We start from the raw sequence: 131,169 nt of genomic DNA on the forward strand, positions 1-131,169 counted from the left end.
TTTTCTGATAAAATTAAATCCTAATCCATTACTGAACAAAATGAGTTCATTCAAGTATTTGCTTAACTACAAGAAATATATTTCCACACAAAATTTAAATTTTCAAAACGTCATTATTATGAAAATATTTTCACACACCACTTCAAGTAGCAACTTTAGTTTTAGACATTATTTATTCAGCGCTTAATCACAACAGTAGTCACCTTAAGGCACGTTACATAATAAGTTAAACCCTACAATAATAAATACAGAGAAACACCCAACAATCATATGACCCCCTATGAGCAAGCACTTTGGCGACAGTGGGAAGGAAAAACTCCCTTTTAACAGGAAGAAACCTCCGGCAGAACCAGGCTCAGGGAGGGGCGGGGCCATCTGCTGTGATTGGTTGGGGTGAGAAATTATATTTCTCAGATTACTGATTTCTCATATTACTACTACACAGTTTTGATATATTGTTATTCATTATCTGTCATCACACAAATCAACCCAAAAAACTCAAAAGGGAAATACTGAAAGTACGTGCACAAAGCAAGAATGTTATACACATTGTGTTTTACACATGTGTTCCTCAAAACACCAATAATAACTATAAGCAGATTATTCTAGTAGCTTTCACTGCATGTGGAATTAGGTTACACAAAGCACACACTTCCACTCTGTCTTCTGAGCGCTGCTGAGCTGTTCATTTGTCATGTCCAGGCATTCAGAATGGAACCAGCAGTTGCAGTTATCACACTGGATCTGTAAACAAAAAACATATGAACTTTCATAAACACATGAAGTAAATAATTCTATATTTTAATAAATTACAATCCTTAAAGACACAGAGTCAAATACTTTGTTGTAGATAACATAAAACTATTTTTAAAAACACTATACCCAGTCAGTGATGGAGGGTCCTGGATTGGGTGGTTTCTCCGTTGCACACATGGCACAGTTGGTGTCACTGTCAAATACTAAAACATAAATATATACATATGTTAGTGTTCATCAGTTTGACACAAACAAATATGTCCATGTGAAGAAGATCTTACACACCGGAGGCCTCAAGTATTGTCTGTGCAAATGTCCTTCGTGCCTGGGCCATCTCTTTTTTTGTCCTCAAAAATGTCATTTCTGGTTTATTTGGGAATGCTTCCATTACTGCTTTGGCCATCTGAAATGAAAACAAAAAATAACATTTCATTGAAAACATCTGCAAATGTTACACTTCCTGTTTACACAATTTAACCTTTTAAGATTATTTTAACTCCCCCACCCCCACCCCATCTTCTTATCTAATTTTACAGAACAATATTATTATGTTAATGCGGTACCATACCATGATGACCATTACCCAGCTAGAACCATCCCGTTGAAATGGATGTGTCAGTACTCCTCCTCGAAGTCTCACATTCACCCAGTCTGTTTTGTTGTAGCATGTCCTCTTCATTTTGAAGGATTCACTGTGTGAACATAATGTACATGACATTTATATACAAATGAAAGATAAACGTCACACAGAAAAAGAACATTCTGTACTTTTTTATAAATCACATAGACACATATAATACATATCACTGTGTTTTTAATGGTGTGTCAGAAAGCCCTGTGCTCTAGATTATGTTACATGAAGTATCAAAATTAATAACATGTTCTTTTAAATCTACAAATGGTAACTGTGTCAAATGTCTCACTGCTTAAACACTGTCAGGGTATTTTTATTATTTAAAATTACATATGTGTGTGATTTTGAAGTAATATTTTAAATTCTTTAAAGAACTGATAACCACGGATTTTATTACACTTTCATCTACAACCATATGTCCACCTATAGAAAAAGACCTCCTAAGTCCTCCTGTCACTTTTCTAATGGCATTACAGAGTACCAAATATTTTATGTTGTTATTATATACATGTAATAACGCATAATTACTGGAATCTTTTGGCTGCACGGTCAGACTCTTCCTGCTCCAAAGAGTTTCTTGAAGGATCGACCAAATACAGACAGCTGTCATCTGCATTTATGTACTGCGATAGATATATAAATTTTAAAAGTACATAAATTATGAAGAATGTGTTATTGAAACAAACTTTTTTTCACAGAAATGCTGCTTGTACTAACCAGAAACTTCCAGTGTACATTTCCAATGTTCACAAAGGATAAAATGGCTCGGTAGTTGTCAAAGTTCACCTGTGACATATTAGAAATTAATTACAAATTTGCAACAATACTTTTTCCATTTATCTCGAGACATTAATAAAATTTTAAAAAAATTAATTCTAGAATATATTAAAATTTTTTTACCTTGGACAAGCTTTGTCTCCTGATTAGTTCTCTCTCTCCATAGAGGATCACACCGCTCGTGTAGTGGTTCATAATGTAGATATTATTCCCCAGATTCAGCCGAATGGCCCAGTGGTGCAGGAGACTTTCAATGACCTGAGGAGTATAATAAATAACCTTTTATTACTTTGTAAACATGATAAATTTTTGGAATACAAAGGTTAATAAAGAGTTTTTTACTTACGTATACTCAGTATTCAGTCATGAGGATATGCCTGGAATGTAGATCTAAAGCAGTACTTACTGAATGTGTAGGGAACAACTAATGTTCTGCCCCAGCTTTAACGTTAACCTTATGCAGTACTTTTGGGGGAGGGGGGGGGGTTAATACCTGGATACATACCTCTCCAACAAGCCAGCTGTGTGGTCTAAGGGTCAGGAACTCACTGTGACGTATGACAAAGTTGTTACCTCTAATCTGAGATGGGACCACAGAAACAACAACTTCCGTTTCCTGTTGTTTCCACAAATATGCGACCTGTGTTTCAACAAGACAATAGTAACTAAATAAAGTTCTAAAAATTCTTCTTATGAGAACATTTATGTAATCGATTACAACGGTTTTAAATCTAATTTTTAAAAGTATTTTATGTACCTGACGCAACAACACAAAAACATCTCCAAATTTGACATAGATTTTAATGCACTTTATTTGAGATGTTAAACTACATTAAGAAATTAAAAATTGAGTCAGTTACTGTTGTTTTTGTAATATTAAGGCCAGTAACATGTAAAAGTTACATTTATTGTTGGACTGACATTTGTCACTTTTCTGTGGTCTGTACTTTTCATTCATCAACACATACATATAATAAAATCTAATATATAATTACAAAAATATGTACTAACAAACTTGGTTTTTCAAACACATGACATAGTTATTGAATTGTTTGTGAGTGAGTTTGTTCGTGAAACATCACCTGTGATGCAGTGTCCTTTGTTAGACCGGTTGTGTTTCTCTCAAGGTGCTCTGTCCTTTCCAGTGTAGATGGAGAATCCTCTGGCCCCTCGATTGGTGGGTTGAATTTAAACAAAAATATTTGTTACTACATTTTAAGTAATGTTTTATTAATTAAAACATTGCATTACCTTTTGCATCAATTACACGTTATTAATGCTGATATATTTCACATAATACTCACTAAGTGCAGTGATTACAAAATCATAACAAATGAAGAAGAACAACATAGCCTGAATGTATTTAATGACAATTGCATCCACTTTGAAGGCACATAAATCTCCTTTCCATACTGTGACAGACACTTTATTAGCCATGTATGTTGCAGTTTTTTGGCAAACAGCTATTTGTTCCTGGCTGTCATCCTACAAAGATAGACACATGTCAATTTTCAGAGTCATTTATGACAATAACACACAAAACATAAATGTAGACATTAAAAACATTTCTAAAAATGTTTGACGAGCATCATGTTGTTTGTGCTGTTCCTGTTTAAAGGTTTGAACAGTGGTCTTCCCTTTTATCTGTTAACAGATAACATTTTTGAATGACTTTATATAATAGAATATAATAGACAATAGAATATGGTCATGAATGACACAAACTTGTTCTGATTTGAGATGTATGTAACGAGTGAGCATCTGTCCTGCTGTTGGTGTACCATACAGGTACTGATATGACTGTGTATGAGTGCCTAGTCCCCTTAAAGGACTCTGTCCAACATTACATCCCAAGTAAACAGAGGAACTATGAGAGAAAAACATGGGCAGTATGTGATGCTCGGTCCAGCTGTACAGAGAACATGCTAGTGTACTATTGCAAACTTGATTGCCTGCAGTCAGGCCACGCGAGCTGTGCTTAATACAGTAGGTCTCCAAAAGACAATGATCACCCTTGAAAGCTTGTTTAATTCATATGCCCTTGGCCTACAACTGCTGAAAACAAAGCTGTACATGGTGTGACCAGCAAAAAGCAAAAAACCTGAGCTTCCTCCTGCACTTGTGTCACCTATGGACATGCATTTTTTGTCATTAAAGTGGGGGTTCACTAAGGCCCATGCCTAGGTGTAATACATTGTCAAAACACATAAAGATTTCAGGTAATCAGTTGGAATACAGTTTGATAAAACATTGAAACACGGAGACGGATGATAATTTATAATTTATAATTGATGCTTCATAAATAGTCAAAGCAGACGCTTTACCCCAGAGGACAAAAGGAGTATGGCCATCGGGAGGACATCACAAGGTTTAATTATTGAAAATAATGGGAACATGATGACTTATCTCGGTTTTCTTTTTCTTCAGTGGCAGTTCTGTCACTAACGGTGACACATACACACCTTTTCGTTTAATGCGTTTGTCTTTCCATTTCTCCATTTCCACGCCAAAAGACTGTTGATTACACATACATACTTTTAATGCTTACTTATTTTATCATCTCTTAATTCTACAGTCATAGCCAAATGTTTTCACTTTTTCTTAGTTTCTTGTTCTAGTTGTATAAAACATCATTTTCATTATTAGGAAGTTATTCATACCTTTTGTCTTGATTTTTTCATGTCTGCATATTCAAGCAGGAGGGCATCGTGCATTTTCTGATAAATTTCCACAAAGTCATCAAGCCTTGTCAGTCTCCTTCTCTGGATACAGATTTTTTTCAAATCCCACTGGCTTTTCTCCATGATTCCTTGGGTTCTGTTGACTTGTGTAAAATTCTTAAATGCAATAGTACATTGTTTAATTCAGTATCTATGTATTGTAAATTTATATATAATTTATGTTTCTTTTTCACTTATTCTTCTCGCTATGATACCTGCTTCTTGGATTGCTGAATGTCACCATAGAGTTTACTGAGCTGCTGGTAAGCAGGACCAGTACCATGACGTCCAAGGTCCCCTAAGGAGAATACAAGTAATTCAAAAACATAATTAAAATAGGTAATTCAACATTTAGCACATTTACATTTATGAATAAATGACAATTTAAGATAGTAATACAACAAATAAAAAAATGTACCGAGCATCATTGATGACCACAAAGTTGCATGTGGTAGAAGGTGATTTACCAGACCAGCAACAAATTTGGGTGCATGAAAGATGTTTCTTTCACCCTCACAGTCCAGTGTTGCATTGTCAACAATTTCCTGGAAATGGGTCTTCAATGGGGCATTCTGAACATCAGTCTGTAAAACAGATATATATCTGTATTCAGTAAGTTATCAAAGCAAAGAAAAATGTATTATATAAAATGTTATTGTGGTTTAAAATATATATTTTTAAAATAATGTGAATTCATTAATTCATTTGGGACAGACACAAGTAAAAAAGTTATTAATATGATCACTTAAATAATAAATCTTAGCTAACCTTGTAGTCCTCAGCAATCACAGTCTTTTCATCCAAATCCAGGGTCCCCCTTTTTTGCATAAGGATTTTCAAGTTGTTGTAGTTTTGTTACGTTCCTTCCACTACAAGGACTGCAAAACACTATTGCTGCACTATGGACAACATCATCCATGTCTTTTAAGTTATCACAGCATGCAAGGAGCCCAAACACATGCATCCCAAGCCTGTAGTTCTCTGGAATGCTGGGAAAAGGAACGAATGAAATCACTGTTAGTAGGGCCTTTACATTACAAATCTTGTATTCTTTTTTAATTATTGATATAAATGTACTCACTGTTTTTTACAAAGGTCCTTGGCATTTTTCATGACATGGCTCAAACATGGATGAAGAATGGGAATGTTGAATTGCTGTGCTGAATGCTGGCCACTGAGTAAGACATAGTACTTCTGCAGCAGATCCTCTAGACTTATTCTGCAGAATGTCATGGAAATGGATCGGAGGAGTACCAGGGATCCATCACACATGAACATGACAGGCCTGTTGTAGGCCCGATTACCAAATGCTCTTACCAGATCAGTCTGAAAGGCCTGCAAGAAGTATGTCACAGAGGCTGTAGTGTGGTCACACGTGACATATGTAGCAACTGGAAGAGGAGAAGCACCTTTGGATGGGTTTCTGACAACCAACTCATACACATAGTATGGTGGCCTTCCAGCACTTTCTTTTCTTATTATACTTCCAGTGGCATCAAAGTACTGTTAAAATCCGGGTTCAGATATTGAGGGAGGGCACAAAAACAACAACTGGTCCAGGAGAGTCAGTCAAACAATGATTTTAATGAACACACGCGTGGGAGATGTACACTGCAACATCAGCTGTAGATCTCACCCCAAAACAGCACAACAAATTGTTTTATAACATCGGGATGTTATTTATGACGCCCCCTCATATGTCAAGAAGATACGATACATCCATGAGTTTCAAAAACACATATCCTGTTGACAACTTTTGACACATTTAACAGGACATCTTCTTCTTCCCGAGGTCAGGTCCTTCCCGGTAATCTTCTAACTCTGCTTATCCCCTGGAACAAACTGTCTCCTCTGCAAACATAATCTTACAGCCACAAGGTTTTGCAAACTATTATTTGACTATTTGAACTTTTACCTAAACATGAGTCTAACTACTGTTTGTGTGTGTGTGTGCGTCTTGACCTCAGAAAATGCACTGGCCTCCCCCCGCCCGTTGGCGCTTCTGGCCTTTTACCAGACAGAAGCTCTCTGTGATATGTGTACTAATCTTAACTAATGAACATATGTAATCTATTGAATAAATGCTTTACCAGAAGGCCACTACTCAAAGCTTAATAAAAAGGATATAAATGAATAAAGAAATACTAATGGCTAACCTGACCTATGTGTTTTGTAAGCGTGTTCTTTCCATAGCTCAAACTCCTTAACACAATAAATTGCCTGGACATTCACGCCAGACAAAGCTTCCGACCCTCCACTGGTTGACCGAGCTTCCCTCTTTAGCAAGCACAAAAATACAATGCATATATATAAAAAGGATTATCACTGCACCTGTAATAGAAAATGATAATATGAGATTATGACAATACCTGTGATACAAGTTGTAATATAAGACCGACAGCTTAAAGAAATGCTTTAATGAAATGATAATTAATGCAATGGTAATGATGATGATTAAATGAAATAATGATTAATGATGATGATTATAAACAGTAGCAGTAAAATATTTATCTAAACTCTACATCTGTTAGAGACAGAGGAGGAGGAGGAGGAGGAGATGGGTGTTTCTCTGTTATTGTGCCACACAGAGGAACCATGTTCAGGGCAGCAAAGACTCCAGGACTGATCATTTCCACCAAACACACACTCATCACTCCTTCCTTTCCTTTTGATTCCTCTGTAACTCACTGGTATCCAAGCCCTCCTCGTCCACTCGACCTCCCAGTAACAGCGACCAGTCAGACCATCTCTACACAGCAGCTGTTCACAAACATCAAATCTGTCTGGATGATCAGGATATGACTGAACCTCCTCCACACGTGTCACCTTCCTGTTGTTGTCAGACCGTTGGAGCTTTGTGTTCACTGTGTTTGTGTCGATTGTGAGTTGACAGGAATCTGATGGAGAGAACAAACACAATCCAGCTGCAGTTATTGATCCATCATCTGTTCATTGATTGACACTTTGATGATGACTCCTGACATGATGAAGATGGTTGAATGTGTGCTGCTTTGTTTTCATGAATCCCATTAAAAACACACTTACACTTCCTCAGACCTGGTCTCAACCATCGGACTCCAGCAGGCTCCACCCTGAAAGGAGGAGGGGTCAGAGCAGCACAGTCAGCATGCACACATGGACATTACATGGCTCTCACACACACACTGTTACACACTGATAAAGGAACAGTCCAACATTTTGACACATAAATGTTTAAACTTCAAAAGAGCAAAACTCATAATCACATCACATTTAATCTCCTTTATTAAGCACGATGTCCAGGGAGCATTGACATGTGCCACAGTCAAGGTTCAACACACTGTGACATTCATGCTGTCAGGGAGTGGCTGCATATTACATGTAAAGACTGGGACTGGGTACAAAAACTGATTCAGTACAGGTAGAGTGCAGCAGCCAGTGCATCACATATGTTGAGCTAATGCAGCGGTCATCACACCACATACTGCTTTCTATGTAAAGGAGCCTTCATTCTCAGATTAGGGCTGTTTGTGACCATAAAGTCTGTCTCACGAGGGCAGCCACTGGTCCAGGCCAGGATGCCTCCACAGTGGGATGTCTGAGGGTGCAGACATGGGTGAAGTTAGGACCAGGTGCCAGTGGACCTGTGGACCTCTGGAGATAGGAGTTATTGTTTCACTCCACCAAAAGCAGCAGAGAAAGATGTTTATTAATAATCCTTCTTATTAATAAATGCTCTGTAGAGCAAATTTGTTGAAGGTAAACTAACATAAATGATGGAAACAGCATCAACCAATCACAATGCTGCACTCTTGCAGGAGGAGGTTGTGATTTGATGCATGTGATGAATATATTTATTTCTTATTCTCCTAACAGGAAAATTATCTTTTATTTTTGTATATTTATACTAACATAAGTGCATTTAAAGGCTCGTCATCTTGATTTATTTATTCAGAAATGATATCAAACAATAATACAGGGAAACCCTGAATTAAATGACACAATTCTTGGTCATTGATGGTATTAAATCCCAGTTCTTTGCATTCTTTACGGCCAAAAAGGACACAGCTCAGAAGTGGTCCTTTTACTTTAAAAATGATCTTTATTCTACATGTCCGGATATGGAGACCTGAACGCACACACAAAACCCCAGGTCTGAAGCACAAACAGGAAGCCTAGTTATATTTATATACTCCATCTAGACGTCACACATACTTTAAGTTTCGATCAGACACTCTGCTTAGTTTCACTTTCCGCCTGCAAAAGCATGTAATTTCCTGTCAATCCTGTCGGCACAAACTGTACTAAGAGTTGGGCCTTTCTTATAAAGCAATATAATCAGCATATAAACATTTAAGATTATAAATTTAAACTCAACAGTTTCCCCTTTTCGTCTTTTTCTAAAAGACGTCATAAACCCTAATTTATCCCATTAAATTTACTTGCATATGAAAATAATAACTAGAATGTAACGAAACAAATCACACCCATAAATCAAGCTCTAAACCCACTTCTAATTTCTATTTTTGACCACACCCCCTCTTCGGGTAACATAAATCCAGTCTTAGCACTATTCCTTGGACAATTTACCTAAATCCTGAAAACTATTACTAAAGCTGCTCTCATTACTCTTCATTACTTTTATGCTCACATTTAACCTTAACAAGCTTCTAATTTCCTAAACAACAAATCTTATTCGACTGTGGTGCTCTGTGCTTCTTATGGGTGCCCCTCTCTGGTGGGTCCGTTCGATCCGGTGCTCCCTGGAGTCTGGCCACCCCTGTGGTTGCTGTGGTCCCAAAACCTCCTGCAAAGGAAACAAAACACCTTTCCCTACTACGCCTCCTTACCTTATTATGTTCATCAGTTGGTCTCTTAATTATTCCAGCTTGGCCCAACCTATCATGTTTAGGACTCTCTAATCAAAAGCATGAACCTAATTATGTTTTTGACTTTTATTTATATATATATTTATATATGTTCTTCAATGTAACAACATTTTAACACCTTTAACACACTTAAAGCGCCGCTTTCACGTCCCTCCAGGTGCTTCCTGTTGCTCGCTCTCTTCTCTCTTATCTGATTATCAACATCCTGAACACAAAACTGTCCCTTCTGCAAGTGCTTTAACTCTGATCTACAAGTCACAATACATGTTATCTTTCTCTGCAAGCATATTCATTGACCTCTTACACCCTGTCACCTTTCACAACAGATTACAAGGAAATCATTAGAACCGCTTATTCTACTAAAAGATCAAATAGAAAACAAACACTTTAATCAATTAAGTTTAAGCATAAAATCAATTACTTATGCGTAAGTTTGATCATAGCTAAAAGCTGCCTAGAAACAACACCTGTGTGTTAACACTAACTTCATTTTAAAACTAACATTTCCTGTGTTATAACATGTTCTTGATACAGCATATATTGATTTCATTTTGCTCCTCTTAATGTAACGGTACATTCTAATTATACTTTACCAGACTTAACCAAAATAGATATGCTTTCCTTACTTTGCTCCTGCTTTAAAGGACAAAACCTTGTTTGTTATTCTATAACTGCATTTTATATGAAAAGTCTAGCAATCCCCTATGTGACTCATAAATCTTACTTTGGTTGTAATTATTTTCCTATATAAAATGTAATTCACTTGTACAGCGGCCTATTTTGTTAGTGGTAACATGAATTATATCAAAAAGTTTCTCCCCTTTAGCATTTGGCATTTTCCCAACAATATATTCTAGTTCCCTAATCTAAACCCCGTCAATAACACAGACTTTTTAAAGCAAACACCAGCAACCCAAAATCAGCATCCCCAAAATGATGTCTTCCACTCCTCCTGCTCCTGGCAAAAGCAAAGCAAAGCCAAGCAAAGCAAAGCATCCCCTTTCTCTCCCCAACTTAGTCAATTGTTTGTTCCCCTTTATTCATGGTAACGTTGGTCCAGTTAGGGCTGTGCGATATGACCAATATCTCATATCCCGATATTAAGACATCTATCGTCCGATAACGATATAAATCACAAAAATGTAACATTTTCTGCAAATTCTGTGAATGTCGGGCAGCTCGACTTGCGTGAAGTGTTTCCAGCTGGGCGTCGCGTACCTGGAGTCGAGTGTTTTAACAGATGCATGAAACGATACATTTTTAGACATAAGTTGTAACGGCCGCCGTTTTCTTTGTGAGTATTTATCACACAGCGTGCTGCGGGGAAAAGTCTGTTCTAACGTTTGAGTCTAAGGTTTATTTATTAGCACCTGACGGCTCTTTTTTGCTTCTCATCCGTAAATACTCTGCATCTTTCACGTGATTCAGTTTATTTTGAAAAGTCTCAACAGGATCTTGAGCTTTATTGTGAAAGGTTTATGTGGAAAATAAACAAGCGGACACGAGGTGGTTTTACCGTCGTTGTTGCTAACGACAACGCATAAAAACAAGCGCTTGTCCGTCTGTAGTGTGGTTATATTAAAAATAAGAGAAAGAGAGAACTTTAGGAAATTAATATAGCCACTACAGTGACCATCAAAATGATGAAAAAATATTGCCGTAAACAGTTTATTTTGCGACACCACGAAACAAACGATAGCGTAAAATGAAACGATAGACGTTTTTATATCGTCATCCGATATATATCGTTATATCGAACAGCCCTAGGTCCAGTTGTCAGTCCAGTCACAGTCCAGTCACCCACTCACTCACACGCAGTCACTCAAAAGAAAAAACACTTGTCTATCATTTTTGGTCTGGATTGACACGCAGCAATCCTTTTAGGATTAGGATTTAGGATTTTAAAAAATTTCAGCGCTGTTAATTAATTGTTGCAGGCCTGCTTACAAAAAAAAAATCAGGAAAAAAGAGAGCTGATGATTAGCTCATCAAAACACAAAACATAATCACCTGACAGGTTTTCTCTAAGTGCACTGTTACAATTTTAAAGGGCCCAATTCTAGACATGTCCATGTTTAATAAAAGTCCCTCTATTAAAATCAAAAACAAGCCAAACCTAACTGACAGAATCCACCCATCACTCAAACAACAACCCCAAAAATCTTAAACACAGAAAAATTTCGCTTGTTAATCTATCGATATGTTATTGGGATTAGAACTTCAGGGCCACCAAAGTTTCGCCCTACTCTTGGTTTAATTAATACTTACATAGTCTGAAATCAGACTTCAGCTCGCTCCCTCTGTCCATTTTCCCCACATCATATCTAGTGGTTGGCCTCAGATTCCACAGCGTCCTGAGAGTCTGAGGTCAAATGACATAACTTCACCTGCTAAATACACAAAAAATCTTGTTAAAAGCCACAGTTTGCACACAATAATGTTCCCCTTTAAGCACTTTAACATACTTAGATTTAGCATAAGATATAAACCCGTTATAACAATGTATCATCACTAAATTATACATTTCTTGTCCAACTCTGCACTTCTGAACAGACCTGACCACCTTATTTAATTATCCTGTTACTTTACCATTATATATTTCACCAAGTGATTCTCTGCTTCCTCCATTTGACGCCTCAGTCACACAGCAAACAGGAAGCTTCTTTGTCACCACTCATTTCAGCTCATTTGCATCCTGAGTCATATCTCAAGAAGCTGCCGTGGCAAGAGAAAGGCATATTTAAATCTCACCACATTATTAAATTCTTTTCTTTTCTTCCTAGAGTAATCACTTGTTTTGCTCAGTCGACACAGGAGCACTTCCAATTCACTATTTTAAAACTACTTTAAACTTTTATTCACTTTTCATTTTCACCAACGTCACTCCCTCATCACGGAACTTCCTGAGTCATTCCTCGACTTCAGGGTTTAAGTGTGTTAAACTCACACTATTTTAACACTTATAAACACACTCACATGCTCAACATGCTGTCTGATCCTCATGAGCTCTCTTGTATTTGTAAGGTTAATGCATTTTCTGTTTGTGTGTGTGATGTTGTATATGTTTCTTTTTGCAGTGTTTCAGACTCCTTCACAATTTTCCCACTTAAGCAGTCAGTTTTCTCTTTCCCAGGTTTGCTAACCCAAATTTAGATTTCCCACCTTAAATAACAGCATTCCTTGTCTTCAGCCAGGAGTTAGAGCTCTCATGTCCGAATTAGTGACGCCAGTGATGTTAACCTATAACTTTCTTCCGACCGCTGCATGTGGAAAATTGATCCAGGTCTTTGCACCTAAAAATAACAAAACTGAGACATTTTCATTATTATCATGAGTGCTTAAACGACCCACTTCTCTTTTTCCGGCCAGAAATACCAATTTATTTCATGTATTCACCTTGATAGTGTAGGCGTGTTCTTCATTGCGTTTATGTGGTCATGTTAATCGAGTGTAAGCTGTTTCTTCATTGCATATGTATTTTATCATCAGGTTTAACTCATGCCTCTTTGCACTGAGCTGTGGATTCAAACTATCTCGTTTCTGATTCTCTCCAAAAATAATTTCACATGTAACAATTTGTATATGTGTGTTTTCTATTCATTAATGTAATTGTTATTTAATTTCTCTCTTTATTTTTACCTTTTGTTTACCTCTTTGTTGTGATGTGGTGACCATTTCTAAACCTTCATGAGTTCAGCCTTCGATCCAGTTTTCCCATATGCATTCACTATATGACGTCCAGGTTCACCTCTCACTGTTCTCACAGTTTCCTGTGGGGCCTCGCAGATCCACACAGGCCCAAATCAGCTGTTTCTTCTCTCCACTGCTTCTCTCTTGATCTTTTCAGTCTTTTCTTTCAGGATTACTCCAAGCATGGCAAATATGAAACTCAGTGTCCAGTGCTTCCACACAATTATTTATCCCACTGTTCAACTGCCCAGCCTGTAAATCACCGTGCATGTTCCATCACGTGTTTTCTTACATGCTGCTTCTGGAGTCTTCAGTGTTATAGTTCAGCTGCACTGTCTTTTTGCCTGCTGTTAATTCTTCCAGTACACGGTGTTCTGTCTGTCTTCATCTTCATCAGGAGATCGACTGTCCTTTAAGCTTCTTCTCAGGATAAGGAGACAATGAGAGGTGAAGCTGTCAAATTTGAAGCCAAAGCCTGTTTTCCTCCCAATTCTGTTAATCTATCATTTTGCCGCTGTACTCAAGTTTCCAGGTTGAGAGAAGTCCACCTGTATTAACACACTAAAGAATTTAATTAATTTCATTTTATCACTTTTTCTTAAGACATTCCTTCCAAGTCTCCTCTATCTGATCTCACACTACACACATCAACCAGTTTCCTTTTATGGGCATGCAAAGTTCCTGTCACACACACAGCAGCGCAGACCCATATTTTTCTGTTTCTCTCTTTCCTGTTTCTACAGACAAATCAATCTCTTGTTTTTTATATTTACAGTCTACAAACCCTCTGTAATTCTGCTAAGTCTTGATCTAAAAACAATGCACCCTTATTTCACACACACACACTTTTAAATATACTAAGCTCTTTGGTTTTGCAAGCATTCACATCACAATCTTCAGCGTGCTCAGCAGAGCTCTTTCAGACATCAGGACAATTAACAATTTTCCACACATATCATTCTTTCAGCTCAGTTTTGTCGCATCATTCACGCAATACTTTCATCATCGTTTTACACACTTCCCTGAACTTCGTCGTCTCACACACACTTTTCTCTCAAAACAATGTGCACCTTTAATCCTTCATCCAAATGACAATTTTACACTTCACTTATACATTCACACATTTATATATAACAAAAGACTGCCAGTAACTGCCAAGAGAAATTATTTCCATTACCATATTCACATCTTCACTTCATCTTCCTCTAGTACTAGTCATCCTACCGTTTCGACTAATTTAAAAGCCTCTGAGGCCCAGGTTCGCCCCCCTTCCTGGTCAATCAACCCGCTTCGGGAACGCCCTCTCCGATAGCGGTCAAATTTCTAGGCCCTAATTAATTTATAACCGCTTCCCGCGGCTGGACAGGAAGCTCCACCTCCAGCGTCTAAGTATCCACTTGCACCTTACAGCTTTACTTAAAGCTTACCTGTCAGTCACGTTGTATGGTTACGGCCGGGACCCCGCCCTGTCGATCAAACGGTGCAAGAAAAGTGGTGCTTGACCACTGATTATTAACGACTGTCCCTCTCTGTCGCGGGTATCACCCGGATGACCCTGTCGCCTGTCGTTACAGCTAACAGTGTCTCTGGGACCACTTTTGACAGCATTTGACTGAAGTGCTGGTTGCTGCAGGGCCACCATGAAGGCTCTTTCTGGAGCTCTCAGTGCTGCAACACATATCCTGCAGTGCAGGCTGCAGGGTAACAGGACCAGTGGTTGTTAATGCTACATCCACTTTACAGTCAAAAACACCCACTAGTCTGGGCCTAACACCCAACCAGTGACCCGGTTTCCTCCACCAGCTCCATCCCTTTGTTTCTTAATCTTTGCTTTCTGTTGGAATTATTATTTCTTATTATAATTATAATTTCAAGGTTGATCGACCAAAGTTAATTCACTTTGACTGCATTCTATTTTTCTGTTGTTTTCTACTAACTATTATCACAAAGTCCAGAAGATCAATTTGATATTTTAGCACAAACAAGTTTCAGTAGTAAACGCTCAGAAGCAGCAAACTAGCAGTGCAAAATAGCCCATTTTAGTAGATGGCCAGTTAAGTTGAGTGACCTAGTAATCCATTTACTTTTACTAATATGTTTTTCTAAGCTGGGGAAACAACTTCCCCCTAATTCTAGTTGGGCCAGGTTAAACATGTCCTGGACATGGTCTCTGCACACAGATAAAACTTAAAATAAATAAAGAGTGAAAATGTCAGTTCCTTTCCAGAGATCAGTTAAACAGGCTGCACTGTTGTTGCTGACAGAGATTTTGTCCTATGAGACCACATACAGACATCTACTGTTTATATTAGACCTGAATGGGAAAATGTTCCTATATGTGTGATTGTTCAAATAACACTGGTTTCCAGCATTAAGTAATCAGACAGAGCCAGTTTCCTCATCTATCAGACACTGTTTGTGGCTGTAACGGCCATCTACATACCTCAGAGTGTCCAGTCTTAGCTGCTCAAGCATCTTCACTCCTGCCTCTTCTGGGTTATTGTAGCTCAGGTCCAGCTCTTTCAGATGGGAAGAACTGGAGCTAAAAGCTGAGACCAGAGACTTGCAACCTTCCTCTGTGATCAGGCAGCCTGACAGCCTGCAGACATGACAAATACTCTTAGAGAAAAGCAAAATAGCTAAATGCAAACAGGAAATTGCAGCCAAAAATGAAACAGGAGTTAAAAATAGCCATTAGTCAATCTAAACCTTAGATTGTAAACCTCTAAACCTCATCTACTGAACATTTCAAGAACGCTGACCTGAGTGTTTCCAGTTCACAATATGGATTTTTCAGTCCAGAAGACAAAACTTTCACTCCAGAGTCCTTCAGGTCATTGTTACTCAGGTCAAGCTGTCTCAAACTAGAGGGCTGGGAGCTGAGTAGTGAAGACAGAGTTTCACAGCTTCACTCTGAGAGATTACAGACACTCAATCTGAGAGACAATAAAGAGAAAAATAATAATGTTAAACTTTCTGGTCTGAACCTTTGAAAAATACATGATCTAGATAAAATATCATCTCTATAGAGGTTAAATCATGTGGAGGGTTAATTAATCATCAATAATTAATCAATGAGAAATCATTAAATAATTAATTAAATGTCATTAATGGATTAAGTTCAAAATACTTAATAAATTAAATACATACATCATTGATTTAATGCCAAGTAATTTCCAATAAATTAATTTCAAATTTATTGATTTTTAAATATATTTAATTAATCACTTATTGACACATTTAATTAATTATTTAAGAATCTATTTATTTAATTCATTTGGGCCCTTCTAGCCCTGCAGCTGTGCATGTGCTTACATATCCACTGGTATGTATCCTGCAGGTATTCTCACAGCAGTGCTGCTGAACATTAAATGACCAGCAGATGTCAGTTCTTCATAATAAGCAGTTAAAGGAGGCTTTGTGTGATCAGAAAAATTGGACACATTCACAGAGCTTTACCACACCATCACTAGACAACAATGGAATTATTTTAACTAAAAACAAATAATCAGAAAGTCTTCTGCCTGGTCTCGTACCTCTGTGTTTCTGTAACAGAAAGAATGAGCTGAAACTTTCCTCACGACACCACCGATCAGCTCGAAGGGCCCTCGAGTTTACCTGCATGCATCCTGTTCACCTGTCAGCTGTTTAACACCTGCTGCTTATTCAGGAAACACGCCCACATTACCTGGTGACAGTCACAGTTTAATGTTTGTCAATATAAAATAATTTAGTTCCAATATTGTGCACATAATTTGCAAATGCACCATATTTTTCGGACCATAAGGCTCACTGGATTATAAGGCGCATTAAGTGAAACAAAAATGTCGCATAAGTCAAACTTTACTCAGCTCATTCTTCTTGCTTCCTCCACTTCCGTACCTTTGATTCATTAATGTTTAATTCTCTCACAGCTGCTTTATTCCCATGTTGGGAAGGGCGATGGACACTAAGATAACTACAGAATACTTTATAAGTGAACCTGTTGCTTTAATAAGGATTTGGGCTATTTGCATTTAAATTAAATAGATTTATTGACAGACATCAATTAAATAAGTAAACTTGTACCTCAGTAATATAGTTCTGCCACTTATCTGCTCTAATGACTGGAAATCTGATATCCAGTCACCAGCACAGCTCACTCACTTACACTCACTTACTTCACTGTTTTTGCTCCTGAGCAAATCAGTTTGTTTTAGATTAAAGTTGTTTCATAACTGCATAATTTTACTGAAGTTTAATGTCTCAGCGGAGCACATGTGGAACTGAACCATTCGCTTGTCTTAATTATCTGATGTTTATATGTGTTACACTTTTTTAATCTTTAATTTTAAATTGAAACTAACATTTAAAAACATTTGGTACAATGTGGAAAGAGGAAGAGTATTTCCACCAGGAGCAGAAACGTCTGACTCAGCATGACGATGCTGTTGGTGGATACTGAAGAGCTCAGCCTGTCAAGACAGGATTAGGTTATCGTTTTTAAACATGTTTATTCAATTATATTCTGAGGCCAGTTATCTGGTATAAGTTTTGGAAGTCTATTAAAATTAAAATAAAATCAGATGTGTGGTCTTTGGTTGTTTTTGTTCAATAAGCAGATGTTGGTGTTTCAGCAATGCAGTAACTTAAGTTTAAAAGGCTTGTTAGAAACTATGAAACACATCATACAGACTTCTGGACAATAGAAGACAACTAATAATCATCATGAATAAGACTAAAGGCAGGAAGGTGTCCTTTATAACTAATAATATTAATAGTGGTTGGCACCTCTGTTAAGAGATTTTGGGGTTTTTACTATGTTATGCTTAAAGGTACGTTTCATTATCTAAATGTATTTGCTCTTTTCAGTATTCAGCTTAAACTCTGCAACTCTGTGCAGACTCCTAAATGGGGAAGTTACACAGGAAGCCTGCAGTTCTATTATCTCTCTTCCTGTATGTGCTTTTAATAAAAGACTGCTTCTTTTTGCTACGGTGCGAGTCTCTCTGAGTCTCCCCGTGTACACGTTAACCTGTCTGAGCGTTTTATTCCGACCTGGGTTGCAATACAGGAAAAACTCCTGACAACCTCCAAATTTATATCAGAGTCTGTCTGCAGCTGAGACAATACAAACTCAAACTGTGGGGAGAAGATTATATCACTTCAGTTTAAATTGACCTGGAAGCGCCACATTTTCACAAACTTCTTTATTTATAGCATTTTTTACATGCTGTATAGTTTATACAGTTAGGTCCATAAATATCTGGACAGAGAGAACTTAATTTCTAATTTTGGTTCTGTACATACACTAAAATCAATTCTAAATGAAACAACTCAGATGTGTTTGAAGTGCAGACTTTCAGCTTTAATTCAGGGGGTTGAACAAAGAGATTGCAGAAAAATGTGAGGACAAATGAGAGAGGTAGGAAGTCCTCTTCCTCTTTTTGGGTGGAACAGCCAGGCCCCTCCAGTTCTCAACTGCATCTTCATCAGCCGGAGGAATTTTTGTGGCAGCATCAGATCCCACAAACGGGTGAGCATCCATTTTTATTTTGTCTTCTGCACTGTGAGTCATCATGGATCCAGAATTGGCATCTGTGACTTTCAGTGATCCCACTGTTGCCTCATCTTTGATCTTTTCTTTTGCAGAACAAATCCGCATATTTCCCTCGATGAAGGAAAGATGACGAGCAATGAAGCGATCGACTCGAACAGGCAAGTTTTCATGTTTGAAAAGGCCGTGTTTTATGTTTTTGAACTCAGCTTCAACAGTGGCTGAACTTGCTGTGATGCTGGTGCTTTGGAAGAGAGGGACCATTATTCCTGTCCAGAGTGGCAAGTAACTTGTGAGTCTTATTATATGAGGAATAATCTCAGGGAGAAAGTGAATATTAGTCCCACTGGCATATCAGTTTGATGCTTTCAGTTGATGCTTCATAAAAGCTTTAAACTGCTGGTGGTGCAAATGAATACTCAGGGGATCTAAACATTATATTCTTATGTTCTGGGGAAAAGCTGTAGCATATTTTAATGCATCAAACAATCATGTCAAACAAACAGAAACAATCATGTTTCTCTGACAGCATTTGCACCACTGGGACACTGGGCCAATTGTTTTCTGTCAGAGTACCTTGATAAAGGAAGATATGACCAGATTTGCCAGATTTGGACTCAGCAGTTTTTTCCCAACTGAACCGGTTGCATCAAAACACACAGTTGGGGGAGATTTCTTTGACAATGTCTTGTAAACATGCATCTGAGTTTGACTCCAGCAGTGACAGAAAAACCTGTCCAGGCCAATATCTCGATGCTACCACTGTGAGGAACACTATATTTTAACAATTGCAGGGATGCAATGGAGTCCTTATCTCCTAATTCCAAGTCTTTTCTCTCTTGTTTGGCTTTTCGCAGAGTGGCCAAATTTGGAAGGTGGCTTGGCTCAGGATCTCCAACATCCATCAGATCTGCTGCCTTCGCTGAGCTCCATACAGCCGGTTCCATTCTGCCCTCACACAGCTCTTTAGCCATCTGTTCACGCAGGTTTCCAGACATGAACCGCTTGGAGTGGCCAGTGTGCAGGGAGAGATCTGTATTTCTCATGAAACCCTGGAGCACCATTGGACTATTGATTGCTGGCTGTCTGTCACATGACACTCCTTACAGTCGCCTCTGATGTCCAGATAATTATTGGTGACAGTTGGATGGACCTTTGCTCTTCAGAACACAAGTGCACATGTATTTTTGATCTTCTTCCAGATAAGATTGTTGATGATATGAGTCCAAGTGCCAGGCTTCAAAATTGTGTATTCCCTTTTTTAAGAAGGAGAAAACTTGTCATTGTATTCAACCTTTTCAGGAATAAATTTAACCCAGTCCTCAAAGGTTTTCTTGTCCAGGAGAAATGCAACCTGACTCTAACTCTCCTTCACTATTACTTTCCTGATCACTGATTTCCAAAGCTGACCAGATGTTGTGTCTTTTTAGCTTCACAAAAGTGTACAGGGCCTTTGCTGAGATCTTGTCTTCTAGCTGCTGACTCAGCTCTTTCCAGACTGGTGCAGCTGGAGTGGCTATTTTGCCATTTTGGACTATGGCCTCTTTTGAATTGCAAAGAATTGCAAAAATGGAAACCTTGTCTACAGATGGCTTTCGAGGCATCTAAATAAAAAACCACACTATGATTATAATGGAGCAAAACATGATTTCTGCCCTATATATTCAGCCAGGAGCAACCCCTCCACCAAGTTCTCCACCAATCTACACTTTCATATTTTGTGGAATTATTGTTTTTAAGATGGAGCTATTGAATTTGTGAGTTTATTAAATTGAGTGTGAGTGTTTAACCCACCAACATGTACTGTACAGCACTTTAGTCCAGTGTACTAAATGTTTTAAAGTGCTTTAGAAACTTTTTCTTGGATTTGCAAATTTGCAATTGTTGTATTTTTGAAAATGTTTAACATTGAAACAAAATCCCTTTGATCCAGACAGTTCGCTATAGCATGTATGAACTCAGTAACTAAAAGCTCAGTATTTTAAATGTAAGCTGACCTTGTTCAGAAACCAGATGTAACAGCTGTTCTAAGAATCCTTCAGACACTTTATGACAAATAATACTTTTTTCTGCCAGAAAATGTGTATTTGATGCAAAAGACTGCTAGCTTGTTCGTTTCTCAAAAGTGTTAAAGGGAGTGTAAAATGTTCAAATGTAGTTTTCAATAAAGTTTTTAATCCACTCCAAAAAAATAAATACTCAAGCATTTGCATCGTAGTTTTATGAACGAAAAGTGATTGAAGTAAAGAAATTGAAGTTAAAAAAATACACTCGTTACAAATTTAGCTGATTAAATACAATAAGAGTTTTTTTAACAGAACTTTATTGAACAAGTGTATATAAACAAGTTTATAAAATAAAGTTTTATATCTCAAAAACCGTAGCAGCACAAACGCTACTTTTACCTGCACAAATCTGCACAAACGTAGCACTAACCGCTCCGCCTGTTTCCTTTACGTTCCAAGTGGGTGGGGGTCAGCGTCACTCTGCTGCGAGCTGTCGGCTTTCAGCTCGTGTCCGCGCCGTCGGGTGAGAAAGTCACATCTCAGTGATTCTGATGCGTCGGCGGCTCCGCGCTTTGTGTTCACGTCTTTGTGCAGAATCCGTGTTCCTGCTCTCATTTTAGCTGTTTGGTGGTTGTTGAAACTTTGGGAGGTTTAACCTGAGATTCTGGCGTTTCGGGCAAAATAAATTTATATTAAAAAATCGATTCAGGATTTAAATGAATCGATATCACGTTATCCAAGTGAGAATTGATTTTAATCGATAAATTGATAATCAAAACCCACCCCTAATGCATATACACGGGTCACACTGCTTATTGAAACCCCCCAAACATCAGATCTGAATCAGACAGGTTTTTGTTTTTTGTTTTCAAAGTTTAGACTTTGCTTCTATTGGACTTTTTATCAGTAACACGTGCTCACTTTTTGCAGGAACAGTTGAAACTAACATAAATAACTCGAGAGGTGATAGTCAGCAGGGGGTTTACAAGTTGTGTGCCGCGTTGTCGGCAGTATAAGCTCGACCACTTGCAAGGTGAGCTGGCAGACATCACTGAATTCATCAGAGATGATCAGGTTCATTTTGACAAAGTGAGCAGATATTTAAAGATGGTGCCACTACATTCTTGTCTAGAATATATTAAAGTGTATTTGTTGACACACAAAAAAATAGTTTAAGTATAGTTTGGGTCCAAACATGTCCAAACCCTGGTGTGTGGGCCTACTTAGTTTTGAGAAATTGTCATGGGACCGGGGTCTGGGTGACCCAGGGCCTGTAAGAAGTTATGGACATGTGTGTTTTTGGTGCTGCTGTCTCCTGTTTCCATGTTTGTGTATCTAGGTGTGTGTGTGTGTGTGTGTGTGTGTGTGTGTGTGTGTGTGTGTGTGTGTGTTTGTCAGCCAGGAGCCTGGCCACACCTGTGGAGGAGAATTACTCACACCTGCAGCTGATCAAGCCTCGTCAGAGGAGCTACTTAGGAGTGTGGTGGAGCTCTCTCTGATGCAGGATCATTGCGTGACTTCACGTTAGTCTCTTGGCGAGTTAGTTAAGGTTAGTCTGCCGCATTGTGGTGTTGCTGACGGCTGCCTCTTTGTTCTTCCCCAGGAGGAGTGTGGAGACGAGAGGGCAGCGAGCACGGGGTGCTCAGACACTGAGGAGCGGAGACAAAGAACACTAACACTGGCAAGAGGACATGTCAGAGTCGGGAACGCACTGGGGATTTATTGTTGTTTGGATTATTTTGCATCACTGTAAATAAATGCACTGAGCTCATCACAGAGTCCAGCATTTGGGTCCTCCTTCCCCTCATCATAGTCTGCCACGCAGACCGTGACAGAAAAGCCCACTAAAAGAACGCCCACCAGACCAAAGCAATGGTTTTGACTTGATCAGCATTAACCCCGCCCCCTGACTGTGATGGGTGAAGCTGACAAATAAAATGTATTCATGAACAGCGATGCAGGGCCAGGAGTAGCAACGTGAATGAAATAAATACATCATTAAATAATTCATTAAATGTGTCAGTAAAATAATTAAAATAGAAAACAAACTAATAATTGATTAAATATGGAATTAACTAATTAGAATTGTATATAAACAAATAATGAAACATTTTAAATGAAATAAATAGATAATTCATTATCAATATATTTTTTAATTGATTATGAACATTTTTAAATTAATTACTGAAATAATTAATTCATTAGTGATGTCTTTATTTAATACAACCATAAAATACCATAAAATAGCTAATTTATTCAAAATAAATTTAAGACATCAATATTAAAGGTTAAATTATGATAATGAACACATGCAACTATAACTGATGACATAAAAATGAGGATTTCTTAAGCTAAAGCCAAAGTGCTGACTCATTTGGCATGTTACTCTCAAATGTTTTCCCTAATAACAATAACATAATTACACTTTAGCCACAAGAGGGCAGCAGCATTAATACAAGTCACATGTATATAAAGGTACAGTGATTATATTACAGTGATTTTGACAAAAACAAAACAGAAGTTGATGGCAGTGTGTTTTTCCATGACAGAATAATTACGCACACCCCACTTTGCAGTTATTTATTTGTAAAAAATGTTTGGAATCATGTATGATTTTCGTTCCACTTCTCACGTGTTCACCACTTTGTGTTGGTCTTTCACCTGGAATTCCAATAAAATTGATTCATGTTTGTGGCTGTAATGTGACAAAATGTGGGAAAGTTCAAGGGGCCGAATACTTTTGCAGCCACTGTAAAGTTCACTATCAGTAACATCACAGCACCACCCAGCTGTATAGAAACTCCGTCATGCTAGCTAGTACGCAGTACGAGTTATTGTAACTGACTGTAAAAAGTCAGCACAAGGAAAATAAACTCCACCTAAACTTGGTTTATATCTGACCCGGATAGACTGCAGGTCATAACTTCTTACCTGAAGTTCAGTTCACCTGACACTCGGACCGGCGGCCGCCTCGGGTCTCTGCTCCTCCAGGGTTGCCGACCCCTGCTCTAAAGCATCTGATTTGGATTCCTGAGATCAAATATATTTTCCTTTGGCTTTGTTTTCTTCCCATTTGTGGCTTTAATGTAGTGTTACATCCTGTTTGTTTGCTTCCATCTGTACACATGTCCAGATTCACTGTTATGTTTCTATTCTTACATTGCTGTGTGATCACTGTTCCCTCTGCTGACTGATGTGACCTTTTGTATCTCACACTGATACTTGTCATATTTGTATCTGCGCCTAAAAGATAAAAAGTTTTCCATGCTAAAACACAGCTCCACCTCCTGCAGTTCTCCCTCTGAACCACTAGATGTCTCTGTTATCTAAATGAAGACGTGCAGCACAGCAACCACAGCAGCGCTCAGATCACACGTGTCCTGTTCTTATGTATAAAAGCATGAAACAGGTGAGACAGGTGGGATCAATATTAATGTTGTGGAAATATATGAAAAGCAACAGAAGAGTGAAAACATTTGGTGTTTCTAGAAAGATCTTTCAGCTCATAGCTGCTCACAGACTGTATTTACAAGTGACAAACTGCAACTCTACAGTACATCTACAGTATATATCAAATCTATTCTGTATTCAAATCTATTGAGTGATGTTTGAAAGTCTTTCCAGGTGAGTTTGATCCAGGAGGGTCTGAAGCCAGAGTCAGACAGAGACTGTGCAGAGACTGTAGAAGGACAGAGCAGCAGCAGAGCAGTCCAGATACACTGATGATCCTCTGTCAGATCCAGAGGGACACACAGGGATGATGCTGGACTCTACATTGTGTCTGACAGTGGAGCTGTTCTCAGAGCAGTTCACTCTGCAGCACTGACAGTCATCTGCACTTCATTCCTCTGTCAGTCACTGCTGGATGAAGCTCTCCTCTCCACCTCCCAGTAACATGGCCCAGTCAGAGCGTCTCTACACACAAGCTGCTGCTGCTTCAACCTCTCTGGATCATCAGGACACAGCTCCTCCTCTCTCAGCACACACACCGTCCTGTTCACCATCATCACCACCTGCAGAGAGAAGAAGGAAGAGCAGAGGAGATAAACGAGTGTTTCCAGAGACTCTTCATCAGCTGTCAGTCAGTGATGCAGCACATCCAGTATAAAGAGCAGCAGGGACTTCAGTGCTGGGACTGTACTAGGACTCATTGTTGCTTCACTTTTTCTAATCTTTGGATTTTTATTGAAGTTGATGAAAATGTTTTTCCCTCCTAGTTTGAGTTTGGACTTTCATTCATTAGAAGAACCTTGGTGTGTCCACTCTGAGCTCTGTAGGAACCCCAACAACAAGCCCAACAATCCAGATGGGCGCTTCCAGCTGTTAACTGGAGGAATTCCATCCAAACATCTGCTCTCACTAAATTCTTCCTCACCTACAGACTGTGTTCTTCACTGCTTTAAACTTGGAAATGAATGCAGTCATTGGTCTGCGTGCTGCTTTGTTCAGAGAGCTGATTGGCTGTTGACAGTGTTTGATCAGAGCGTGTCAGCAGTTACTATGGTGACCATAAAGGTGAGAAACAGGAAGTGTTTGTGTCCAATCCTGAAGCCTGTCACCATTCTCCTCTCACAGCTTCACTGAGAAGCTGCAGCTTTACAGGAAACACTGGATCTTTGTTTCATACTGACTGTGTTTAGTACAATACTGCTGACAGCACCACCCACTCACTCCATCACTCTACTTACAGCAGATACTCCAGTCTGTAGTCTGGACTCTGCTGAAGATCAGACAGCGGCTTCACATCTAGATCCTTTAGGTTGTTTCCCCAATGGACCAGCTCTCTCAGATGGGAGGGGTTGGACTTCAGTGCTGCTGCCAGATAATCACAGCTGATCTTCGACAAATCACAGCTCCTCAATCTGTATAAAGAATGAAAGATGTAAGTTTATTAGACAAAGTGTGAGCTTGAAATCATTCAGTGTTTCATCATCTGTTCAGAGCTGAAGAAGGTTCAGAATGTAGAAGTTTAGAAAATGGAAACTCCAAACAGCTGAAGCCAACAGGAAGCAGCTTCAAACAAACACAACAAGAGAAAAAACTCTGAATGTTTCACATTAAAGTCGTACATTTCTCATAAAAACAGGACAAAGACTTGAAAAAGTCGTGTTTTTCCTTCCAGGAACCACAAGGCTTCACTTTTAAAGGTGAAGTGTGAAAGAAACGGACATATTTGAAGTCCAACACCTTTTTCCAGTCACATGATTAAAGCAGACAAACTACAAGCTCATTTTCATTCCAACAAGTCATCTTCTGACCTGGACTAACAACACTGGTCTCTATGTGCAGCTGGCTGTGAGACCAGTGCTCAGGGAGCGCGTCTACAAAGTGCAACACTGAAAGAACATCACACACTCATTTGCTTCCAGCACTTTCACACAAACATCTACTGTCATTATTGTCACCAAACTCTGTGGATCCTTTATTGCAAATTCAAATGGGATCAAATGGTCAGACAAAAGAGGGTTATGAGGAAATACGATGAAATGTTGTGTATTAGCAGCAAGTTATTGAATCATTTTCCTCAGAAACCAAACAAAATGATTGACAAACATGTTTTTACAAACTCAGTGTTGGACTTGGATCAGCAGGATAAGCTGATGTTTAAAGGCATTTGAGTCTCGCTGTATGAGAGTCCAGTTATTCCTCAATATTTATGGATGATGTTCTTTCAGTGTTGCACTTTGTAGACGCTCCTGAGCCTCACAGCCAGCTGCACATGGACCAGCTGACATTACCCAGCATTAGAGGCGGCTGTAAAAAATGGATTTTCCTATTTAAATGGTTTTAATTTGAATAAAGCGATGTTGATTCATTCAATCCTGAAAGGATTTTAATATAAATGTATTTTGCCAGAATCTCAGGTTAAAGCTCCCAAAAGTATTTCAACAACAAGCAAACAGATAAAACAGTAAATGAGAGCAGCTAAACACACAAAGATGGAAACACAGAGCGTGGATCGCTCACTTTCGACGGCACGCACACACGGACACGCCGTCGGGGCTGAAAGTGGACAGCTCACAGATCCTGAAGATGCAGGTTTCATCTGTCTCCAACCAAAACTGAGTGAACCAGCAGCAAAAGAAGATCCAAACTACGCTTTACGTTTGATGAACATCGTCATGAATTCTCTCTGACTTTGACCTTTACTTCCTGCACAGCTCTCTCTCTCTCTCAGTGTACTTCAAGAACAGTTTACCTTCAAAAATCTGTTTTCTGCATTATTCACTGCTTATTACGCACCAGTCTGCTGTTGTGTTCACTGCTGTCGGCCTCCGAAAACAAAGCCTCATTTCTGCTGTTCAATACTGAAGAAATTGAAACCTTTTAAAATGATGACAGATTACAAACTCTCAGCTGTGTCTGTAATCAAACCTCTGTAACTTTGCTTCACTTCAGCAGCATCAGCTCATGTTCACATGTTGATTCATGGTTTGCTTCAGTTTTTGATCGACTGCAGAAGATTTTGAAGGTTATCTGCTATAAAAAGCCAGAAGAGGAAAATCTGCTTCATGTGTTTCTGTTTGATCCTCAGTGACTTTGACACAAAGGCCTCTGCTGTGATGATCACACCTCTGATCAAGTCTCACAGTGTCAGCTTTGTTTTTATACATATGGATATGTGCTGAGAAATGATCAGAATTAGAATATTTCCCACTGTCTGCTGTGTGCCGTGACCTTTGACCTGCTAAAGACAGTCAGCTGTGGATTATTCATTGTTGTGTCTGATACTTAGAACTGTGAGGAAGAACACTACACAGTTAATCAGGGTCCCCTCTCTCTGAATCAGGAAAGGTGGGCAGGCCGCGTGTGGGCCGCGGGCCATACGTTGAGTCTCACTGTTTGAAATGTGAACATTGTTCTGCTGCAGTCAATGGACTAAACCAGAGAAGAAGAAAACAGACTTTACCATGAAGATCCTCAGTGTGGATCAGTATAATATCAGCCTGATGTCTGCAGTTTAGTGTCAGCACAACTTTCACATCATATTCATCTCAGCACAACTAAAACATGCTGACTGACCTCAGAGTTTCAAGTCCACATCCTGGACTCTCCAGGAAACCACACAGATGCTTCACTCCTGAATCCTGCAGCTTGTTCTCACTCAGGTCCAGCTCTCTCAGATGGGAGGGGTTGGACTTCAGGGCTGCTGCCAGATAATCACAGCTGAACTTTGACAAACCACAGTCGTTCAATCTGTATAAAGAATGAAAGATGTAAGTTTATTAGACAAAGTGTGAGCTTGAACTCATTCAGTGTTTCATCATCTGTTCAGAGCTGAAGAAGGTTCAGAATGTAGTAGTGATGGGTCGGTCGCGAACAAAATGGCTCTTAGAGGCGGATCTTTGACGTGAACGACGCGAGCCCGCTCCTTATCGTGAGGCGTGGATTTTTTTTTTCTTTCTCTCACCCTCTCTCTCGCACTTTTTTTCCGCTTCACTCTGCACACCAGTCTTGTGCTTTGCTGGGCAGAGGGGGTAGGGGCAGTAGTTACAGTCGCAGTAGCACAGGAACAGAGCAGGAGGAAGAGAGAGAGAAAGAGAGCCAGGGACAACAACGTCACATTAGAAAAGTATAGTCAGTTGCGGATGATAAAGGATTCAGAAACTTTATTCATGCAGGCCCATATGACAGAGAATATGCATCTTCTTTTTCATATTTTAATTTATATTTAATTGTGTTGTGGTTTGCAGTGTTTTGTGTTGTGTCATTTTAAATTTGTTTTAAAGGAAAAAGCTGAAAATTTAAATAGTTAAATGTTGAACTGTGGCTAGTTGGTATGTGGAGTGAATAAATAAAAGTATATTTATGGTGGCCCCTAGAGACAAAGCAGCACGTACATACTCCAAAACACATAAAAACTCAGGCTACGTCCACACGTACCCGGGTATTGTTGAAAATGGAGCTTTTTCTATGTGTTTGTACCTTTAGTCCACACGTAAACGGCGTTTTCGGTCACTGAAAACGGAGATTTCTAAAAACGCCTGCCAGGGTGGAGATTTTCGAAAACTCCATTTTTGCATTTACGCGTGGACGAGGAAAACGGAGAAAACGCAGCGTCAAAGATGTGCGCCTTTTTTGACGTCACAGTGTGCGCCACGTTTTGTTTCGGTGAAATGAATTTCTACAATACTGTTACTGTTAATTGTACTCTCTGCAGTGTTTAAATGCTTACATATACACACACAGTTACTGTCCCTCCACACATACGACTCAGTTCTGCTTCTATGCCCCATCTTTGTTTACTATTTCCCACCGAGGCTTCTAGACTTCTGATTGGCCAACATTTCTACACGTTTAGGAATATATCGGCACCTGTTGCTTTGGCATGCTCCTAGCAGCGTTTTCCTTCATTTCTGCATTTACATGTGGACGGGATTATTTTTTAAAACGAAAACAGAAAATCTCTGTTTTCAAAAATACACGTGTACGTGGGGACGTAGCCTCAGAAGCACGTAAAAACTCCAAAACATGTACAAAAGACAACAAAAGTGCTCCAGAATGCTATAAATACACAAACAATACACACATGCTTTCAATTGTGCAATTTAAGTGATCTAGGTAGTGATCATTTTGTCTCTAGGGGCCACTGTATATATTTATATATAAACATATATAAATAAAACCACTTTTTTACATTAGTGATTCCTTTTGTGCATAATTTTATATTATTGTAATAATAAATTAATTACAGCAACAAAACAACCCAAAGAGCTGGTTCGGAGCCGAAAGAGCCGGTTCTCTAAAAAGAGCCGGAAATCCCATCACTAGAATGTAGAAGTTTAGAAAATGGAAACTCCAAACAGCTGAAGCCAACAGGAAGCAGCTTCAAACAAACACAACAAGAGAAAAAACTCTGAATGTTTCACATTAAAGTCGTACATTTCTCATAAAAACAGGACAAAGACTTGAAAAAGTCGTGTTTTTCCTTCCAGGAACCACAAGGCTTCACTTTTAAAGGTGAAGTGCGAAAGAAATGGACATATTTGAAGTCCAACACCTTTTTCCAGTCACATGATTAAAGCAGACAAACTACAAGCTCATTTTCATTCCAACAAGTCATCTTCTGACCTGGACTAACAACACTGGTCTCTATGTGCAGCTGGCTGCTAATCTGGAGGCTGTAGCAGCAGCTCACAGTCACAGTGGATTTCCAGTCATGAAAAAGCTCTGGCTGCTTGATTTCTCATCTCATATCAGAGACTTTAGTGAAGCTGTACTGTGATGCTTCCATATTCCAGTGAGGCCTCCATAATGATTTCAGCTGTTCTGTACACACACTGTGTGCCCTGTATGGCTCAAAGTCTCTGCAGCCTGTTTTTATCTGCTATCATCAGATCTTCATCATCCTCATTCACATCCCTCACACACTCTACAGCCTCATCAGCACTGACTTCATCTTCACTGATTGATGGAGCACAACATGAACCTGTGGAGGCTGAAACACTGTCCTGTCAAACATCTCCCCGTCACCACTCCACTTCTGTCAGCCTTTAAATGAACCCTGCTCAAGTCTGTCACTTCTGTTTGGAGCCAAAAGGAAAAACTGTTGTTCAGTCGTTTGGAAAGACAACATTTCTGAAAGCACTCAAACTTCTTCACATTTGTCTTCAGAAATATGTCTGTGAAGGTTCTCAGTCATCCAGGTCATCGTAGTCAAAGGAGTTTGCAAAGAAAAGCATCTGGACTTCTTCAAGTTGCTTGAAGACGTTTCACCTCTCATCCGAGAAGCTTCTTCAGTTCACCGCCTGTATCCAGGGGATGCCATACCCTGCATTTATGGACTTCCTAAAATCCACAAGGAAGGGGTCCCACTCAGACCCATAGTCAGTAGCATAAACTCAGCCACTTATAACATTGCGAAACACCTTGCTACCATCCTTGCACCTCTCGTGGGAACACACCCACACCACATCAAGAACTCCACCGACTTCACCGACAAGATCCAGAAACTTACCCTGGATCCAGATGAAACCATGGTGTCCTTTGATGTAGTCTCTCTCTTCACTTGCATACCCACCACGGAAGCAGTGGAGACTGTCAGAAAACCACTACAAGAAGACAGCTCCTTGGAATACAGGACCAACTTCACACCCGATCAGATTTGCACACTGTTAGACCTCTGCCTCACCACAACATACTTCAAATACAACGAAGGCTTCTACAGACAAAAACATGGCTGTGCCATGGGCTCCCCCGTGTCACCTATCGTAGCCAACCTTTACATGGAAGAATTGGAAAGGAAGGCTCTTGGCTCTTTCAAAGGAAGAGTACCCAGCCACCGGTACAGATACGTAGATGACACCTGGGTCAAAATCAAGACACAAGAAGTGGAATCCTTCACTGCGCACATTAACACTGTGGATAAAAACATCAAGTTCACCAGGGAAGACCCAAAGGATAACTGTTTGCCTTTCCTGGACTGCGCCGTGCACATTGAAGAGAATGGCAACCTCAACATTGAAGTTTACCGGAAGCCCACACACACGGACCAGTACCTCCTCTTTGACTCCCATCACCCTCTGGAACACAAACTTGGAGTAATTAGGACCCTACACCACCGGGCAGAACATGTTCCCTCTAAGCCTGAAGGGAAAAAGAAGGAACACACACATGTAAAGGAAGCACTCAAAACATGTGGTTATCCTAACTGGGCGTTCATAAAGTCAGCAAAGAGGCACAGAAAAGAAGATCAGACACCAGCGAGGGAGGATAAGAAAGACAGACGCAACAACGTTGTCATCCCCTATGTAGCCAGTGTATCAGAGAAACTCAGGAGAATTTTCTCCAAGCATGACATCCCAGTGTACTTCAGACCCAGCAACACACTCAGACAGAAACTGGTTCACCCGAAAGACAAAACTCCAAAACACAGACTGAACAACGTGGTGTATGCTGTACAGTGCAGCGAGGAATGCCCAGACCTCTACATTGAGATGATGAGATAGCCTTTATTTGTCAGTTGCAGGTCTTTTGCCCACAACCGAGATGACAGACCTTGCCGACCGTACATACAATACACAAACATCACATTGGGGAGACAGGTCAGGCTAGGTAGCGAGGAAAAAAACATCGAAATGTGTAACACAAAAGGATAATACAGGAATGGACAGATATCAACACACCATAGCACAATAAACACAGACAAGCAACATGGGAAAGAGTTCCAGTGTGTACATCTGATCTGGGACCGCTGCAATCTGTCGACTGCGCCTCCAACTGACCCGATGTCCACATCAGAGGGGAGGTAAGCGTTGGAGGTGGTGTTGGATCCGGGGTAGGGAGGGTGATGCGTCGGTGAGTGCTTATCAGTATCAGTATATGTATGGGATATGTATGTATATGTGTGCGTGTCCAGAGTTCAGCTGAGACAGTGTCCTTCGCCCTGCCAGGCTAAGTAAACAGTCTTCCAGCCAACCCAGGTGGCCTTGCATGGAATGGGAAGGAACAGTCTAAACACAGTCGTTATCAGGGTGTTTTGTTCAGCTCCGGCCTTGCAGCTGGCGCCAAAGGGGTATCTGCATAAGTGATGTTATTTTTTTACTTTAGTGCGAACAGCTCATATGAATTCCAAAGCAGTTCAACAGACCAACACTGGTCTCTCAAACTCCCGTTGGAGAGCTGCGAGCTTCGCCATACTTGCGTTCTGTGATGTTGTCACTTCTTGTGCTCTAGGAGCCAATCTTTTAGAACTCACGGCAGTGTGCCTCCCCGAGATGTCATCCAATTTTGCGCCCAGAGATGTTATTCCGGGCTAGCCCTTCCGAGATGTATCCAGTCTGCAGTCAGAGATCTTATTCTGAGTATTCACAGCAGCCGTAGCCTCTCCAAGATCTTATCCTGACTCAATGAGCCCATTTTGAGAAACTCACACCTCTCCCATCGTTCCAATCCCAGCGGGCAGCCTTGTGGGGGTTTGAACAGCCGGTTCCGCTTTCTTAATTCTTTGATAAGTCAGGGCCAAGCCAGCTCCGATCAGCCAGAACCCTGTTACCATGGTTCCGAATAGGTAGATATCTTCACCACTCAGGCTCACCCGAGCCCAGACTTCTTGTTGAGAAAGGGGTGTCAATTGCATTCAGAGACCAGTTGATCCAATCCATAATTCCTCTTTTAGGTTTTAGAGAACAGACTGTGAGAGAATGTTCCAGGGAAAATACAAAAAAAACCACGAGACTAGACAAGGACATAAGCAGGGAAGATAAGGGAGAGGAGAAAAAAGTGCGTCCGCCTCCTCCGAGAGCCAAAGAAAGACAGAACAGCCACTTCACAAGCGCATGGCACAACATAGAAGAGCTACCTCCAAAGGACAAGACTCAGCAGTCCATCTGCATCTTAAGGATAAAGGTCACTCTTTCGAGGATGCCAATGTTCACATTTTGGACAGAGAGGACAGATGGTTTGAAAGAGGAGTGAAAGAAGCATCTATGTCCACTGTGAGCGACCATCTTTGAACAGAGGCGGTGGTTTGCGACACCAACTGTCTGCCATCTCAGTTTTGAGTTCCCTCCCCAGACGCCTTAATGCCCACTCACATCCTGGGCCATCTGACCTCAGGAATTCACATGACAAGGTGGGGCCAGGTTTCACAATGAGCTCACCCGAAACCCTGGCTGATTAGGTCCCACACCTGCTTTCACACCTTGACTCATGTGATTAGAGGATCACCAGGGGGTCCTTTGTCCCTCTTTGGGGGGAAACTCCCACTGGGTTTAAATCTGGGACTCTCGGCCATTTGACCTTAGAACTGAAGAAGCTTCTCGGATGAGAGGTGAAACGTCTTCAAGCAACTTAAAGAAGTCCAGACGCTTTTCTTTGCAAACTCCTTTGATTTGTCTTCAGACACATCCTGAACATTTAGGAACTAAAGAAAGTTTCAAACATCAATCAAAGACCTGAAATATAGAAAAACAACAACAGCCGCAGTCAGTGAACTCACCTCAGAGTCTCCAGTCGACAGTTTGGACTCTCCAGTCCAGCACACAGAAGCTTCACTGCGGAATCCTGGAGGTTGTAGTTTCTACTCATGTGCAGCTCTGTTAGATGGGAGGGGTTGGACTTCAGAGCTGAGGCCACAACTTCACAGTGAGACTTTGAGAGTCCACAGTCAGTCAGTCTGTGATGATAGAAAATATAAAATGTGTTATTATAAAAGCAGAAAATCTGCATTATAAACACAGACTGAATGTATATGAAGACAAAACAGAGTGAGGTCATAATCTGATGAATCTGCTCTTCACATCTGTGCTTCAGCTTCTCTTACTGTGTTTGACATGACACAACGATTGAGTCTCTCTCAGACCTGCAGACTTTTAATGAGAATCTTTGTTTGACTTTAATCTGCAGATGAAGGTGTCACGACCTGGAGGTTCAGCTGGTCGCTGATCAGCTGTTTCTCCCTCTTTCTCTCTAGTTCTCTCTCTCTCTCTCTCGCCAGGGCTGAACTCATTATGGGTTCACGCCCTCGGAGGAAGAAACACCTGTGCCTCATCAGTGTGGATGGTATTTAAGACAGGAAGCAACGGCTGTTCTTCGCTGGATCGTTGTGAGAATCGCGTCAGTGAAAGTCGAGCATCTAGCAAGTATTTTCCCGTGCAGTGTGTGTTTAGAGTCTAACTAGCCTTTCTTTGTGTACAGACCCCCTGGACTGTTTCCCTGGTGTGCGAGTGGATTCGTGTTTGGATTGTGTGGAGAGAGATGAGCGTGTACCCCTGGATTTTCCCCGGAGCCCTGCCCCCCTCACCTTTTGTACATAGCACTGCCCCGCACCCTTGTATATAGCACTGCCCCGCATCTATGTATATAAACTCATTGGACATTGTTCTTTAATACATTCTCTTGTGTGCATCATCCCCGGAGTCCAGCGCGTGAGTCCACCTTGTACTTCGTGACAATAACGATCCAGCCACCTCATGGACTCAGCGAACTCAGCCCCCACCCAGCAGCCGGTCATCTCCACGGAAGCTATCTTGGACCGCCACGAACAAATGTTACTGCACATTAATCACCAGCTGACAGCACTAACTCAAGCCATTGCTCAACGGATACCGCTGGTAAGCCCGCCCACTACATCTCCACCTGTTGCTCCACAGTTGCCGGCTCATGAGCTCTCTGCGCCCGGGTCCTCCGCTCCTCCACCGCCGGCCCATGTGGAGCCTCCGGAGCGGTCGCTGCCCATACCGGAGCCATTCTCGGGTGAGTTCCGCAAGCCTGCGGGTTTTTTAACACAAGTGACATTGCAGTTCAAACAGCTATGGAGGACTTATGAGACCGATGAAGCTAAGATTGCTTTTTTCGTTCAGTTGCTACTGGGTCAGGCATTAAATTGGGCACAGGCTGTACTAAGAACGGACCCTGAAATAACCTATGCTGATTTTCTCGCTAAATTTAAGAATGTCTTTGAGAGAGGCACCGGGACCGAAGTGGCGGCTCACCGACTGCTTAAATTGAAGCAGGGAAGACGGAGCATGGCCAACTACTCGATTGAGTTTTGGACTTTGGCAGAGGAGACCGGGAGGGGGCAGTCGGCACTAATAAGTACTCTGTTGAATAACCTGTGTGACGAACTAAAGAGGGAGCTAGTTATGAGGGAATTACCTGTTACTCTATCTGATGTTATGACCCTAAGTGTGAAGGTGGATGAAAACATGCGAGCGCGGCGCTAGAGACTACAGCTCCCAGAAGCCTCTAGGACGAGAGGAGATGGGCTCCGGCGGAGGTACGGCAAGTGGAATGGGAGGACGAGACAGGAACTATGAAGACGAGGGTGAGCAACCCATGCAGATAGGGCGCTCCAGACTAACGCCGGAGGAGCGACAACGGCGTTGGAGAGCTTGTGAGTGCTTCTACTGCGGCCGTAAGGGCCATATGGCCGTTTCCTGCCCTTACCAGCCAAAAGACCGCGCCCGCCAGTAGAGGGGAGAGTACGGGTAGGCGAGGTTTCCTGTTCACAATCTCCTCCTCGCTTGATGCTTGCGGCTAAGCTAATGGTTCGTTCGGTTTCTCATCCACTCCATGCACTAATCGATTCAGGCGCCGAGCAGAATTTCATTGACGAGTGCCTTGCTCGAGAATTAAAACTAAACACTAAACCGCTGCCACACTCACTCCAAGTTACCGCCCTCAGTGGGCAACGTCTCCCGGATATCACCCATATTACGGAGCCAATATCATTAACCCTCTCTGGTAATCATTCTGAGACGTTGCAGTTGTTTGTGTTTAAGGCTCCTCTTACACCACTAGTCTTAGGGTTCCCCTGGTTACGTCTACACAACCCAGTCCTGGATTGGAGGAAGGAAAGCATTCTGGGGTGGGGAGAGGAATGTCATATGTCTTGTCTAAGAGCCGCAACTCCACCCGCGAACCCTCTAAGTAACCACCCGCCATCTGAACCACCCGATCTCTCGTCAGTACCCTCAGTCTATCACGATCTTAAGCAGGTTTTTTGTAAGGATAGAGCACGTTCTCTTCCCCATCACCGGCCGTACGACTGCGGAATTGATCTCCTCCCAGGCGCCCTACTTCCTACTAGAGATGGCACGATACCACTTTTTTATGTCTGATACCGATACCGATATCATAAATTTGGATATCTGCCGATACCGATATGAATCCGATAAGTGTGTTTTTTAATCAATAAAACTATTTTTTTAATATCTTGCTGCATTTTGTATAAGTTCATACTCAAGTTTAAATAAACAACAACACCAAAGCTATTCTGTTATACCTGTATGTAAAAAACACACTGCACCCAAAATATTTCATAGTTCAGCAACACTGATCAATCTAATAAACTTAAACCTACTCCATCCTCCCTATTCTGGTATTTTAAAGAGTACTTAGCAGAAATATTAAGCAACCTAACTAATAGGGTTGCAAACTCCCAGCAAAAGAAAATAGGGAACCACCCCCCACCCTCCACCTCATGATGCTTAATCGACGTAATCAACTTTAATTTGATGCAGGGTGAAAAAAAATGCACAGAAATAAATTATTTTTCAAGAATAATTAAATAGATTCAACATCTTTCTTCAACAGAATTGCAGACTGCACAGATGGTACCTTCCCAAAGGAAAAAGTAGTATAGCTTACTAGGGTATATTAGACTTAACAGTTACTATATACAGTAATGGACTTCTATACATTTTACATCAGATTAAAACTTTGGGTGTAAGATTCAGATAATTATTTATTAAAAGCTAGACATTTTAAATGAGAATAAGAAAGAAAAGTATATCTTTGTGCCCCCTTTTCCCTGTTCATGCCCTATCGGCCCCCCTGGCTAAACTTTGCTAGATCCTGCACAGTTACCAGCCGTCAGCTACGTAGAAAAGGATCCTGGTGTAGAAAGTAATATTAAATACATTCTAACAACAGCTTATCAAGCTTAAACGTGCTGCTGTTGTTCAGCCGCTGGTTTCCTCTTTCTGGTGCAAAGTGGGCCAAAAACAAAGAAGAGAGACGGACTCGCGACAGAAAAGCCAATCAGCTGATCATTAAGCAGTTTCACGATTGAAGTAGCCGCAGGAAGGTGAGGGAGAGAGGCAGTCGCTCCATATATCGGTTGTTAAGCTTAATGTGGGAATGCTTTACAAACATTCAGAGATGAACTTACACACTTGCTTTACTTCTCTCTGGGATAACTTCCTCGGAGATGAAATGCTGGTTTGGTAGCGAGGCTACAAATACACACAGCCCTCTATCACGTGAAGCACACTGCTCCGACGTGCTACGGTTATGAGCCGAGTTATGCCATGTCGCAAGTTTTGTGAGGTGCTTTTTTGATATTTAATGGATCGGATTAAATTTTTTATTTCTCGCCGATATCCGATCCAGTAATTTAGGTCAGTATCGGACCGATACCGATACGTAATATCAGATCGGTCCATCTCTACTTCCTACCAGCCGCTTATACAGTCTCTCTCAGCCTGAACGGGACAGCATGGAGAAGTACATTAACGAGTCACTCACCGCAGGTCTGATTCGCCCGTCATCATCCCCTGTTGCGGCTGGGTTCTTTTCTGTCGCTAAGAAGGACAAGAGCTTACGGCCGTGTGTTGATTATCGAGGTCTCAATAATATCACCATCAAAAATAAATACCCACTACCACTACTAACTTCAGCCTATGAACTGCTCCAAGGGGCCACAGTTTTTACTAAACTGGATCTACGTAACGCGTACCACCTGGTTAGGATACGGGAGGGGGACGAATGGAAAACGGCCTTTAACACACACTTAGGCCATTTCGAATACCTCGTTATGCCGTTTGGTCTAACCAGTGCCCCAGCTGTGTTCCAGGCCTTTGTCAACGACGTGCTCTGAGACTTCCTTGACCACTTTGTGTTCGTCTACCTCGACGACATCCTCATCTTTTCACGCTCCGTCTCTGAACATGAACGCCACGTCCGGCTGGTTTTGCAACATCTTCTCGAGAACCGTCTTTTCGTGAAGGGCGAGAAGTGTGAATTTCATGTGACCACTGTTTCATTTTTGGGCTACATCATTGAACAGGGTAACCTCAGGCCCGACCCAGCTAAGGTCCAAGCGGTTGTTGATTGGACCGTCCCGACAAACCGTAAGCAACTCCAAAGTTTCCTGGGCTTTGCTAATTTCTACAGACGTTTCATCCGTGACTACAGTAAGCTTGCTCTCCCACTAACTCGTCTCACATCTCCTAAGGTTCCCTTCTGCTGGGAGGAGTCAGCACAAAAGGCTTTCAGTCTCCTGAAGGATCGATTCTCCTCCGCACCCATCCTGGTTCAACCTGACCTCAGCCTGCAGTTTGTCGTGGAGGTGGATGCTTCGGACACGGGGGTGGGGGCCATTCTATCCCAGGAACAGAAGGGCAAGCTCCATCCCTGTGCCTTCTACTCTCGCCGTCTCTCATCTGCTGAACAAAATTATGACGTTGGGGACAGGGAACTGTTAGCTATTAAGCTCGCCCTGAAAGAATGGCGTCACTGGCTGGAGGGCGCTGCCCAGCCGTTTCTAGTTTGGACAGACCATAAGAATTTAGAATATATCCGGTCAGCAAAGCGGCTTAATGCCCACCAGGCTAGGTGGGCCCTGTTTTTCACACCTACAGGCCAGGTTCCCGCAACACTAAACCCGACACTCTCTCTCGTCAGTTCACTGCCTCCGGGGAGACTACTCGAGACTCTCCCATAATTCCCCCCTCGTGTGTCATTGGGGCCCTGACGTGGGAGATTGAATCAGCCATTAGGGAGGCCCAACGAACAGAACCTGACCCAGGAACGGGCCCCCCTGGACTACTCTTTGTGCCCTCCTCTGTCCGGTCACAGGTGATACATTGGGCACACACAGCAAAATTCACCTGCCACCCGGGGATCCACCGCACTGTTTCATTCCTTCAGCGCTTCGCTTGGTGGCCCTCCCTCATCAAGGATGTCTGAGAGTACATAGCAGCCTGTTCAGTCTGCGCTCAGAATAAAGGTGTCAATCAGCCATCCTCTGGTCTCCTTCAGCCCCTGCCTATGCCTAGCCGCCCCTGGTCCCACATAGCTGTCGATTTCGTCACGGGCTTGCCACGTTTGTCAGGTAACTCTGTCATTCTGACTATCATCGATCGTTTTTCTAAAGCAGCATTCCGTCTCCATGGAATTCCGGCGGACGTAGTCTCGGACAGGGGTCCGCAATTCACATCTCGCGTGTGGAAGGAGTTCTGTTCTTCCCTGGGAGCTCAAGTCAGTCTATCTTCTGGCTTTCACCGGCAGACAAACGGCCAAACGGAGCGAGCCAATCAGGAGCTTGAGGCAGCCCTCCGATGCGTGGCACCTACCCATCAGACCACCTGGAGCGAGCAGCTCCCTTGGATTGAGTACGCCCACAATAGCCTCACCTCCTCGGCCACCGGAGTGTCCCCTTTTGAGGCGTCTCTGGGTTTCCAACCTCCTCTGTTTCCGGCTGTTGAGGGTGAGCATTTCGTACCTTCTGTCCAGCAGCACATCCGGAGGTGTTGGCGCGCTTGGAGGGCCACACGGGCTGCCCTTCTCCGCATGGCTGAGCGGAACAAGCGCCTGGCGGATCGCCATAGGACCCCGGCACCAGTTTATGCGCCCGGACAAAAGGTTTGGCTGTCGACCCAATTCATTCTGCTAAGGGCAGAGTCTAAGAAACTGTCTCCTACCTTTATTGGTCCCTTTGTGATTGACTCTCTGGTGAACCCGGTGTCGGTCCGCCTTAAGCTGCCCCGGAACATGCGTTATCCACAACGTCTTTCACGTCTCTCAGGTGAAGCCCTGTCTTTCTAGCCCTCTGTGCCCTCCTTCCAGGCCCCCTCCGCCCGCCCGGGTCATCGATGGCCATCCGGCCTTCACCATCTCGCGCATCATGGATGTCTGGCGCCGGGGGCGTCGTTTGCAGTACCTGGTGGATTGGGAGGGCTACGGCATGGAAGAGCGGTCTTGGATCCCGCGTGCGGCCCTCCTGGACAGGAACATGGTGCGGGCGTTCCATGTCGCTCATCCTGAGAAGCCTGGGGGTCGCCGGGAGGCTCCCGTTGGGGGGGGGTTACTGTCACGGCCTGGAGGTTCAGCTGGTCGCTGATCAGCTGTTTCTCCCTCTTTCTCTCTAGTTCTCTCTCTCTCTCTCTCTCTCTCTCGCCAGGGCTGAACTCATTATGGGTTCACGCCCTTGGCCCACACCCTCGGAGGAAGAAACACCTGTGCCTCATCAGTGTGGATGGTATTTAAGACAGGAAGCAACGGCTGTTCTTCGCTGGATCGTTGTGAGAATCGCGTCAGTGAAAGTCGAGCGTCTAGCAAGTATTTTCCCGTGCAGTGTGTGTTTAGAGTCTAACTAGCCTTTCTTTGTGTACAGACCCCCTGGACTGTTTCCCTGGTGTGCGAATGGATTCGTGTTTGGATTGTGTGGAGAGAGACGAGCGTGTACCCCTGGATTTTCCCCGGAGCCCTGCCCCCCTCACCTTTTGTACATAGCACTGCCCCGCACCCTTGTAAATAGCACTGCCCCGCATCTATGTATATACACTCATTGGACATTGTTCTTTAATACATTCTCTTGTGTGCATCATCCCCGGAGTCCAGCGCGTGAGTCCACCTTGTACTTCGTGACAGAAGGAAGAAGATGGTGTCACATTTAGGCTTCCATAATGTCCACAGTCTGTCACTGAGATCTGATCCAGAGTCAGAGTGAAGACACACATTTGGACCGTTTCCTGTTTTGACTCCAGAACATTTTGAATGAGTTCAGCTCAGTGAAGAGTTCCAGCTGGAAAGATGATCTCTGTTTGCTACCTGCTGTCAGGTACGACTGTTCACGTCCACACGCAGGAAAAACCTGCTGACTGTTACCAAACGGAGCAGAAATCTCATCACTGGACAATAATGATGAATGAACTCAGAGCTGCTGATATCAGATCTGATTTCAGGGGAACTAAACACAGAAATGATTGGCTCATTTTAGCTTTCTGAGCCATTATCTGCTGGTGTGTCGCTAGTTGGCAGAAAATGATTTGTATTCCTGTTCAGGGCTTCAGTGTTTATGAGTCCAGATCCAGGTGACAGCAAGTCAAAATGATGTTACCTGTCTGTGTCCAGCAGCAGCCTGTATTCACTTTGAATATTGTTATAACCTGAAATGGATCAGTTTGTCTTTGATTGGTCTGTAAATGTCACTGTTTCATTGGACCTGAGTGACGGTACAAAGACAGAGAGGGAGAGAAAGGAGAGAGAGGATGGAGACAGCAAAGAGAGAGCAAACACAAACAGGTGAGAGTGGACAGGTGACCAAGGTCAGCAACCAATCAGAGAGCTTCTGTTTGACCCACAGTCACTGATGATGACTGCACATAACCAAGCAGTGTGTTACTCTGATATCAAATATGGATCCTGCTCTTATAATAATGATCATCAGATGATATTATTGTGTTATTTTGTAGCTGAATACGATGTTTGTGTGATTATCAGTGAAAGAAGCAGTGAGGAGGATGGAGAGAGAGAGAGGACAGAGGGTGAAGTTAGAAACACTAAAAGGATTTTTCATGGATTTCATGGATGATTTGAGTGATTTCCAGCAGGACACTTAAACATGTCAGTGGACGTCCTAAAGAACATATTCACTGATATGAAACGTGTCATTGAACAGGATTAATATCAGTGGAAACATGGTGGAAACAGCTGTGACTGCATGGATGTGACACACTTCAAATCTGTTCTCCACTCTTGGATTTGGGATCCATGGAGCTGCTGCTGAGTCTGTACAATAAAGGATAGTGATGGTAAATTCGATTCTTTTTACTGAATCGAGTTTTAATGAGTCACTCACAAAAGTGAATCGGGTTTCTTGAGTCATTTGAGTCACTGAGTCAGTGGACCAGAGAGTGCAAAAATGTATATTTTCACTCAAACTTAATTTGTTTATCTTTTAATGTAAATCCTACCGCTAAAATGAATGATTGTAAAAGAAAACAACTATTTTCTTTAGAACAAAAAAGAGCAAAAAAAATTCTAAAGGGAACATTTATTTTTATTTTATTGATATTTTCCTTAAATGTGTCAAATATATATTTTTTCATCTAAATGTCCACTGAGCTGTGAGCCAGGGGGCGGTAAAGTGCCTTAACATGGTTTCCAACCAAGAAGAAGAAGAAGAAGCTGTGAGCCAGGAGGGAGGGGTTGAGTGAGTGAGTTGGTGAGTCAGTGATTCGTTCAACTCGTTTGAGCTGTGAGCCAGGAGGGAGGGGGTTAGTGAGTCCTGAGTGATTCGCTTATGCCATGATTCAGCACAGCAAGGGAGGGGGTGAGTACCTCAAATGTGCTGTTAGCATGCTAGCTGAGCGATGCTACTGTGAACAGAGGAGCTATTGTCTTGATGTGAGCTTCTACTCAGGGTTTTTTCTAACAGTTCAGAGCAGGAATGTTTTTGTTAATAAACTGGCTGTTGTTTTCCCCCCACAATTTTAATTATAAGCTAGACATATTTCTACTAATGGAATTAGTTTGCTAACAGCAACAGGGATGAGTCAGTGAGTCAGTTGTGATTGTGAATCATGATTCACGAGTCAGTAAAGTGATTCTCGAGTACTGAACGATTCGTTCACGAATCGAACATCACTAATAATCAGAATCAGAATCAGAATACTTTATTGATCCCTAGGGGGATATTATTTAAAGGAATGGTGTGGAAGGTTGCAGCGTACGGACACAAACACTTTGTGGTTACAATCTGATTTTATTTTCAAAATTAAACTACTAACCTACACTGATCAATGATGTTAATGATCACATCTGGACTCACCGAGCCTTTCTGCAGTTCCTCACAGCTGGAATCAGTCTCTGTCGTCCCCGCTCTGATGTGTTGTACTTCTGCAGGTCCAACTCATCCAGAACCTCCTCTGACATCTGCAGCATGAAGGCCAGAGCTGAACACTGGATCTCAGAGAGTTTCTTCTTTGATCTGTTCTCTGACTTCAGGAACTCTTGGATCTCCTGAAATAATGAGAGGTGGTTCATCTCCATCAGACAGTGGAAGATGTTGATGCTTCTGTCAGGAGAGATTTCATCACTGTTCATCTTCTTCAGGTTGTTGATGACTCTCTGGATGGTTTCTGGACCGCTCTCTGTCTGACCCAGCAGACCTACTAAGAGTCTCTGGTTGGACTCCAGACAGAGGCCATGAAGGAAGCGAACAAACAGGTCCAGGTGGCCATTTTTACTCTGGAGGGATTTTCTCATGACTTTAGTTAAAAAGACATCCATATAAGATCCATATAAGACATCCATCCTATAAGACCTGGAAGATCTGTTTTTGTATTCTTCTCGGAAATTCCCTAGAAAACCTTCTACCACCTCTGTCTTCCTGTTAATGTGACAGTGGAACATGTAGACTGCAGCCAGAAACTCCTGAATGCTCAGATGAACAAAGCAGTAGACTGGTTTCTGGAAGATCACACACTCTCTTTTGAAGATCTCTGTACAAACTCCTGAGTACACCGAGGCCTCTGTCACATCCAGACCACACTGCTCCAGGTCTTCTTGGTAGAACATGATGTTTCCTTTCTCCAGATGTTCAAACGCCAGCCTCCCCAGCTTCAGAAGAACTTCCTTGTCAGCCTCCGTCAGCTCCTGTGGACTCGTCTCATGTCCCTCATGGTACTTGTTCTTCTTCCTCTTTGTCTGAACCAGAAGGAACTGTGAGTACATGTCAGTCAGGGTCTTGGGCAGCTCTCCTCTCTGCTCTGTAGTCAACATGTGCTCCAGAACTGTAGCAGTGATCCAGCAGAAGACTGGGATACTACACATGATGTGGAGGCTCCTGGATGTCTTCATGCGGGAGATGATTCTGCTGGACGGCTCTTCATCACTGAATCTCCTCCTGAAGTACTCCTCCTTCTGGGCGTCAGTGAAGCCTCGTACTTCTGTTAGCCTGTCAACACATGTAGGAGGGATCTGATTGGCTGCTGCGGGTCGGGAAGTTATCCAGACGAGAGCCGAGGGAAGCAGATTCCCCTGGATGAGGTTTGTCAGCAGCTGGCTGACTGATGACTTCTGTGTGACATCAGACAGCAGCTTCCTGTTGGTGAAATCCAATGAAAGTCTGCTTTCATCCAGGCCGTCAAAGATGAACAAAAGCTGAGAGACAGCCAGCTTCTCTGCTGTGACCTTCTGTAATGTTGGATGGAAAACATGGAGCAGCTCCAGAAGACTGTACTGCTCATGTCTGATCAGGTTCAGCTCCTGAATGAAAGCAGAACCACCACACTGACATGTTGGTTCTCCAAGCCCTCTGCCCAGTCCAGAGTGAACTTCTGCACTGAGAAGGTTTTTCCAACACCAGCCACGCCGTTGGTCAGAACCACTCTGATGGGTCTCTGTTGGTCAGGTAAGGCTTTAAAGATGTCCTGGCACCTGATTGGAGCGTCATGGAGGGCGTCCATCTTGGAAGCTGTCTCCAGCTGCCTCACCTCATGTTGGTATGAACCTCTTCACTCTGTCCCTCTGTGATGTAGAGCTCAGTGTAGATGGTGTTGAGGAGGGTTCTACTTCCTGTTTCATCACTTCCTTCAGTCACACGTTCACATCTCCTCCTCAGACTGATCTTATGTTCATCTAAAACCTCCTGCAGACCAACATCTGCTGAAAGAAAGAAAAACAATGAGACTAAAGAGAAAGAAAACTCTTCAATGTCTGAACAACACAAGAAGTCCAGTTTTCAGAAATGAGTCCATCAGCAGACAGATGTTCAGTCTTACTTTGTACACAGCTGCTCTGACTGGCTGTCTGCAGTCCAGCTCTGCTTCTGGATCTTTCTCCACACTGTGCAGAAGCTCTGATGGTGACACAGAAAAGTCAAAGTGGAGATACTTCTGTCCACCTTTGATTAGACTCATTATAAAAAGGAAACAAAGTTTGAACACAGTCATGTTTCCAGTTCACTGACTTACATTTATTCCATGGACACTCACTCTAACCTGAACCACAGCTACAACCCAACATTGTTGAGGCCTCATCTCCTCCTTTCCTGACTGTAGAGCTTAAATATGCAACAACCAACAAATAAAAGAATTTGGTTCATTTCAAAGAAATTCACACGGTGACCAAGTAAAGTAACCGTAGTAAAGGAGACAACATCCCGTTGATGGTGGGATTATTTGAAAGATTTGCTTTGGTCACGTCACCAAATGCAGTTGAACCACCCGTGGATCCATGTTTGACCATCTACCACTCTGAGCTCTGCTTTTTAATCATTTTATTATTATCATCATTCATTCATTCATTCTTTGGAGGGGGGCTATTTCCTAATGCCGCCCTAATAAGGTGATGTTCAAGGGGAAATATAACAGAAACTCTTTCAGTGTTATTCATGAATAAATTAACAGATAAACTGTGAAGAAGAAAAAACTGAGATTTAAAGGAGAGAGTGAGAAACTTGATCATCCATCCTCATAATCCATGTTTATCAGTATCTGCTGTGACCATCCTGCAGTAATAACTACAAGTCTACATTTCTGTGACTGTTGATCAATCACAGCAGGAATCTGAGCTCATCTCTGCACACAGAGCAGCTTCAGCTCTGGGATAAACTGCTCGCTTCACGTCCTTCTCAGCTCACAGACACTCATCCTCATATTTTCCTTTAACATTTGATGGTATCATTCATCTGAGTTTACACTTTATCTGCATAAATACAGAAAAACAGGCCCAAACACCATAAACCATCAGTTTCACCATTTAGAATATATTGTTGTTTCCTTGCTTTTAATCCAGAGAAAAACTCTGATTTTGATTTTCTCTGTTCTCTTTGCCACAGCCCATCCCAGCAGCAGCTGAAGCAGCTGACTGTCACAACACTGAATAACCTGGCTGGCACACATGTTAATGTTAGCCATTTAAATATTAGCAGTTAGCTGAGGCCACAAGAAGAAGAGGCCCTAGAAGAACAATGGATGATAAGATTAGATTTTCAAGACTAGGCAGAGACGTGTTTTCCTTTACTGTCTCTTACAGAGGAGGGAGCAGATACCAGACGAGGTCACGGAGGTACGGGGAGGATTCACAGCAGACAGCAAGACTGCCACGTCCATGCGAGAGAGCGATGGCTACGATAATCTCTGTTTTTGTCTCACTATATAATGTTGTACAGCCCAATTGAGGGTTATCCTCTCTGTGAACCAGATGCTTGATTTCACACAGAGGTCTACAGCGCTGTGTAAACTTGTAATTTCAACTGCAAAAGCAAATTAAATCTTTTTAAATGTAAAAAAGCAAACCCAAACCCAGATAACTAGAAGGGTTGCATCAGGAAGCATCAAACACATGGATCCATCTACTGCTGCAACCCCTGTGGAAATATGGGAGCCTCCCAAAGTACCTTTAGCCCATAGCCACATTAGCAGTCTGCTAAGCTAGAATCAAGGTAGCTGTTAGCTGCTATGGCTAATAAAACAGCGAGGCAACAAACGTTATGGTTGTCCTGTTAGTCTTTAACATTGTCATAGATGGAGTTAATTTAACAGGAAAACAGTTCTTTATGTTTCTCTCACAGAACCTGATTGAACAGCATCAATGACATAGAAACAGGATCAGCCTACATCACCAACTGAATTTGATCAGTTATGGAACGATTTACCTCGACAGGCTTCTTCACTCGCTGCTTTTAAACCTCCTTTAACCCTTTAAGACCTACCATAGAACCAAGTTCGCCAGAGCTTATATTATATTTTTACATGCTGTAGTGCCATTTTTGGGAGCATTTGTTGATATACATCAATACAACCATTATAGCCCAAATTTTAATAATATGTATGCATTAAGTGCATAGTAATCACATAAATAGCAAAAAAGTGCAATAAACTACAAAAAAATTGAAAATCGTTTTAGTTTTTTTAATATATATTTCTAGCTAGAGAAATTTAAGAGGCTTATCCCTCAAAACTGTAAATACAAAAAAGTTGCACAAAATAGCTTCCCACCACAGGAAATTTATTCTAAATGCCTTCATAGTTTTATTTTTGAAAATCACCAATTTGTATATACTGCAGGAAAAACAAAAAATAAATATTATAATGTAAATTTGCAAAAAACAGCATGTGCATCAAAATAAACTATTTCCAGCAGTGCAATATGAGTCCTAAGCATCCCAGAAACGACACAGAAAGTCAGAAAGTCAAACATAACTTTTAAAAACACCAGTATAGACTCATGAGGCCCTGAAGGTAAAAAATACATTTCCGCAAAATGACATCACTTCCACTTTCGGGCAGGTCATGGCAGACATGCGATAGTTCGTGGTGATGGACGTAGGAAGTGTTATGAACAGCTGATCGGATCGGCAAAGCCTGTTTCTGGAATATTATGTTTTTGTTGCTGCAAGTGCTTTTTATGCAGTTTTTGCAAAGCTATATGTGGAAGGAAACTGTGACCGAGGACAAGCTGATGGCACAAGATGTAAGTGCTACCGGGATTTAAAAATAGTTACGCAAAACGGAGCGTGCCCGCTCCCACCGGCTTTAAAGGGTTAAAACACACTTTTACTCCCTGACCTTTGACCCAGTGTGACATGTTGACTCACTACCTCAGACAGCTTAAAAATAGTCTTTTTGTTTTTTGGTGCTGCCTAAAAGAACCGTAAAATATCTGTCCTATATACAGTTATGTTCATATATTTTTGTACTACATCAGGAAACTCAAAAATATAGTTTGTAATATTTTAATGTTTTTGTCATTTTTCTTCTCCCATTGCATCAAAAATCATTATTTACACTGAATAAATGAGTCAGCAGCTCTCTTACATTGTTGCTGCAGGTTCATTACTGAACTTTGGAGGTTTTTCTTTGGACCGGTCACTCCTCACAGACACACAGCTGGATGCTGCAGATCCTGCTCCATCCTCTTCCTCCATCTTCTTGATGTCAGGGTGGAGTTAGTCTGAGAGGCAAACACACACACTCAGAGGTGCTGTTGTACTGGAAGCATCACACTGACGGGTTTCTAAAGTTCTCATTGATCATTTCATGGAGTTTCTGTGGTAAACACTGTCCTGTGACGTATGTGTTATGGTGAGGGTCATGAGGGCTAACCAGCCCCACTCCTTACTCCTCATATTTCAGCCTGAAGCACAAGAACAGCCTCAACCTAACCAGGAGGCTGTAACCTCAAAGGGACTTCATGGTTAGAAATAAAGGTTCAATGAAATGAAGCAGATCATAAAAACATGAGTTCCAACTTTAAAAGAAGCATCCACACGATGACGGCACAGCAGAGGAGCACTTTCTCTAACACACTGATTCAGTTCCACTGACACAAGGACACACACAGGAAGGCACACACACACAAGCCTTTATAAGAAACAACACAATCATCTGCGCTTGACTTGTCAATCCAAGTCCTTAGCCCATGAGCCCGCGGTATCACACCACAGATATTCCCTTACTTTGAAAAAATAAAGACAGTTTTCAGAACAGACCTGATGTTTATGCTACAGCCTGTTTACCAATATAATCAATATCAGATATCAGAGCAACAGAAACCTCGGTGATCAGGACGCTGGGACTGAGAACAGGAAGTGGCTCAAACGTCACAGTTTCATGACGTCAGCCTGAACTCTAGAGAGAGAAGAGGCGCATCTAGACCAAGATGGCGCCGAGTATGGCAGCCTCGTCGCGAGCTCCCCCAAGCAACAGCTGTTTTTTGTGTTTAATTTTACTTTTTCTTTATTTTTTCACGAGTAGCACGTCTCCTTGTGTACGACCGACAAACCTTACTGGACATAAAAGACGGACTTTCTCATCACTTTCCGGAGTTCAAGTTTTGCAACACGGACCCTCCGTTTGCAGACCCCCCATTCATCTCACCTGAGACGCCTTTGTTCTGGGCCCGTGGAGGCCGCAAACGCCGACGCAGAGGGAGAAGATCTGGCGTTCTGGTTCGACTGAGACGGCGCACTAACAGACCACCGTTACCCAGCTTATTACTGGCTAATGTGCAGTCTCTGGAGAACAAGCTGTGCGAGCTTGAACACGGATCTCATTCCAGCGAGAGATGCGGGACTGCTGCGTGATCTGCCTCACAGAAACCTGGCTATCGGACAAGGTACCGGACTCCGCAGTACAACTACCGGGGTCCTCTGTGCACCAGCGGACAGGTCACAGGAGCTTACTGGGAAAAGCAGAGGCGGTGGTGTGTGTTTCATGATCAACAACAGCTGGTGTGATTATGCGAACGTGCACCCAGTCAAATCCTTCTGCTCACCGGACCTGGAGTACCTGATGGTTAAGTGCCGGCCATTCTGGCTACCGAGGAATTTACAGCAGTGATTATTACGGCTGTTTACATTCCCCACAAGCCGACACTGACCGAGCACTCAGGGAACTGTACAGCGCGATCAGCAGTGAGGAAACCAAGACACCCAGAGGCGGCGTTTATCACGACCGGGGACTTTAATAAGGGTAACCTGAAGAAAGTCTCACCAAAACTCCACCAACACATCCATTTCAACACTCGTGGAGACCGGCTTCTGACCACTGCTACACCTCTTTCCGGGATGCGTACAAAGCCCTCCCCACGCCCCATTCGGCCAATCAGATCACCGCTCCATCCTGCTTCTACCCGCCTACAGGCAGAAGCTGAAACAGGAAGCTCCAACCCTGAGGGCGGTGCATCGTTGGTCGGACCAATCGAGTCTACGCTGCGGGACTGTTTTGATCACGCGGACTGGGAAATGTTTCACGTGGCTGCTAATGACATTGATGAGTACACAGACTCAGTCTGTGGATTTATCAGAAAATGCGTGGAAGATGTCGTCCCATCCAGAACAGTTAAATCCTTCCCAAATCAAAACCCTGGATTAACGGAGATGTTCGCGACGGCGCTAGCGGCACGGAGCACCGCTTTTGCCTCCGCGAACACATCGGACTACAAACACGCACATTACCAACTCCGGAAGACGATCAAAGCAGCCAAACGTGAGTACAGGGACAGGGTGGAGCAACAGTTTGACAACCCTCGGAGTATGTGGCAGGGACTAAACACGATCGCAGACTTTAGAGGAAAACCAGCACACCGCAGACCACGGCCTCTCTGTGTGAGGATCTAAACGTATTCTACGCTAGATTCGACACAGCGAACACCATGAGACCGGACAGTGTGCGCACCGCGGATGACGCCAGTGCGCACACTGTGTCTGAGGAGGATGTGCGGAGGTACTTCAGGAGAGTGAACGCATGCGCAAAGCTACTGGTCCGGACGGGATTCCCGGCCGCGTCCTCAAGTCATGCGCGCGCTCAGCTGGCTGGAGTGTTTACACACCTTCAACCTTTCCTCTCTCTCTGTCTGTGGTCCCAGCCTGCTTCAAAATGGCCACCATTGTCCCTGTACCCAAATCCTCCACCATCTCCTCATTGAACGACTGGCGACCTGTAGCCCTGACCCCCATCGTGAGCAAATGCTTGAGAAGCTGGTCAGGGACTTCATCTGCTCCGCACTACCCGACTCACTGGACCCTCTACAGTTCGCATACCGCCACAACAGGTCCACTGATGATGCCATAGCCTTGACACTCCATGCTGCCCTGTCACACCTGGAGAAGAGAGACACGTATGTGAGAATGCTGTTTGTAGATTACAGCTCAGCATTCAACACCATCGTTCCCTCAAAACTGGACAGGAAACTGCAGGATCTAGGACTGAGCAGCTCCTCTGCAGCTGGATCCTTAACTTCCTGTGTGACAGACGCCAAGTGGTCAGACTGGGCAGCACCACCTCATCCCCATCACACTGAACACTGGTGCTCCACAGGGGTGTGTACTGAGCCCTCTCCTGTACTCACTCTACACCTCACGACTGCACGGCCACTAACAACTCCAACATCATTGTGAAGTTTGCGGACGACACTACAGTGGTGGGTCTTATCACCAACGGTGATGAGACAGCCACAGGGAGGAGGTCAGCGCCTGACCCACTGGTGTCAAGACAACCATCTCACCCTCAACGTCGCAAAGACAAAGGAGCTGATAGTGGACTTCCGGAGGTGCAGAGGAGTACACCCCCATCACCATCAACGGCGCCGCTGTGGAGAGAGTGAGCAGCTTCCGCTTCCTTGGTGTACATCTGGCTGAGGATCTCACATGGTCAGTACACATAAACAAAACAGTGAAGAAGGCGCAGCAGCGCCTCTTCTTTCTCAGGAGACTGAAAAGATTCGGCATGAGCCCCCACATCCTCAGGACCTTCTATCGCTGTGCCATTGAGAGCATCCTCACTGGATGCATCACCACCTGGTATGGCAACAGCACCGCTTACAACCGCAAAGCTCTCCAGAGAGTAGTGCGGTGTGCTGAACGGATAATTGAGGTGAGCTTCCTCCTCCAAGACATCTACAGGAAGCGGTGCCTGAGGAAAGCGGGGAGGATCATCAAGGACTCAGTCACCCCAGCCATAAACTCTTCAGACTACTTCCATCAGGAAGGAGGTTCTGCAGCATCCGGTCCCGAACCAGCAGACTGAGAGACAGCTTTTTCCACCAGGCCATCAGACTGCTGAACACGTCATAGACACCTCACCCTCACTACTGGAACTTCAACATTATGCACTCCATACTGTACATTAATGCCACTGTTTTGCACATACCTACCTCTGTATATTTTATATTTTATATATCTTATTTTATTGTTTACTCTATTTCATTTGTAAAACATGTATATACACACTCACACACACACACACACACACACACACACACACACACACGAAAAAAACATATTTAGTACACACATTCAGTAATGTATATACCTTTATATATGGTACATATATTTATTACTTTTTAGATTAACCATTTTTATATTTTGCTTGTTGCACGTTATTGTATTTTGCACAACTCTGTTGCTTGTGAAGCTTGCACACAAGAATTTCACTCGCATGTACTGTACCAGTGTACCTGCACATGTGACGTGACAATAAAGGTGATTTGATTTGATTTGATTTGATTTGAACTCCACTCACGGAGTTTCTGTCGCCATTGTAGTTTTTAAAGTCCCGTGATAAAGGCGGGTCTTTCTGTGAATCCGCACGCTCATTGGCTAATAACTCGAGATTGACACATCGTTATCCAATGAGTGTGCGGGAACTTCCGACATAAAGTTGTTGTTAGGTCTAATTGTTGAATGTTGCCATTGTGTTTCTTAAATTTGTACAGTCTTAGTTCAAGCAGTAAGATCAAAGCCATTCCTTTGATCCTGAGCACCTCTAACCACTTTGTGTTGGGGGAGGTTTTATTGTAGATACATCCTATCTGAAAGATCTGTTCCTTGTGTTGTAAGCTTCCTGCTTTTACAACCCTTTGGTCAGCAGGAGGTCTCTCTCTCTCACACACACACACACACACACACACATTCCTACTTACATATAAAGGTTCACACATATACATACAATGCCTTAGAACCATGTGGGCGTTGCTTTGCTGTGTTTTGTGTGAACTGTCTCTCAATAAAAGGCAGCGAGAGGAGGCCGGATTTGGGGTCATTTTCGTGCTGGACACAGAGGAGGCCTCCCTTGCGCAAGTAATCGATCGATCGCTGACTGTCTTGTTTTCATTCATGATGAATAAGTTTCTAGAATTAGCGGGGTTTGTGGGAACAGACCCAACATTTATTTGGTCCTCCGAGCCGGAGCCTAACACATCGCATCCACCGCGAGGAGAGGGAGAGGACGCCACCGCAACGTCTGGGATGATTGACGGAAAGCCCTGGTGCCTTGATGCTTGTCACCAGGCCGGAATGTTTGCGTCTGAACTCCCCTCGGGATGGATGGCGATTGACGGGATACAGAGACTCTTCCCATGAACAGAAACAACACGAACAGTAAATATAGAAGGCCTTAGAGAGCGGCTACGTGACCCTGCGTTGATCGCAGGTACGGGAGCGCGCTAGCCGCGTAAGAGAGACGCAGGCTTCTCCGCCGTGTGAGGCGTGTAGACAACCTAGGTTCGGTGACTCCCCCGTGAGGAGTGTTCGGAATCCTCGCCATTTGGGGCGTTTGGAGAGTGTCCGACGGTTGAATTCTCCGCCATATGGGGCGTTTGAGAGTTTTCAACAGAGAGCGCTGGCTGTGCGTGTGAGCGCAAGCCGATAGGCCTATGTGTGTGTGTGGGGCCAGACGTGGTCTGCGTGAGTGTGGCTGATTGTTGTCTTGTGTGAGAATAATGTGTAAGGCTGCCTTAGAAGGGGATGTAAAATTTATGGAGAAATATTCACCGGGCAGCATGCAGTATGTAAGTTGTTGGTGTAAGAAATATGGATTTGAAGGGATATTAGTGGAAGTTCAGTGTAAAATGCTTGTAGAAAGAATAACTGTAAGTGCAGCAGGTAAAACAGGGAAAGCTAAGCAGAGGAAGGAATTGCAGTTAGCAGTCGCTAAGTTGTGGCTGGAGCAGGCTCAAAAGAGAAGAGAAGCACAGAATGTTAAAAGAGCAATATTATAAGCAGTAGTTGTGAAACCTGAGGATGAAACCACAGCTCAATCTACTGCAACTACTCTAGAACAATACCGTAGAAAAGCATTAGAAAGAGCAAGAATGTTAGCAGAAAGAAGAGCCAGAGAAGAGCGTGAGAGGCAGAGGTGGAGGAGAGACTAAAGGCTGAGTATGGAGAGGCATTAGGAGCAGCATTGAGTCCAAAACAGACTAGGCAGGAGAGGAGACAGAAAGGAAAGAAAGTGAACATAAGCGTTGCAACCACATATCCATCCCTGACACAACAGAAAAAAAACATATGGTGTTTAAGTCTGCCTTGAAAGAGGATGAAATACACTGCAAAGTTTTATTGGGCAGCACGTGGTGTGTGGATCATTGACGAATGAAGTGAAATTGTGCTCTAAGCAGAAGTGATTGTGAGCGTGTCTGACGTCACGGTGTGTGTGAAAAGGTATCCAGCTGGGGCAGACGTGATTCTGCAGGTCACCTGCCCAGTGGACAAAGAAATAACATAGTTGTGTGGTGAATGATAACACGAAGAGTGTTTATGTTTCTCAGCCTGAAACAGCTGTAATGCTGCTTTCTGTTTATGAGAGAGAGGGAGAGAGAGAGAGAGAGAGAGAGAGAGAGAGAGAGAGAGAGAGATGTGTGTTGTTTTAAGCAGTGATGAGAATCTGATTGGATGAATGTTTGAGATTGATCTAGCTGTTGATTTGTCTTTTGTTACTAAGTTGAGTCTGCCAAATGGGTTGTTATGATTTATCCCCCTGGCATGAAGAACACGTGTCATGACTTAAACAAGGCCTTTCTTTCCTTTGCTTTCCTTTATTTTCTTTCCTTTGTTTTTATTTTGTTACTTTCATGGTGCACTGAAAGTTTCGGTTGATGATCTCTGTTTGAGCAGATCCGCACGATTAGAACAGAAGCGCTATACGACTCGTCGTCGAGAAAACTGTTGCAAAGTGAGTTTCTCCAAAAATCAAAATGGGCTCAGGAGAAAGCCACTTATTTGGGACAATCAGAAAACAAGTCCCTGCCAAAAAGGATTCAGCGACGTAATCCGATTCTAAAGTTTTTCTTTTTCTTTTGAAATGACGTCATTGCTGGCAGTAGAAACTTATTGCGTCACGAGACCTTCTACTGTCAGCAAATAAAAAATGAGTGGAAAAATTGACTGACAAAAGCTGACAAGACTGACTGACTTAACACCATTGTGTGAAGTTAACCCCCACCTGACAAAGGTGTGGCTGTATCTCTGTGTGTGTCTCTACTGCAGGAGCAGAAGGAGACCACAGGAGGAAACTTGGGTCACATGACTACGTGAACTCTGCAAATTTAACCTTTTTTAGGTTAAAATTCTCTGTGTCTGTGAATTCACCATGGGTGTGTTATTAACTACTTTGTGTTGCTCACAGAGATTACTGTGAGAAAGAGTGTATACGAATGCGCAGCGCTAACATTTACCTTTCTTTTTCCACAGCAGATGGTTAATCATGTGATTCGATCATGTGATTTATAGCAGGACACAGCTTAATGATGTTTTTCTATCACAGGATTACTGAGATTTTGTGTGAAGAAAACTGTGGTTACAGGCTGTGTGTTGGTGATGAAATTACACTGTGTTGTGGAGAAAATATGAATGTTACAAGGGAGAAGTGAATACAGTGTGACACTGTTTGAAACCAGTGTTACTTCTTTTTACAGTGGAGTGTTAACTTTATGACCTTCTTGATCTCTGGAATCTGGATGGCCGACGCCTGACCACCAGGATGAACGTGTGTTTGGCTAATGTTTGTTTTTCTTTAAGAGTGCTTGTAAAGGATTCAGCACAGACAGACAAGTGACAATTGAACAAATGTGCAGTGGTTACAGAATAGTTGAATATGGGCTCATTAGCTGGCCACTATTGAGCTCACAGTGATAAAATGAGTGGAGTGACATTGCTTAAGGAAAGTCACCGATTAAATTGTGGAATAAATTGGGATGATTCATGATTTGGGACAAATTATGATAATAATAGTGATTTAATGATTTGAGAATATCTGCACATGATATTTGTCTTTTATGCTGAATACTTTATTACTCTTATGATCTATAGTTGGTTGAAAATGTGAAGTTTGATTTAAAGACTTTGTCTTCCAGGATACAGGCTCCATGTGGAGCTGAGAGTTAGACAAGCTAAACATTTAATTGCTGACTGATGTTTTTACACAGGGTTACAGGTTGGAGTATGGCTGCTCCAAGGGACAAACCCTGGAGATTGTTTTAGATTTACATTAAAACCCCTCTAGTTTCTCAGAAACTGGCTAATTTAGAGACTGTTACTCACTCCAGGGCCTCCCCAGAGGCTGGGTTTCGGCCCCCAGCTGACTATGGACCCCTGGAGGTTAAGAAGCCAGCTGAGGACTGCACCTGGCTGTCGCTGCCTGAGCAGAGTCAACGCTTTGCGCAGCTGCAGTCTGCTATGTGTTTGCCAGAGGCCCGTGCGCCTACTGGTTCTGCTCCGTTCCTGCCAGAGGCCCACGTGCCGTCGCCTGGCCCAGCTTCAGCTCCACCCATGCCGTCGCCTGGCCCAGCTTCAGCTCCACCCATGCCGTCGCCTGGTCCAGCTCCAGCATCATCACTGTCGCCTGGTCAAGCTCCGGCATCATCCTCGTCTGGTCCAGCCTCCGTGTCTTCATCCTCGTCTGGTCCAGCCTCTGTGTCTTCATCCTCATCTGGTCCAGCTCCCACATCAGCTCCAGCCTCGCCTGCAGTGGCCTCCTCTTCAGCTTCATCAGCTTCGTTTGGCCCGACCTCTGCATCAGCTTCGTCTTCACCTGGTCCAGCTTCAGCCTTGCCTGATTCAGCCTCCCCATCCGCTTCGCCTGCAGCAGCCTCATCATCCCCTCTGCCTGGCCCAGCCTCGGCTTCAGCCTCTGCCTCGTCTGGTCCAACCTCCGCCTCGCCTGGTGCTGCAGGGGCCACGCAGCCTTCAGGTCCCCTACTACCACCTCCACATCGTCGGTCATCTGCCAGGCCGCTTGTTGGGCATCTTCGCCACTGTGGACGACGTCCTGAACGCCGCCACTGCCTTCCGCGTGGCCGGCCTCTGGACTTGCATTGCCGTCCACACCGTTGGCCTCCCGAACCGATATACAAGTCTCCCCCGGCTCTATGCAGAGTTATTATTAGCAATGCAAACTTGGGTTTCATCATGCATTGTGTGAGATAGCCTTTAACGTATTGCAAGGTAACATTCCACTGACCAATCAGCAGTACAAACAGCTAAAAAAGAAAAAATGGGCTGAAGGATTTTATTGCAGAGAATGCTTTGACACACATACCTAAAAGGAGAAGGAGGAATGCAGAACTCATTCTCTCGTTGGCCAGACTTGATTTCTTACAATGACAAAGGCGAAATTGGTGTTGATAAACACACCATCCCGGGTTCACACATTTACGACCTGATTAAAGCCGTCACAACCACACACACACCTTCAGACCTATTGGCTGGACAGAGTTTTTAAGGGCTGTTTCACATTTAAACATACCGTTATCAGCCAACACCGGCATACGTAAGACCATTGCCATGTATAAAACTGTTGTTTTTCTACTGTAATGGGTTTTTTTTCACTAATTGCTGCTAGATTGTTTTCTTTTATTAACGTTAAATATGTTGTCTTTTATTACAGGTTAATGTCTTCACTTTTCTATTATTACTGTTAAATATATGTTTTTCTATTAGTAGTGTTGAATATTTTGTGCCCCCACAAAAAAATTCTAAAAGTTTTTGTTATAAAAACAAAAATGCTCTGTTTAAATAACTTTTAATGAACCTTATAAATAAACACAGTTTAAAAACATCGAGCTACTAAATCAAGCGTAGCCTGAACTTACAGTCACACTGAACACAGCAGGTGTCCCTGCTCTCAGATACAAAACCTGCCTTTAAAAGTTAAGAGTAATAAAATCAGCAGTCCTGATTCGATCATTTGTAGTCTCACACACCACTTGTGCATTTTTGTTGTTTTGATTTACATACGTTGATATTCTGCTGTAAACAACTAATGAGAGCATTTTATAAAAGCTTTGAGTGTCCATCAGGATCCTGTAGAAACAGCTTCCATCTCAAACATCAATATTCTGAATTCTGTTTAGAAAGAAAAAGATTTCTAGAAAATTCTCTAAAGAATTCAACATCTGTTTTCTTTTCTACTACTTAAAAAAAAAAACTCACTCTAGCACAGATTTCTTTAGCCAAACGTCTTTCTGTGTCTTCTATAGAAACGTTAAACATCCAAACTATGGGCAGAAATCTGTGCCATCAGAAACTGAATTTGAATAAGTTAAATTTGAATTTGAATTACTCAGATTGAATCTGAATTGTAACTTGAATGAAAGCTTTTGAAAACTGAATTTGAATTAGTCTAATTTGAAATTGAATTTATAGTTTGAAAATGAATTGATTTGCTTTGAAACTGCATTTTATCCTTTAAAAATTCAGCTCTCGAATAATTTCAGATTCACTTCTCACCATTCAGTTTCAGTTCTACAATTCAATTTCAGTTCCAAAATTCAGTTTTTTGGGACTTACATCCGGTTCCGGTTCAAGCGCAGATTAATAGAACTACGGACTGATAGCGTTACTGACGGAATCTACAGCGTCTTGAGCTGAATTAAGACTTCAGAAGTCATTCGTCATGTCGAATGACCAGCGGATAAACTCTCAGGTTGGTAATAAATGTATTACATGTATAAGAACAAGTGTCATGTTAACAAATGATAGCCGTACAGTAACCTTTATGCTTATTGTAGCTGCTAGCTAAAAACGCTAATTTAGCGTAGTTTGCCCTGGATTCAGCTTTGACAAACAAATATGATCGACTGTTTCTAGTAGAATTCCAAAGTTGTCATCTTGTACCCTCTCAGAGCCCTGTATGCTTGCAGAGACCCTACAGTAGGGAAACATGCAAAACGCTGTCCAAACCTTTGTATTTTAGCTTTATTTATGTCTTACACAGCATCCCAACTCTTTAGCTTAACTTAATAACTTTAGCTAAAGTGAATAGTTAGTCTAATTCATTAGTGCAGCATTACTGGATCACCTCTGTTTGAAGTAATATAATATGATATACAACTATCACTGTGTTTAACTACCATGATAATTCTTAGGGTACTGAGTGCATGCTTAATTAGATTTTTTTTTTTAAACATACTGCTCCATTGCTATGTTTGACAGGCTGAAGTTGTCGGGTCACCTCCTAAATCGACCATCTTTTACAGGTGTTTTGTGCCAGAAATGGAGTGTCCACTGAAGACTGAAGATACTGAATCTCTACGCCGTGCCATTGATCCCTCCTGTGCCTTCATCTAGACAAGAGACATTAACTTAACCACTCTCACATGCTCTGTACCTACATCACCTTCCCTGACAGTCGTAGCTTGGCTCATCTGAGGGTGAAATTATAAGAATGTGTTATTTTGCAAAGTGCTCTCTAGGGTTCCTAAATAAAATATGGCATTGAGGTCATTTCTTTTGAATTAATCCCTTCTTCTGAAATATAAGAACCTCTCCTGGTTTAAATGGCACTTTCTGTTCCTTACTTCCTGTTCCACTCCCAAACCCAAATAGAGCTGACAAGCTGACACAGTAATATGGAAGAGGGAGAGAAGCTGGAAAGGACTACTACAAATAAACCCAATGCCTAACAATGAAAAATGTAAAATAAGAACAATAATAATAATAAAGATAAAAGATGAAGTAACAAGTTTTTTGTTTATTCCAAATGATCATCCAGATGTCTGTGACATGTGATGACAAACACCATAATGGAAGGCCTTTGTCATCACATGCTTAAACTCATCATATATTTTTGCATATGCTGAACAGGCAGTCAGACATGCTGTAACTGGGGTAGAAAACTGCATGAACACCATACAGCAGGGGTCTCAAACTCCAGTCCTCGAGGGCATGGAAAAGTTGCATGACACCGCCCTCGAGGACTGGAGTTTGAGACCCCTGTCATATTCCATATGACAGGTGTGGTTGAACTTCATGGAGACTCTGAAGTTTCTCTTCTCTTCTGGCAGGACAGGAATGTGGCCTTGTCCTGTGAGCCACCGTAAGGATGTACTTAGAGTAGAACTGGACTGTCACCGCCCTCAGGCTCTTCACCTTTTCAAAGACAAAGCAGTCATTTAGATAAAATATTAGATATTGTTTACCTGTAAATGCACAAAGAGAATTTAGAAATGTAATTATTGTCAAGAGTGAACAAGCACTGATAGTGTAATTTACAGCTGTGGCCAAACGTTTAGAGAATGAGAAGTGTTGTTTGTTTATTTACAAAGTTTGCTGTTTCAGTGATAGTTGTATATCATATTATATCACTTCAAACAGAGGTGATCCAGTAATGCTGCACTAATGAATTAGACTAACTATTCACTTTAGCTAAAGTTATTAAGTTAGCTAAAGAGTTGGGATGCTGTGTAAGACATAAATAAAGCTCAAATACAAAGGTTTGGACAGCGTTTTGCATGTTTCCTTACTGTAGGGGTCTCTGCAAGCATACAGGGCTCTGAGAGGGTACAAGATGACAACTTTGGAATTCTACTAGAAACAGACGATCATATTTGTTTGTCAAAGCTGAATCCAGGGCAAACTACGCTAAATTAGCGTTTTTAGCTAGCAGCTACAATAAGCATAAAGCTTACTGTACGGCTATCATTTGTTAACATGACACTTGTTCTTATACATGTAATACATTTATTACCAACCTGAGAGTTTATCCGCTGGTCATTCGACATGACGAATGACTTCTGAAGTCTTAATTCAGCTCAAGACGCTGTAGATTCCGTCAGTAACGCTATCAGTCTGTAGTTCTATTAATCTGCGCTTGAACCGAACCGGATGTAAGTCCCAAAAAACTGAATTTTGGAACTGAAATTGAATTGTAGAACTGAAACTGAATGGTGAGAAGTGAATCTGAAATTATTCGAGAGCTGAATTTTTAAAGGATAAAATGCAGTTTCAAAGCAAATCAATTCATTTTCAAACCATAAATTCAATTTCAAATTAGACTAATTCAAATTCAGTTTTCAAAAGCTTTCATTCAAGTTACAATTCAGATTCAATCTGAGTAATTCAAATTCAAATTTAACTTATTCAAATTCAGTTTCTGATGGCACAGATTTCTGCCCATACCAAACACTCAACACAGCAACACTGAAAGCATTTGAGTGTAACTTTCATTCAAATTAAACTTTATACACAATTACAAAATGGAAAAAATTACTAAATAGTAAAACACTACAACCACTGAAGAAACAAATAAAACCAATCACAATCAACATCAAAATATGATCATAGAAAAATAGAAGAGACATATCATACAATTCATATACAGGGAGTGCAGAATTATTAGGCAAGTTGTATTTTTGAGGAATAATTTTATTATTGAACAACAACCATGTTCTCAATGAACCCAAAAACTCATTAATATCAAAGCTGAATGTTTTTGGAAGTAGTTTTAGTTTGTTTGTAGTTTTAGCTATTTTAGGGGATATCTGTGTGTGCAGGTGACTATTACTGTGCATAATTATTAGGCAACTTAACAAAAACAAATATATACCCATTTCAATTATTTATTTTTACCAGTGAAACCAATATAACATCTCCACATTCACAAATATACATTTCTGACATTCAAAAACAAAACAAAAACAAATCAGCGACCAATATAGCCACCTTTCTTTGCAAGGACACTCAAAAGCCTGCCATCCATGGATTCTGTCAGTGTTTTGATCTGTTCACCATCAACATTGCGTGCAGCAGCAACCACAGCCTCCCAGACACTGTTCAGAGAGGTGTACTGTTTTCCTCCTTGTAAATCTCACATTTGATGATGGACCACAGGTTCTCAATGGGGTTCAGATCAGGTGAACAAGGAGGCCATGTCATTAGTTTTTCTTCTTTTATACCCTTTCTTGCCAGCCACGCTGTGGAGTACTTGGACGCGTGTGATGGAGCATTGTCCTGCATGAAAATCATGTTTTTCTTGAAGGATGCAGACTTCTTCCTGTACCACTGCTTGAAGAAGGTGTCTTCCAGAAACTGGCAGTAGGACTGGGAGTTGAGCTTGACTCCATCCTCAACCCGAAAAGGCCCCACAAGCTCATCTTTGATGACACCAGCCCAAACCAGTACTCCACCTCCACCTTGCTGGCGCCTGAGTGGGACTGGAGCTCTCTGCCCTTTACCAATCCAGCCACGGGCCCATCCATCTGGCCCATCAAGACTCACTCTCATTTCATCAGTCCATAAAACCTTAGAAAAATCAGTCTTGAGATATTTCTTGGCCCAGTCTTGACGTTTCAGCTTGTGTGTCTTGTTCAGTGGTGGTCGTCTTTCAGCCTTTCTTACCTTGGCCATGTCTCTGAGTATTGCACACCTTGTGCTTTTGGGCACTCCAGTGATGTTGCAGCTCTGAAATATGGCCAAACTGGTGGCAAGTGGCATCTTGGCAGCTGCACGCTTGACTTTTCTCAGTTCATGGACAGTTATTTTGCGCCTTGGTTTTTCCACACGCTTCTTGAGACCCTGTTGACTATTTTTAATGAAACGCTTGATTGTTCGATGATCACGCTTCAGAAGCTTTGCAATTTTAAGACTGCTGCATCCCTCTGCAAGATATCTCACTATTTTTGACTTTTCTGAGCCTGTCAAGTCCTTCTTTTGACCCATTTTGCCAAAGGAAAGGAAGTTGCCTAATAATTATGCACACCTGATATAGGGTGTTGATGTCATTAGACCACACCCCTTCTCATTACAGAGATGCACATCACCTAATATGCTTAATTGGTAGTAGACTTTCGAGCCTATACAGCTTGGAGTAAGACGACATGCATGAAGAGGATGATGTGGACAAAATACTCATTTGCCTAATAATTCTGCACTCCCTGTACGTTCATGTGATCTCTACGATTAAAAAGCCAATAACCTTGAATCCTTCATTTAAATTACATTTAAATCTCAGCTGGCAGCTGTTGGAGTCAAATTGTTAAATGTTGTCATTGTGTTACTTAAATTTGTAAGTCTTAGTTCAAGCAGCTGATCAAACACATTCCTTTGTCTTTGACCACCTCTGCAACCAGTCTGTTGGTGGGGGAGGCTGTAGTGTTTTATTATAGGGACATCCTATCTGACGGTTCTGTTTTCTTGGTTAACCCTTGTATGGTGTTCGTATTTTTGTTACTCAGCCAGTGTTCATGGGTCTGGTGGACCCGCTAGAGTTTTGGCTTTCCAAATTAACACTATCAAACAATTTTATGTTAAATTACTCAACAGATGTTTACTTCATCCCAATTACAGCCATATGAACAGCAAACATGGTTAATTTTTTCCCTTTCCCTTTGTTAGATCACATTTATGAATTAATGTGCTTCTCGTTTTTTTTGTAAAATGTTATAAAAAAAATTAAATCAGTTATAATCAAGTGGAGTGAGTGGAAAGACACAACACATTTACACGTGAAGCAATATGTTTCACAACTAAATGGGATCAGCTGCTCATAAATGGTGACATTAGGCCCAGGGTTGTAAAACGGGGAGGCAATGCACCCACTTATCCCACACTGTCCTGATGGCAGCTAGCTTAGCTCTCTGCCGTCGAGCTGGTCTGTCGTCTCGGTTATCAAAACGGATAATCCTGGAAATTTTGTGGAAGCTTTCCAGAGACATTGATGCACGGAAAGGTTCTTGCCGGTTTCTGCATCCCACCGGGATTCTGTGGATTCCCCTTTGGACCTGAAAACTCCAGCAAGGATAAGAACCCCAAAGTAGGCCTTAGGGTTCTTATTAGATCAATTTGGTCCATCTCCTTCCAACTCTCTCCAAAAACACACCTTCCGTCTAGATTACTGCAATCCAGAATAATTTTCTGGATGGAATCTGGGATGAAAAGCTCAAATGAAGACTTGATGTCCTGCACATGAGTAACTGTCAGCCGTGTTGGCCCTGGCTTATCACAGTAGCAGCTCTGCAGGGTGGCTCAGTTCTTGGGCAAGAAGACCATTCAATTTCACCATTTATTGACATCCATATTTCTTCACTTGCTGTCTGGTGGGCTTGTTCTGGTCCTGGAGCTGGCTGTTGATGGGGTACTCATCTTCGTTTTGTTACTAAACGGTGCTAAACCTCATCCTCTTCTTCAAAGACACTGTCAGACTCTGAATTTTCAGAAATGTGAAATATTCTGAAACCTCTTTGCCAACATCATCATCCGAAGCTCCTCTCTCTTCCAAAATCAATTGGAAGGTCCTCGCAGCAGATAATCTTTTGCCATCTTGATCAGTTGTGAAAAAGAACCACACTGGCAAAGTCTTATTTATAGTATTATTCCCCTAATTTGCAGGTGGGACAGGGTATGAGAAAATAAAATTTGGATCCCTCAAGAAAGAGGGTAAAATGTGCGGGAATGTAAGAGCAGACGGTGTCGATAGTTGAATTTTCAACAAAGTTGCAACTTTGTGCGGGAGCGGGAGGGAAAGAAAACACTATCAGCAGCACCAGAAAGGAGGAAGACAGAGTATGGGAACACAGGACCTACACTTTCAACACTTTTATTAGACCTGGGTCCAGTGGACCCGAACACCTTGTATGTAATGTAAATGCGTGGGGGAAGGTACAGTATGAGGTCATTGAAAATTTGTTCGGATTTATGTTCTTCACAGAAAATAAGCCAAAGCCAATGAATTTCAGGTTGAAAAAATAATTGTCTAATTTTTCTTTTGAAAAAAACTGAAAACGGGTCTCACAGACCCGAACACCATACAAGGGTTAATATGTTTCCTGCTTTTATGACCCTTTTGGTGAGCAGGAGGACACACAAACGAAACTCCAAACACAAATACACACACACACACACACACACACACACACACACACACACACACACACACACAGACACAGTGCCTTATCCTTTGTAACCATAAGGGTGTTTTACCCTTAGCGGTCAAAAGTCTGGCTGTACTTCACAGCAAAAGATGCAAACTCAGCAGCCTGCAACAAGCGCTTTAAGGTGATACTGTGATGCTGTCAAAGGAGGTAACACCTCGAATCTGAGTAGTTACATGAGGCTGTCTTCTTGTTTGATAGAGTGAAACCATATATACCCTATAGCTGCAGAAAAGGCTAACATTGTTATCTTTTTTTAAAAACCAGCTAAACATGAGAGGTTTTAGGACAAAGTTTGTGTTCGAGCACCGATTAAGCACCGGCACCGTTTCAAAAGTATCGGTTTGGCACCGGTATCGGATAAAACCTAAACGACACCCATCCCTACTCCTAACATGCCTCCTTCCTCCTCTTCCTTTTCTTTCAGCCATCAGTAGCATGACAGTCTTATTCATTATGATCCACACATTTTATTTGGTAAAGCTTTAGTTCAGAATGCCCTTACTAATGCAACACTCCCCATTTACCCAGGCTGGCACTTGAGTACACTGGCTTGTGGCCCCTTGTGCCAGCATTAGTGCTTTCCTCCTTTCTGCTGCTCACATTCACCGATCACACTTTGACTATTACCATTAAAACAAGAGTCAGAAAATTTAGCAACAGAGCTACGATACTTTAAATGTTAAAGTTTCATGATTCACGTGTGGATGTTGCATAAGAAAAGCATGATGTATAAAGTATAAGTGTTTCTGACCAGTTGTTCATGTTCCTTCATTTTTCCCTGAAATCTATCAAATACTGTCCAACAGACTGATGGCACAGCAGTGCAGAGGCTGCAGAACCTGCGTCTGAAGCCTCTGGTTTAAAATAGTTCAAATAAATAATCCAGCTATAGTTGTCAGTGTTTCCACTGGTGCACAGGAAATAACTTTATTATAAAACACAACTTGTACATTCACACAAGCACTTTTTCCATGTTTCTAAGTGCTTCCTGTCTAACATTCACACTCTAATGGATGCATCGGAGAGCAACATGGGGTTAGTATCTTGCCCAAGGACATCATGCAGACTGGCATTAAACCACCAACCTTCTGGTTAGCAGGTGACCTGCTCGACCACCTGAGTTACAGCCACCTCATCAAAGTGACCAATCACATTAGAATCCTGTCCTGCTTTAGGCTCCGCCTCCAAACCATCCAAAGCGGGTTTATTTGCACCATGTATGCAGGTAAACTCAAACATCCATTCAGCTGCTTCAGAAGGAAAATGTCAGCTTGTGGTTTCAGTCACAGGAAACTCACAGGTTAGAGTCCAGCCAGAGGGCTGCTGTTGTTTATCTGTAAAGTCTTTACATTTACAGAAATAAATAATTATGTGGACACATCTGGAGCATCAGCAAACATGAAACCAGGCGACCACCAGGACCAAGCTGACTGCTGACACAGAGTTCATACTCTAACTGCTAGCTGCTCTGCTAGCTAAGTGAACTGATGTTAAAGGTCAGAGTAAAGAAATGACGTGATGCTGCTGGGAGTGACACCACAGACTAGCAGCGTTTAGTTACTCAGCATATAATGCAGTTAATCTGAAATCTCTTTTCTCTCTGAAACAAAGTGACAGCAGACTGAGTCAAAGACAGAAACCTTATTTAAACAGCAAATATTCACCGGCTTCACTTCCTGATCCAGGATTCAAAGAGGACGTTGCACTTACTCAGCTTCTTCCCATGAACGTCTTCACTCTGCAGCTCTGCTGTCTGGACCAGGTCTGTGTAGAAACAGAGACAATCTTCTGCTTCATCAGTCCTCTGTGTCTGCAGGCTGAAGTCACATTAAACACTTCACACCAGCAAAGAGTCTGAAGCTCACAGGTCAAAGGTCAGCTGCTGCACCTTGTGTGATATTGTTTGATCAATAATTAACCTGCAGCAGGTTTCTGCTCCAACTCCAACACACTGAACAACCCTGAGAACAAATCAGATGATGTGGGTGTGTCTGCAAGCTTCAATAGTATTAAACACCTCACACCAGCAATGAGTCTGAAGCTCGCAGGTTAAAGGTCAAAGGTCAGCTGCCACACTGTATTTAACATTTCAACATGTATACAACCTGACTGTGTGCGTGTGTGCAGCCATAAACAGTTTAAACATTAAACACTGAACCATAAAAAGAAGCTTAGCTGCAGCTCACAGGTCAAAAGGTCAGCTGCTACAGCCAGTTATGACTTTACATAAATCATCATGTTTTCCTCTCAGCACTTGGGCTGTTTTGACTCAGCTACACTATGGGAAATGGCCAATGGTTCCACAGCTGTTCTTGTTCACAGCATCATCCAGTTAGAGAGGAAACTGTATAATGCAATGACCCATACGGTAAAAAAATATATTTTAAAATATATTTTGAAAGATATTTCAAAATATACAAAAAATGGCCAAAAAATATATGTGTTAAAATATATTTTATATTTTGAAATATGTTTTAGCACATATATTTTTTGGCCATTTTTTGTATATTTTGTAATATATTTCAAAATATATTGTAAAATATATTTTTTACCGTATGAAATATATTTCAAAATATATTTTAAAATACAATTGAAAATTAATTAAAAATCTTTCAAAAATATATTTTACCCCTCATATATTTCAGTCGAAGAAAACACATTCACATGTAACAACTGAAAATCTTTATTTGATATCTAAAACAAACATAGCATATAAATCAAGCTAGGAACATACATTATACAACTTTATTCTCATAACATTATTAAAAATTGTAAAATAATAAAAAAAATACATATCTATATCTCTCTCTATATATATACACACACACATATATATATATACACACATATATATATATATATACACACATATACATTATGCTATACAAAATGCAACTGCAACAAACACTTATAAATAACAATACTGTGAATTAGATGTGAACTGCTATTAACACAATAAAGATGTGATTACTCAAAGATATTTACTGATCAATAACAAGCAGAGGAATACACACACACACACACATATATATCTATATATGTCTATATATATATATATATACACACAAACACATATGTGTATGTGTATGTGAACATAATACATACTTAAGATGTAACTTTTTTCTTCTCCAACAGTCTGAGTTCCCCTAGCTTTGAATTGACTGCAATCCCCAAAGCCCCTCTGGATACATTGGGGAACCTCTTCCTGACTGCCACTGTAACAAACAAAAGTCACAGTTGTAGTACTTTTATCACAGTTAAAATAAAAACATGATTTAAATTAGCTAGCTTCATTTAGGAAACAGATATTTCCGTTTATAGAGATACAGATATATTTTACACATAATTTTACCTTTTTTTTCCCCCCGATGGAAATTCTATCCAGTTCACATTACAGTAATACTAACACCCCTTTTGGTCATCTATCCTTACTCTCCAGCATTCAATCTGTTGACCTTCTTCGTCTGAGTCACACTACTTCAATGCATCATCACCTCTTTGTGCAATTTTTATTGTTGCAAAGTGAGTTACTTGTGCAGTATGCAATTTTACATACACAGTCTTCACTTACTATATATGGCTGTCATGGTTTCTTTATCAAGGGCAGTTCTTCGCTCTGCGCCGATGTCTGTTTTGCTGTGTCCTATAAAAAGCATGAACATTTGAGTGTCTGACTAGTTTTAGATTTCCAAAAATCTGATCTTTGTTCATCTAAACATTTGAAGTACAACATTATGCTTTTTGGTAAAGAAACTGGTGACAGAGAAGTAGGCTTTTTAAAATACTGTTAGCTAACCATTGGAACTAAATTTCAAAGCTGTTTACCTTTTAAATTGCTCTGGATCAAAACCTCCAGTGGGAAGGCAGCCATCAGAAGAACACGCACCATTGAAGTGGGTGTTTTGGCCTGAAGAGCAGCAGCCCACTGATGTTTAAGAATTTTTACTCCTGTAGCATGTGCTATCTCCACCTGTGGTTGCAATCACATAAAAAGAGTGTTTCAATATAAATTGTTTTTAAAAAACACATTTGAGTATGCACCTACCTAAATTCTCAGCAAAAATTACTTACATATTCAGCATCACTGGTACCCTTTAAATAAAAAAAATACATACATACGAAGTCAATAACTTAGATGATTGAGTCTTTACACTTTAATGAGAAAGATTGACATTTCTCGGTGGCACAAAGCAGAAGCAAAATACTTACTTTAGCATCACCAGATGTAGAAGCTTTGCATGAAGAGTTGGGCACCTATAAAGGATAATATTTAAAGATTAAAAAAAAAAAGACACATAGCATTGACCGCCATAAAATCACTGAATAAATATCAGAATGTGACAATGTTGCACAACTATCTAAACCTTCTTCTAAGTCATGTGACATATTTTGATGACGTAAATATATCTATACAATTCAAGTAAATAGGTACAGCATACATGTTCTGGAGAAAAAAACAACAAACAAACAAGCAAAAAGCAAAACAATATATAAGAATCCAGTAGGGTAAAAAATCTCTTCTGAAGCAATAGAGTTCATTTTGGGTGAAAAACAAAACATTTCTCTAAAATATATATACTGACACCAGCAATCAACATCCTGATTGAAATTATTTCCCTCCTAGTCAATCTACTGCTCTGTGCATGTGTCAAGCACTACGATTGTATCTATGCATATAAATTCACCATATACATCCTGCAAAAATGTCCCAAAGCGCTCACACATTCAGTCATCAACCCATTCACACACTGGTGATGGCAAGCTATATTGTAGCCACAGCCACCATGGGACGCACTGACAGAGGTGAGGCTGCCGGACACTGGCACCACCGGGCCCTCTGACCACCACCAGTAGTAGGTGAAGTGCAAGGTACACAACAACCGAGACCGGCAACCTTCCGACTACAGGTGAACTATTCGTTATGTACTAGCAATCAAGCTTATTTAACTAAGAAGCTTGAGATATTTGAATGTAAAATAAAATAAATAACAATAAAAATAACATGATATAACAACGTACATTAAGGATATCTGCATTTAAATCCACAGGCTAAAAGTAATATAGTAAATGTGTTATTAATAGTACAGGTATTTGTGCAAAATAATTTACAGTATATCTCCAAAAGTTGAATCTGTTCATCTTTACGTAGCGTTTTGTGGGAGAAACGTTTAAACACTCATCCAAGTGACTTCTTCAGTCTCAAATTTCCAGTATAGTACTTTGCATGTACAGGTAGCTGTGGTGTGAATTGTAACTGAATATCAGATGAATGTCAGAGAAATGAAATGTATTCATTTTTTGTATTTATCAATCATAAAACCTTCTGTTTTGTGACAACAATAACTACTTTTTGTTGGTCGGTATATTGCCCCATAAACAATTGCGACAAGTAATGTCATTGTCATTTTAAGACCATTTAATGCCTTTGAGTGTATAATCATAAAATAACACCATAATAATGCAAGATCTACACACTTTCAATTGACAAACAAACTACTATTTCTTAAAATATTTAGATCATGGATATTAGGTATGAAAATATTAGATACCTTAAAAAACTTGAATAAATAGTAAATTTTCTAACAAATAGAAAACAAAATGCACAAAGAGCTTTTATGGAGATTTTTCCATCTACAAATTTTTCCCTTTTTTACTGTGAAAAACATATCGTGCTGAAAAACACAATCTTATTAAGCAATGTATAACTAGTAGTACCGGTGTGAATGACGACAAACATAGCTAGTGTTTGGGAAATCTGTTATAAAACAGTTATTATTTCAATAGTTATGCTTAACATGTGACATAATATCACGTGACACAGACACTGCGTAAAAAACCACAACAACTAATACTTACTTTAGGAGAATGAGGGAGGGTAGCATCAGGTTGAGACTTTGACATCTGTAAGAGAAAAACTGATGTATTAGAAACAACTCGCTTAAAAATACATTAATGTGGCAGACTGTTCCCTGTTCCGATGCACTGTACAAGTACAATCAGAGCTATCACAACAATGGGGGCGGTGCCACGTGGCTGCAACCCTAGGTACAATGTACAAGTACATATAACTACATATTATGTGAATAAAGCAAGAATCTGTTTAGGTTACGCACACTGCTGACTGATGCTTGTTAGGTTTATATGATTGTAAACTGCACAAAAACAACAAAGCAACAAAATTAATGATAATGACAAACAAATTGATTAGATTTCACTTACGTCAGGAAGATCTGCATTCATTGTCATGGGCTGAAATAAATAAGCACAAACATTAATGCTAAACAACCAAAAGAACCTCCAGAAGGCCTTAAAATGATTAAAAAGGCAAGGAAATTTGGAACATTGTAATTAGTGATTATTAGTGAAGCATAACTGTGCTTTGTGTCTAACCTTGGTAAGTAAATGTTCTGTAGCCTGAAGGAGAGGTGGGATTTCTGTGAAAGTCAAATTAAATGTGAATAGGTTTTGATAGTCTTTGTATATAACAAGTGTAAACACACACATAACACATGCAATAGTACAGTACTTACTTTCAAGTATTTCATTTTTCAGCCTCTCGTTCTCTCTTTTTAGATTCGAGTTCTCTTCTCTCAACTGATTAATGACACGCTGTAGATGTTCAATTTTCTTTTCATTCCATAACCTTAGATCGTTTTGTTGGTCTGTTGGGTATGCCTAAAAATGAAACAAAAACTCTCTCTTTAAAAGCCACCTTAGTGATTCTGTATGAAGGAATGATCTCAGAGCAGTTGTGGCAAAATGTTGGAAAAATTTTGAATAACAAATTGTTTAACTAATAAATTCTTATTCTCAAAAAGATAAACAATAAGCACAAATGTATGTGTGTGTGTATGTATACAGTCAATTCACAATTTATTTAGACACCTTCAACTAGGGCTGTGCGATGTGTCCAAAATCACATATCCCGATATAAGACATCTATCGTCCTGATAACGACATAAATCACAAAAATTTAACATTTTATGTAAATTATGTGAATCTCGGGCAACTCGACTTGCGTGACGTGTTTCCAGCTGGGCATCGTGTACCTGGAGTCGAGTGTTTTAACCGATGCATGAAATGTTACATAAGTTGGATGTTATGTTGTTTATTACACAACGTGCTGCGGGGAAAAGTCTGTTCTAACCATACTTGCCAACCTTGAGACCTGAGAATTACAAAGACATTCAAAAGGGCTGTTGGGGGGGGGGGTTACATATATATATATATATTAGTATATATTTGTGTGTGTACCTGTGGCAAAACACTCACCTTTTTCTTAGCTGCTGGTTCGTCTACCTCTGTGGCCTCAAGGAGTTTCATAGAAGGTTTACTTTTTCTCTTAAGCACCTCTGGCTTGGGTAGTTGTTCCTCAATTTCCTTAAGTTTTGTTTGCAAGGTTTTTTCCCTTTCTGAGGAGGCAGAATAATAAAAAAAAAAGGCTAAAGTACATCATAATAAAATTGATTAAGTTACATATTTTGATTAACAAATAGCGACAATAAAGTAATATTATATTGGAGAAAAGGCACCTGCTAGCTTGATGATGGAGGCTTCATAGACCGGCCACCGCCTTTTGGCTCCTTGGCGCCTTGTCGCCACTCCACCAAATAAACATCCTTTTCCTCCAAACCGTCCAAGTATTCCTCCTCATCAAAATCCCGAATGTGTTCAGTTGGCAGAATTGAGAACTTTCCATCTTCCGACCACTTAATTAACGCGAACATTATCCGCTTGTGTCTTCCCGTCTGTATCGCGCCATTCCACTCACTGTCGGAAATTGCGCCTCAGAGGTCGGTTATATTTAAAAAAAAAAAAAAAAAAAAAAAAAAAAAACAACAAAAACTAACAAACAGATTTTTTTTGCTGTTGTTGTGTTGTTGTTTGGGAATATTTAAATATTTACTTTTACGTATTACTTTTTATTTTATCTTAATTTATAAAAAGCACAATGGCAACGCGCATGCGCATACTCTGCTCTGCGCATTAACCTACACAGATCTAGAACGAATACGCTGCATTTTTTGAATAATCTCTGGTGAGCATAGATTTCATAGAAAAAAAACATACTATATTGTTTTAAGTGTTTACCTTTTTCGATTAATCCTGTGACGTACAAAGACTGACGTTTTAGGACTTTACGTTTAAGTTTTTAAAGTTTTTCTTAAGGTGTGCATTGCGCGTGCAGACCCTCTCGGAAGCAAACGCTGCAATTTTGCGAACTCCTGGAAAACTGCTCGGTAAGCATATATTTCACAGTAACATGCTACATTTATTTTATATGTTGCAGTTTCTGTTTTACAATCCTCGATGTTTTCTTCAATGTAATTTTAATTTCATCAATAGGTCACATGTGAGTCAAAATGAGCGAGCCTCCTGAAAGTATTTCGTATAAACGTTATCTAACTGATCCTGAAGAGGAAATTCCTTCAAGAACCAAACGGAGATGGGCACAAAAAGAAAGGTGTGTTGGTAATGTAATATCCTCACTCTTTAACATTAACGAATGCCATAGGGCCGCACAATCAATTAATCTAGTGGCAATCACTAAGGATGACACAATTATGTAATCGTTCAAAGTGGCAAATAATCGTCCACTGCATGCTTAAGACGTTTGTTTGTTTTCTATCAAGAATAAACAAAGCCAATGTGTAATAGATATTTGGGGTTTAATACTCCAGAATAGCATTGAAGGATTTACAGTTAGTGTTTTCAGCTTATGTTCTTGTAAAATAGGACATGCAGTTGCTTAAAACAACATAATTCTAAGTAATTTTTATATAATGTCATTAATAACCACAATGAAAATATTAAGGAAAAAATGACAATCTTTATAAATTACCATAGCATAAGGTACGATAAATGTACTCTGGCTCCCAAATGAATGATCTGGAGTTTTAAACAGCGAGGCTATGTCTAATCTGCTTATTACTGATCAATAAACATCTTTATAAGTGATCACATCTTTATCGTTTTAATAGCAGTTCACTTAGAGTTCAAATATAGCAATAAGCAATTTAGATTTTCTTTCTTGTATATTTTCTTTTTCAGAATTAAGGTTGCAGAAGAAGAACTTCAGAATGTTATCAAGGAATGTGAAAAGGTATGCCTTATGATATAATTGGTGGTTCAATTTGCATTTTTGTAAATTCATATATATATAAGTTGTTCTAAACCTTTATGAATTTCCTTTTAACATAAAATAATGTTGATAATCAAACAGTTGCTGGTCCATCTTGACATAGTATGGACATAGTATAAAATAACAATACTATGGAAGTCAGTAGGGACAAGAAACTGGTTACCAGCATTCTTGAAAATATCTTCTTTTGTGTTCAACAGAACAAAGAAACAGGTTTAGAACAACTTGAGGGCAGTGTTGGGCAAGTTACTTGAAAAAAGTAATCAGTTACTAATTACTGATTACTTCCCCCAAAAAGTAATCCCGTTACTTTACTGATTACTTATTTTCAAAAGTAATTAATTACTTAGTTACTTAGTTACTTTTTAAAAACACGATTTACAACCTGAATAGGTGATAAAGCGATAGATCTTTCAGCCCAATTCTACTTTTTCTGCATAATCCATCATACAAAATGTAATCAAATGGAAAAGTCTCTTTTTAAAACTTGTTTTATTAGTTTTAATCTTTTAACTTTATCCATCAAGCAAAAATTAAATTATATGCAACATTCTCTGACTGGAAGAAATTTGTTTAACATTTAAACCTATTTTCTGCACATTCCAGCACATAAAATAAAATATTTTTTGTGTTTACACTCAGTCTTTCAAATAGATGCAAGTAAAACACAGCAGAAAATAAATAAAATCAAAGACTAGCGGTCCTGTTGCTCTATTTTCACCTGTAAAGCAGGACTGGGGTAGGCGGAGGTTTACCGTGGTGCAGGTGTGCCGCAGCGGTCAGTGGAAGAATCCGCGAGTTTCTCTGTGAGTTTCACATTACGTCATAGTACACTCGGTGCTTGCTTGGAAGTTTAGGGGTTTTTTCGCTGTAAAAGAAGTTTTCTTCCACGCTGGGACACTAATGTTTTTGTCACTTTTATGGAATCAAACTCAAAATAAGGTCAGTACTTCCACGCTGTAAACGCTGCACGCTACACTCTGTCCCGCACTCGATATATTATGATCTGCAGACAGCTGTTGTCACGAACGTCGCACTCGCTTACGTCACTGTCATGAGACGTTCTCGCAAAAAATCACGGTTTTAGTAACGCAGTAACGCAGCGCGTTCCTACGTGAAAGTAACGGTAATCTAATTACCGTTTTGCAATAGTAATCCCTTACATTACTCGTTACTTGAAAAAAGTAATCCGATTACAGTAACGCGTTACAAGTAACGCGTTACTGCCCATCTCTGCTTGAGGGTGATGATTACCAAAATAAAGTTTTATTCCTTTTTCCTTTTTATCTTATCATCCATTTTATCATATCCCTTAGCATTTAATTACTTCAGTTATACCAAATAATAAATGACTGATTAATATTACTATTAATAAATGATCTTATTGGTCTCTTTTTAAGGTTAGTATTGGAATACAAACATTTTGGGTTGTTTGTAATAAAAACACTTTTAATGCATAAATCTAAATTGGATTTATCATGAATATTGGACTATAGATTTGTTGAAATAAGTACACCATAGTTAGTTGAATTTTCAAGTCAAGAAATGAAATCAAAAAGATCATTAAATTTCTAGACATTATTTTTTAAAGAATATTCATGAATTAGTGCATTGATAGAAAAAAATAAAACAAGTAATCATTGTTCTAATTATTATTTTTACAGTAATTTCTACTTTCTACTGCAATCATATATTCTTACAGAATTTATCATGAAAGAAAGCACTAAGCATTCATTTTGAGAGTTAATCTTGGACAGCCAAAGCCCACTTAAATTTTGGCAAGACTGAATGGACATGTCAAATAGTGCACAATTAGTGAATAAGACCAATTTCAAATGTCTGCTGTAATGTTAAAAAAAGAGATGCATAAATACAGTATATATATATTGGTGAGATATAATGTCTATATCTCACCAATATAGACATAAATGCGTCTATGAGTCCACTAGGCTGATGCTCTTACACTGAAGATTTGTAATGTGATGTTTACAGGACCCATAATTCTCACTCTCTCTCTCTTTTTCAAGGAAATCCCAGACACCCTTCCAGAAGACAGAACTCTGCCGATGACTAATGATGAAGAGTGCACTGCAGGTCCTGTTCAGATAGAGGTCCCAGTGGATTCAGGTCAAACTAAAGAGCAAAATCAACTACTACTTCTGGCACTTAAGCTCAAACACAGTTTGACCAATGACTGTCTTGAAGATATCATGAAAATCCTTAATCTTGTTGGTGGCAGTGATTCAGCATGCAGGACAAAATATTCATTTTACAAAGCTTTTGATGATACAAAAGACATCATGAAAATCTGTTATGTGTGTGAGCAGTGTAGTAATATAATGTCAGCTGAGCTGGACCAAGTTCATTGTGTTCAATGCAACATCACCTATGACAAAGCAAGTAGGTTTACCAATAACTTTTTCAGATACCTCTCCTTGGAAGATCAAATCAAAAATCTCTTGAGAATGCCAGGAATTACAGATGAATTAACAGGAAGGCAAACAGAAACATCTACTTCTCTCAGTGACATTTGTGATGGTTTTTTGTATCAGAAAGCTTTAAGTGGTTCAGAAACGGCCCTTCAAACCCTCAGCTTAACATTTAGCTGTGATGGTGTCCCAGTTTTAAAAAGTCCCTTGTAGTATTTGGCCCCTTTATGCACCATTAATGAATTGCCATTGAAAACAAGACAGGATAATGTACTCCTTTGTGGACTATGGTTCGGGGATGAGAAGCCTCACATGAGAAGTTTCTTAAAACCTTTCATTGATGAGTGTGTGGACCTACAGGACAGTGGTTTCACATGGGAAAATGACAAAGGCGTTTCTGTCAATACAAAAGTAATCCCTCTAATTCTAATGAGTGACTCAGTTGCCAGACCTCTGATCCAGAATTTTAAACAGTTTAATGGTGAATATGGATGCTCCTACTGCCTTCATGAAGGAAAGGTAGTTGAAAAAGGCAGAGGATTCACTCGTGTATATCCTTTTCAGAAGGACATTCAACTCCACAATCAGGAACAAACTAATGAATTTGTAGAAGCTGCGCTACAGTCTGGTAAAGCTGTTATGGGTGTTAAAGGGCCAAGTATGTTGTGTAGACTTCCCAGTTTTGATATTATCGAAGGGTCTGTCCCAGACTATATGCATTCAGTACTTCTGGGTGTTGCAAGAAGTGTAACAGGGCTGTGGTTAAACAGTGAAAACCATGAAAAGCACTGGTATATAGGTAGGTCTACAAAACTGTTAGATGAAATGCTTTTAAAGATTAAACCGCCATGTAATGTACCTCGTGTGCCAAGGTCTGTCACATTGAGGAAATTTTGGAAAGCCCATGAGTGGTATATGTGGCTCTTTTATTATAGCTTACCTGTACTAAAAGGTGTATTGCCAGAACCACTACTGAATCACTGGTCTAAACTAGTCAAGGGAGTATCCCTTCTGTTGGGCGAAAATATAACCAGAGAGCAGATTACTGAGTCTGAGGCACTTCTAACAGATTTTGTGAAAGACATGGAGGTATTCTATGGGGAAGCTAATCTGTCTTATAATGTCCATCTTTGCCTCCATTTACCAAGAAGTGTAGTTAACTGGGGGCCTTTGTGGGCTCATTCCGCCTTTGTGTTTGAGTCTTACAATGCTAAACTACTAGACATGATCAAAAGCACTCAAGGGGTTGCGCTACAGATTGTAAAAATGTTCTGGCTACAGAAGGCCTTACCATTTTATGGCCAGACTTTACTGAAAGATGCCTCAAATGAATGCAAGGAGATATTTGAATCTCTAACAAGACCTAAACAGTTAAAACATGTAACTCGCACACATGGTATCACTGCACTTAATCATCCTAAAGTGCGATTAATTAGGAGGGATGACTATATGGCACTGAGTCGTTTTGGGGTACAAAGGAGCAGAGTACAGTACTTTCAACGAATCATTACAAATGGCGAGGTGTTTCACTCAGAAGATTACAGTTGTGTACTCAAACGTAATTCATTCACTGTTATGTTGAATGATGATGATCAAAATTTCTTTAACATTAAACGATTTGTATTATGTCAAAATGAAAGTGGAGAGACGTGTTATGCCATTGGAAGATTCTATGAACGAGCAAAGCATAGTCTCTGTGCCTCAAATCCAAGTTATTTTGAACCAGTATCAAAACATCTTGGGCATCTGACAGGTATTCTTGCTGCAGAGATCAAATGCAAATGTCTGATCATTCACACTGAAAAACTAAAAGTTGATTACATTTTTAGAAGCATTAATCAGTGTGAATTCCTTAAATAAGGTTAAACATGAGAAAACATGATTTTTTTCAGTGCCATGTGGTATTTTTCTGAAGTGATTTTGAACCAGTTCATTAAAAAAAAACATACATAATTAAACATTAAATGGTAAAACATCAGATATACATTACATTAAGTCATTAAGTGCTATATATTGCATCATTAAAGGAACACTCCCTCAGAGTTAATGCGTTGAGTCTGACCATTTTGGAATCCATACAGTTGATTTGTATGGTGATAACACTTTTAACATAGCTTAGCATACATCATTGAATCCGAAGGGACCGTGAGCATTGCATTGAAAAATGACCAAAGACTTAATGGTAAATCACAGCAAAAAATCCTGGCACAACTTCACCTGCTTCCAAGGTGCATGGAGAAGATGAAAGAATTAAAAAAGCAGGAACTCCAGCAACACTTGAGAAACGAAGAACAGGTTTAATAATTGACCAACGCGTTTCGGCTTGTGGCCTTCATCAGACACACACTGGTCAAAGACTTAATGGTCAAACTCAGTTTTTTTTTATTTCGGGGGGAGATCGAGAATGAGCTTATTTCCAAAAAAAGTGGACTGTTTCTTTAAGTACTATATTGTATATAATGTCAAAAACTAAAGTGTACATAGCAGTTGTTGTGTTTTGTGTACTGTATCACTGATAAATAATTTCAAAGTCAAGTGAATGCTAATATTGTGTGAAATACTGTAAGCAAATGAATAAATAACCTAATTCTTGCTAGACCTTTGACTCTGTTTTGTTTGAATCCAACTGTTTTTGTAGATGTGATTAAATGCAGATGTTGTTACTTTTATTATTGTTATTATTATTGCACTAAATACATTTTAAATAAGGGATACTTTGATATACATTCTACTGTAAGGTTGGAAATGTATTTTCTTGAACGCAAATATATTTTGAAATGTATTTTGGTTTGAAAGAAATATATTTTCAATTTCAAAAATATATTTTTTGGAGCATCACAAATACAAAATATATTTACCATATATTTTAAATATATTTTGGCCGGGAAAAATGTATTTTTTTACTGTATGATGATGTTCCAGCGTCATGCTGCAGTTGTTGCTCCTCCTCCACATGCTTACCTGCCACAGTTTAACTCCGCCTCTCAGACAGTCATGTCACCTGATCTTCATGTTTTGTTGTACGATGATGTCATCTTGACGTTGACGAGGAGGAAAACTAGTTTTGTCCTGCAGATGGCGATCTTGCACCGTGTTCAGAGCGCCGACACTTTGATGATGCTGCTCTACTCAGCTTCCTTTTAGCCTGGGTTGGACTCTATATGAGCAGCTTCCACTCTGGTTTTCACTGTTAAATACACTTGTTTGATTTCATGTGTAAAAGTTGGAAAATAAATATTAAATTATTTGTTGGTACATTTGTTTGAGGGTCAAATATTTTGCTTCATTTGAGGAATGAACTGTTAAGGTGGAGAAATGAATCAGGTTAAAATAGTGGTACTTTAAATCAGTGCAGATGTATAATGTAATTTAAATGTTTGTATGGTTGTAGTGGGCTTGTAATGTAAATGTGTCTGATTAAATGTGACATTAATGGTGACGCTGCATAAACCTGATCAAACAGTTCTATTAGTGGGTCTGTGTGATCAGCATCAGTGGGTTAAGGTGAGGCCTTGACTAGCAGAACGTCATGTTGGTGTATGACAACACATGAGCCAACATCAGACTCCGAGCGCTACGATGCTAAAGATCAGAAGATCCAGTGTGACATCATCGTTACCTGGCAACAGGAGCCCTCATCTGACTTTATTGGAGGATATTTACACCAGCAACACTGTTTAGTTTGATATGACGGATTAACAACATGCTGTGATATCCAGTTCATCTGTAATAGATACTGGATCTAATCAGTCAGCAGATATTTGATCGCCTTATTTATAACTATACTAGAAACAAACACAACTGTGTTGGTGATTGATGCAAACTTGCAGATCAGCCTTTTAAGGTTTTGTAGTATTGAGGACAAAGAGGTTGTGTTAGGGCTGAAAAGCCCGACTTGTTCTCCTCTGCAGGTCATCAAATGCACCACAGAAGTTTGTATTTGCACAGCCTGTATATGTTTGATGGCTTTATTATTCTCTGTTCAAAGACAATAAATGTGGAAAATGTCTCATGTAGTATCAGCTTCATTAAAATGACTGCAAACATTTAGAGAACATGTGCTGCTGTTTGTCCTACATTTCAACACTGAGTTAACCCTGAAAACGTGATGGCAGGTGGCAGATTGGAGTTCACATGAAATATCGGCTGTATGAAGACTGGAAAATATAGATGATACAAATATGCAGCCAAACATTTGTGGACATGGATAAACTCTCTGATCCAAAAAGCAGGAAGTGACACAGCTAGAAAATGAAAGTGTGTAACAGCTGAAGTCAAATGTAATGCAGAGTTGAATCTGCACTTGGATCCATGTGTGAAAGGTCCACATGTAGGGATCACATGAGTCCTGATGTTTGTCAGTGCAGCTTGATAACTCCATCTACTGTGGGCTACATATACTGGGCTGGTAGCTCCATAGTGTTGCAAAGAAACTATTCAGTGTGCATATTTTAAAATCAGAGGCTCTTCTAACACAGGAGCCATGTTGAGTTTAGATCACAGCGACCACCAGCAGTCTGAAATGGAATGAAGCCCATTGACAGCCAGCAGGTCTGAACAGGAATGGAACGTATCCATGGATAATGCACCACTTTATTTGAAATCTACAAAGGATTCATGAAGTTTCATCCAACAAGAACATGTTTGCCTTCCACAGTGTGCTGTTAGACACCACTGTACCTCTGCCATTTCAAAAAGAGCAGCTTGGGAACATTTTGGCTCCAAACACTTTGTGTTTAAGTTCCTAATCTTTGTTTTCTTTGTGAACAACATCTGGAGCTTTTTGACTCATAGAAACATCATTTTGTTCTTTAGATGACAGCAGATTGGGACTGAATAATCAATCACTATCAAACCAATAAAGACAAAAATGCTGATTTTACAGGAACTTTGTTGGAGAAGCTGTAAAGACATGAAACTGATGGAGATCCCAAACCAGTTGATAGTGCTGATTATTCCAAATAAAGCTGTTTTCCATTTGAGATGAAATGACTTTCTGTCCTGATATATAATAAAGATGTGAGTTGTTTTTGAGCCCCTGTATTAAAAGTAGATCCAGTTTAAAGTCAGCTTGAGTTTGATGTCTTTATGTCAAAGCTGCTCATGATGTTGAGCTGCTGATGGAATAAAAACAGTGAAAAATCTGCCTCAATATAAAAGCATGTAGTCCAGACTTACATGTAGCCTGTTGTTAGCTGAGGTCCACACACAGTGTTTGACAGTGTAAACTGTGTGAAAGGGCTGCTGGTGGAGCTCACTAGGATGAGCAGGTGACCATGTGCCACGAGGTGGAGAGCAGCTGGCCTGGCTTTGATTCTGACCACGCCCCTTTCTCTCTCCCTCTGCTTTGCTGTCACTTATCTTCACTGCTCTGTCCAATAAAGCTGAAAAAGGCCCCAAATCAAAGAAATCTGCTGCAGCCTCTGAAATGTCTTCTGTTTCCTTCCAGAGGCTGACGGCTTTTTCACCGTCAGCCCATCAGACAGTCCAGTAGCATTTATGATGATGTCATGATGTTGAAGAGACTGCTATGGTGGCCTCCCATGACCCCAGCCTCATCTACACTGAGATGCAGACATTTGAAAACATTCAGCAGACAACTGAATAATAGTCCAACACAACAGTCTGTGTACAGACACACACTGAACTTTCATAGAGTCAAAGGAGTCAATCAAACACAGCTAGTTGAGTCATTTCTTGTGTGAGTCTAAAGTGAATCTAGTATTTGAAAGTCCACTTCCTGTATTTGTTGTTGAAGACTTCTTCAGCTTCTTCTCAAGGACATCAGCTGCTTGTTTGGCAGCAGAGGCAGTTAAGAAGCTTCCTGAAAAACACTGAACAGTGAGTTCACTGTGGCATATGACAAATTCAGCTTTCTATGTGCAAATGTGTCTGTGTCAACCTTTCAAATGCTGTTGAATCCAAAACATCAGCGGCTCCTTGGCTGCTCACTTCATGCACTTCTGTCTTTGTGACAGTCCAATGACATCACAGCTGTTTCCACCCCAGTGTCTCAGGACTGGACACCTTTAAACATGTGGAGGATCAAACAGCCGTCCAGCTAAACATACATGAAACTATCAAAGCTGACGATCATCCCAATAACATCTAATGGTACATATATATAGACACAGGACTACAAGGAAATGGCTCTCAGCATCTGGCTGTGGGAACAAATGATCCCTGTTTGTCTTCAAATTGTGTGCATGTTTTAGACGTGTGTCACATGTAGAAACACAAAAATCCCACAATGACACAAAGATGTGTTTGACACAACTGTGCAGCTGTAAGTTGTTTCTAATGATTCATTGAAGCTCTTCTAACATTCTGGAGACAATCAGTCCATGAATCTGTTCAACACCACAACAATTTGACTTCAATGTGAACGTTTGCCATTAAATAACCTTCTTCATCCAGCTGACAGCATCCTTCATTCTATGATATGAACAGTTCCTCCTGTTGATGACAAACCTCTGACATGATCTGCTTGAGGAGCTTTTTCATGTGAAGCTCTCTGAGCTCAGGGCTAAGTTGCTGTGTTTCATCTTTAAGAGCTGCTGCCTCCTCGCCGGACTTGTTCTTCTCTTCTTCTCCTAATGACACCATTTCTGCTTCAGCTCTTCCACTGGGCCTAAAACAGATGAAGAGTAGATCTACTGCTGTTCACAGTTTGTGTCAATATGGAGAAATATGAAAAGACAACCAAAGACAAACACAGCACATACAGAGAAATGTAGACAGAATGTGCAGCCAGTGCAGTAAATGGTCTCAATATCAGCTCTTTAGAAAATGATCCTGATGAACATGAAACTAACATCCAATGAGAAACACAGCTTCCTTGTTTCATGTCCAATAACAATAAATGAAGAGCTAATAAAGAGCTATTCTATTGTAAAATGCTGAGATGATTATCACACAGAACCCAGCGGCTCATCAAAAGCCTGCATTGAAAATCTATATTAACTCTTTAAGACCTACCATAGAACCAAGTCTGCCAGAGTTATCTTCATATTTTCACATGCTGTAGTGCCATTTCTGGGAGCATTTCAAGTTGCTATACATCAATATAACCGTTATAACCCAAATTTTGATAATATGTATCCATTAAGTCTATAATAACTACATAAATTGCAAAAAAGTGCAATAAACTACAAAAAATTGAAAATCGTTTTTTTTTTTAAACATATATTTCTAGTTAGAGAAATTTAAGAGGTTAATTCCTCAAAACTGTAAATACAAAAAAGTTGCACAAAATAGTTTCTAACAACAGGAAATTTAATTTGAGTGTCTTCATAGTTTTATTTTTGAGATGCACCAATTTTTATATCCTGTTGGAAAAATGAAAATAAATATTTATAATGCAAATTTGCAAAAAAACAGCATGTGCATCAAAATCAACTATTTCCAGCAGTGCAATTTGAGTCCTAAGCATCCCAGAAACTATTCAGAAAAGTATAAAGTCAAACATGATCTTCAACAGGCACACTTCTATTATTCATGATCACAAACACAAAGAACTTGTGCAGCCCTGATATCAGCCCTAATATATGAGTGTGTTTGAAACAGCATCAACATGACAGCTGTAAGAAATCTTCTCTCAGCCTTGTTTGGCAGAAGATCCCTGCAACAAAGATTGTAGCTGAAAGATGACGTGTGTAAAGTTTGTCTTTGGGAGGGTTGAGGCTGTTTTTAGACCTTTGATAGTTTCCAATCCAGTTCTGAAAGACAGAAATAAAAACAACATCATTAAGATCAGATCATGGAGCTGTTTCCTGCCTTGTTGCTATCTGCAGATTACAAGACTTTACTATAATAAAGATGCTAACATGTATCTGTAGGAACAACATCATTGAATCTATAACAACTGGAGCCAAACCAGTGGCTCTGCTGGGATCACTGGTGAGCCAACACTTCCTTGTTGGATGCAGATTTCAGGGCTTCCTTTTGCTCCTCCGTTATAACTGTTCTCTCTTCTCAACACATGACGATGTTGAGACAACGCCGGTCTCTGCGATTCTTTTGGTCATGGTAGAGATTACTCTGAGATGTTTCCAAGTATCAAGGTATCACTTTATTTCCCAATCCCAATACAAATGCGCATTTGGAGATCAACACTACATCCTATGCAGTCCTATTCTAAAGTTGATCTGAAGAGTTTTACACAGCAGCTACAGTTATAGTCTCTGGTCTCCTCCCCCTACATTAAACCCCCACAGTGGAAAAACACTGGTACAGTGGCCAGGTATGCTGACACCCTGACCCCATCTCCTTTTAAGGAAATGTCCATTCACCATTGTCTGCCCCTCACCCTCAGTAACTCTTGCTACTGTCCTGGGGGTTAGATGTCCCACTGCCCTGCACCCCAGTTCTTTGTTCCCCCCTTCCAGGGCTATTTTTATTTTGTATTCCTATTCTATCAACAACAAAATCCTACTATGACACCCACTAATAAATTACATCCCCTATGACCTCAATACCTAATAAACAATTTATTATTTCTACAACGACAAAAAGGAATCAGCAGTGACGAAGATGATGCTGAAGAGAAGCACACATTTCACACATATAACAGACCAGTCCAGTTACACACACCTCTGCTTGACATTAGGCCTCAAACAAAGACACAAAACACTAACTTGACTCTAAATAGAAGAAACTCGCAGCTTTTTCTGGTATATCCTTATTTATATTTGACACACATTGTTAAAGTGAATTGTTTAATGTTGTCATTTTTATGCTTACTGTCTCTACATTGTTTCAAACTGTGTGATCAAAGACATTCCTTTGTCTCTGACCACCTCACAGCTACTCTGGTGCTGGGGGAGGTTTTATTGTAAGCACATCCTCTCTGAAAGATCTGTTTCTTGTGTGGTAACTTCCTGCTTTTATGACCTTGTTGGTGAGCAGGAGATCACACACACACACACACACACACACACATACACACACACACGCACACATGCACACACACACACACTCTCTCTCTCTCTCTCTCTCTCTCTCTCTCTCTCTCTGGCACATGCATACACAAGCATACAGGTGCTTTCACATACACACACATCGTGCCTTGTCTTTGTAACCGAAGGGGGGTTTACGGTGGGAGGTGTCAGTTTGTCAATAAAAGGCTACGAGGAGGGCCGCTCTTTGAAGGAGTTGGGCTGGAGACAGGTGAGGAGCGTTAAGCTCCACGAGCAGCCTTCCCTCTCTAGCGAGTAAAAGACCGGTTGAAGATGTTCCGTCTTGTTTTTGTCCTTCATGAGAATAAGTTTCTAAACTAGCGGAGCCTGCGGAAACACAGACTCAACATTTATTTGGTCCTTCCGAGCCGGAACCCAACACATTGCATCCACCGAGAGGGAGGGAGATGATGCCGCCGAAGTCTGCTAGCAGCGAGACGTCTGTGACGCCTGATGAAAGACCTGGTGCTTAACTTTGTCGCCAGGCCGGCGAGTTTGCGTCTGAACTCCCCTCGGGTTGGATGGCAATCCAGAGACTTTCCCGTGAGCGAAACAACACGAACAGAGTACAGAAGGCCTTAGAGAGCGGCTACGTGACCGTGCGTTAAAATGCAGGTACATGAGTGCACAAGCTGTGCGTGTAGACACAAGCTACCTGGTTTCTCCACCCATTTTTCTTTATGTTTTTTAAGGAGGGTTTAAAAGTTTTTTCCCCGCCTCTGAGGGCGTTTAGTGTTGGTTTCTTCCCCAAAAGGAGGTCAGAGCTCTTGTTGGTGCCTATTTTGTGTGTGTGGGCCAGACGTGGTCTGTGTGAGTCTGATTGTTGTTTTGTATGTAGTCACTTTTAAGCTGATGAGCAAGCTACACATTTTCAGAGCAGGAGCTGCTTGAACGCATCAGAGGGAGGGAAACAGAGCGATGATAACTCGAGCATGCAGCTATCCGTGAGTTCAGTTTCTTCCTCACACCTCAGATGAGCAACAGCTTTTCTGCATCCTGATTCATGTGTGTGAGACTTTTGTAACATCAGCATCATGTTTTTGTTCTGGCAAAAAGCAGGTGATTGTGTCTGACGTCACTGTGTGTGTGAGTTACAGAGAGGTGTGAAAGTATGTGTGTGTGAAGTGGTCTCGAACTGGGGCAGAGATGATTCTGCAGGTCACCTTCTACCCCAGTGGACACAAAAGAAATAAAATAGTTGTGTTGTTGATGAAAAAAACAATGATAACATGAAGAGTGTTTCTCAGCCTGAAACGGCTACAATCTCACTTTCTGTTTGTAAGAAAGGACAGTTCAAAAAGAAAAAAAGGGAGAGAGAGATGTGTGTTGTTTAAGCAGTGATGAGAATAATGAAAATGTCTTAGTTTGTCACTTCAGGTGAAAAGCAGACCTGGATCAATTTTCCACGAGCAGCAGTTGAAAGAAAATTATAGGTTAACATCATTAGGAAACACTCAGGCCGAGTTTTGGCTGAATTGTGTTTACAGCTTAACTCCTATGTGTTCCTCACCCTGTAAAAACAAGCTCCAAGGAAGCTAACCTCTCCTTGAAGATAAGGAGTGCAGTTCCAGAAGCACAGGCATGAACATCAACAGTTGACAGCAGGCCAAGAGACAACAGCAGAGTCCTGAGAGAGGTCCAGCAGCAGTGTGTGCAAACGGCATCAGAGGGAAAGAAAACCCATCATCATGGATGGATGGATGGATGGAGATGCGTTTCCAGCAAGCTGCAACTTCACTGTGTGTGAAGATGACTTTTGAGGAGACTGAGTGACATTTGCCACGTTTGGAGTGGAATGACAAGATGAGACAGTGAGGATGACCCAGGACAAAGCTGAAGAAAACTGATTGCCATTGGACTGCAAAGTGGGAGAGGAGAACAGAGTGGAGGGAGCTGTAGTATCAGGTAAATGTTAAGAGGTAGGAACGTTTCGGCTGGGTTGTTGTTGTGGGGGGGATGAAAAATAATAAAGGACACTCATTGGAGTAATGGCGCGTCTCGTGTGTCTGTGAGTTATGCCTCCAGTCAAATAACATCCAAAACCTCAAATAACGGAACATGGTGTCAGAAGACAACTGGAAACGTTAGTTGGGCATAAGTGGAAGGTTTCGGCGTCGGTGCCAGGTTAAAGGTCAGCCACAGAGGAGCTGCGCGAACAGAGACGTGACGTCATGAGTCAGTTTCAAGTCACCCCGCCGGAGAAGTTCACTTTTAGGTCCGACGACTGGACCAAATGGATAAAGCGTTTTGACAGATTTCGCATCGCGTCTGGATTGGAGACGCAAGCGGATTTAAAATCATCAGTGAACGCCCTCATCTACACTATGGGCGAGGAGGCAGAGGACATATTGGTATCCCTGCACCTGACTCCCGAAGAGGCGGCGATTATGAGACCGTTAAAAGGAGGTTGGATGCTCACTTCAGAGCCCGCAGAAACATCATATTTGAGCGAGCGGTTTAACCAGCGCCAACAAGAGACGGGTGAGTCAGTCGACAGCTTCCATACTGCACTGCATTGTCTGGCAGAACATTGTGGATACGGGACTTTGCATGACGAAATGGTGCGAGACAGATTTGTCGTGGTCTGAAAGACAAACGATTGTCAGAACAGCTACAAATGGATCCAGAACTAACGCTAGAGAAAGCGCTTAACAGAGCCCGACAAAGTGAGCTTGTAAAGAAGCAACAAGAGATGCTAAACACTAACTTTAAAATGGATATTACCAACTCACAACTGAACCGAACGCGTCCATGCTAAACGGCAAGAAGGGGCACGTCCCAAGCAGCTGACACCGCTACATAAACAAACCACTGCCAAAACACAGAAAGAAAAAAAGACACAATGCAGAAGATGTGGAGACATAAAAGGTCACAATCTTCAACAATGCCCCGCGAGAGAAGCTGCATGTAATTACTGTAAGAAAAAAGGACATTTTGCCAGGATGTGCAGAAACAAAAAACTGTGTGAGATCAATGCTGCAACAGTTTCAGAGAACAGCGATACTGATGATGAGGTCGCTTTCTTGGGTTCCCTCTCTGCAGAAACCAAAGAGAGTCCATGGGTAACAGAGATAAATGTGGACAAATGCAACACACTCTTTAAAATCGACACGGAGCAGATGTCACAGCAGTCCCAGAGACTTTCTACACACAGCATCAGTTGGGGAGATTGGATAAGCCCAAGAGGGTTCTGCAGGGCCCAGGAGGAACACGTCTGAAGGTAAAGGCATGTTCACAGCCACTCTCAGCAAGAACAACCATAAAACCAAAGAAGACATTTATGTCGTACAGGGTTTATGCACACCACTGCTGAGTGGGCATGCTGCAGTGGCACTACAGCTGGTTGCCAGAGTGAATCATATTAGCTTAGACTCTATTGATGCTGTCAAACAAGAATTCCCCAAGCTTTTCAGCGGCTTAGGCAAAATGGAAGGGGAGTACAATATTGTTCTGAAACCAGGGGCACAGCCGTTTTCCCTCTCGACCCCTAGGCGAATCTCTCTTCCACTCTTACCTAAGGTTAAAGAAGAGCTGAACCGGATGGAGCAGCAGGGTGTCATTTCCAAGGTGGAGGAGCCCACTGATTGGTGCGCGCCTATGGTGGTGGTTCCTAAGCGCACAGGCAAGGTGAGAATTTGCAGCGATCTCACTGAACTAAACAAATATGTCATGAGAGAAAACATCCACTCCTTCAGTCGAACACACTCTAGGACAGCTTGCAGGAGCAAAAGTGTTTCAAAGCTGGATGCCAATGCAGGATTTTGGCAGATTCCCTTATCCAGGGACTCTTCTTTGCTCACGACCTTTATTACACCCTTTGGTCGGTATTGTTATAACCGTCTGTGCTTTGGAATCTCATCAGCCCCAGAACACTTCCAGAAACGGATGGCACGCATTCTTGAGGGCTTAGAAGGAGTCCTCTGCCAGATGGATGATGTGCTCATCTGGGGACGTCACAGGCAGAGCATGATGAGAGACTGCGAAAAGCACTGGTTCGACTGCAGGAGGCTGGAGTAACATTGAACGACAAGTGTGAGTTCTCCAAGAACAGGATAAAGTTCCTGGGGCAGGTCATTGAGGCATCGGGGGTCAGCGCAGATCCTGACAAGGTGCATGCCGTGAGTTCCATGGATGAGCCCAGCAACATAAGTGAGGTGAGACGCTTCCTGGGCATGGTGAATCACCTAGGAAAGTTTCTTCCTCACCTGGCGGAAAAAACGCGCCCCCTAAGAGATCTGCTGAAGAAGTCCAACCTGTGGTCATGGGGGCCACAGCAGCAGCAGGCTTTTGACGGCATCAAAAAAGAACTGACAACACCCCCAGGGCTTGCTCTGTATGATCCAAATGCTGACACGTGCGTATCAGCTGACTCATCTTCGTATGGCTTGGGGGCAGTGCTTCTCCAGCGGCACGCTGATTTAGGGTGGAAACCAGTAGCATACGCTTCAAGAGCTCTCACCGCGACAGAGCAGCGATATGCTCAAATTGAGAAAGAGGCCCTCGCTTCAACATGGGCCTGTGAGAGGTTTGCAGAGTTCTTAATTGGGAAAACATTCCACATTGAAACTGACCACAAACCTCTGGTCTCGTTGCTTGGCTCCAAGGGCCTGGATGAGCTTCCACCTCGTATACAACGTCTACGCATGCGATTGATGAGGTTCTCTTATACCATATCTCATGTTCCTGGTAGAGACATTGCAACAGCAGATGTACTGTCCAGAGCTCCTGTAGGTGGCACAACTGAGGGTTTGCCGGAGGAAGAAATCAACTTGTATGTGGAGTCCATCATAGCAAGTCTGCCAGCCACAGAGCCACGACTCAGAGAAATCCAGACACATCAGGACAATGACAGCATTCTAAGCCAGCTGAAGAAGTTCTGTGTGGAAGGATGGCCAGATAAGTATTCCATTGAAAGGGTTTTCCAGCCTTATCTGCCATTTTCAGGTGACCTCACAGTCCACAATGGTTTGCTTCTTTATGGGAGCAGAATAGTGATTCCCACATCACTCAGAGCAGACATTCTGTCTAAACTACATGAGGGACACCTAGGAATAACAAAATGCAGAGAGAGAGCTAAACAATCTGTTTGGTGGCCAGGCCTGAGCAGTGACCTGATAAAAGTGATTGAGACCTGTGACACTTGCTGCCGTGAGCGGACTAACCACAAAGAAACCATGCTACCTACAGAGTTCCCACAAAGACCGTGGGCCATGGTTGGAACTGATCTGTTCCAGACAGAGAATAAACAGTACCTGGTCATTGTGGATTACTTTTCCAGATTCTTCGAAGTTGCCAAACTGACATCTACAACATCAGAGGCAGTGATCGAGCACTGTAAATCAATCTTTGCACGTCATGGCATACCAGAGCAGGTTCGCTCTGATAATGGACCTCAGTTTTCGTCTGATTCCTTTAAAAGATTTGCACAAGAATGGGGTTTTAGCCATGAGACATCCAGTCCCCACTTCCCTCAGAGCAACGGGGAGGCCGAGAGGGCAGTCAGGACCATCAAAGTCTTCTTAAAAAGTCTGGCGATCCCTATCTCGCCTTTATGGCATACCGGGCCACTCCATTGGCAAATGGCTACAGCCCGACTGAGCTTCTCATGGGTAGGAGGATAAGGACAACTGTTCCTGTCATCCCATCACAGCTAAATCCAAGAGGTACGAACACACAGACAAACTCAAAGCTATAGAACAATCGTACAGACAAAAACAAAGACAAAACTACAACCGCAGACACAGAGCACATGATATGCTACAGCTCAATCCTGGAGACAAAGTGTGGGTCTCAGACATGGATACTAGAGGGACAGTCGTGTCCATGGCAGGCTCACCGAGGTCCTACATCGTAGAGACAGCAAAGGGTATGCTGAGAAGAAACCGTTACCATCTTACACGGACACCTGGTGCACGGAGATTTCTGTCGATCCACCAGAGACTTCACCTGAGAACTCTGTTCCAGCGGCACAGAGTGTGTCGGTTCCAGACACTATCTCGCAGGAGGCCAGCCAGCAGACTCCTGAAGCTGGGAGCCAAATCCCACCCAGGTCTAGGAGGCCTCCAGCATATCTGAAAGACTATGTTTGCTCATAGGGCTAGGAACTGAGTGAGCTATGGGGCAGAATAATCCCCACACTCAGGTAGAGGGTTGGGTAGTCTACCCCATCCCTCATAGAGACAATGAGAAATAAAGCAAATGGTTGCACTGTTTAAACAGGTTGTTTATAGCTGCACCAAATAGTTCAGAAATGTGCACTTATGCTTAGTGTTCAGAGTTGTATACTTTGAGAGGTTATTTTTGGACATTCTGAGTAGTCTGGGGTTTGAAACCAAACGAGTTCAGTAAACAAGTTGTTACCAGATAAAACACATGGAAATAGTATACTTTAAAGTACGCGGGTCTAATCTGTTTTCTTAGTTATATCCCAGCATCACATCCTATTTAGTAGGGGGGATGTAGTATCAGGTAAATGTTAAGAGGTAGGAACGTTTCGGCTGGGTTGTTGTTGTGGGGGGGATGAAAAATAATAAAGGACACTCATTGGAGTAATGGCGCGTCTCGTGTGTCTGTGAGTTATGCCTCCAGTCAAATAACATCCAAAACCTCAAATAACGGAACAGGAGCAGGTGTGGACACAGAGGAAGGCTGTTGTTTAGTGTGGGGAATCAAAAAGTGGGTTAGCAATCCTGGGAAAAAGGAAACTGACGGCTTTAAGGGGAAAATTGAGAAGAGGTCTGGACCACAAAATGAGAAAGGTACACAAAAACACACACAAACAGAAAATGTATTAACCATAGTAAACCTACATACACATACAATGAAACTCATGAAGACCAGACAGAGTCTAAGCTGAGATTCTGTTTGTCATCTTGTCCAAGTCACTAGTAATCTAGCATCCAGAGACGGCACCGGACTCAGTAGTCATTTCACAAAACCTTTATTCATCTTCAGTTAAGCATCTTCTAGAAGGGGAGATGTGCCAGGCTGGTGTTCCTCTGCAGATCTTCCACCTCTTTGTTAGTTACAGCCAGCTTTATAGGAGTGACCCCATCATAAAACCCCCATGGTGTGCTGCAAACTCTGTGTGTCTGTGTGTATGCACGAGCACGTGAGTGCCTGTGTGCGCGTACCTGTGTGTATGTGTGTGCACGTGAGTGAGTGTGCATGTAGGTGTGGGTGTGTCGTAACAGTCAAAGCACTGTGTGTGTGTCTCTGTGTATGTGACTTCCTGCCGGTGATAAAAGTAATCTCCTCACCCAAGCTACACCAAATTCCTTTAGACAACATACAAAACAGAGTTAACATATTACAAACACTGAGAGCCCCACTCTGCATCCACTGGACCATTGGCCTCTTGTCTTACAGATAAGCATGTGGAGAGTCTCCTGCAAACCTACTTCCAAGTTATAACAATAATAAACTTTTATTAAAGGTACAAGCATCAGCATCAGCAACCCCCAACTGTAGCTTCCTGTCTCCTTTTATGGCAGGCAGACCCCCAGTGTCCATAAATTCCTTTCTCTCTAAACAGTTACACACTCTCAGGCTACAGCTAAGCCAAACTGAAACACAGACAAATCCTTTCCTATTCATCTGATCTACTGCTGGACCCTCTCATCTAAGAAAATGTAACACATTACATTCTAATTATTATTTTCATGTATTCACAGGAGTTTTAGGTCTAATTTGAAACAATGGATTATATGATCAGTGTGTGACTTCAAGTGTGTTTGATCATTTAGCTACGGTAAAACTTAGGCAGAAGTAATTGCTTTTATGCTTAAGCTTAACTGATTGAAAATGTTTGTTTTCTTTATGATTTCTTTTACTAGAATAAGCGCTTCTAATCATTTTTCATACACACATTGCAATTGCACTGATAGGAGTTGCCACTCAGTCTTGTGAAGGTCATAAGCTTCGTTCAGCGCGACTGTCTGGATTGAAATATGGTAGGAAAAGGACTCAGAGTGCTTAGGGGTGAATGCAAACACGCTTACACACAGAAATAATAATTAGGCTAATCCTTTTATTAGAGAGTCCCGAATGTGATACTTTGAACCAACTTTGAATAATCAAGAGAAGAATTGATGAACATATTAGATTATTGAGGCGTAGCAGAGAGAGGTGTTTTCCTTTTCTGTCCTTTACAGGAGAAGATTCCAGAACCACAGCAAAACCACGAAGGGGTTGGTGAGAATCCAGGACCCAAGAGGAGGGGCACCCAAAAGAAGCACAGAGCACAGAGAAAGCTCTCAGAAAATGTGTTGTTTAGATTGAAAAGAAGATTAAAAGCTTGTTAGACAGAGGTTATAATGTGAGCACAAAGTAATGAAGGGTAATGGGAGGATTAGCTTTAGTAATAGTTTGTATGATTTTTATGTGATGTGCAAACACAGTGTTCAGAGCGGATATGCTCCACCCGTTAAAGGGGGCGAAGGGACAAATGAAGTGACCTGTAAGTGTGGCTTAGAAACCAGGAGTAAATGTTTAAAAGAGGAAACGGGTTAACTGTGTAGAGATCGTTTCCATAGAGTGACAAAAGTAATGTTGGACCTTTTTACCAGGACAAAGTTAATTATATCTGTTTTTAGTTCACAGTAGTTATTGAGGGAGTCAGTTAATTAGGTTAACTCATAAAATGAGGTAAAAAGGGGGAGACTGTTACCAAATAAATATATATTCTTAGTGCTTATTTTCTGATTATATTGTTTTTTGTACTTTGTAATAAAGTCTGTGAGAGAGGTCAGAGGGTGACAGGTCGCCTAGCAACAGAGGCTTTAGTAAGGGGAGGTTAAGAAACAGGAAGTTTAGTGCAGAGCTGCAGAGGCACATTAATAAAATACAGGAAACCAGACAGAAAAAGCAGAACTAAGTAACACACACACACATTAGTCAGAGCAGAAGGAGTTGTTTAGATGGAAACTGTGTGTGTCTGTGTGTGACCTATAGCAGAACTATGTATACCCATTCTGGCTTCTAATGCTTTCAGACCTGAGTGTGTGTTAGTGGGTACAGGTCTCCATTTCCAGAAATGTACAATAAAGATCATTTTTTGAACTTGACGACTCTGAGTCGGAAGTCTTTCTCTGTCGCCAAAAGAATTCAAAAGAACGGAATTTAATAGTCACATAGCATCGATTTGTCACACTAAACTAGACTATAACTAAACTGGGAAAACTAGTACTGTGACACACTAAGAAGACTCAGGGACTATGGTGATAACTGCAAAGACTGACCGTGAAAACATGGGGGTGGGAACACAGACGACGCGACACTGAACACAGCAAGACTGGGGACTAAATGCACACATGAGGCGATCAGGGGAAGTGGAGACACATGAGAACACAGCTGACTAGAATGAAACATAATGACAATACAGGGGAGAGTAACACTAACTACAATGAACAAAGAACACCAGACTCTTCCAAAATAAAACGGGAAACACGGAGACAGACATGGAGATAAAACATGACAAGAACTTAACATAACTGTATGGACATGAAATGTAGATGCAGAAACCAGGGAGACAGTGCAGGGGAAGATGGCAGAACTAACTACATGAACTTGACAACATAAGACAAACAGACATAACACACATGAAGGGCAAGAGAGACTTAACACAAGGGTATTATATTAACAAATGAGCTAGAATACTTAATGAACCTAAACAAACAATAAACATCAAAAATAGACTAAAACTCAAAACACTGGGTCGCACGACCCAGGACCATGACATGTGCAGTCGTTATATTATCATCACCTAAATCACGTCTGCATGCTGTGTGTGTGTGTGTGTGTGTGCGTGTGTGTGTGTGTGTGATAAAAACGTTGCACTGCTTCATTGAATATTTAATTGAACACATCTGTGGTTGAATTTGAATCTTAAATGTTTTTGATTTCAAAGATGTGGTTCTGATATGAAGGAACAGGAAGTAAATTGTTGCCATGGATACAGTGAGACAGACGCCTCAGACCCTTATTTTTTATTTCTTTTACTTTTTATTTTATTGATTCATTTCTTTATTTTTACATTTAAAAAGTGTATTTGTCTGAATGAACTAATCCCCATTTTCCATGCTTTGTGTCACTGGTCATACTGGGAACAGCCATAGAAAATGTTTCTAAAGCAGAAATCTTAAACATGAGCAGATTCTCAGGCGATTTCTGTTTCCTAACCATTGTTTCAGTGCACACGTCCCATCACTACATGTGTGTTAAAGATTTCTTTGGGATCAAAATCATCCACTGACAGTTATCAGTACAAACAGAATGCAAAAATCCAAAGTTCAGACTTCAGAGTTACTAAAACAGAGATGTGAGGAAAACTGGTTATTCACATGACTTTTCATGTGTGAACAGTAGAGGTGGTTTCATTTTCAAATGTAGGTGTTGCAGTGAGGATTGCAGGGAGACATTTGCTGAATAGCTGCAGCTCTGCTCCTGTAGACGGCCTCTGAATGTGTGTGTGCTAATAAAGTCACTTTCATTAAATGTCACCTGTCAGGGAAAACTTTGTGTTAACTGAAGAAAGTTCACTTCTCTTTCATTGCAGCTCCACTCTTATTTTTGATGCACTCATTTGTTTCATAAATGATTTCAATGATTTTGCCACACCTCTGCATTGTCAGGTCGGAGCATGTGTGCTTTTGATATGCTGATATGATGACGCTTGATTGGGGAAAGATTTCCACAGGTGGTGTTGTTGGTCTCCTTCTTCCAGTTTTCTTGTTGCTGCCTCTCTCCTCGCCTCAGCTGCTGCAGCTGTATCATGTATGTTGTTATGTTACATACAAAGAGGAACAGGAATCTGTGACATTAAAGAGTAAAGATTCTTCTAATTGTTTTCCATCTCATCTCCTACTGCTTTAGTCTGCGTGCACAATATATGAGTAAATCATTACCAAGCCAGATTATATTTGGAATATTTCAAACAGAGGACATTACAGTGAAATCTGCTTTCAATGTGACATTTACTTTGATCCTTTAAGACACAGTTTATACATCAAACTGTTTGTAGAGCCATTAAATGTTTAATATTGTTGTTAAAGTTGTACAGATGAGCGTTAATCACCAACAGCTTCATTAATGTGGATGAACTGGACGCTTCCAGGGAAACTATCAGGATCACATGCCTCCAGTGGTCACTGTGAGTAACTACAACTCTGCACATACAATAATTAAGATGAAGATATGTTTTTATTGTAGAAAGATGAACCAAATTTAGTTTGACTCTCTGACAAACGATGGCAAGGTAAAAGTAGTTTGTTAAAAAAAGACACAAAAATGGTAACAATGAAAACAAATACAAACAACAGCATATCCTGATATGAGGCTCACAGATCAGGATCAATACAATACGTAGCAACCGACACTGATGTTGCCATGGTGACCACTGCCATATATAGTATTTCTGTTACCTCACTTGTCTTAAACATCAGCGCTGGCTGTTTTTCATTTTACTAATGAGTCCACTCTCTTCCCTCACTTTCGTCTCTTCCTCGTGTTTGAGCTCCTCTCAGAGAGGATTTAAGAAAGAGCTTTGATGATGCTGTAGCTCAGGAGATAGAGCAAGGCATCTAATGATCAGAAGGTTGGTGGTTCAATCCCTGACTGCTCCAGCTGGCACACAAAGTGTCCTTGAGCAAGACACTAATCCTCTCCGATGCATCCATCAGAGTATGAACGTGTTAAACAAGAATCAGTCCATCACCATGGAAATATCAAAGTAGAAAGTGATGTCAGTTATGATTGGCTGCACAGCTGGATCACATGACCAGGTGAGTGGTACAAATAACAGGAAGCTTCTCTTGTGGCTTTAATAATCATTTGAATTGATAACTTATGATTTACAGACTGTTCTTTATCTTTTCATTGTCGTCTGAAACACAGAAAAATATCAATGTTGGAAAATATGACATTTATATCTAGTTTCTAAAGGATGGTTTAATTCTCCAAAGGCCACCACAGACATGACAAAGTTATTTCATCATTATAATGCACAAAAACAAAAAGCAGGATGAGCCCTGCTGCTCACCAAACTTGTGTTGAATAATAATTTGTGAATCATTTAGTTTAAAACATCAACTGACTGAATTCATGAACATCAGACTCAGAAATATCTTCTTACAGGCTTCTGCAGAAGTCTGTAAGAAGATATTTCTGAGTCTGATATTTCTCAAAATATCAGATCGATACTGGAACCCAAATCCAGGATAAAGAGGTTCAGTGGATGTGGTGTGGAAGGTGTGGAAGTGGATCAGAGTGTCAGAGGAGACTCTGTAGAAGGACAGAGTGCCAGCAGGACAGTCCACATACACTGCTACTCTGTTAGAGACAGAGGAGGAGGAGGAGGAGGAGGAGATGGGTGTTTTTCTGTTATTGTGCCGCACAGAGGAACCATGTTCAGAGCATAAAAGACTCCAGGACTGATCATTTCTACCAAACACACACTCATCACTCCTTCCTTTCCTTTTGATTCCTCTGTAACTCACTGATATAAAAACGCCTCCTCGTCCACTCGACCTCCCAGTAACAGCGACCAGTCAGACCATCTCTACACAGCAGCTGATAAACATCAAATCTGTCTGGATGATCAGGATATGACTGAACCTCCTCCACATGTGTCACCTTCCTGTTGTTGTCAGACAGTTGGAGCTTTGTGTTCACCGTGTTTGTGTCGATTGTGAGTTGACAGGAATCTGATGGAGAGAACAAACACAATCCAGCTGCAGTTATTGATCCATCATCTGTTCATTGATTGACACTTTGATGATGACTCCTGACATCAGAATGATGAAGATGGTTGAATGTGTGCTGCTTTGTTTTCATGAATCCCATTAAAAACACACTTACACTTCCTCAGACCTGGTCTCAACCATCGGACTCCAGCAGGCTCCACCCTGAAAGGAGGAGGGGTCAGAGCAGCACAGTCAGCATGCACACATGGACATTACATGGCTCTCACACACACACTGTTACACACTGATAAAGGAACAGGCCAACATTTTGACACATAAATGTTTAAACTTCAAAAGAGCAAAACTCATAATCACATCACATTTAATCTCCTTTATTAAGCACGATGTCCAGGGAGCATTGACATGTGCCACAGTCAAGGTTCAACACACTGTGACATCCATGCTGTCAGGGAGTGGGTGCATATTACATGTAAAGACTGGGACTGGGTACAAAAACTGATCCAGTACAGGTAGAGTGCAGCAGCCAGTGCATCACATATGTTGAGCTAATGCAGCGGTCATCACACCACATACTGCTTTCTATGTAAAGGAGCCTTCATTCTCAGATTAGGGCTGTTTGTGACCATAAAGTCTGTCTCACAAGGGCAGCCACTGGTCCAGGCCAGGATGCCTCCACAGTGGGATGTCTGAGGGTGCAGACATGGGTGAAGTTAGGACCGGGTGCCAGTGGACCTGTGGACCTCTGGAGATAGGAGTTATTGTTTCACTCCACCAAAAGCAGCAGAGAAAGATGTTTATTAATAATCCTTCTTATTAATAAATGCTCTGTAGAGCAAATGTGTTGAAGGTAAACAAACATAAATGATGCAAACAGCATCAACCAATCACAATGCTGCACTCTTGCAGGACGAGGTTGTGATTTGATGCATGTGATGAATATATTTATTTCTTATTCTCCTAACAGGAAAATTATCTTTTATTTTTGTATATTTATACTAACATAAGTGCATTTAAAGGCTCGTCATCTTGATTTATTTATTCAGAAATGATATCGAACAATAATACAGGGAAACCCTGAATTAAATGACACAATTCTTGATCATTGATGGTTACAGCTAACAGTGTCTCTGGGACCACTTTTGACAGCATTTGACTGAAGTGCTGGTTGCTGCAGGGCCACCATGAAGGCTCTTTCTGGAGCTCTCAGTGCTGCAACACATATCCTGCAGTGCAGGCTGCAGGGTAACAGGACCAGTGGTTGTTAATGCTACATCCACTTTACAGTCAAAAACACCCACTAGTCTGGGCCTTACACCCAACCGGTGACCCGGTTTCCTCCACCAGCTCCATCCCTTTGTTTCTTAATCTTTGCTTTCTGTTGGGATGATTTTTTTCTTATTATAATTATAATTTCAAGGTTGATCGACCAAAGTTAATTCACTTTGACTGCATTCTATTTTTCTGTTGTTTTCTACTAACTATCATCACAAAGTCCAGAAGATCAATTTGGCTACGTTCACACTGCAGGTGAAAGCGCATCAAATCCGATTTTTTCACCCCTATGCGACCCGTATCCAATCTTGGTATGACAGTGTGAACGGCACAAATCCGATATTTTCAAATCCGATTTGGGTCACTTTCGTATGTGGTCCTGAATCCGATACATATCCGATGTTTTAGAAAGCGACTGCTGTGTGAACGGTCAAGTCGCATTAAATCCGTCTTTTACGTCACTGACACAAGGCAGACGCCAATTATCAGCGCCCGATAGGACATCGCGAACGATTTCTTGCCATCCGGTGAAACTGTTAGGAAGACCACGTTGGAGAAATGTGAACATTTTATTTTTACTGTATTTTCTGCAGATTCTGACAGAAATCTGCAACTATGCTTTGAAGCACCGCTCCTCTAAAACAGCAAAAAGGATCATTATTAGGTTATTTGCATTATTATGTAAATAACAAAATAACTTAAAGCACAAAATTTGGAAACGTAAAGTCCGAAGTCTTTATATTAAGGGCAACCAGTCAAACAATATTGTTTGCTCTGGGTCTAAACAGAGCGCGTTGTGTGTGACATCTTCTTTTGCGCATGCGGGCCGCATTGAGCGTTCACACTAGAGCGCGTTTGATGTCGCATTTTATTTGTAGTGTGAACAAGCAGACAAAAAAATCTGATTTGATCAAAAATCGGAATTGAGCATTAAGACCTGCAGTGTGAACGTAGCCTTTGATATTTTAGCACAAACAAGTTTCAGTAGTAAACGCTCAGAAGCAGCAAACTAGCAGTGCAAAATAGCCCATTTTAGTAGGCGGCCAGTTAAGTTGAGTGACCTAGTAATCCATTTACTTTTACTAATATGTTTTTTTCTAAGCTGGGAAACAACTTCCCCCTAATTCTAGTTCATGCTGGGCCAGGCTAAACATGTCCTGGACATGGTCTCTGCTCACAGATAAAACTTAAAATAAATAAAGAGTGAAAATGTCAGTTCCTTTCCAGAGATCAGTTTGAACAGGCTGCACCATTGTTGCTGACAGAGATTTTGTCCTTTGAGACCACATACAGACATCTACTGTTTATGTTAGACCAGAATGGGAAAAATGTTCCAATATGTGTGATTGTTCAAATAACACTGGTTTCCAGCATTAAGTAATCAGACAGAGCCAGTTTCCTCATCTATCAGACACTGTTTGTGGCTGTAACGGCCATCTACATACCTCAGAGTGTCCAGTTTTAGCTGCTCAAGCATCTTCACTCCTGCCTCTCCTGGGTTATTGTAGCTCAGGTCCAGCTCTTTCAGATGGGAAGAACTGGAGCTAAAAGCTGAGACCAGAGACTTTCAACCTTCCTCTGTGATCAGGCAGCCTGACAGCCTGCAGACATGACAAATACTCTTAGAGAATAGAAAAATAGCTAAATGCAAACAGGAAATTGCAGCCAAAAATGAAACAGGAGTTAAAAATAGCCATTACTCAATCTAAACGTTAGATTGTAAACCTCTAAACCTCATCTACTGAACATTTCAAGAACGCTGACCTGAGTGTTTCCAGTTCACAATATGGACTTTTCAGTCCAGAAGACAAAACTTTCACTCCAGAGTCCTTCAGGTCATTGTTACTCAGGTCAAGCTGTCTCAAACTAGAGGGCTGGGAGCTGAGTAGTGAAGACAGAGGACTATAGAGGTTAAATCATGTGGAGAGTTAATTAATCATCAATAATTAATCAATGAGAAATCATTAAATAATTAATTAAATGTCATTAATGGATGAAGTTCAAAATACTTAATAAATTAAATACATACATCATTGATTTAATGCCATGTAATTTCCAATAAATTAATTTCAAATTTATTGATTTTTAAATATATTTAATTAATCACTTATTGACACATTTATTTAATTATTTAAGAATCTATTTATTTAATTCATTGGGGCCCTTCTAGCCCTGCAGCTGTGCATGTGCTTACATATCCACTGGTATGTATCCTGCAGGTATTCTCACAGCAGTGCTGCTGAACATTAAATGACCAGCAGATGTCAGTTCTTCATAATAAGCAGTTAAACGAGGCTTTGTGTGATCAGAAAAATGTGACACATTCACAGAGCTTTACCACACCATCACTAGACAACAATGGAATTATTTTAATTAAAAACAAATAATCAGAAAGTCTTCTGCCTGGTCTCGTACCTCTGTGTTTCTGTAACATGAATAATGAGCTGAAACTTTCCTCACGACACCACCGATCAGCTCGAAGGGCCCTCGAGTTTACCTGCATGCATCCTGTTCACCTGTCAGCTGTTTAACACCTGCTGCTTATTCAGGAAACACGCCCACATTACCTGGTGACAGTCACAGTTTAATGTTTGTCAATATAAAATAATTTAGTTCCAACATTGTGCACATTGGTATTGCAAATGTACCATATTTTACAGACCATAAGGCTCACTGGATTATAAGGCGCATTAAGTGAAACAAAAATGTTGCATAAGTCAAACTTTACTCAGCTCATTCTTCTTGCTTCCTCCACTTCTGTACCTTTGATTCATTAATGTTTAATTCTCTCACAGCTGCTTTATTCCCATGTTGGGAAGGGCGATACAGTTATGGAATAGCATATAAGTGAACCTGATGCTTTAATAAGGATTTGGGCTATTTGCATTTAAATTAAATAGATTTATTGACAGACATCAATTAAATAAGTAAACTTGTACCTCAGTAATATAGTTCTGCCACTTATCTGCTCTAATGACTGGAAATCTGATATCCAGTCACCAGCACAGCTCACTCACTTACACTCACTTACTTCACTGTTTTTGCTCCTGAGCAAATCAGTTTGTTTTAGATTAAAGTTGTTTCATAACTGCATAATTTTACTGAAGTTTAATGTCTCAGCAGAGCACATGTGCAACTGAACCATTCGCTTGTCTTAATTATCTGATGTTTATATGTGTTACACTTTTTTAATCTTTAATTTTAAACTGAAACTAACATTTAAAAACATTTGGTACAATGTGGAAAGAGGAAGAGTATTTCCACCAGGAGCAGAAACGTCTGATTCAGCATGACGATGCTGTTGGTGGATACTGAAGAGCTCAGCCTGTCAAGACAGGATTAGGTTATCGTTTTTAAACATGTTTATTCAATTATATTCTGAGGCCAGTTATCTGGTATAATTTTTGGAAGTCTATTAAAATAAAAATAAAATCAGATGTGTGGTCTTTTGGTTGTTTTTGTTCAATAAGCAGATGTTGGTGTTTCAGCAATGCAGTAACTTAAGTTTAAAAGGCTTGTTAGAAACTATGAAACACATCATACAGACTTCTGGACATTAGAAGACAACTAATAATCATCATGAATAAGACTGTCACGGTCCTGGGTCGGTTCGACCCAGCATTTTGGGTTTCTTATGCTTTGGTTTATTTTTGCATTATGGATCATTTCTTATCCTCTGGTGATGCTGTTTTGATTGTAATTGTGTTCTGTTCCTTTGCCGATGATGAGTATTTCTGGTTTGGGTTTTGTTAGCTTGCCCTCATGTTTAGTTTAGGTGGCCTGTGGTTGGTCTTCTCTCTCTGTCCGTGATGTTATTGTGCTTGCTTATGAGTCTGCATCTGTGTCTCTGTCTGTCGTGTGCTTCCTGTTTTATTCTGAAGGTCCCCGTCTCATGTGAGTGTGTTCAGTTTACGTTTCCCCTGTCCCGTCAGCTCTGATTTCTCCCAGGTGTGTTCCCCTCCTGTCTCTCATCCCTTGATTACTGCCATGTGTATATAAGCCCTGTGTTTCCTTTGTTCTCTGTCGCGTCGTTAACGTCTGTTCACCCTCACGTCCTCTGTGTGCTCTGTTTGCCAGCCTGCCTATCTGTCTAGTTATTCTGTACTCCCAGTTTAGTTAGTTTTTCTGTTCTGCTTCATCCCAGCAATAAAGCTGTGTATTTTGAGTTTCTTCCGCCTCCTCGAGTCCTGCGTTTTGGGTCCTTCCTCTCTGCCTGCCTGCACACAGCCGAGCCATGACAGAACGACGCGACCAGTACACGGACCCAGCGGACTCACGGTGGAAGCGCAGCTCCCGTTTTGACGGGACCCGGCTAGCGCTTGGAGGGCCTCCGTGCTGCCATTCCTCGCTAGCAGCCTACACTTGGCCCGCTCATCTGCTTCCTCCCTTGGGCCCCGGTCTCTCGCAAAAACGCTCCAGCCGGTCCCGGAGGATTACTACGAGCCCGCAAGCAACCAGCTTACGCCCGGCTCAGGCATTCTATAAGATGTTAGGAATTATTATCGTGCCACCCGACTCACCCAGCGTTTCAACATCACAGCAGGAGCAGCCTCAGCCGAGTCATCCCTCGTCGCATTCTGCCAGCGCTGCTCCCTCTTCTCTGAGTAAGCGGCGAGCAGCGCGCCAGCACTCACCGCCTCCAGCAGGAGCCTGGGACTCTTTTCGAACAACCGCCTAAGGTGAGTGACAAAGTCTCGCTACATTCGCCTTCTGTGTCAAGGGATAAACACACTGTTTCCCCCAAGGCCGCTAACGCCGGCTTCATGAACTCTGGGACTCGTGTTTCTCCTGTTGGGGAAAATGAAAGTATTCATTTTGAGAGCGATCGTTTTCCCGTTGAGTCAAAAGACTGTGCGTCTGATGCTCCTTCGGACCCAGGAGTTAAGACTGGAAGTGTTTATCCTGGGGCTATGGCTGTTCAGTTAGCCGCCCGGCCCGAAGCCCAGTCGCCACCTCCACCACATTGAGCCTCATTACCCATAGCACAGTCACAACCACAGCTAGACTTACTACAAACCTTATTACAATCCATAACCCAGTCAGTAGCTCAGTTGGCAGAAGAGTCACTAGCCTTATCATTAGGTCAGTCTCCAGTGTCCTCATTACCTGTTGTTCAACCATCTTCTCCACCGCTAGTTTCATCCTCTCCTCACCCGATACTTCAGCCTGTAGCAGCCCAGTCCCCTGTAGCTCAGTCATTCTCTCAATCACCAGTTCCACCTTTACCACAACCACCACTACAACCTGTTCTCCAGTCTGTTCAGTCGAGTTCAGTGCACTCTCTTGTATTGCCAGCACCTCAGCCATTAGCACTGCCCGCTCCTCAGCCACCATCTCCACCCACTCAGTTTCAGGAGGAGGATAGCCCCACACCGACTTTTGCTGCTCCTCAAGACCTGGCTAAATCAGAGACTTTTACTCTTTCCGGGGCCTCCCCAGAGGTTAAATATCAGCATTCAGTTAACTCTGGCCCCCTGGACATAAAGAAGCCAGCTGAGTACTGCAAGCGGCCGTCACTGCCTGAGCAGAATCAATGCTCTGTGCAGCTGCAGTCTGCTGTGTGTTTGCCAGAGGCCCGTGTGCCTGCTGGTTCTGTTTTGTCCCTGCCAGAGGCCCGTGTGCCTGCTGGTCCTGTCCTGTCCCTGCCAGAGGCCCGTGTGCCTGCTGGTCCTGTCCTGTCCCTGCCAGAGGCCCGTGTGCCTGCTGGTCCTGTTCCGTGTTTGCCAGGGGCCCCGGTGCCCACTGGTTCTGAGACTGTTTTGGCTGGGGGGCCCGAGGAGCCCGTCCAGCCTTCAGCTTCGTCAGCTGGGGGGCCCGAGGAGCCCGTCCAGCCTTCAGCTTCGTCAGCTGGGGGGCCCGAGGAGCCCGTCCAGCCTTCAGCTTCGTCAGCTGGAGGTTCAGGAGAACCTAGCCAGCCTCCTGCCTCGTCAGCTGGAGGGCCCGAGGAGTCCGTCCAGCCGCCAGCTGCCGCCTCATCACCCTCGCCAGCTGCCGCCTCATCACCCTCGCCAGCTGCCGCCTCAGCTTCATCACCCTCGCCAGCTGCCGCCTCAGCTTCATCACCCTCGCCAGCTGCCGCGCCAGCTTCATCACCCTCGCCAGCTGCCGCGCCAGCTTCATCACCCTCGCCAGCTGCCGCGCCAGCTTCATCACCCTCGCCAGCTGCCGCGCCAGCTTCATCACCCTCGCCAGCTGCCGCGCCAGCTTCATCACCCTCGCCAGCTGCCGCGCCAGCTTCATCACCCTCGCCAGCTGCCGCGCCAGCTTCATCACCCTCGCCAGCTGCCGCGCCAGCTTCATCACCCTCGCCAGCTGCCGCGCCAGCTTCATCACCCTCGCCAGCTGCCGCGCAGCTTCATCACCCTCGCCAGCTGCCGCGCCAGCTTCATCACCCTCGCCAGCTGCCGCGCCAGCTTCATCACCCTCGCCAGCTGCCGCGCCAGCTTCATCACCCTCGCCAGCTGCCGCGCCAGCTGCAGCCTCCTCATCTGCTTCAGCGCCGCCTGCGGCAGCAGCCTCATCCACGACACCTGCAGCAGCCTCCTCATCTGCTTCAGTGCCGCCGGCAGCAGCAGCCACATCGGCGTCACCTGCTGCAGCGCCTCCGTCTCCGGCTTCCACGCCGCCACCACCTGCCGTCTCAGAGTCTTCATCCTCGCCAGCTGCAGCCTCCTCATCGGCTGCATCACCCACGCCATCGCCTGGTCCAGCCTCTGCTTCAGAGGCCTCTGCCTCGTCTGGTCCAGCCTCTGCTTCAGCTTCAGCTTCAGCCCCGCCTGGTCCAGCTGCAGCCTCGTCCTCGCCTGCAGCGCCACCATCTCCGGCTTCCACGCCGTCGCCTGCAGCGCCACCATCTCCGGCTTCCACGCCGTCGCCTGCAGCGCCACCATCTCCGGCTTCCACGCCGTCGCCTGCAGCGCCACCATCTCCGGCGGCGCCACCATCTCCGGCTTCCACGCCGTCGCCTGCAGCGCCACCATCTCCGGCTTCCACGCCATCGCCTGCAGCGCCATTCTCGTCTGGTCCAGCCTCCGAGCCTCCAGCTTCGCCTGGCCCAGATTCAGCATCAGCTCCAGCGTCGCCTGCAGCAGCACCAGCACCAGCTTCGGCTTCAGCTTCCCCTGTCCGTCCTGTCCGTCCTGCTCGTCCTGTCCGTCCTGCTCGTCCTGTCCGGCCGCTTTCCAGGCCAATGACTGGACGTCCTTGCCGTCGTGGACGGCCCCCTTCCGGGCCGATGGTTGGGCGTCGCCGCCACTGCCTTCCGCGTGGCCGGCCTCCAGACTGCCTTCGTTTGCCTCGCCGCCGTTGCCGCCAGCACGGTCGGCCCCCAGAACTGTTTCTACACAGTTGCCGTCCATACGGTCGGCCCCCAGAACTGTGTCCCCGCCACTGGCTACTGCATGGCCGGCCTCCGGACCTGCCCCGCTGCCGCTGCCTTTCACACGGTCGGCCTCCGGAACTGAACTGGTTTGGCCTCCTGTGCGGTCGGCCTCCGGGTCGGCCCCCTGAACTGTTTGTTAGGTCTGTGTTTCTTGACCGTCTGGGTTTTTGGTTTGTGTTTGGACTCTGTCCCTCCGTCCTGGACCCCCGCCGCCCGCCCTGGTTGGGTTGTTTTCTGTTTTTTTTGGCCAGTTTTTGTGTTTCTGTGGGGCTGTCTGGAGCCAGCCCTTGAGGGGGGGGTACTGTCACGGTCCTGGGTCGGTTCGACCCAGCATTTTGGGTTTCTTAAGCTTTGGTTTATTTTTGCATTATGGATCATTTCTTATCCTCTGGTGATGCTGTTTTGATTGTAATTGTGTTCTGTTCCTTTGCCGATGATGAGTATTTCTGGTTTGGGTTTTGTTAGCTTGCCCTCATGTTTAGTTTAGGTGGCCTGTGGTTGGTCTTCTCTCTCTGTCCGTGATGTTATTGTGCTTGCTTATGAGTCTGCATCTGTGTCTCTGTCTGTCGTGTGCTTCCTGTTTTATTCTGAAGGTCCCCGTCTCATGTGAGTGTGTTCAGTTTACGTTTCCCCTGTCCCGTCAGCTCTGATTTCTCCCAGGTGTGTTCCCCTCCTGTCTCTCATCCCTTGATTACTGCCATGTGTATATAAGCCCTGTGTTTCCTTTGTTCTCTGTCGCGTCGTTAACGTCTGTTCACCCTCACGTCCTCTGTGTGCTCTGTTTGCCAGCCTGCCTATCTGTCTAGTTATTCTGTACTCCCAGTTTAGTTAGTGTTTTTCTGTTCTGCTTCATCCCAGCAATAAAGCTGTGTATTTTGAGTTTCTTCCGCCTCCTCGAGTCCTGAGTTTTGGGTCCTTCCTCTCTGCCTGCACACAGCCGAGCCATGACAAAGACTAAAGGCAGGAAGGTGTCCTTTCTAACTAATAATATTAATAGTGGTTGGCACCTCCAAATTTATATCATAGTCTGTCTGCAGCTGAGACAATACAAACTCAAACTGTGGGGAGAAGATTATATCACTTCAGTTTAAATTGACCTGGAAGCGCCACATTTTCACAGACTTCTTTATTTATAGCATTTTTTATGTGCTGTATAGATTATACAGTTAGGTCCATAAATATCTGGACAGAGAGAACTTAATTTCTAATGTTGGTTCTGTACATACACTAAAATCAATTTTAAATGAACCAACTCAGATGTTTGAAGTGCAGACTTTCAGCTTTAATTCAGGGGGTTGAACAAAGAGATTGCAGAAAAATGTGAGGACAAATGAGAGAGGTAGGAAGTCCTCTTCCTTTTTTTGGGTGCAACAGCCAGGCCCCTCCAGTTCTCAACTGCATCTTCATCAGCCGGAGGAATTTTTGTGGCAGCATCAGATCCCACAAACGGGTGAGCATCCATTTTTATTTTGTCTTCTGCACTGTGAGTCTTCATGGATCCAGAATTGGCATCTGTGACTTTCAGTGATCCCACTGTTGCCTCATCTTTGATCTTTTCTTTGGCAGAACAAATCCGCATATTTCCCTCGATGAAGGAAAGATGACGAGCAATGAAGCGATCAACTCGAACAGGCAAGTTTTCATGTTTGAAAAGGCCGTGTTTTATGTTTTTGAACTCAGCTTCAACAGTGGCTGAACTTGCTGTGATGCTGGTGCTTTGGAAGAGAGGGACCATTATTCCTGTCCAGAGAGGCAAGTAACTTGTGAGTCTTATATGAGGAATAATCTCAGGGAGAAAGTGAATATTATCTCTGTCCCCGTTTGCTGCAGCAGGTGACCTGCTCTCCTCGCATATTTCTGTTACCCAGTGTCGTAGGTCAGTCTGGATCTCATCCACTGAATCAACTCTCTCACTTTCCTACGTCTGTTCATCTGGAATGATGATGGAGTCTTGAGCAATTTGTCCTTTCAGGTATTTCTTGCACCTTTCTGAAGGAAGGGGGGCTCCAGAACTGTCATCACCCTCTGCCTCACTGAGGGCCACAACAGTGATAGCACGTAGGAGCTGTTTTGCATGGTCCAAGCATTGTGACTGAAGAAGTTTTGCTAATGACCTGACAAAGAAATCTTTAACACGGTGTGTTTTCTTCTTCAGGCAGTCCCACTGGCATATCAGCTTGATGCAGTGCGCAACATCAACCCTGGTAAAACGGGGGGGAGTTTGGCAGACTGGGTTCCAACAAGGACATGAAAGCATTCATTAACTCTTAGATGCACACGTCAAAAATGACCCCAGGGGTTGTTTTTCTTCAAAATCTTTAAAATGAAAAGTTGTAATATATTCATATCCCAGGTATTCCTCATAAAATATGTTTGTAACATGAGGCCATTTGTATTTTTATTTATTTTTTCATTAATTTTAAAAAAATGCAGTTTTTGTATCACTACCCCACTCTTCCACAAGTGGTGTCAAAAATGACCCCAAGCAGTTCCTATGGAATCTTCTATGAAACTTTCATTCTTAGCAACTCTGACTGACCCACTTACACTTCTGATGGATCAGGAATTATTTTTTACACAGAAACATACATGATTTATAGTCAGGGCTGCACATAAGTGGTCCGCGGGTGCGCATTCATTGTCAAAATAAAAGTATTCCTGGAAATTCAGAGAATACACACTTCTTAATTGCTTAGTAGGGATGGGTATTGATAAGATTTTAACGATTCCGATTCCATTATCGATTGTTTATCGATTCTCTTATCGATTCTTGTTTTTAAAAAGGAGAACACTCAGGTCGATTAGCTTAGAACTGTTTTATATCTTCTCTTTGAACAAGATAGAAATTTAGGAGTAACATGGCCTTACAAACCCAACAGTGAGATCTTAAGCGATCCACAGCCTACGGCTCTTCAATGGGGTGTCACAGGGTCCCCGGGGAAAATTGTAAATGTAAAACAATACAATAAATATTCTTCTGTAGCAATAACAAAGTATAACATAAATTATTCTGTAGCAATTACACAAGAATATCCAGTAATGTCCCTGCCTACAATTAAACACATTCACTTACTGAAAATCGGGGGCATCTGCTGTGGCAAATGGCTGCAAGGTTTTTACCACAAACTAGTCACTGCTTGGTGACATGCGGGCCTGAAAAGACACGCTACCGGTAGACTGCAGCGACAACTGCCAGCGAGCGCCAGCCAGACTGTCTGTCTCATCATGGTCACCTAAATGCACAGTAATGGCAGGTTTTGTAATAAGGCAGATCGCGCTAACATAATATGCACTGTTAGCTGATTATTTACCTGCCGCGTGCGGGAGAGGGCGTGCAAACGTTACCGCTGCTGCTGGGTTGAGATTCACGAGTCCGGAGTGGAATTAAAAACACGACATTCATTTAAGGTCATCGCGTGTTTTGTGAGCAAATGCTTTTGCATATTCGTAGTGTTTCCTCCTTTAATGAAATATCTACTTTGCAAGTTGCCCTGTTGTCATCCGTTCTCGTAAAGTATAAACAAACTTTTAAGCGTTTGAACCGCTTAGGCGCCGTGTTTCCTGCCAGGTACGCTCCGGCGCTGCAACGTGGTGGCGTCATTCGGGCGACTAGAATCGATAAGGGAATCGTTTGCAAAAATGGCAAACGATTCCAAGGAATTGAAACAGTGGGAACCGGTTCTCAACAAGAACCGGTTTTCGATACCCATCCCTACTAAGCTGTACTGCTATATCATTGTTAGAGAGGAGGAGAGCTTTCCAACAAGCAGCACTGCATGGGCTAGGATTCATCTGCTGGGACGGCCACTGCTGCGCTGTGTTGAATCCTCCAGAGCAACAAATTACCAAAACTTCTGTTTTTAAAAAGATGCTCACACTCGCTGATCCATTTATTAGTTACAGACCCTGTGAAGTCCGACCACAGCAGGACTCTGAGGACTGGACCCTCACACGTCTGTACTTTGTGCTTCTACCCAACTTTACATTGATGTGCTAACTTTAGCTACCAGACACAGTGATGTAGAGATGTGACTCTACAGTAAGGTTAGAATATACAAACAGCTGGTGAGAGTCCTGTTTACAGACAGAACCACAGTTCCTGTGTCACTCTGTTAGCTCCTCAACACAGAGGAACATGAACGTTACGACGCACCTCGTACTGCTCTGATTTAACTGTGAGCTGAGGCACCAGAGCCAAAAGCTCAGCGATGGCTTGAACCACTCCTGGCTGTGAGTGACAGCTGAGCTCAGGCCAAACAGTTCTCCATGCTGAGATAATATCCACCACCTGAGAAAGAAAGATTTATTTTAAGACCAGAACTTTGGACAAGATTCAAAAGTTATGATCCAGAAACATGATTCCTGAATTTAAAGAGACAAATGGAGACAGACGAGGTACCTCTGCTCGACACAGCTCCTGTAGTCCCTGCAGGACGAGAGCAGCCGGGGTTGCCAGGTCTGGTCTGTTGCACTGTTTTAAAGTGAGTGAAATGGCAGCCACCATGTCCCCTGCATGCTGGTAAGGCCTGGTGCGAGCGACCACAAATGCAAATACTGAGCGAGAGGGGCTGCTACTGTGTGTGTGTGTGTGTGGATAATAGCAAACACTGAAATACATTTTTTGCACACAGCAAATTCAGCTTTTCTTCGCTCAAAATAAATTTCTCCTCCTGCAACACTTGCACCTGCAAACTTTTTATACGTGCGCACAAAAACAAGGCCATAGACTCCTGCTGACTTTTGGAGAAACAGGGACTCACTGGAGCGTCGAGCTGAGGCTTCATTCACCCCACTTTGCAGTTATTGATTTGTAAAAAATGTTTGGAATCATGTATGATTTTCGTTCCACTTCTCACGTGTTCACCACTTTGTGTTGGTCTTTCACCTGGAATTCCAATAAAATTGATTCATGTTTGTGGCTGTAATGTGACAAAATGTGGAAAAGTTCAAGGGGGCCGAAGACTTTTGCAGCCACTGTATTGTACTTACAGTCCCACATTGGAGCCTTTGGACCATGTGACCTCTGTTTATATGATTTCATTACAAAGCTGTGGCTGTTCTATTAGCAAATTGCTGGCAACCAAAAATCTCATGTTGCTCTGAACTGAGCAGCTCCTGGCAGACTGAACATGCTGTACTGAAATGAAATGACGGCTTTGCAACTTAAATCACCCCAAAAAACTAAACTAACATCTATCGCTGCTATTGGTGGATTGTGCTCACACGCTGGTTTGCCAGTGACCCGGGTATTTGGGACACACTGGTCACACCCACACAGATAAAAGCTCATCTGTGTGTATGATGGACTAAAACACACTCTGAGCGCTCAGATGAAGTAGAAAGGTGCTGCTGATGTTCCAGCCCCGTCTCCAGACGCTCACAGTCAGTACAGGCTCTTCTTAGTCGTGCTGCGTACCTTATGAGTGCCGAGGTTTGGCAGGCTTGTGAGAACAGCGTGAGCCAGGACGGGATTCTTTTCTTTGGTCAGTTTGAACAAAAGAAGCAGCAGGAGGGGCGGGACCTGCAGAGGGAAACACCCACATCAGCAAACATTAAATGCACTTTGTCAGACCTTACAGAGGCTGCATCATCGACCTGTACGTGCACACAAACTGACAGCTTCACAGCATGTTCAGCATAAACAGATAAAGCAGGGCTGAGTCTGCCCTTGTGATACTAAATGTGTTGTGCCCATCTTGTACTCTGCAGTCAGTTAAAGCTTCATAGATCACACATGAAGTCCCGACACTTTAGTATGAGACAGGTTACAAATAAGGAAACAGTGAGACAGCATCACGGTCCTTAGATACACCACGCTGCAGTGTCACAGCTCTTAATTACCACCACACACCTAATGGCACACCGAGCTTTAACTGTTGCAGAGCGACCGCTTCACCTGGACGGCCTGAGAGCGAGAGGGAGGGGCAAAGAAAATACAGCTGAGCGATGACACGTTTAATGCTGTCGAGCCAAAAACATCACTTTGAATCAATATCACTGCAGTAAATCATCATCTAAGGTTTCATAGTGGTTAGCTTCTGGCTTTTCCTGTAACAAAGACCTGCTGCTGCACGTAGGCAGATTTAAGATGACAAGTACGAGCGAGCAGAGATCTCCAGAGGACTCAAATATGCCAACAAGCTTCAACCAGTGCATCCAAACACCAGTGTGTGCAGCACTCTGGGAGCAATTAGAGCAGAAGGTGAATCCTCTGGGGCCCGGTGCACGCTTGAGTAATGAGGGGTAAACTTCACACTTCATCTGGAGCTAGTGACTCCAACACAAGTCCAGAGGGAAGTCTGTCCCCTTAAAGCACTCCCTAACCTCTCCCTTTATACGGCAGCAGATTAGCAGCAATCACACAGCAGTGACAGCTTTTATCTTCCTGCTGATCTGAACCATTTCAAAGTCATGTGTTGGTGCCAAAATACCAGGTTATCAACATGTATTTACTGCTCTTAGAAAGACAAACACAAGCTAGCTCCCTTACATACAATATATCTACATGTCAGAGGGAACATGCATTACTTTATATTCAGTCCACAGATTTAAGAGAACCAGTTGTGTGGGTTATCTACCTGGCAGGGGTCGGCAGCGGCGACAGCCTGGCTTGCTTTCAAAGCCAGCTGGCAGATGTTTTCCTGACCCATGATGATGAGATAAGTCACAATCAGGACAAGAGAGGAGGACAGGCGCTGGCTGGACGACAGGGCGGAGCTGACCGCCAACAGCCAATCGGTCGCTGCTGCTGGATTGTTGGCCACTTTGCGCAGTACCGACAAAGACACGCTGAGCTCACTATACCAGGAACTCAGAGACAGAGGCAGTGATGGGGCAGGCTGAGGGAGACAGATTCATGAGAAACAAATGATAAAGAACAAAGAGCAAAGCTACAGATGCACCATGAATGTTAATGAAGTGGAATTTAAGGATCAAGCAAAGCATCCCAGAGGAACAACACTCCAGAGACTGGATGCTGACCCTGAAGAAGAGGCCATGCTACAGAATGGTAAAGCCCTGTTGCTATGACACTGAGAGGGAAACAATATTTTTGGATGGATGTCGTCTGTGCTCTAATGCTTTATCCACTCACCACCTAACACCTACCTGCACTATTGTAACGTGGCTACACCTCAAAGAAAGACTCCAAAAACTGAATGTGAGAAGCAGGCCAGGGTTACCTGCTGGGCTACCTGGTGAATTACCTGCTGGGCTACCTGGTGAATTACCTGCTGGGTTACCTGCTGGGCTACCTGGTGAATTACCTGCTGAATTACCTGCTGGGCTACCTGGTGAATTACCTGCTGGATTACCTGCTGGGCTACCTGCTGGGCTACCTGGTGAATTACCTGCTGGGTTACTTGTTGGGCTACCTGCTGAATTACCTGCTGGATTACCTGCTGGGCTACCTGGTGAATTACCTGCTGGGCTACCTGCTGAATTACCTGCTGGGCTACCTGCTGAATTACCTGCTGGGCTACTTGATGGGTTACCTGCTGAATTACCTGCTGGGCTACCTGCTGAATTACCTGCTGGGTTACCTGCTGGGTTACCTGCTGGGCTACCTGTTGGATTACCTGCTGACATGATAGACGATGGGCAGGGCTTTGAGTACACAGATAGCGTTTTTGAACACAATATGGATAACATCTTGAAGAAGAACAACGGGAATTGCGAGACCTGTGACAAGTGACGGACATTAGACCAACTGTAAAATTGGAAGCAGTTTGTTTGCACTAACCAAAACAACTACCATCTTCATCTCAGCACAAAGGAAGCAAACAATCAGGAGTTTCTTCTATTTATTGTGACTCAAAGTCTGTTGGTGTTTCAGAGCACTGGCAGACAATTTGGACAGAGGAGATCTTTCTGTTGCACCGCTGATTTTTATGTGGATGTTCACGACTGTCTTCAACCTTTGAGGTGAAGTCTGCATTCATCCACACAACATATTTTATACACTAAAAAGAGGAGAGCTCACTATATTGTAAACAAAACATAACTTTTAATGTTAAAACCCTGTTCATTCTTACATTTTTACATTAAACGAAAATGTTTGGGGCTTTACTTATTAGAGACGGCTTCACAGATGCTGCAGCTGTAACAGCTTCAAATCTTCTGGGAAGGCTTTCCATAAAGTTCAGGAGCGTGTTTTAGGAATTTTTACCATTCCTGCACATTTATGATGTGATGATGAGGGGTGGGGAACTCCAGGCCTTGAGGGCTTGTGTTCTGCAGGTTTTAGATCTCACCCTAGGTCGGCACACATGAATCACATGATTGGTTCATTGCTCACAGGGGGTCATATGATTGTTGGGTTTTTCTCTGTATCTATTATTATAGGATATACTTTACAATATAAAGCGCCTTGAGGCGACTGTTGTTGTGATTTGGCGCTATATAAATAAAATTGAATTGAATTCATTACTAGGCCTCCTCAAGACATGCTGAGGAGGTCATTTAGCCATTCAAATGAGCTGGACATGTCTAAAACCTGCAGGACACTTGAGGCCTGGAGTTGCCCAGCTCTGTGTTAGTCAGTGATGTTGGATGAGAAGACCTGGCTGGTAGTCTCTGCTCTAATTCATCACTGAGGAGTTCTGTTGGGTTGAGGTCTGGACTCAGGCCAGTCCAGTTCAAGTTCCATCCAAATCTCACTTATCCCATGCGCTTAGCGATGTAGCTGCTCGGCCATGGAAACCCATCCCATGGAGCTCTCTGCTCACAGTTCTTCAGCTCATCTGAAGGCTAAATGAAGTTTGGAAGTCTACAGTGACTGACTCTGTAGAAAGTTGGTGTCCTCTGCAAACTATGCCCCTCAGCGTCTGCTGACCCCGCTGTGTGATTTTACCACTTCATAATTGTGTTGCTATCATTCCCAATCCCTCCCACTTTGTTTTAATACCACAGTTGACTGTGGAATATTTGAGGACATTTTGTAACTGGATTTGTTACACAGGTCCACACACCATTAAACCACCACAAGCAGCCTGAGCCTCCATCCTGGTCATGGCATTTTACTGCTCCAAATTCTGACTCTGCCATCAGAATGTCATGAGGTAAATCATACAATGCTCTTCCAGTCAAGTCCAGTTTGGGTAATCCCTGTGAATCAGCCTCACTTTGCTTTTCTTTCCTATCACGAGTGACACCTGCTATGGTCTTCTGCTGCTGCGTCAGAGTTTGATGTAGTATGTTCAAAGATGCTCTTCTGCACATTGGCACTATAATGAGTGGCGATTTGAGATACTGTTGTCTTCCTGTCAGCTCAACCAGTTTGCCCATTGTCCTTAGGTTGTCCTTTGGTCAACCCTAGAGATGACTGCGTGGGAAAATCCCAGTGTTTTAGCAGACCAGCCATCGGGCAAGATAAACCACGCTTTATTCACACTCACTTAAATCAACTTTCTTCACTATTCGTGGTCATTTTAACCAGGTCTACATACCTAAATGCACCGAGTTGCTTCCATGTGCTTCGCTCACTGATATTGGTATTAAAAAGTAGGTGCATCTAAAAAAGTGGCCAGTGAGTGTATGAACTAAAACAAACAGACACCTGAATCACTGACTAACTAGTCCTTGTGATTATTTATAGTAATACTGGTGTACAGCTCACTGTATGTGCACACAAACATAAGGTGGTGTCGTGGATAGAGCCCCCAAATGTCCTGTGAGCCTGCTGAGGGCCAATGTGTCATGGTGGCAGATTGCTAAGGGCTATGGTGAGAAGACATTTAACAGTGGGCAGCAGTGTGTATGCTCCATTAATAGTGCAGCATTTACAGTACCCAGCAGTGCCAGGCCTGACAACCAATGGCAGCCCAGACAGGCAGTGGCCAATGGCACCACCCTGCTGCCCTGAACACATTCATCTTCCCACTAGGGAGGTTCAGGCTGCCAGACAGCCACAGGCAGAAATGACACTAATGACCATGGAGAAAGCACAATGAGAAGGAGGGAATGAAAAAAAGGAAGAAGATAGGTGAAGAAAATGTAAAATAAATGAGGAAATTACTTCAGAGGTAAATGAGAAAGGAAGAGGAAGGAAGGAAAATGAAAAAAGACAAAGCAGCTCAGTCATTTTATTACCCGCTGCAAGTGATTAAGGATGCCCCAGGAACTTGTCAAATGAGGCAAAGCTGGAGGAGGACGAGGAGAACGAGGAGAACAAAGAAGAGGTTTCCCTCAAGGCTTCAGCAGCATGTTTACACTGTGAACAGGAAAGCCCTCCCTGTCTCACCAGCAACTGTAATAATGCCCCCCACTGTAAATGCAGCAGGACTGTTTACATGATCTGTTATGTTATCAAACACGTCTTCTTTAGATTAAAAACAGACAATTAAACACTACATTTATTGTTTATTAGGGCACGAGCACTGAACATGTTGGAATAAGGAGTTACATATGGTCAAAACCTTTTATGCAAAACTCACCGTACTAACATGTTTCAAATACAAAAACATGGCTTGGATCCATGCTGCTTCTGCCTGTGGTAGTCATGGGTAGCCAAACAAGAAAATTACCTCATGAACTGGAACTAAATCACAGTTGAACTGAATTGTCCTTTTTCTTTAACTGAGGTGTTACCAAACCAGCCAAATCATATAATCTCTCCAGTGTGTCCAGAGTCTACCTCCAGGTCTCTTCTCGGTAAGACATGAGGTGTCCTAGAAGCATCCAAAACAGACGCCCAAACCACCCCAACTGGCACCTTTCAATGTGGGTGAGTAGCAGCTGTACTCTGACACCTTCCTAAATGACTGACCCATCTCTAAGGGAAAGCCCAGCCACTGTTCAGAGGAAACTAATATCTGCCGCTTGCATTCTTTTGATCACTGCCCAAAGCTTGTAAGCACAGGTTAGTGTAGGGATGTTAGATCAACCAGTAAATCAACAGCTTTGACAGCTTTCATATCACTGAGGTTACCATGATGGACCAGTAGAGCGGCCCCATCACTGCAGCCACAGGACCATCTGTCAATATGTCACTCTGTCCTCACTCTTGAACAACACCCAGAGATACTTAAACACCTCCAACTTGGGCGCCAGCTCGTCCTTGACCTGGAGTGGGTGCTCCACTGTTTTCAGCTTTGAACCACAGCCTCAGACTTGGAGGTGCTGATTCTCATTCCCAATGTTTCCCACGCAGCTGCAGAATTACTCAAAACAGCATCGATAACAACACCCACCAAGAATAGATCCGACTTGGTGCTGGCAAAATGGACCAAGCTTCCTGCATTTGGACAGAGAAGTGAGACTTCCACAAAACATTGCAAAGGCGTGTCAACCAAGAGAACTCAACAACATCCAGAGCCTGGAGAAACTAAGGGTACCTCTCATCCGCCCCTCGGACTCTGCTGCCAGGTGACCCCACCCTCAGAGTCGTGCCCCTTGTCCTCAGGCTCTGATACTCTGTATCCAGTGTGAACAGATCACTGCTTTCCTCTTCTGACTTGACTGATGGTTTGTCAGAATCGTTTCTAGGTCAACAAAAAGTCTTGCTCCATTCCCTCACCAAGCTCCTCGTACACCTGAGTTTTTGTTTCAGCTACTGCAAGAGTTACACTCATCCTGTCGATATCTGCCAGATAACCAAGCCTAACAGGACGCTTCCAACATGCTGCTCCTGAACCTCCAATGTCTATCTTCTGGTTCAGAGATTGCCCCCACCACATTAAAGTCCCCCAGCAGGACTATGGAGTTGCTAGATGGGGTACCCACCTCACCCAGCAACTCTAAAAATTACTCTAAACAACTGTTAGTCACATGTGAACAAATGACTCTCGGCACCTGTTCCCAACATGACGGCACAGGGAAGCAAACGTCTTGTCCACCAGGGATAACTGCTAAATGCTGGCATCAAATCAGGGAGATGCAAACGTACCCATTCCCTTTCTGCCACCTCTCACTCTTTACATGTAGTCAGTATTTTTCAACACACACTAGTCTGGGATTCTCATGCTCCAAGAGCCAGTTTATAGCTGGGCCTGAAGCACCAGGGCCTTTGACTGCCACCAGACAGAGCACCGGACCCCTACGGCACTTCAAGTGGGTGATGGATAGGGATGGGTATCGTTTAGGTTTTATCCGATACCGGTGCCAAACCGGTACTTTTGAAACGGTGCCGGTGCTTAAACGGTGCTCAAACCAGTGCTTAAAGAATGGAGATCACAAAATTGGTCCAAAAACCTCTCATGTTCAGCTGTTTTTTTTGTAAAAAGATAACAATGTTAGCCTTTTCTGCAGCTATAGGGCATATATGGTCTCACTCTTGGCTGGAAGCAGTGCTTAAACAATGGAAAAAACACAAACTTTGTCCAAAGACCTCTCATGTTTAACTGTTTTCCACTTTTTCTTTGGTCATTTTAGCCTTTTTGTCCAGGGTGAAGGGAGTATCTGCCATCAAACAAGAAGACAGCCGCATGTAACTACGACGGTGTTTGCTAGTTCACCTTACATGCATTAATGTAATAACGTGGTTAGCCTACTCAACGTTAATTACACACGAACAACATTAAGCTACTCACGCAGAGAAGAACAGCTGCTGCTGCCATCATCATCCTCATCATTTCTGCTACACTGACAGGGCTAGGGACCAGGACTCTACTCTTCGGGTTTTTGGGGGATGTTGCTAACTCCGGGTCCGATAACAGGCACCACACCCGCAGCAGATGTGCACGGTGTGAGGTCTCGCAGCAAACTATCAAACACGGCGCATTTCTCGGCTTTAAAAAAACCCCCCGATATGCGTCGCCAGGCGTTTCATCAGATTTGAGGTGTTACCTCCTTTGACAGTATCACAGTATCAGCTTAAAGCACTTGTTGCAGGCTGCTGAGTTTGCATCTTTTGCTGCCAAGTACAGACAGACTTTTGATCGCTTCGCCTTGGGCATTTTTAATCTGTAGCTCTGCACAGAACCTACGTACCTGGCCCCGCCTACTATCCTCGGAAACGTAAAATGATTGGCTAGAATTGGCTCAGGAAAAAAAAAGCACCGAAATAAAGCACCGAAATGTGCGCTGCTTTTCGGTCTGGTTACTACCGTTTATGTCAGAACCGGTGCCATCATGGCACCGGACACCGGTACCCATCCCTAGTGATGGACCAATGCTGCTTCTTTGGACTAGCAGTAAGCTACAAGCTATATGTAGCTTGATAGATTATACAAGACAATATGTATGAACATCTCTAGATATTAGACATCTCATGACATGACATGAGACATGAGATACTTACCTGATAGAATACGGACAGGTGAAGTGTCCATCGCTCTGGTCAGCCTGCATCTCCAATAATCGCCGAATGACTTTTATCAACCCTTGAGTGTGTCTGTTGGATATCAGAGTCAGAATAACTGAAAAAACTAACAGTCTGAGCGTTTTCATTGCTTCAAATGTTTTCAAATAGTTACATTATGCTGCACAACTAGGTTAGCATCCAGGTCTGAACTGTGGAACAGTAACCTTTAACATCTTCATGTTTCTAGTTTAAACTTTCAAAGCTATTTTCTTTACTTCACATGTGCCCTGAGGATGGAGAGCAATGACATCGTGGATTTATCCTCAGCACAGACTAAGCTATGACTTCCATGTGTCTAACTCAGTTTGTAGACTGTCAGTCGGGTCCCTGCACTGGAAGCAATGACTCCATGTTACACACTGGCAGCTGGAAAAGAAGGCGACTGGACTTGATTAAGTTTTAAAGATGTTTCACTTCTTATACAAGGTGGAGAGACCCACATATTTAAACCCTACAGGGCGTTGCCCTCTTTGGAGATGGTCATTGAGCTATTTGTCATGTATGTCATCACATGAGTCCAATAACTCCGTGTTGCATACCTTGCAGAAGGCAGGAGGTTGAGGACACCATTGAGGATGTACTCCAGGTCTGCATGGCCCTGGTCCACCAATAACACCAAGGTGTCGCAGCACGCTGAACACACCACAGCACAGTCACTGCAGCACTGCTGCCACAAAGCTTCCAGTGCTGGGCCCTGAACGACAACAGTGATGCAGTCAGTGTTTCAGAAGTTTAACAAAACTATCTGTGCCTTTTCCACACATGCACTGAAGCCCTGAATGAAACGGACAAAGACAGAGGTGCAGGTGAGAATGCAATCTGTCCCACTCAGTTCAGCCACTCGGGCTCAGCACTGATTCAATCCCAACTCACAAGGTTTGATTCAATTTGGACTCAGACAGTCAGAAATATTATACATAACTATGATCGTTTATCAGTGCAGATCCATATTTTATATCTGTGTATAAAAACAAAGCTGACACTGTGAGATCAGAGGTGTCAGCCTCACAGCAGATGTGTCAAAGTAACTGAGGATCAAACACAGGACGACATGAAGCAGATGTTCCTGGCCTGCTCTTTTATACTTCCTGTAACTAAAGAAATGATCATATGTGACTCTTACAGGAACTCACCTGAGCACAGGACCAGCTGATTTGCCCATTTGACCCTTTTTCCTTTACGACAGCTGCAACAAGACTTCTCACCGTCTACAACACAAGAAAATCACACTTCTGTACCATTATTCACAATAACAAAGAGAGGAAGAGAAACCAACACTACAGTTTGAATGAATGAATGAATGAATGTGCCTACAGGGACCTGAGTCTGTGTGTGTTCAGTGAAACCTGCCTCCCCTCTACATAAACATATTATACACACGAGTGTGAGTGACTCAGAAACCTTTGTGGTTCCAACAAACATACAAAGTAACTCTGTGTCTTGGATCTTGTTACACTGTAAACTCACCTCATGTCTCTTTAAAATCCTCCAGCAGCTGCACACATGTATCAGTGCACCTTACAGTCATGTTACTCTATCAAATAGTTACGTTACTGATTACTCTGTCTTATCAGGATACTTTTCTATGAGTATTGCTGAATTCCTGTTAATGGTAGAGATTTTCTGCCTGTGTGAGCTGCTAGTTTACCTCTATCATTAACAAATCACTGGTACCTGTGGAATCTCTGCAGACAAGGGAAGGATCATTTGTATCATTTGGATGGGAGGAGTCACAGAGCAGAGTCCGCCTCTTACCTGGGCTTGTATGACAGGGCTGGGGAACTCGAGCCGCGTCTTTAAACTCTCCATCATGTCACTGGATCATACCTGTGAACATCCAGAATCTCCATTAGAACAAGAGAAGGAGGTTTGATCAAAGTAAAGACGGCTCTCCTGTTAAACTACAGATGATCACATATCAGGGCAAATCAGACTTTAGCTCAGGGACGTGACATCGAACCCCTGACTGATCCAACACTTTATTCTTCCTCTCAAACAAACATCCCCAAATGTTTGTCCCAAACAAAGGAAACCAAGATTACCATTCAGCATCCCCCCACTGACTGAACAACACTTTAGGATTTCTTACATATTTTAATATGAATTTATGCTTCTTGATGTTATGCAAACTGAATATTTTGCACAAATAGAAATTCTCTTTGAGTTGGACTGAATGAATTTCACTTAACCTGATAATAATATTGATAATAATAACAATTATTTATTACATATACTAAACAATGAGGGGATGAGCAGCATCAGTAAACACATATTGCTTTTTGAATACTATTAATATACTAACACAGTAACCCAAGCCCCTCCCCAAACACACCCAGTCCCACCCACCTGCTGTTACCATAACGATAAGCCAGGCTGTACTGTCCACCTGCTACCAGCAGCCTGTTTACTGGCTCCCAAAAACAGGAACAGGTAAGTCAGCACCTGTTCATCTTATCAACAGCTTATTTACTACAATATGTAGAACAGAGTTACTGACCAGTCAGAGCAGCGTGACAGTGCACACACACACACACACACACACACGCACACACACACACACACACACACACACACACACACACACACACACACACACACACACACACACATTAAATCTGAACACTTTAACGTGTCACCAACATGAAGAAGACATTTCAACAACATACAGAAAGCCTTCATTATATTTTAGATGAAGCTGAAAATAAGCTCAGTCCAGTTTCATGGCTGTGAATGGTTTGAAAGTCTGAAACCAAACAGTGCCAGCGGTTTCTACAGGATGTTGCCGTTACAGCAAACAATACAGGCTGTGCTGTAATGCTAGGTCTGCACTAGCAATACAAGCCAGAACAATGCATGAGCACGATGCTTTAGAAATGACACCACGGAGGCTTTGCTGTGCAACACTCAGACTGCACGAGCCCGACGGGCCTGACGGGCCGCAGCTTTTTGGGAGAGCCCTCAGCGGCACAGTGGCAGCCTGTGATTGCTGTGGTGGAGCCCTGAGCTCATCACAGTCGGGCTTTGATGGGCAGAGCTTTGACTTTTCTGTGTAAGTACATGAGATTTATGGCAGTTACTTTTCATTTTGATATGTTCTCGTTTATTCTTGTGTTAGTTTATAGAAATGCTTTAGTCACTCTGGGGTCACCACAGGAGGAAGCTCCATTTGTTTCATATGGCAGCTTTTATTTTGTAAAGCTTCTTATTTGCCTTTAACCAGTGACTTTGTCACTTCCTCAGCCATCGTGTTAACCATGACACTAAGGAGGCACACTGGGAATACTGGGAATACAGATACTTTCATCAAGGTATTAAAAACAATCCTTATGTTTAAAATGAATGTGTCCAATAAATGTAGTGAGAGCATTAAAATATTTCTGAGAAATGAAAGCAATACTTTTGTTAAAGCTTCAAATCTGTACTTGAATCATGATTTAAACTGTGGTTGTGAACAGGGAATAAAATGATGTAAGGAGGTGATGTTGCCGCTCCCCCTCACCTCAGAGACATGTGATCAGTCTGGATGAAACTTTATATGAACTTACATGACGACATTTAAGAGACGACAGAGGCTGATTATTCGAGACCTCGTCTGTCAGAAGGAGGATTTTAAATCTTGGATTTAACAGGGAGTCAGTGAAGAGGAGCTAATATGTGACAAATATGCTCTCCTTCTACTTCCTGTTGGTACTCGTGCTGCAGCGTTTCAGGTTAACTGCAGGCTTTGAGGCTTTTCATGGCACTTGTCTGATAACACTGACTCACAATCATGCAGCTAGAATCACTCTCAGCTTAGTGGCCGTTCACAGACCTACATGGTTGTTTGTGCACACTGAGTGATATATTCTGCTCAAAGATGACTCCTCACAGCTTCACTGGAGGCCACGATGATGCTGTTTCTAAGAGTTTTAGGGCCGAGCACAACAGCCTCTGTCTGAATTTAGAAGCAGGAAATTAGAGGTCACCAAATCACAACAACAGTCACTTGAAGGCACAGACCACGAAGTACAGAGAAAATCCCACTAACCGGTCAACCCCAATGAGCAAGCCCTTGGCCACAGCGGGAAGGAAAATCTCCCTTTTAGCCGAACCAGACTGGAGGACGGGCAGACGTCTGACCGACTGGTGGAGAGGGAGGGACTCACATGGTGGATACACATCTCTCACAGACCGTGAGAGGACAAAGACAAAAGTGTCACCTCATATCAGGCGGCACCTCCAGGGCTGAAAACTGAAACCTGTGCAGAAGTGCCAACAACTGCAATTCCTCTAACAGCCTCTGGAGCCTGCATCCAAAAGTGAGACAACCCCAACAGCCCCCTATATGAGCACTGTTACAGTTTACAGCTGTAGCTTTTTAGCAGGCCTCACCTCTGCCAATCCAAGTGACCCACCTGTGTCACACACACACTGTGAAGCTGAGCAGTGTGTCACAATGAAAGCTCCTGCTGCTTCCATGGTTTTATATACACATGCTGTGTGGATCTGTGTCTGAAGGAGCAGAATACATTGGGACGCACACTCATTGTGTCCCAAGTGTCACTTTCAAACCTATAAAAATCAAAAATCAAAACACTTACTTCTCTGGGTTTTTCTTGTCCCCGTCCCACCTTTATAAAGATGAGTCGATGCCCTTAAATTCAAGATCAACTAATACTTTTCACAAAGTAGTAAAATCTTTCAGTTTAAATATTTTTGAACATTAATTTAAATTAATAACTGTTGCCTGAATGTACAGTTTCCATTTCGTGAATACCATTTTTCATATGCATAGCCTTCTGCTGATATTATTCCTGGTAAATCTCTCAAAGATACCTTTCTGGTCATCTCCCCTTTCCTTCATGTTATCAGCTTTTGCTTTGGATACCTGAACACTTGAAGGCAGCCTGTGTCTTCCACTGTTATATAATTACAGCCACATTTCTAAAATACAAGTCGTTACTGAAGTTTTTCAAAAACCTGCTTCTTCAACTGGTTAAGGAACCCTGCACCTTGCATCAGTTCTAATCTAGTTTCTCTCAGAGTCACAGCACTAAAACACCATCTATCCATCCTCTTAACCTCTCCTCCAACTTAGGAACCTGCACTGTAAAAAAAGATTCCGTAGAAAAACGGAAAATGTCCTGGTAATTTTCTGCCAGTACATTTTCTGTTTTTTTACGGAAGTTTGACGGACTTTTCTGTAAATAATAAAACGGAAAATTCTGTAGATTTACAGTATACTCTCTGTACTATTTACGGACATTTCCTTCAGCTATAAAACGGAAAATTCCGTTTATTCACAGTATATTTTCTGTATCATTAACTGATATTTTCCGTTAATAGAAAAATTGAAATTTCTGTTTATATTACTATTTCCAAGCACTTCTTTTCACTGTAACTCATTAAATATAGTTCTTTATATTCTTAAATGTACATTTCTATGCAATTACAACCTAGTACACCATATGCTCAAAAATTCATAAATTAAAACTTTTAAATTAATTTGTGCTTCATACACAACAACATTGGTACATTTAATGTTAAGTATTCTTTTATTCTCCTTAACTCAAACACTATACTAAAATATAACGACAGCATCCATCTTGTCATAAAACGACTAAACAGCTGATACATGAACAAATTAACTCACAAACTTTCAAATTTAAGCATTTTTATTTCCTTGAAATCAGGTTGTCCTCATGTAAATGTGTTTATTTACATTCATTCAAGTGGCTACCAAGTGTTTTCTTCAAACAGGACACCTGACAAACAAAAATATAGTTAAGTCATATTTAACGATATGTTCACATTTAATAATATCCAGAGTACCTTTTAGTTAGAATCACTGCCTTGTGGTAGTTTTGCCTCAGCCAAATGGTTAAGGTGTGGTTTACATCCATGTCTGTCCACTTATGGTACAGTATACACATGTAGTCAGTTATAGCCAAACACATTTGATTACTGAATTGCATTTACTTCATTAATGAAGTGAATGTAACTCACATTTGTGTGAACATTTGTCCGAGATTAACTCTTTGGGGTCTTTAGCTTACAATATAACATACTTGACTGTTTAAGTCGTGCCACATGAATAAAACTGAACAGATCTAAAGAAGATGTTCCTGAACTTTGGGTTTATGCAAACAGGATGGATAGATAACCACAGAACTTTTCCCCATATGATAACTAAAGCACAAAATAAATTAAGACAGATTACTGTCCCAAACTTGAAGATAAAAGTGCATTTACTGGACTTGTTTTGTCAGTGAGGAGCAAAGTACAATTAGAAGTGCTTGTTCTGATGAAAAGTTAAACTGTAAACAGCAGCGTAGTGAATAAGGATCCTCAGCAGTGACAACACTTAAACATCATAGTTCAAAATCCTTAATGCACACCTTTTTCTCCACTGTGTTCAAATGCTCTTAGCTGTTTAAGTAGAGGAAAAGTCTGACATATTTCACGACCATTAAATGTTAGACAAGGCTCTGAAAACGAGGTTACGGTTACGAACAAAAAACCTCTGCTTGTGCGCACACACCCTAAATCACAACAAATAAGACAATAGTAAGACTAATTACTACAAAGTGACACCAGAGGCTGGAGAAGAGCAAGCATAAAGTGACACGTTGTGTGTGCACAATTTCTCTTGTTACCACTCTTCATATACCAGTGTGACAAAGTCCTGAATGCAGCAAGGTCCAGCTGAGCTTTAAATAAAATACACTCAGCTTTTCCTTGGATTTTTAGAGTTGCTCAGTTCATACAGGAACTGCAGCAGTCAGGTTGACGTGTCGCTGTGTTGCTCCTCCATCTCAGCCATTGAGACTAGTCGCAATTTATTCTGAGGAAAAAAGAGAAACAACAAGACATTTTAAAAAGTTTGTATTTTTATGATTTTTTTTACCTTGAACATAAACAACAGAAACAAAAAAAGGATTAGGATGGTGCGATATGACGATATATATCAGATGACGATATAAAAATGTCTATCGCTATACGCTATCATTTGTTTTGTGGTGTTGCAAAATAAACTGTTTACGGCAATATTTTTTTCGTGGTTGTGATGGTCACTGTAGTGGCTATATTATTTCTTAAAGTTCTCTCCTTCTCTTATACTTAAAATAACCACACTATGGACGGACTTCCACATAAACCTTTCACAATAAAGCTCAAGTTTCTGTTGAGACTTTTAAAATGAACTGAAATGATATACATTATTCTCAAACATAAAATTTCAGAATATGCATCAAACAAATGACCTCAAATAAGAACATCAAGTAACTATAAATGGCGCTTACAGTCACCACGCAGATGAAGGCACAGAGAATACCAGCATGGCCAGCAAGGATGAGGCAGAACCAGCTAGCTCCAAGCAGATGGACCAGTCAAAACAAATCGAGGACCTTATTGTTAAACGAGGGACTACCTCTGTAACATGGACATGGTTTGGTTATGAAAAGTCTGACACGGACCAGAAAACTGTACTATGCAAATTATGCCACAAACTGGTCCCCACCACCACTCAAACACGACAAACCTCTTTAACCACCCACACAAGAATCACGTGAAAGAGTTTCGAGAGAGTTTACTGAATGAAAAGCAAAAAGAGCCGTCAAGTGCTCAAGATAATCCTTAGACTCAAACATTAGAACAGGCTTTTCCTCGCAGCACGGCGTGTAACAAATACTCAGAAAGAAAATGGCGGCCATTTAAACTCATGTCTAAAATGTATAGTTTCATGCATCGGTCAAAGCACTCGACTCCAGGTACACGACGCCAAACTGAAAACACTTCACATAAGTCGAGTTGCCGAGAATCACAGAATTTACAGAAAATGCACTATTTTGTGATATATATCGTTATCAGGAGAGATATGTCTTATATTGGGATGCGAGATTTTGGTCATATCACACAGCCCTACAAATGATTATAATTCACGTGAGTTGCATACACATAACAACATTCTGTTGCAACAAAAGCAGTTTATAATTGAAGTAACATACATACCTTGAAAAACTAAATCAACCACAACATTAAACTCACCTTGTTTCTGTGGAAAAGGTGATCAGGGTTTTCTTCATTTCCTGAGACCAGCTGCTCTGGATCATCACCAGCTTGTATCTTCATCTTCTTTTTCACTCGGGAAGTCTTTCCTTTGCTTGGCCATTGCTCTGCACTGGAAAACCAAAGTGTGTGATCAAAGGTGAAATAAGGGATATTTTTCCACTGCAGGATTTAGAGTACTTCAAGTAGTAATAGCTGTTGATCCATTTCTCAAATAATCTTTAAGGATCTGAATTTTTAAGAAAGACACAAATATCTCTGCTTATATTTGGCTAAAAGCTTGATATAGACATAACAGTTTATAATATGTCAGCATCCCCACAAGGCATATAAAGCTCCTGCACACCAGCACTGCGCTTACAATATAATTCAATCAAGATATAGTTATTATTGATTAATTATTGAATTTTTAGTAATAATTATTACTATTTAATCACATTAGCACAGTGGGGTGACAAAAATATTCCACATACTAGAAATGCTGCTCAGCATTTCATAAATTACATTTTCAACAAATGTTGGAGTAAAAACACAGTTACAGGGAAAATGTGTCTGTCTGCAAATATTAACTAAACATTTCTATGTGCTACAAAATAGACATAATTGTAAATGTAATGAGGTGAAACTATACTTTCAACAATATTACCACTACAGTCTGTTAACCACCGAAATAATCTATGCTGGTCAGCTAGCTAAAAGTCTTTACTTTAGCAGCCCAAATCAGAGGCTAACATTAGCATTTGCTAGCGTCAGCCAGGAAGGTCTGAGGCTTAAACTAGGGTTAGTGTAATTTTGCCCGAAACCCTTTAAAGTGTACAGTAGAGCCAACTGTAAAACACAGGTATTGATATAGTACTTATTAGACTCCTATAATAATTTGTTCCTCTCTATACATACCATGAAGTTCTCCCTTTTCCCAGTTATCTACATCGCTGACTTTCGCTAATTAGCTAGTTAGCAGTCACAGCTGTGTAATACCCAGAAAGACACAGACAGCTAACTATAATATTTATGAAAACTGGTTCAGCCACTGAAGGGCAGAACTGGTGGTATCACAGTAAAAATTATTTTTAACATTAACTAAAATGAAAATTTTTAAACCTAAATAACGATTATTTAAAAAATGAGTCAGCAAAATATTCCTGACTTGTCTGGAGACAGCGAAACCAGATAACAAATAAATTAACAATTCTTTCTAAATAAAAAAATGCGGAGTCTTTTGAAAAAATTATTTTAATAAAAGAAAACATTTGTTTTAATACTTACCACGGAAATTTGAAGGCAGTTTCTCCAACTCCAGAGTCCAAAATCCAGATGAAGCCTGAAAGAAGTCTAATGGCTGCTCTTGCTCTGACTTTTCCCTCCTTTTTTGGGTCCTTTTTCCCACAATGCATTGCAGTAGTTGAGAAATACGGAAAAATACCTGTAAATGACTAATACGGAAAATTCCTTCACGTTTATACGGTAGATTGTACTGTATTTTTACGGATTTTTTTTACAGTGTGTGGTGTCACAAACCCATCCCACCTGTCACCTCTTGACCTGCCACTAGTCCATCACTGAGAGACAGAACCACACACTCATTCACACTATGGTCAATTAAATTTAGGACCCTTGGATTATAGGAGAAAACTGTAATACAGCCCCCCGCTGACAGGCGTTAATACCAGGAACAGGTTTTTTGCAGGAAGGCACCAGTGTGTAAATCACTGCCTGCTGAAACTCCAAAATAATATTCTTGAGTAATGGTAAGGTGATTAATGCCATTCTAACACACAGAATAGTGAACTGAGATTACAGTTATAGCGATGCTCTCACATAGTTTTCATCATTCTTATCTCACAAACACTTCAAAATTCATATAAATAACTACAGGGCTTACTCCACTCCTATGGGATCCCACAAGGGTCAATCCTCAGACTAACTCAGCCTTCATTGTATGTTAATTAAGGGTAACTGGACACATTCAGTGGGAAGAATATGCAGCAGTCCTGTACTGTACTACGTACCAGTAATAAGTAGATGTAATTTCATTTCCTTCTATCTCCATCCATTTATGCAATCCCCATTGACTTTTGACTATGATTCACACCACTGCTTTAATGTTACTATGTTTGTAAGAAGGATCTGTAACAGTTTATGGTTGAATATACATGTTTCTATACTGTGTGATGCGATATGTAGACCTCTCGGTGGTGTGTTAAGAGTTTCAGAAATGTGTTTTAAATAGTGCTATACAATAATGATGGTTATTTATTGTTATTATTATATGACACTTTAAGTTTCTCTGGAGTACACTGAAGGCTAGTTTGTGTAAGAGGATTTTTCATAGACTTTCTTATTATTTTGTCCAAATTTGGGAGTTATTATGCAGTTTAGTAAAAAACTTTTTTAGTAACATATATGCACAGAAAATGGGAAACTGGACTCTCACTGAATTGCTTCTTTTTGTTAGCCAGGAACAATCAGATTATCATTTTAAACGTAAACTACAGTTCGAGCGACTTTGAACGTTACATTTAATTGTTTTAAGGCAGAAACATCAGGTTTCCTTTGGGACCTGAACGTAGCGTTCTTACGGGAGGTTGCCAGTAGTTGATTGGAGATCTGTGGATCTGTTGTTCTCTTATTGGTTCTTTGCATCTCGTGCTCTTTCTGAGGCCTCAAGCGGGTACGCCAAGCCGCGCCTGCGCTGTGCCTCTTAAAGCGATCCGTAACAAAGACCGTAACGGAAATGACCGCAGTTCATGCTCAAAATAAAATACTGGATAATTTTTGGATAAAGTGCACCGTAGTTAGCAGTCATTAAAATATATTTAAAGATAAATAATGACACTGTAGTGATAATTAGTATTAAATATTAATAATTAATAATTACTATTACTAATTATTAATATAATTATTAATATTAAATGATTCCCCCTAGGGATCAATAAAGTATTCTGGTTCTGATTCTGATTAATATCACAATAGCTACACGATCTTTTACTTTCCTAACAAATTGGTTTAAGTCATGGCAAACAGACTTGACATCCAGTAAGTGTGTGAAAATATTCTCTTTGCCGCTGAA

General features: G+C 41.9%; 3 protein-coding genes and 3 long non-coding RNA genes across 6 annotated transcripts; all 6 read right to left on the bottom strand.

The window, feature by feature from the left end:
* Positions 1 to 1,928: 1,928 nt before the first annotated feature.
* LOC120438745 lies at positions 1,929 to 3,339 on the bottom strand. The gene is made up of 4 exons (XR_005612097.1): positions 3,250 to 3,339; positions 2,291 to 2,807; positions 2,108 to 2,176; positions 1,929 to 2,013 (listed from the first exon to the last, which is right to left on the bottom strand). It is a non-coding gene; the product is annotated as an uncharacterized LOC120438745 (long non-coding RNA).
* Positions 3,340 to 4,537: 1,198 nt separating this feature from the next.
* On the bottom strand, positions 4,538 to 6,014 carry LOC120438914. Its single transcript, XM_039609518.1, has 6 exons — positions 5,969 to 6,014; positions 5,656 to 5,876; positions 5,306 to 5,471; positions 5,103 to 5,185; positions 4,828 to 5,004; positions 4,538 to 4,681 (listed from the first exon to the last, which is right to left on the bottom strand). The coding sequence occupies exons 2-6, from the start codon at positions 5,713 to 5,715 to the stop codon at positions 4,538 to 4,540; spliced, it is 630 nt and encodes a 209-aa protein (XP_039465452.1). The 5' UTR covers positions 5,716 to 5,876; positions 5,969 to 6,014.
* Positions 6,015 to 24,931: 18,917 nt separating this feature from the next.
* On the bottom strand, positions 24,932 to 28,043 carry LOC120438757. The gene is made up of 3 exons (XR_005612115.1): positions 28,011 to 28,043; positions 25,676 to 25,849; positions 24,932 to 25,000 (listed from the first exon to the last, which is right to left on the bottom strand). It is a non-coding gene; the product is annotated as an uncharacterized LOC120438757 (long non-coding RNA).
* A 17,006-nt stretch (positions 28,044 to 45,049) lies between these two features.
* On the bottom strand, positions 45,050 to 66,791 carry LOC120438743. The gene is made up of 4 exons (XR_005612094.1): positions 66,582 to 66,791; positions 48,260 to 48,395; positions 45,221 to 45,297; positions 45,050 to 45,104 (listed from the first exon to the last, which is right to left on the bottom strand). It is a non-coding gene; the product is annotated as an uncharacterized LOC120438743 (long non-coding RNA).
* Positions 66,792 to 67,739: 948 nt separating this feature from the next.
* Positions 67,740 to 72,436, bottom strand: LOC120435395. Its single transcript, XM_039604929.1, has 11 exons — positions 72,404 to 72,436; positions 72,144 to 72,283; positions 71,402 to 71,546; positions 71,262 to 71,305; positions 71,091 to 71,120; positions 70,728 to 70,772; positions 69,081 to 69,125; positions 68,943 to 68,963; positions 68,697 to 68,841; positions 68,443 to 68,514; positions 67,740 to 68,086 (listed from the first exon to the last, which is right to left on the bottom strand). The coding sequence occupies exons 2-11, from the start codon at positions 72,192 to 72,194 to the stop codon at positions 67,977 to 67,979; spliced, it is 708 nt and encodes a 235-aa protein (XP_039460863.1). The 5' UTR covers positions 72,195 to 72,283; positions 72,404 to 72,436; the 3' UTR covers positions 67,740 to 67,976.
* Positions 72,437 to 110,780: 38,344 nt separating this feature from the next.
* LOC116333811 (focadhesin-like) lies at positions 110,781 to 121,869 on the bottom strand. The gene is made up of 9 exons (XM_039609545.1): positions 121,809 to 121,869; positions 121,187 to 121,261; positions 120,593 to 120,747; positions 119,991 to 120,083; positions 113,983 to 114,358; positions 113,332 to 113,592; positions 112,170 to 112,274; positions 111,153 to 111,279; positions 110,781 to 111,041 (listed from the first exon to the last, which is right to left on the bottom strand). The coding sequence occupies exons 1-9, from the start codon at positions 121,863 to 121,865 to the stop codon at positions 111,001 to 111,003; spliced, it is 1,290 nt and encodes a 429-aa protein (XP_039465479.1). The 5' UTR covers positions 121,866 to 121,869; the 3' UTR covers positions 110,781 to 111,000.
* Positions 121,870 to 131,169: the final 9,300 nt, after the last annotated feature.

Source organism: Oreochromis aureus, linkage group 3 (genome assembly GCF_013358895.1).
Source record: "Oreochromis aureus strain Israel breed Guangdong linkage group 3, ZZ_aureus, whole genome shotgun sequence".
NCBI classification, from domain to species: Eukaryota; Metazoa; Chordata; class Actinopteri; order Cichliformes; family Cichlidae; genus Oreochromis; species Oreochromis aureus.

Coding starts and splice junctions, on each gene's coding strand:
- LOC120438914 (XM_039609518.1), bottom strand. CDS start 5,715: ATGCAAAAAAGGGGGACCCTGGATTTGGATGAAAAGACTGTGATTGCT. Junction 5,472..5,655: donor TGATTGCTGAGGACTACAAG/GTTAGCTAAGAT, acceptor TCTGTTTTACAG/ACTGATGTTCAGAATGCCCC. Junction 5,005..5,102: donor TTCAGCAATCCAAGAAGCAG/GTATCATAGCGA, acceptor ATTGCATTTAAG/AATTTTACACAAGTCAACAG.
- LOC120435395 (XM_039604929.1), bottom strand. CDS start 72,194: ATGAAACTCCTTGAGGCCACAGAGGTAGACGAACCAGCAGCTAAGAAA. Junction 68,842..68,942: donor GTACCAGTGATGCTGAATAT/GTAAGTAATTTT, acceptor TTGCAACCACAG/GTGGAGATAGCACATGCTAC. Junction 68,515..68,696: donor GATCCAGAGCAATTTAAAAG/GTAAACAGCTTT, acceptor TGCTTTTTATAG/GACACAGCAAAACAGACATC.
- LOC116333811 (XM_039609545.1), bottom strand. CDS start 121,865: ATGATGGAGAGTTTAAAGACGCGGCTCGAGTTCCCCAGCCCTGTCATA. Junction 112,275..113,331: donor CCGCTGCCGACCCCTGCCAG/GTAGATAACCCA, acceptor TTCCCTCTGCAG/GTCCCGCCCCTCCTGCTGCT. Junction 111,280..112,169: donor CAAACCTCGGCACTCATAAG/GTACGCAGCACG, acceptor CGCTCGCACCAG/GCCTTACCAGCATGCAGGGG.